The following is a 144,179-nucleotide window of genomic DNA, read 5'->3' as shown; positions in this document are numbered from 1 at the left end:
CTTTCAAAAAAAAAAAATTTTTGTTAGAAAATAATATGTAGCAGAATATATATGGTTGTGAAGCGATAAAGTGCATGAAAAATAAAAAGAAAACACATAAAAATAATATGAAGTACGGGCGGCATAAGCAAATAAGAAATAACGGGAGCATATGTAAAATAATATACAGTCAAGCTCGTTATAAAAGATATATTATTTTCTAACATTGAAAAAGTAAGAAGGGTGAGGCGAGTGGAAAGTGATAAGAAGCGAGAGGGAATTAATTTTGGAAACTTGAGAAAGTGGGCTTCTAACTAATGGAATCGAGTTTTCATATATCATAAGCAGGTTTTCCAAAAGCTTATCTTTCCTTTCAGGGAAGCACAGAGTTTCTTACTTTCCTAAGCGTACTTCTAGAGAAGTGATTTTCCCTGGGTAACAAAAAGCTTCCGGTAACTATGAGAGCAGCAGTGCCCCAAAGGGGTTGGCTTAGTCGGGTGGGGCCTTGGCTGTTAGTCCAGCAGTCAAGGTTCGATTCTCATGGGCTTTGCTCCTTTGTGCAACCCAATGTGTAGCAAAGGCTTAAGGGGCAGGGGTCCTAGCCTCAAAGTTTTATACTGCCAACATTGATATGACCGTAGATATGGCTGGCTGAGCCAGCGAGACCACGTCTTCGGGAGTGGTTTTTTTGAGTTATATATATAAAACTATGACTAGGGGTGGCAATTTCTGACACGACCCGCCAACCCGCCTCTTAGGCGGGTTCGGGTTGGGCTTAAGCCAACCCGTTTAATAAACGGGTCGACCCGCGTAACCCGTTTATTAAACAGGTCGGGTTCGGGTTGGGGGTATGCCAACCTGCCAACCCGGCTGACCCGTTTAATAAACGGGTTAGGCGGGTGGGTCAACCCGACCCGTCAACCCGACCCATCAACCCATCAACCCGATCCGTCAACCCGCCAACCTGACCCGCGAACCTGAAAACCCGTTTACCCGACCCAACCCATTTATTAAATGGGTTGGCGGGTCGTGTCGGGTTACCCGTTTATTAAACGGGTCGGGTTCGTGTTTGCCACAGCCGACCCGTTTAATAAACGGGTCGGGTTCGGGTTGAGGTATGCTGACATGCCAACCCGCCAACCCGACCCGCCAACCCTACCCGATTGCCACCCCTAAGACACTAAAAGTGGACAATCACATTGCACCTGATCCTCCCTCCTCCTAATGAAGAGTTTGTTTATTTATTTTCTCTTTTCTTCATGCTAGCCCTTATACCTGGTGGTGTGTCTGGCGTCACCCAAAAAACAACCAAGTTCATGAACTCCAATAAGATGTGATCAATATTCGGTGCAGGTCTGAATATCCGGACCGTTGTGTGTTCGGTTCTCACATGAACCTATCCAAACAGTACAGGCCTGGTCCAGATGCAATCACTCCTTTGTTTTGCATCAGTCGATTTGCAGATGATAAATAAATTGTATGGGTCATATTCCGCCTTTGGGCCTTGGTACAACTTGGACCCAGCCTAACCGATCTAGTAATATCTTATCTGGAATCTGACTCAGGTTGTGGGTCCCATAATAGATCTAATTTAATTCGGCTGAGACATCTTCTCAATCCGGATGAAACGATTTGGACATATACCGTACCATGGCTCATCTTAACCCGGATATCTATCTTTACAGAACACAAGCAGGACCCGTTGTGTATCTGAATTGGATCCTCAAAATGGATCAGGATCCAAGTAAGATCTCACCTATCCAGCTAGTTAAGTCCATTTCAAAGTCCAATGTCCAAACACCCCAATGATTCATATCACAACGGATAAAATATTCCGGTGTCGGAAATTTTTGACGGCACGAAAACAGAGAGAGAGAGAGAGCCGAAAGTAATTCAACATTACCACTCATGAAGACCAACAAAATGTTGAACCCATGAAGAGAGAGAGAGTGATGGTGGTGATGATGATCGCATGCCAATACGAAATGAACAAGCAGAGAGAGAGAGAGAGAGCATAGCAAAGATGGGCCAGACCAGTGCAATAGAAAAAAGAGAGTTTAAATGGTAGTTGGTGCTCTCTGCAGAGGTGCAGTAAATGCACCTCTCTCTCTCTCTCTCTACTTCCCCACCACCACCCTCCCCACGATTGCCCTTTCCTCAATAAAGAAGGTTATTCAACGCCCCTATTAATTGCAGTCGGATGCCAACAACTACGCCCAGCACTCTCCCTCCAACCCAGCCCCCTCTTCCCCTCCCCCACCCAATCCCCTCCTCCACAATGATCACCAATTCCCACCACCACCACCCCCCAAGACTGAGACACTCCTTACCACAATGTCTGTCCATGGGATGGCTGCGTTCCTACAGCAGAACTTCACCAACTTGGGCCTCGGCTACGCCATCGCCATCGCCCTCGGCTTCCTCGTCCTCCTCTCCACCCTCCTCCTCGCCTCCTACATCTGCTGCCGCGTCGCCCGCTCCTCTTCCGACGATCCCAACGCCCCCCGCACCGTCATCCTCCCCAGCATCATCTTTGTCGCCGAGGACGACGAGGAGAGACCCGGCGCCCCCGGGCTCGATCCCGCAGTGATCGCGTCATACCCGAAATTCGCCTTCTCGGCTGCGAAGGACCGGGAATTCGGCAGCGACGATGGCATCTGCTCCATCTGTTTGTGCGATTACAAGGAGGGGGAGATCGTCAGGATGCTGCCGGACTGCAGACACTTCTTCCATGTCGGGTGCGTGGACTCGTGGCTGCGGCTCAACGCTTCGTGCCCGGTCTGTCGGACGTCGCCGCTGCCCACGCCGGTCTCGACGCCGCTGTCCGAGTTCGTGCCGCTCTCGCATTATCCGGTGAACGGGAGGAGGTGATCAGGTTCTGTGTTTGGGGAAAATTTCGCCTCCTTTCTTTTCTTTTGGGTGTTTTTTTTTCCTTTTTGTTTGGTGGGGACGGGATTTTTAGGAGGAGGATGGAGGTTGGGTGTTATTGGTTGTGTACAGAGTGGCTTAATTTAGAGGATGAAGAGATGTGCATGTCTTGTTCATCTTTGCTTAGTACAGTGAGCTTGTTGGGTAGGAAGGATTTATTTGGGTTTCCCTTTGTGTGTGTGATGCTGTTTTATTGTTAAGAGTAAAGATGGAGAGTAGAAACAAATTTAGTTTTATAAAGAAATTGGAACTGTAGAATTAGTGTTGAAAATGAATTAGGTGTGCCAAATTTGCACCTTTTTTAACATATCTGAAGATGATGTTTGATGTTGTTCATGGCATTTTATGGTATTCTCTTTTGAAGGGGCAGGTTGGTATCTTCACTTTCTTTCTTTTTATGTTTTTCATGTGAATTTGTTACACTGATTTTTTCATATTTATTTATTTTTATTAATTTGCTACACTGGCTTAAAAAAAAACTGTAATTTTGTATCATGTTTCAATCACGTTGATTGGATACCATCCACTGTACTCAACAGGGATGTTTTGGGAATGTGTGTATGTGCCTTTTAAATTTGTAAATGCTATATTTGAAAATCAAAGTTTTTTGGCTGCTTAATGTGGAAATAGGTCCACCAAAGTGATGCCACTCCATGAATAGTTCCTTTTCATCTCAATGGATTAGCATCATGGTGTCTGTGTAGCTCTAGTTGCCTATAACATCGAGGAGCTTTAGCGGTAGTGGCGTTGAATATGGAACCTCTAATTATGAATAAGTGAATGAGGTGCACTGTGGTAAGGTGTCGCAGGTCGTTCCACTTCCTTTAGCTATTGATTTCACATATGAAAACTTTAGAGAATAGAATGTTGAGGCTTTACAAGACATCATATGAACTCTGTCTTGCATCATAAATTGTTTATGAGAGAGGAGCTTACAAGATTCACTGTTCCATATATCTTTCTTTTGATCTGTTGCTTCCAACCTAGTTACTTTTGGTAGTAGAGAATGTCTTGACATATTCCTGCTACTTCCACAGTCCAAGTACATTGAAAATCGGTTCTTTTGAAGCACCCACATGGCTAACATTAGAACTGTTTCTCTTACGATTCCAGAAAGGGTTCAGTGAATAATCATGTTATTGTTAGGCTATTGATTGGCTTTGTTTGGTAGTTCTCATATTCTGTTTAAGAAAGGACCAATTATGTTGTATTTGTTTTGGTTTTGTTTTAGTTGTGGTCATTTATACTGCACAGAGCATAGGAATTATGTGAAATTCTTATTCTGAAGTTTGACATTTGGAAATGGCAAACCAAACTAGGATTGAGATGATGTTTAAACTTTAAATGAAGATAGTAAAGGTAAAAAGGGACAAGCTATTTTTTAACTTCAAGATTACTTCTTGAAAGAAATTGGTAGTGGTTTTGATTCAGGTTCCTTCATTTCTAGAATACAATTGGTTTGTTTTTCAAAATGAGTAGCAAGCGATTTGCAATGTATATGCTGCCCATGTAGGTGTTTTTCATCATGATCTTTCCATTGGTTTGGTCTGCAGGCTGTGGAATGCAGCATTTTGGTTCGTGCTTTTTTTGTTTGTTTATATTAACAGTCATTATCTTTTCTTGTTCATATCTCTTGCATACTTTTGAAAGTGCTCTCAATGTACTGTATGTTCCGTTTAGCTTTTCCACTTTTACTAGTTCATATTATGTAGTCTCTGTATCATAATTATTGTGCTAGTTTTTGGGTTTTTCTTGGCTTGTTTGTGCCTCTTCAAGTCTTCTAGTTATCTGTTCTCATATTCTTTTCTAGATGTTGAACATAACTCTCCTGAATCAGACTCAAGATCACCAGATTTTTCAACTTTCAGTAAGCACATAATATCCTTTCAGTCTAGCAATGATGAAACACCCTTTCAGGTCCACCTATCTCAACATGGTCTTGTTTTTTCAAGGAGAGATATAAATCACATTAGCTTCAGTTTTATTACCAAAAGATAATACTTTGGCATCGGCAAGAATTAAATGGATAAAATCACCAAATGCTAGACCTAATTATTAGGTTCTGATTTGAACAGTCTTATTCTGAAGTTTTCTTTGTAAAGGTTTGCCATGTTTAGGGTTTCATCCCTGTTTTCGAAGCCATGAGCAAGAAAGAGACATGTTGGCAATATATCGTCAACCACTAGGATAATATCATTGAATTAGGCTTTTGACTTAAATCTATTTGTTGAGCATTACTGAAACAATGATCATCTGTTTGAGAATAGAAACTTGAAGCACTGGTTTTGTGGGTTATTTGAACATGTGGGGTCCTCTCATACATGTGCATTCTCTTGTGAAGACGGAAGCACTTGGTAAATTACTTTGCAGGCATTGAACTGTGCCTTGTGCATTCATTGGTGCCAGCTGTAACTGGGAACTTGAAATGATTTTCCACTTACTCTGATCATCTGAGCATTCCACTAAGAGTCACTGGATGCTCATAACCAGCACTTATCATGCAAAGTAATGTGCCCACTAACCGTACATGATTTCCATCTACACGATAACTCCATCAGCTGCTTCTGTCACAATCTGTAAAAACCCCTCCGACGAACTCGTCGGAGGGGATAGAGATAAAAAGGGGGGGGGGGGGGGGTCCCCAAAAATCGGGGAACCCCCTTTCCTCGATCTGCGACGACGGGGGGAGAGGATAAACCTCATCCCCCCACGGGGGGGGGGGAGGGTTATCCTCACCCCACCGTGAGGGCTATAAGTAGCCCTCACGGTGCGCCCTCCCCCGCATTTGAGTAGGAAGAGAGCGCAGAGAGAGAAAAAGAGTGAGAGGGAGATTGAGCAGGAGAGAGAGAGAGAGAGTTGCAGGGGTGGTTATCGGAATCCGACGCCAGCAGCAGGTGAGTCCTCCCCCATTCTCTTCTTCTTCATTTCGTTTCCGTCAGGGCAAAGGTGGTCGGCAGCCATGGCTGCCGGTGAGCACCTGTCAAAAAAAAAATCAGAGAGGTAGCGAGAGGGAGTGAGAAGGGTCGGTCGGCAAACCGACGCCGATGTCGATCCCCTATCGCAGGGGGGAGTCGGTCGGCGTCGGCCCGGACCTGGTGGGTACAGAGCAGGGGCCGGCTGGTGGTTGCTGCCCCTCTTTGTGAATGAAAGGGGCTTTGCCCCTTTCGACCCATTTATTGAGACCGGGCTCGGTCTGGGTGTGACCCAGACTGAATCGGGTCGGTTTGGGTCACGCCGAGATCGAGGAAAGTTCAAAAAAAAAAAGGGATTGGGTTTGGTCTGGGTCCGACCTAGACTAGACCGAGTTGGTTTGGGTCCAACCCAGACCAGAACCCGAGTCTGGGTCGTGAAGAAAGAAAAAAAATAAAAGTAAAAATAAAATAGGAATCGGTTTTGGTCGAACCGGTTTATGAAGGTCTAAATGTTAATTAATATCATGCATTGTGATGAGAGTATGTTAGATTGAAGTCTCATATAGTCTATTTGTGTTGTATGAATAAATGTATTGAGATCAGCATGCATAATCCCTTAAATCTCGGAAGTGGTGACCTATGGCAAGGGCTACCTGGTTTGCGGCCAGAGTGCAGCCATCACGGAGAGTGGGCCGCCGGTGATTTAACGATGTAGAGACCCTACATATTTGCATGCTTAGTAAGAGATGTGTGAGTCCTAAAGTCATCATGGGATTTAAGAATGAGATTCGTTGTGAAGAGTTCACAACATCACTCGTGAGAGAACGAGTGTATGTCGAGTTTGAGAATATGGTTCAATGGGTTAAACTTAGTTATGACTTAGGGTTTCACTCACACCAGGTTGGGACTCTAGAGGATCAGGGATGGTTGATAACCATCATGGTTAGGATGTAGCATGAATCATACCGAGATTGAGAGTTTGACCTCCCAACTAGCTACCGGTAGGGTTTCCGTGGTGGTTCACTGCAGTGCCTGGTGGTCCGGGGATCACTGAGAGTGTATGGTTCATTGTCTGGCCAACATGTAGAATTGAGGTGTTCTACGGGGTTGCTACGTTCATAAACGGCTATGATCGGTATAGCCAACTTAGTGATAGTTGTGTGAGATAGTGTTTGAGAAAGTTAATGGGAGAAATTAAAATATACCAACTTGTGTGGTGTGTCAAAAATTAAACTAAGACTAGGGGCTTAAAACCCACTATAGTTGTAAGTTAATTGTTTAATTATTTATAATTATTCTTTGATGGGTTGTAGACTCACCCCATGTTTAAGTACAATTGTAGGTTTCAGGCATATTAACACAAACAGTTAGTGAGTAGCTTCTTCGTCATCAGCAGAGTATTTGGTAGATTTCATTTCTTTGTCATTGAATAAAAATGTAGTTGTTTTTCTTTTGTTATGAATGATGAACATTGTAAAGAAAAAGTTGATTATGGGAATAATTTTTTTTTTTTTATCCACGTTTTCTCTGTGTGAACTTTGAACTATTTCCCTTTGGAAAGTAATACCAACCGAACTCGGACTCCCGAGGTTCCAGACAATCGTTTGTGGTTACTGTCCCATTCTCATCTGCTGACACATTTGTCACTTAATGGATAATACATTATCTTGTACGATGATTTAGAGTTTTAGACTATTCTAGCTCTGCAAAGTTACAATGCAATGGAAACACAGTTATCTAGAATCTAGATAAAGGAAGTACTGAGAATTCTGTAAAATCAGTCAATAAAAGACACCACTGATTTGCCTATTCTGGCAAGTTACCCTTTGTTTTTCATAACTGAAAAACCTTGGAACCTGAGATATCTTAAGACTGGAACCATAATTTGAATTCATGCACCAAACTTAATGGTCTTGTGTGATTGATTGACCTCTGTCTCGTACTTGAATTAGTGACAAAGAATGATGCCTCATTCCTAAATCTTTTGGACTTTTGACACTTGTTTGCTCAAAAACTAAAGAATAACTATCTTGCAGTGCTATAGAACTCTTGCCTTGAGTCTAGCTTTTGCAAGAGTGCAGGATTCCTGGAATTCTACCAAACCTTGTCTAGCACATCGTAGGTCTTCTCAAACCCAGCTTGATGATCCCTCTCCGAGCCTGCAGCGACCAGTCACGATCCCTATCAGATACAAAAGAAGAAAACACCAAGGAACCTGTTATTTCCTTTGTTCACTGCTCACTGATCCATGACTTATAAACAAGGGATCACCTTCCTCGCCCCTAATTAGTTAACTGGCGTGATCCTTTGTGCTTCAAAGTTCATTGTTTTGCCCAACTGAAATTCTGTGTATCATATTTTAGACCAGAAACAATTACAAGATTGGGGTTTGCTTCATGGATTCTTTCTGCAGAAAGCTGCACATATGTGCCAGGTCTCTTCATTTTGTCTTGTCCTCAGTTCATTTCTCATACTCATCCCTACCACATATGCTTATTATGCTACACTCCTGGATCAAAATAGGGATCACCAAAGAACTCAATTGTGATCAGTATCTCCATCATATCACTGTCTTGCTGACATTGTTATCTATCACCACCATGAGCCACTTGCACAGAGCTCATTGACTACTGCATCGCGGTCTTTTAACAAGGTGAAGTTCATGTTGGGAATCGATAGGCACACAACTGATGAATCGACAAACAAATAAACGGGAATAAACAAAAGAAGAAATCAAACCACACGAGGAACAAAGATTTACGTGGTTCCGCAATAATTGCCTACGTCTATGGCCGTGCCAAAACCCTGTTATTCCATTCTGAGATACCTTACAAAGGGTGGATGGCCCTCTTTAAATAGAAGCAGCAAAAAAAAAGTTACAAAAAACTCTGCAAGTATATTTCGGATATTACAAGGATTGTGCAAGACTTGTAATCTGTAATCTGATTCAAAGAGTTTAAGTGACTTTTTTAGTCTGATCCTATAAGAAGTCTAGGGTAAAATTACAAAACTATCTTCCATATCCAGGTAGGAAACAGGTTGCACACTTCAACAGTTGAGAAGTACAATTTTTGTTGCCAACCCTGCCACTGCACCACCAATATAAAGAGAGCGATTCAGCAATCTGTATGTTTTATATAATGTAGGTTGGTGAACATGAAAGTGGCACAGAAGGTATTATCGAATTAGTAGCGCATGAAGATAAAGAAAAAAAATACGAACAGCTTTGCAATATATAAAAGCAGAAGCAGGGGCAGTTATAACCAAAATAATTTTCCTTTCATAATTTAAAACTGTGCTTAGTTACAAAGCCATCAAATGACACATCCTCTCCCATGCAGCTTCTCAAACTTTAAAACTTGGAGACTCTCTCTCTCTCTCTCCATTACATTATTAATTGTTAACCTTTTTTTGTAGGAAATCTAGGGGATAACGACCATTGGATATGAATCTGCTCTCTCCATTACATTATTAATTAACCTTTTTTATAGGAAATCTAGGGGATAATCGGATTTGAATCCAAGATCCCTCAGTTATGATAATGCGACTTCATTATTGGCTATCCCATTGGACTTTGACATGGGATAACCTTGGTTCGAAACCCATAGGGGGCGTTCTTTGCCACAAGGTCAAAGCTGGGTATACTCTCCTCTTGGCAGAGGAAATCTCAAGGGTTTTACCAACTAAAGGACTGCCAATGTGCTATCCAAAATACCAATTACAAAAGTTAAATATAAAAAAAAAAACATGTCATTATTTTCTTTTTCCAATACTACTGCAATTACGGGAATAAATGTCCTTTTTCTCTGAAGTGAGGTACAACAATTTATGGGCAATTACTCATTTCTTTTGTTGGCCGCTCTGACCAATCATGGAAGCCTTGTTTCAATATGACACCTGTCATGTAAAACCAATGTCACAAATCTCTTTATTGGGATATTTTTTTGGCATGCAAAATCCTGAGATTAGTTTTATAAAATTAGGTTTTTGGATATATATATATATAGAGAGAGAGAGAGACTAATGGGTAGGTGCTAAATGAAATATGCTAAATGTGTTTTTCAGGTTTTTTCATTTTATTTTTAAATTCTCACCTACAGATGTGATCTGTATACTTGATTTTATAGGGATCAGCTGTTGAAGTGTTCAATTCTCACACATGGTTGGATTTTTATAAGGTTGGAAAAAACAACTATTCAAAATCTTTGTAAATGTTTTTAGGCTTCAAATATCATTTTTTTCATAGAAAACACATGATCCAGGTGTGAATTCCTGGTAAATCGACCATCCCCAACACATTTATGGGGTCGGAACTGCAAAACACCTACCCACTAGGTCATTACTCTCTCTCTCTCTCTCTCTCTCTCTCTCTCTCTCTCTCTATATATATATATATATATATATATATATAGCTTTCCATGGGTAGGTGAGAAAGCTAAAGTGATAGAACCTTGGGGATATAAGATTTGGTATACAGGAATAAATAGGAATAGGAATGGAGTAGGGATTGTTATGAGTCGTCAGTTTATAGATAATGTAGTTGAGGTCCGTAGGAAGGGTGATAGAATTTTACTTATTAAATTAGTATTAGGTACAGATATTATTAATATTATTAGTGTTTATGCACCTCAAGTAGGTTTAGATGATTCCATTAAGCATCAATTTTGGGAAGATTTAGATGGAGTAGTACAAGAGACATCTTATGGAGAAAAACTTTTCATCGGCGGTGACCTTAATGGACATGTAGGCATTAGTAGGGATGGATTTGAGAATATCCATGGAGGCTATGGTATAGGAAAAAGAAATGAAAGTGGAGAAAGGATTTTAGATTTTTGTTTGTCCTATGATATGATCTTAGCAAACACTTGGTTTAGGAAGAGGGAGTCTCACCTAGTAACATTTAAAAGTGGGGTTAATACGAGTCAGATAGATTTTTTCCTACTTAGAAAGAGAGATAGGGGTTGTTGCATCGATTGTAAGGTTATACCAGGAGAAAGTGTAGCTACACAACATAGAGTCTTAATTTTAGATCTTAGAATTAGACAATGCCGCAAAAGGGATAGACATAGGATAGATCCTAGAATTAAGTGGTGGGCACTGAAAGGAGCTAAACAAGGAATGTTTGTAGAGCAGGTAGTTAAGGAAGTTGATTGGTGTCTCGAGGAGGATTCAGAATCAATGTGGAATAAGATAGCGGGTGGTATGAGAAAAGTAGTTAAGGAGGTATTGGGTGAGTCTAAAGGCGGTGCACCACTAGGTAAGGATACATCATGGTGGAACGAGGATGTCAAATTAGCTATTAAGGTTAAAAGAGAGTGTTATAGAAATCTAAGTAAGAGTCGTGATAATGAGAATTTAGAGAAGTATATGATAGCAAAGAAGGAAGCTAAAAAAGTTGTTTGAAACGCGAGGGCTAAGGTATATAAGGAGGTTTATGACAAGTTGGATACCAAAGAAGGCGAGAAGGATATTTATAGGCTTGCAAAGATGAGAGATAGGAAATCGAAGGATTTGGGTATGGTTAGATGTATCAAAGATGAAACGCAAAGGGTTTTAGTCAAAGATGAGGAGATTAAGGAGAGATGGAAAGATTATTTTGATAAGCTATTTAATGATAGTCATGCTCAAGATCTTGGAGACTTCTCCATTCCTTTTCATGAGATAAATAGTGACTTCATGCGCAAGATTCAAAAGAAAGAAATTGCAGAGGCTTTGAAGAAAATGAAATCAAGAAGGGCAGTTGGCCCAGATGGTATACCTATCGAGGCTTGGAAATGCTTGGGAGAGAAAGGTTTAGAATGGTTGACAAATCTTTTTAACTTGATTTGGCGAACAAATAAGATGCCTAATGAGTGGAGGAATAGTACTTTGGTGCCTTTATATAAGAATAAGGGTGATATACAAGATTGCACAAACTATCGTGGTATAAAACTCATGAGTCATACTATGAAACTTTGGGAGAGGGTGATTGAGTCTAGGTTGAGGAAGGTTGTCATGATATCGGAGAATCAATTTGGTTTTATGCCTGGAAGATCAACTATGGAAGCTATACATCTTCTTAGACAACTTATTGAAAGATATAGAGAGAGGAACAAAGATTTGCATATGGTTTTTATTGATTTAGAGAAGGCATACGATAGAGTACCTAGGGACGTTCTCTGGTGGACAATGATGAAGAAAGGTGTTTCTCTCAAGTACATTAGTATAATTAAAGATATGTATGAAGGAGTAGTAACCAATGTCCGCACTTGTAGAGGGGTGACAACCAATTTTCCGATAACGGTTGGGTTACATCAAGGATCTACTTTAAGCCCTTTCCTATTTGCGATAGTGATGGATGAGCTTACGAGATCAATTCAAGAAAATGTACCGTGGTGTATGTTGTTTGCTGATGATATTGTTTTGATTGATGAGTCTAGAGCTGGGATTAATGCTAAGTTAGAATTATGGAGACAGACATTGGAAGCTAGAGGTTTTAAGTTGAGTAAGAGTAAGACTGAATATATGGAATGTCGGTTTAGTAAGCAACGAAGTAGTGATGGGAGTGTAGTGAAGCTTGGTGAGCAAGATATACCGATGAATGATTATTTCAAATATTTGGGATCCATCATTCAAAAGTATGGAGAAATTGATGAAGATGTAAATCATAGGATAAAGGTTGGGTGGATGAAATGGAAAAGTGCTACTGGAGTGATGTGCGATCGTAGAATGCCATTGCGGTTGAAGGGAAAGTTTTATAGGACGACTATTAGACCCACTTTACTATATGGTACGGAATGTTGGGCTGCCAAGAGACATCATATTCAAAAAATGAGTGTAGCTGAGATGCGGATGCTTAGATGGATGTGTGGAAATACAATAAAAGATAAGATTCGGAACGAAGAGATACGTAAGAAGGTAGGTGTTGCACCCATTGAAAATAAGATGCGAGAGAATCGTTTACGGTGGTTTGGACATATTCGGCGAAGGCCTAATGATGCTCCAGTTAGAAGGTTGGAGAAATGGGAAAATATATTAGTTAAAAGAGGTCGGGGTAGGCCTAGGAAGACTTGGATGAAGATGATAGGAAAGGATATGAATGCTTTGAACCTCACCGAGGACATGGCGTTGGATAGAAATGATTGGAGGAAAAGGATTCATGTGGAAGACCCAAAATGAATTTCTTTTTTGGTTCATATCGCTGACCCCAATTGTTTTGGGATGAAGGCGTAGTTGTTGTTGTTGTTGTTCTCTCTCTCTCTCTCTCTCTCTCTCTATATATATATATATATATATATATATATATATATATATATATATATATATATATATATATATATATATATATATATATACTGGCCGAATCAAGATCTTGCGTGATTTGGGAATCGGTTTCTGGGGCCTTTCCTTCGCAATGCTTCTTCGATTTCTCCTTAGCTGTAATTATATTATCTATTGTATTTGTATGACAAAACCTCTTTGTCTCCGCTGAATGAATTTTTAATAAAATCTTCTTTACTCTAAAAAAACACAAAAGCCTGCATGATATTACTCTTATAAGCAGCTGGGAAACACATGAAAAGGAAAAAGGAAAGAGAAAGCAGTACGACCTGAATTTAGGGGTGTCAACGGGTCTGGTTTACCCGGACCAAACTCTATAGGGTCCGGGTATGGTGACAAATAAGAAGACCCGATTAAGACCCGGGTCCAGACCTGCAGGTTTGATTAATGCTTGAACTCGGCGGGTATAGTTTGTGAAATTTTATACCAGACCCAGACCCGATCTGAGTTCCGATTAAGACCCATAATTTTTAAATGTAAAAATGATAAAAATATTATTTTACCGGGTCTGGTTAATGTAGTTTTTGTTGGATCTGGGTACGGTTTTTCTTATATTAGACCGGGGTTCGAACCTATTTCATACCTGAAAATCTGATTCAAGTCTCGTTTCACCTGAGTCTGAACCAAACCCGACCCGTTGATACCCCTACTTGAAATAGGTTAATAAAACCATTTTTGTATAATATAACCATTCGTTGATGTATTTTCTAGGACAATAATAATAAAAAAAAAAAAGTTCTCCCATGTTGGTCCCTAACTTATTAGCCAAAGACAAATCCATCCGTCACATGCCTATTTACAAAATCATCCTTGCCTTATTCACAGTTAGGACAACTACATCCTACCATCATATACAATTGTTGAATTAACCATGATCACTGATAGTCCATGGTTAGTGATTATCAAAATGGCCAAATTACCCCTTTCTATACTTTTTCAAAAGACTTCTCTCTTCTCTCTCTGTAGAGAGAGAGAGAGAGAGAGACCTTGGATCCCATATGAAGATGAGATGGACTTGTTTTGCATCAGTTTTAGTTTGTCGAGGGTTTCTGTTCATTAGAAGAAGTTGATGGAAGATGGTCAATCCAGAAGACTTATGCTTCCTCCTTTTTCCATTTTATAATAAAGTTGAAACTTAACTAATTCATAAAGATTATAGGATTACTTGACAAATTACAAAGTCATAGATGATAATAATATTTAAATCCAAAAGTTTGAGATGAATCGAATACCAAACCTTGCTTCAATCAATGTTTCCCTAATCTATCAATGATAGGGAGTCCTTGAGGGTAAATTGGTCTTTTACCAAAAGGATGGAGGTTCCCGTCATGTGCATTAACGGTACTTAACCTTTTGGATCATTTTTGGTAGACGGGGATGATTTTGGAAATGCAGTCAAGGCAGGGATGGGTTTCTCTTTGGTTAATAAGTGAGGGACCAATATGGAAAAAAACCCCAAAAAAGAAACAATAAAGTCATTACTCACAGCTTCATCGGTTGTAGGAAAAAAGTTGGTAATTAACAATTGTAATAACCCGATAACAATGCATTGTTAAAAAGATGCATGGTTCTCATATGGTCATGAGCATTCCCTCAAAGAAACAAAGAGGTGCGGCAAAAGGGTTTGGTTCCTTTTCTCCCTTAATTGACGAATCATTTTCTATTTTTAAGTCCTCTAATATATATATATATAAAGAAAAGGAACCAAAATCTTATATTTGCAATCACGTGAGACTTTGATTCTCTTAAGAATCATTTTCTCCAAAACTAGAAATTAAGAATAATTCTAAGAGAGGCAAAAGCCAACATTGCCTAATCGACATCTTAGAAATATCACTTTTTAAATATTATATCAGCTCTTAAATATATCACAATTTTATGGTGACATTTCTAGTATCGTTTTCGCCAGGTCAACAACTATTGTTAGGATAGTTGCGAAGAAAATCACGGAATTTCTGGTTGCATGCAAATATTATCATTTACCGAGTGAAGCTCCTAACTTGGACCTTAATTACAGTGAGGGCTATGCTTCCTCTAATATCGAACTCATGACATATCTTCAACTTGAGACATATTAATTAGTCGACCCTTAGCTGCCCACAAGGGCTCCGCTCTCATGCTAGGGTCTACTTGTAAATGTAACCAAGTTGACAAGACATCATAATTAAGTTTCAAACCCACTAAAAACATCCCCTTGCTGCAGGAAGCAGATCAGGTCATGCTGAATATGAGCGTTTTTGCTCATGCCGACATCGTGGCCATCCGATTTGCATTTTAAAAGGCTTAAAAGTCAACAAAACCACGTGGCATTCATCCAAAATGCAAACAGACGGCCAAGATGTCCGCATGAGCAAAAGCGCTCATGTTCAGCATGACCTGAAGTTGGGTGGAAAGAGGACTTACAGGGTTTTGCCAGTCAGTGATGAGGGGTTTTTCAGCCCCTTAGCTAAGAATGCAAGCTGGTTGGCTTGCTTTTGCATCATTGCCAATATTATCATTCTATCAAATTATTAGATTGTCACATAAGAGATTATTGTTAGGTGGGTCCCCCAGGTGGGAGCAAGAGCTATGTGGCAAGGCCAACAGGCAGGTGGGTCCCCTTAGGTTGTGACTATCCTCAAGAGACACATGGTTGGTGAGATGGACCTTCAAAGGCCCCATGCTTATAGGGAATGTACAATGTTGCTGTTTCTGATTCTTTATAGCCTACTGGTGCTGCTTTTAAAAAAAATAAAAAATAGGAAAAAGTTTGGAATCAAATCCAAGACAAACATGGGCTAAGGATTTCTTAATTCTTTATGTGAAGAATTTGCATGACACGTGCATCAAGCACGTGTGGATGTCAACACTTTGTGACAGTGCCGTGCATGTTATCTGGGAGGGGAGAATGACTTTTGGTAGGTTGGCTTTCTTTTCACATGTGACAAAGAGATGAGAAAAGCAGCACTAGTGAAAATTGAAAAAGAAAAGGTGTAGTGGAGCTAAGTTGGGGGACAAAATTAAGTAGCTAATGGAACTTTTTTGCTTTTTTTTTGGGGGGGGGGGGGGGGGGGGGGGGAATCTTGGTCAAGCATAAGAAAAGCCCTTTCTTAAGAATGTTTGATAATTAATGGCTTTTTTATTCATTAGTTTAATAGAGAGCAAGAAGCTTTATGTCTAAATCAATTGTTTTTATCAAAAAACATGGGGCACATTTTTTGAACCCCAATGAGAATTGTGAAGTGCGAGATTCTGATTCACAGTCATTTTTGCACCTTCAATCAAAACGCGTGTAAATTTTTGTGTCGTAAATAGGGGTCAACGGGTCGGGTTTGGTTTGGACTCAGGTGGAACCAGACTTGAACCTTATTTTCAGGTATGGTATCAAGTTTGGATCCGAGTCTAATCAGGTCTACTATAAGAGAAACCATACATGGACTCCATAAAAACTACATGAACCAGACCCGGACCATACCCGATAAAATAATATTTTTTCTAATTTCTGTTATAAAATTTCACAAACTATACACTGATCCATATATTAATCGAACCTTCAGGTCTAGACTAGGGTCTTAATCGGGTCTTTTTATTTATCACCATACCTGAACCCTATAGGGTTTGGTCCGAGTCAGGTTCAGGTTCGGGTAAACCCGACATGTTGACACCCCCTTGTTGTAAATGAATCAAATATGTAACCATTTGCATAGAAGGTGTGTGATTTTCCATCCATATGGGCAACCCTATGAATGTGAATCACATTGAGCAGTTAGTGCATGTCATTGTCTTGGGACGTTGCAAGTTCGAATCTCAACGGTATAGTTGTATAACTGCTGCCTAACCCCCGCTTTCTCTGTCAAAAAAAAATGTTTTAAAAAAGGCAAGCAAACATTTGGTTTGCCGTGGGAAAGGGCCACCTCAAGGGTTTTAGCAGTGGGAAATCAACCAATGTGCGGTTGGTGATGAAGGGTTTTTTCTTAAATTATACAAACTAAAAAAGCTACCGAACATGCTCTACCAGTTGGTTTTGAACTTGCAAAATCTCAACACAAGGTGACCTGCACTAACAGCTCTTACCAAACAAACCACAGCTCCTACCAAACCCCCCGTGATTCAAAAGCTTATTCTTTGGTGCTAAATGTTAACCATGTCATATGTTATGGACAGGACACTTTTTGGCCGTGAAACATGATGTACAATCATTGTTATATTATTTTTAATATTTTTTAGTTATTTTTATAATAATTTAATACTAAACCTACTCTATACATTAAAATAATCGATCCATTAAATAATAAAAAAATCAGTGTCCTTGTAGTCCTATTTTTTTGATAGAATTTGTCCAATTGAGTCACGGTTCTTGTACGTGTCTTTCCTCCAAGTTGCGTGATGTCAACGGGTTGGATGTTACCCAACATTCAACCTGAATTGGAATCGATTGGTCGGATTCCGTAGTCAAATTCAGATCCGGTTAATAAACAGATTCAGTTTTGGTATTGGGTTTTGCATTCAAGCCCAAACCCGAATCCAACTAAGATCCAAATCCAACTAAAACCAGAATCCGATTAACTGTAAATATCTAGTTTTAAGCCAGTCGGATCCAGATTCAATTTTATCTGATTCCATTCTACTCTGAATCGAACCCAATTAAGTCAGAACCAATTAGGTTGAAATCGATGATTCCTAGATCCGACCCGACTCCAATCCATTTACATCCGTATCACATATCCGCGGGATATGCTCAGATATGAAATCTGGGGTTCGATCCCCCAATTCAGATCTCAGATCCTCCCCTTTCTTCCTTTTGTAGCCACAAAAAACAGATTTATGATCTGAGGTAGCCTGAAATTAGGGATGCAAATGGGTCGGATATATGATGGAGGTTTTGAAATTTTTGGCTGTTCTAGATCCTACACCGCCATGAATTTAGCTGTCCCAAATTGAATATCGTTCGGATATGGGATTGTGCTTTTAGGGATGGCAGTGGATCGGGGGAAAGCGGGGCCCCGAGCCACCTCGCCCCGTTTGGACCAGGGATGAAGGGTATGAAACGGGGATGGAGGCAGGGACGAAGGTTAAAATCCATCCCTGTTCAGGGATGGAGGCGGGGATGGACGTACCCTTTTCCCCGCCCCGCCTCATCCCCGTTTGAACCGGGGATGGAGAACATGAAACGGGGATGAAGGCGGGGGTGGAGGTTAAAATCCATCCCCGGCGGGGATGGAGGTTCTAATCTTGAGGCAGGGCGGGGGTGGAGACCTTGTCCCCCGCCCCGCCCCACCCCACTGCCATCCTGCTTTTGTAATTTTTGGCTGTCCCAGATCCGAACTGAACCGACTCCCTAGTGTATTTTCTGATCCAAATTACGAACCGTTTGCAACCCTGGCCCAGGCTACACCAGTGCGCCCTACACCACCTCAGATCCAAGGGTCACCCATAGTTTTTTTTTTAAAGTCTAGCTGGGTTTAGGCAGACTATACCATTGGGTTTTGAACCTGCACCGTCCCAACACAAACTGACGTGCACTAGCTGCTCCTACCAGACAAGCGGAGGCCCCGTTGGCCAAACGCACCCATAGTTCTTCCAAAGGAACATTGAAACTAGGGATCTAATTAAACTGGCGGGTTACGGTTCAAATCCCGGGATAAACGAATCTAATATAATTATATGCGTCTAATTGGATCCAGATTTGTACTAAGATGAAAAAGCTTTCTATGTGTATTAGATGGATTCCGGGTCATCAAGAGCCGTTTAGCTGATGCGATTTAGAATGATCTACTGCACTTTGAGTAAGCAGTAATCCATCAGTTGACTAAGTTAACTAAACCTGATCCATTAACACTCCAATTGGCAACGGCCATCAAATTCAGCTTGGATGTCAAACTCTAAAACGGAATCCGACCCATTTAGCTAATGGAGTCTGCAACATTCTATTTCATCCAAGTAAACGGCAACTGATTGCCCTAAGGATGGTGGCTTAGTGGGGTAGGGCCTTGGCTGCTAGACCGGCAGTCAAGGTTCGATTCTCATATCAACTACTGAGTACATATCGCCAGATTTATGAAAATCTCGCAAGAAATTGCCTCAAAGTTTAAAACAGAAATTTCTCACGAGATTTTCAAAATATCATGAGATTTATGAAAAAACATAAATACCGGCTATTTATCGTGAAAAAACTGTGTATTTTTATTTTTAAATAGTTTTTATTAATAATTTGTTATAAAAATATTTTTTATACCTTTTTATTTATTTTTTTATTTTCGAGATTTTGCTAAAAAATGAGAGATTTATGAAAATTTTTCAATTTCTCACGAGTTTTTGACAAAACAGATTTTGCCAAAAAAAAACGTTTGTCACACTATGCATCCAGGGGTCACTAAGGTTTATGGGATTGGGTTTCACTCATCCTCTACGGGGTCCCTATCATCGTATCGCACTTCTAAGATCTCATTTTCTCAATTAAATCTGAGCTAGTAAATGGACCATGCATGATCAAATTGACATGAATCGATCCTTGGATCATGTTTTCTGGACAAAAAAAAAATATGAACTTTTAAATCAAAAGATTTTAGCATGTTTACAGCCTTTGATTTTTTCAGTTGCTGCAACATTGTACACAGATCAGATTCTGGTGATTCAAGATCGTCACTAAAAGAGACCTGTAGATCGCATCTATGGATTTGGATAACTTGAAAACTACAGGGTGATAAAAGGGATGAGTGTCTCATGCGGTAAACGGGGTCCTGTGTCAAGCTGAAAGCCCAGGATCGAATCCCTATATCACATGGGGCGGCTGTTGTTCTGGTAGGGCCTGACCAAGTGCGGGTACCTACCCGATTTCCATTTTGGATGATAGGTCTTTGCAGATAAACTCCCATGGTTCAGTTCACTCAAGTGGGCCTGACCAAGCCTCACATCCTATAGATAGATTTAAGGGGAAGGACAGATCAGGTGATTAGGCAAAAATACTATTTTTTTGTGCTTTTAAAATCACCACCCTCCATGCCTTTCATCGCCACCACTCATTTGTGGGCATAAATTGATTTTCAAAATGATTCAAAGAACCGGCCCAATTAGGCATGAAGTTAATCGTGTTAACTCGGATTTTTTTTTTTCATCAGATGACACGTGTTATTAAAAAGTCAAAAATTGATAAAAAGAACAACATCTACGGCTTCATACCAAAACAATTGGGGTAGGCAATTCTTCTTCTTCTACGCCTTCATCCCAAAACAATTGGGGTCGGCGATATGAACCAAAACTCCAAGTGGTTCATATACATAGGGTGTGACTAAGTTTTTATGCTGGTTGTCACTGGCCTAACGCAACCCTCCTTCTTTATCCGGGCTTGAGACCGGCACTAAACAGTTAAACACATGCGGAGTTTAATCAAAAAAGAAAATCATTCTGAGTCTTCTACCTGAATCCTTCTCCTCCAATCATTTCTATCCAATGCCAAAATCTACAATTGATAAAAAAATAATTTGATTTTTTTGAGCCCTCATAAAAATAATATAAAACTAAATTTGTCCCCCTTGTAAAAATCGATTTTGTGACGGTTCGATACGAATTGGCCGATTCAATGCAATGCTTATGTTTGAATAACTCGAATTTGATGAGAGCGAGACAATGCGACAAGAGACGCAAGCGCCTTAGTATCAAACCCGTGATGTGCTTGAACATTTTGGGGTATTTTTTGTCATTTTCGTATAATGAGAATTGTCGCAGTACAGGATATTGAGAGCAGATCGGGTGATCTGCCAAATCACTTTTACGAAAGTGATTTGGCATTCTCACCGCCTACAATATACACAAAGACCATGAGGTCCTTTGAGTTGAGTCAATAGACGGTGAAGATGTCGAATCACTTTCTTAAATTGTTTTGACAGATCACCTGATCTGCTCTCCATGATATCCCCTTTCACAACGTTATTAAGACGTTAACAGGATCTCGGCCGTCCACTGCCGGCCGCCTCTCACGGCTCGATCCTCGCCGTCCATCAGCTTACGTGCCTCACAGCTGTTTTTCAGGCTACGTGTCGCTCTCTTCGCTGGTAGAGACAAACGGTCCCCAAGAGAAAACCAGACATCCGACGTAGCAAACCCCTTGCTGACGTGTCTAAAGTGGGTCCCAGTCGCCATACCCCTCGGTTGGCAAAACTGCGAAGCAATTTCCTCGGGATTCTGGAAGAAAAAAAAATGAAAAGGATGATGACGTGGCATACACTTGGGAACTAGGTAAATGTAAAGCGAATATGTGTCCATCTTCTTTTTTTTCGTGTTTTTCTCTAATAACATGAAAAAGAAAATGGCCTCTTTGCGGCTGCCGAATCGGCTCGGCTCGGCTCGGCTCGGCTCGAGTTTTTCTTCTTTTTCCTCTGGGATAATATAAGATATCCCGATAATTGCTATAAGTCTGGCATGGCTTATCCCACTCTTCTAGACAAATGAAGTGTTTGGTTGCACCAAGATATCCAGATAATTAATATGAGTTGAGATGTTGTAATGCAACGGAGGAAATTCTAGCTCACAAAAAAAAAAGGAAATCCCTTAGATTTACGTATAGGCCTTCTCATGGACGTCCATAATCCATATTATATAAATGTGGAATATGCTTTACGTGTTTACATAGTGAAATATGCAAATACAAACCTGCACAATTTGGTTAAAGAATAAATACATGTTTTTGAGATATCTTCCATCCAAGTAAATGGTTTAAAAAATAATCATAAAATCCCTTCGTAACAGCGAGCTCTCAGCACATAAGCAGGATTCTTTTAAAGCTTAAAAATCGACGGCTCAAAACTTTTGTAAATAATTCAAGCAACTAAAAAGCTTGTTTTCTCATCAAACAAACACAATTCAATACCCGAATCTCGACCAGTAAATCATGTTGAACACATCTGCAAGGTTGGATTTGCGAAAGAAAAAAAAAGTGTAAAAAATACAGAATACATATTAAGAGCGCAATTAGGTCTTTGATGATCATGAGGGCGGTTTCTTGGTATATATATATATATATATATATATATATATATATATATATATATATATATATATATATATATATATATATATATATATATATATATATATTTTGTGTGTAGGGGTGACTACAAATACGGCCTCCCACGATTAGTGGACGAATGAAAGCCTTAGAGAGAGAGAGAGGTTTGGGGAACAGTTGTAAGGAAGAGGTGGTAAACGTACAAGAGAGAGAGACCCAGAGAACAGTTTTTGAGGAAGAAAGTGGTAAAGGAGAGAGAGGAAGAGACAATAGCGGGGAGACAACCATACTTTTAAAGGGCGCAGATCAGGTCATGCTGAACATGAGCATTTTTGGTCATGCGGACATCGTGGCCGTCTGTTTGCATTTTGGATGAATGCCACGTAATTTTGTTGACTTTAGAGCTTTTTTAAAATGCAAATCGGACGGCCATGATGTCAGCATGAGAAAAAACGCTCATGTTCAGCATGACCTGATCCGCTTCCTACTTTTAATAAGGTGCTAAAAACACAAATAAAAAATAATAAAAAGTTGATAGCAAGATGGCGACTTATCATTGGTCACCTAAATTAGATTTTAATTTTTAATTGGTTAATTGATTTTGACGTTATATAAGTAAGCACTAAGCGTTTATCTCGTCGGTTTTCTCGCCGGAGCGCTGAACTTGACGACCGGGTTCCGAGCGGGCGACGGCGGGAGTGACATTTTCTGGTTGGTTTGAGCCGAGAATTCGGAAGTTTGCGTTTGGTTTCCCTGGTTTTGGTCGCGATTTCTGTTGCGTTCTGATCGCGATTTTTTTTTTCGTTAAGAACGGGCAAGAAGTCGGGGTTTCTGGCTGAGATAGAGTTCCTGTGTTTCATCTCGTCTCTTCCGCCTTGACGTCTCTCGGTTTCTTCTTTCGGTCTCTCCCGAAAGAGTCGTTTTTTAGTTAAAAATTTTGAGGAAGGATTTCGGGATAAAGCTCGGTTTTCCGTCGCCGATCTGGTGTTTTTTTTTTCGGCTGGCGGAGCGAGATCCGGCGGAGGAATCGTCTCGTTTTCTTTGTATGTTAGTGTTAGGGAGAGCGAAGTTCGGGTTGCGAAGATCGCGGGGTTGGGATGGAGCAGAAGCACATCTTCATGTCGGCGTTGGGCGTCGGAGTCGGCGTCGGGCTGGGCCTGGCTTCCGGCCAGACGGTCGGCAAGTGGACGGCGTCGTCGTCGTCGGTCAATTGCGAGCGGATCGAGCAGGAGTTGCATCGGCAGATCGTCGATGGGAAGGATAGCAACGCAACGTTCGATGAATTCCCCTATTATCTCAAGTAAGCTGAGTCTCTCGTTTACATTGATTGTATTCGACGCTATAGAAACAAACATGTGGGCTTTCTATTTGTTTCCTATCATTAATCATTGTTATTTTGTTATTCTGATGGTTATTGTATTAACATTTCGTTAAACAAGTTGAAATAAGTTATTTTGAATCATTTTTTATCTATTGTATTCTATTAATCCATTTCACTCCCCCAAGAATCAAGCGTGCTACTCTAGGAAATATTTTTTGGGGGGTTGACTCTGTACTGCCTAATTTTAGATTATTAGTGTGGTCTTTCTGATTCTGATGATTTGGGCGAAATGGGAACTTACCCCATTAACGAGTTTTTCTGTTTAAAAATTAGGAATGTTCGTGGAAAGCCGGTAATTTTTTTTTCTGAATGGAATGCATATTCTATAGAAAGCAAAGAGAAAATTAAAAAAAAAAAAAACCATTTCCTTTTCATAGTTTCGAGATTACAGATACCTATTCAACCTTGGTGGAACCTGTTTGCCTGTATACTGCCATGGTCGTGACTTCTTTTTTAGACACGATATTGAAGATGGGACGAACCCTTAAGATTTGTACTAAAACATGTCATGGTGGTCGATTTTGAAGATGCACGGTTCAGATTGGGGCACGTTTTTTCAATCTGGAAGCCATGCTGGGGCGGAAATCCTTGTGCTAGTGGTACCTGTAGATGTATAGGCATTGACCTTCCTTGCTATTAGCCCCCGTCTGTCATCACAATGCAATATTGATGTGCGTGTACTATAAAACGCCAAGCTCATAGATATTTCTTCTTTATGATGATGTTCCCTAAGTAGTTTATGGCTCAATGTGCAGGCGCACAATATCACTTTTATCCCTTTGCACTAATTTCTGCCTTAAGGTGGCCCATTGTTTGAAGGGCACCCATTAACAAAGTATGTCAAGATTTGTTGCATTTCACTTGCACTAATTGCTGGGTGTTTTTTGGGTTGGTCTATAGGTCAAAAGATTTAATGAAGACAAAAAAAATTAGTCTGCATGTCAGACTTGCTAGACGAAAGCTGTTTAAACTTTAAACTATCGTTTAAGACGACCACGTATTTTTGTATCTTTCTAAGTATACTCTATATACCATGAAAGTATTTTGACATTTTATTGAAATGATTTTGCAACTTTATATTTTCAGTGCATGTTGATGTTTATTTAGTGTATTAATTTTATACGTTGGTTAAAGAAAATTTATGACGTTTATTTACAATGTCAACAGCGAGCAGACGAGGGTGTTATTGACAAGTGCAGCCTACGTACATCTAAAGCAAGCTGATTTTTCCAAATATACCAGAAATCTTTCCCCAGCTAGTAGGGCCATTTTGCTGTCTGGTCCCGCTGGTACGTTATGTGAAACGTCATTGCGTCCTTTCTGAAGTGTTGTTTTATGTCAGTAACGATTCAAAGTTGGTGAAAGTTTTCTCCTGCCCGCAGAGCTTTATCAGCAAATGCTTGCAAAAGCTTTAGCTCATTATTTTGAGGCCAAGCTCTTACTACTTGACGTAACTGATTTCTCATTGAAGGTAAGAACCAAGAACCGTGTTCAATAGTTTTCACATACATTACTTTTTTACAGCTGAGAACAAAGTAATTTTTCTCGGTTACAGATACAGAACAAATATGGTACCAACAGCAGCAGTAGTGGCAGTGGTGTAAGTTCTTTTCTTGCCTTGATGAATCGCATGGTTTTGTGTTCTCTCATGTACTTATTTGAGTGCGTGTTGCGGTTCTTCTTCCCTCTAATTTACATCATTCATGTTTGTGTTCTGGTGCCTGCAAACAATCTGTGATCAGATAACTTCCTTATGCCTAGCTCCTTTCATGCACTGTGTGATTGGGAAAATGAGAAATGAGATGTAGGCTTCCATGTATATTTAATTCCGTGTCTCTTTCATGTGATAATTAATACTCTGGTTGCAGTCTTTTAAAAGATCCATCTCTGAGATGACATTGGAGAGAATGTCAAGCTTGTTGAGTTCCTTTTCCATCTTGCCACCACGTGAGGAGCCTAAAGGTATTGGGTTTTATAGTGTTCTCTATGTTCTTTTGATAGAGATAATCTGTTGGCATCATGCAAGTGACGACCCTTTTTTGCCTGAACACAAGTGATGCCACCTTGTCTGGCACATTATCTCGAGCTCTTTGGCAGGATAACTGTGTATTCTCAACTGTTTTCAGTTCAGCATATTCTTGATATATGCAGAAGTTGGATAACAGATTTCAATAACTTCAGCAACTGACAGAGTCGAACTTAACTGCAATACTTCTGTCAATTGAGAAAGGAAAAAAAAAGAGAGTTGACCAGGAACATGCCTGAAATCTAGTGTGGATCAGTTAATGTGATGGATGAATTGTTGTATTTCAGACAATCTTTGTGTATGGTTGTTGGTTCAAGGTATCTTGATAATTGATAGATGACATGAGTGGTCAAGTTTACTTTTATAGTTTTGGAAAGACTTAGGTAATGTGAAAGACATCTATCGATATGCTGTATTGCAGGCACCTTACGAAGGCAAAGTAGTGGTTTGGATTTGCGGTCAAGGTATATCTTTTTATGATAATCAAGTTACAATCCTCTTTAGCATGGTTGTAAATTTTTTCCTTAAATGTCATATCACTTCATCTGCAGTTCTGAAGGCATGCAAAACGGTTCAAATCTTCGAAGAAATGCCTCAGCAGCTGCAGATATCAGCAGCCTTGCAACCCAGGGTGCTCCTGTTAATCCAGGTAATGTTAAGCTTGCTTAGGCTGGTTTATCAAATTTAAATTGTATATTGTTTTACATAGTATATCTTGTCATTTATTCTTCTATGTTGCCTGTCGTAAACTGTAGCTACACTGAAGCGTACTAGCAGCTGGGCATTTGATGAGAAAGTTTTTATACAGGGACTTTACAAGGTAAAATTTCTAATGCTTTATGCGTTTAATTCCTAGATGTGAAACTGCATTCATGATTACTGTCTTTTTTTCTGTTTAAAGTCTATTTGAAGGCCTTTTGCTTTGTTATTTTGTGGAGTTGTTCCTACTGCCACTAGCTAGTGCTATGCTTGCTTTCATAAATTCTTGGTGTATGACTGCCAAATTTTAATTCTGATCTTACTGGATAGGTCCTGGTCACAGTCTCAAAAACGAAACCTATTGTTCTTTACATCAGAGATATTGAGAATCTTATCTTTAGATCCCAGAGGGTCTACTCCTTATTCCAGAAGATGTTGAAGAAACTCTCAGGACCTGTTCTCATCCTTGGCTCCAGAATGTTGGATCCTGGTAATGATTACGGGGAAGTGGATGAGAAGTTATCTCTGTTGTTTCCTTACAACATTGAGATTAAGCCACCTGAAGATGAGACCCACTTAGTTAGCTGGAAAACTCAATTGGAAGAAGACATGAAAATGATCCAGTTTCAAGATAACAGGAATCACATTACAGAGGTTCTGGCAGCAAATGATCTTGATTGTGACGATATGGCTTCTATCTGCCTTGCGGACACAATGATTTTGAGCAAGTACATAGAAGAAATTGTAGTATCATCAGTCTCTTATCACCTAATGAACAACAAGGATCCCGAGTACAGGAATGGGAAGCTTGTTATATCATCCAAGAGGTGAGAACAGTTGCCTGTTTTTGCTTTGTTTTAGTCCTATATCTGTCATTTCATACTTCATATCTTTATATAACAGTCTGGCACATGGATTGAGTATTTTCCAAGAAAGCAAGTTTGAGGGCAAAGATACTCTAAAACTGGAAGCAAGTGCTGACGCCCCAAAGGTTGGTTTTATTTACAATATGAGGTCCAAAGATTTCTGCCTCCAGCTTCGGTTTATAGCTTCCGCTTCTTTCAGGTGAATGAGGAGGAAGATCCAGCAACTGGGATGAAGCCTGAAGAAAAAAGTGAAGCATCAGCACCTGATAACAAGAGTGATGCAGAGAAGCCAGCTGCAGCTGTAAAGAAGGATGGTGGGAATTTGGCAGCTCCAGTCAAGGTTTGCCATGTTAGCCATTTTGCCATGAAAAACTGTTTCCTCATTTCTTCCTTTAGTTCTACCTAGGTTTAGTATCTATATTTGACCACTTTATCCAAAATATAGTTATAGAAGCTTGTAATTTTGGCTATTCAAATTTGTCTTCTATTATTCGCAATATAGTTCTGTTTCTGTCGATAATCCTTTGCCTTTGCATTCTTCAACAGGAAGTTCCTCCTGATAACGAGTTTGAGAAACGTATCAGACCTGAAGTTATTCCTGCAAATGATATCACAGTGACATTTGGAGATATAGGTGGTATTGAGGAGATAAAGGAGTCACTTCAGGAGCTTGTCATGCTGCCCCTTCGAAGGCCAGACCTTTTCAAGGGAGGTCTATTAAAGCCTTGCAGGGGTATATTACTATTCGGGCCACCTGGGACTGGAAAAACCATGCTTGCCAAGGCAATTGCCAAAGAAGCTGGAGCCAGCTTCATCAATGTCTCGATGTCTACCATCACTTCAAAATGGTTTGGAGAAGATGAGAAAAATGTCAGAGCTCTCTTCACTCTTGCTGCAAAGGTTTCTCCCACCATCATATTCGTGGACGAGGTTGACAGCATGCTTGGGCAGAGGTCCAGAGTTGGTGAGCATGAAGCCATGCGCAAAATCAAGAATGAGTTTATGGCCCATTGGGATGGGCTTTTGACAAAAGCAGGGGAACGGATCCTTGTCCTTGCTGCAACCAATAGGCCGTTTGACCTTGACGAGGCGATCATCCGACGGTTTGAGCGCAGGTACATCACATAATATTTGCAAGTGGACTGCTTGCATTATGTATATGTTTATGCATGTAGACATGAGCTTAACAATAACTGTGGACATGGTATACAGAATTATGGTTGGTTTACCATCTGCGGAAAATAGGGAACAGATCTTGAAGACTCTCTTGTCAAAAGAGAAAGTGGAAGGACTCGACTTCAAGGAGCTTGCTGCCATGACTGAAGGATACAGTGGGAGTGATCTCAAGGTAGGTTAAGATGCATGCACATGGTTATACTGCTTCAACATCTTTCACAGTTTCTTTTTCTTCTAGAATTTGAACATGATCTCTGTCCTTTGGTACAGAATTTGTGTACGACTGCTGCATATAGGCCTGTTAGGGAGCTAATACAGCAAGAAATGGAGAAGGTAAAGTGCTAAATCAAGATGTTCTTTGTGCAAGATTATTATGTTTTTTCTTTTCAGCATAAAATGTAATTGCACTGTAACTTGTAGGAGAGAAAGAAAAAGGCAAGGGAAGAAGCAAGCAAGTCAGGGGAGGAAGTTGAAACTGCTGAAGTGACTACAGAAGAACAAGCAATTGCTCTTCGTCCTTTAACCATGCAAGACATGAGGCTTGCAAAGAATCAGGTGAGATCATTTCCAATGTTGTGAGAGCAATTGCTCTATCAACCGGTAAGGTTCACTGGTGTCTAGACTTGAGGGTTTCTCCCAGATTGATCTCATGCTTGGCGTGCTGAGTCTAACCAGTACTGAGACAAGACAACCTTGATCCGGGTCTTTGTAGATAGGAAGAACTCAGAAATTTGTTGATTTGATTCCATTCACTGTTTTCTTTTTCTTTTTCTTTTTCTATCGATACATTTGAATCACTTTGTTGATGTCACTCCTCTCGGTTTTCAAACTTCTCCACATCATGTGTAGATCCTCGCACCATTTATATTAATCAGACTGAGTTTGTAACCTTTCTTTTCCTACATCAAAATTTGTATAATATGTGTGTTGCAAGATCGTTTAATATTTCATTTCTGATGTGTGCATCTACAGGTGGCAACAAGCGCTGCAGCTGAGGGTTCTATAATGAATGAATTGAAGCAGTGGAATGATTTGTATGGGGAGGGTGGTTCCAGGAAGAAGCAGCAGTTGACATATTTCCTATAAGCATAGTTGCTCTTGAAACAAGTCAAGGTTGCCAGAATCTGATGACCCTTGCCACGCGGTTGTCTTATGGGTTTGTGTCATTAGTGAGGCCCCTGCTTGTAGTATAAGAAATCTAGAGCAGTTTTTCTTTTCCAGATTAGCGGTTGTATGTATTATGACTAGGTTGGTGGGTTCTTGGGTAATAGATGGTTGTGTATTATCTTTGTAATAAAAACATGAAATCACAGCAGAGTTCGCGTCCATGTACCAAAATATCACAGTTGATAAAGGAAAGCCTGCATGCTTGGCTTTGTTTGTTTGTTTGTTTTGAGAGAGAGAATGGTTTTGTTGAATTAATAAGGCAGTTTTATAATTTTATGTTATGTACATTGCATTAATCTACTGGGACACCAGAATATTTTTGGAGTGGAAAATTTCAAGAACTTAGAGCATGTTTGCGACGAAAAGAGATGGGGAACCATTTTCTTTGAATCGCAGTCACTTTCTCCACCTTATGACTCCCTTTCTCTCAATAAAGAGTAACCATTATTTTTTGTAGATGCATTCCCTCTTAACACAGAAACTTTTGTTTTTCTCTCTTTTTTTATCCCCATAACAGAGCTGTGGGGAATTAAGGCCCTCTCTTTCCCCATAATGATCCGCAATTGTTGTAATCAGAGCCATAGTTGGCAGAGACAAGTACGGGAATGAGATACTATACGGGTACGCGAGGGCCTCCAAAGTTTCAGGTACGTTTCAAGCCTCTAAAAATTTGATGATACAAGGTTTTGGTATCATTTTCTAAGAGAATTAGGAGTTTTTAAGAGCAATGACGCATCCAACATGGGTCTCTGCATTTCTTGAGCCATTTTCACATCAATTTCATTTTTTTTATTTGACGAAAAATCCTCACCTACGTGAGAAAACCCTCGGGTGAGGCCCCACAACCACCCTGCCTTACGTGGCCCACCTTTGAAAGCTACACACACATGAGCCAGAAGTGTTTGATACGGATTCTTCATCTCAACACCCTCACAACCACCCCGGTGGCCATGCGGGCACCTGCAGTGGTCACCTAAACTTCATGTTAAACCACCAATTTAGGTTCATGCATAATCTATCTCCATGGTGGTCATACCAAACTTTGAAATAATATGTTTTGAAACATTTGGTGCTGTCAAAAGGAAAAACATTTTGTTGCCGTATTACAAGTGAAGAAAAGTATTGTGGCATCAATTAGTAGTAAAACACCAAATTAGAGTCTATTTTGGAATTTTTTTTTATGCTAATGCTACCTAACCATCCAGCTATCTCATTTAATCTCTGGTTTGGGTCAATAGTATAATGCAATATGGGGTCATGCTTAATGCAAGATCAACCCTATTGGCACTGCAGTTCTAGCAGGTCAACTGTTGCTTTAAAGGCAATAAAGGGCAACACTTATATGTGTGCTTCCTATTATGTGATTGAGCGGTTAATTTTCAACAAGAAATGATTTTTCATCGCCACATAATACTCTTCAAGCCCATGAGTGCAAGGATATGACCAAAAGAGAGAAACTTTTAGGTTAAGGTACTTATCATTCTTGAATCTTGCATGGAGAATGTTAGCACCCAACATGTCCTAGCCAAGTCTATGTTGGCTTCTTCAACCTCCAATAGCCTCCTTGGTCTAATCTTGCATTTAGTTTTGAGCTAACAATTGACAGCCTATAGCCTAGCTTCGCACGCTTAATCTCCTCACCTCGATTCCAATGGATGTTCCTGAGGCTCTTCTTAAAAACCCGTGTTGGAGGGAGATGCAAAGAGTTGAGGAAAGTACAACTATTACATTTCAAAGGAAATGGATTTGGAAAGAGTTGTGGACTCCCTCTTTTTGTTTAAAAGCATTAACACCTTCAAGGATTCAACTACTACTGATTTCTCACCGTGTTTGAGAACCCATAGCCTGGTATTTGAGAAGAAAAGAATGTATAAAAAAGTTATATTATATTTAATTGCATCATTGGCATTTTAGTTTTTTGACAAACAAGTAATATTTAAATTAAACATAAATATTAATTAAACCCACTACAATCTCAAATATTCTAAAATTAATTCAAAGATAAAAATAAAAGTCCAATAAAATGAAGTACACTTTATTCAAAATGTCTATCATTAAAAAAAAGAGAATATGATTTAGTCTTCATTTAGTCTCATCTCACAAAGTAATATCTGCAGGCAAAGATAGGAATAAATTCTCCAAGTGCTTATTGTCAACAACAAATTTTATACCATAATAAAAAGTCTTCTCAAGATTTAAGGCACATAATTCCTTTCACATTTTTTTGCAAAGTAAATTTAACATCTTTGGTCATTGTCTCTGACAAATTCTGAATTGCTTTAGATAATGGAGTTAAATAAAGGGTATTTACAAAATGGTGCAATAAAAAACTGTTTAAAAGAGGGATTTAGTGTGGTAAAACCATCACCAAATGTGAACCATCGAAATTTCAGAAAGTCACCAGTTCCTTGTGATTCCATATACTTCATCTCTACGAAGGGACTTCAAATTTCAAAATTCAAGGATTTGGAGTTGGCAGATTACCTGGTGTGATTCACGCTAACTACCTCCAGTTATACCATGTAACGCCCCAAAAAAGTTAACCCAAATGTTGAGGATTTCAACAAAATACTATGAGGTTAAGCATTCCGGAATATTACAGTGGAGAGCAAGACAAATCATTTATTTCATTTCATTATCAAATGAATAATAACATCAAAGTTTAATGACATGTTCTAATAATTAAAAAGAAAACCAAAATATCCTGAGAACAGTAAATCCAAAATCTATATCGAAGCCTCATCCCGCAGTCGCTCATAAACTCTATTCTTCACCTGAAAAATGATAAATTTATAGGAATTAGACTACAACTGTTTAAGTAGAAATTACTGTAAATTTTCTTGCAGGTATATCATGTGTCAAGTATGTGATGTGGGTGTCGTGTGTGATTTTCAGCATATACAGGATCAAGTAAATAAACTACACAACAACAGTAACATGTATATCATTTAGCTACCAACCACAACATTAACATGGATAACATTTAGCTAACATATTACACATCAACAAAAATCAAATATCTCACATGTTACCAACTCTGCAGCATGCTAAAAGTAAAGAGATACATTCTAAAATGATTGTTTAACTGTGAAATTGCAAATCTAGTAATTCTACTCAGTGTGATACCTAAAATGTTCTAATTAATGTTTATTTTTATTTATCCCGTGGGTACACGCGGGCCGAATCATCCATAACAGAAGAGAACATTTAGGGGTTTATTATTCATGCGTGTTTTATTAACCCGAACGTTCTAACTGAAACTGTAATTCCTAAAGGAGCGTGAGAACCTCCCAAAGGCCGAAACCACACAATGATGCATCTCTAACTTTTGCAGAAGAAAATGGAGTTGCCACCTAGGACACAATTGGCAGTCCGAGTCTCCTAACTCCGAGGACGGGGACCAACAAGCTATTTTTGCTCGAAGCATAAAATACTTGTTTCCAAAGTTTTGTACCACCTACCCTCTCTAAGATAAGCCTGAATCTGAGTGGGTTGATCTTTTCATTTATTTAAATTTCTCAAAGTACAGGGGCTTTTCCCCCAACTACCTCCTACTACCATAGTAGTAAGTTTCTAACCTTAGTCATTTTATCAAGGTACACATACATCCTCATTTTTTTCATATTGATTGCACAAACCTACTCATAATGCTCTGGTACCTTTAAATCAATCAAGCATGGATGCCCCGGTACCTTTAAACCAGTCAGGTCCACACAAAATTTAATTTAAGTTTCTCACCAGTTTTATTGGCATTGCACACAAGTTAACATCCCAAGTACCTGCATCGAGTATTCAACCAATATTGCCCATTACGCAAGGTTTCTCAAATGACCCACTCGTGAGAAGGCACATATCCAAATGTCACTAAGTGCACCATGATATATTTGAACTCAATGTAACAACCTTAAGCATACACAGGCTTATGTGTATGTTCAACAATGGTGTATGTGGTCAGTTATCATAATTCATTATGCAATTTTGCCATACGCAGAAAATTGAGAAAAAGTAAAACAATGTATAGGCATCAATTACGAGTAGGCTTTTTCAATGTAATATCCTACCCAGTTAGGGCTACACTTCATATGCTACAGCATGTTGAACAACAACATATTCAACAACATATTGCAATATCAATTGAACATAGGTTAACCAAATTAATGTGCACAGGCACTAATCATGCTTCACACCAACAATTCATATAAAACTTAAAGAAAGTTACACAAAATTAGATCATGAAATCTCCAAAAATATGCACAGAACCTAATCATGCTTCTGATCTCGACTTTTCACATGAAACTCAAAAGAGATATACACAGGACATAATCATCAATATTAACATTTCAGGTGTTACTTCGTTTTACACAACTGAACTCAATAATTATTATGTATTAGTTCTGATATGAAAATCCAATAATTGAAAATCTATACTATCCTGTTATGAGGATCACAAACAGACTCAATTGTTTCACTGTAGTAGATTTTTAAGTCTTGCAACAATTGTATATGGAAAACTATAACTACAGTTCCAGTTTGGTGCACTTGAAGAATATTAAGACTACAGAATTAAAATCATAAAACTAATACAAAACGTATACATGTGTGAATTTCAATCAATATCTTGAATACAAGATTCCCAACTGTTAAGAGTCTTTTAGCAGACAACATACTGTGATTAAACTTATACAGGAAACTAATGCAACTAACAGGTTAGGCAGATTCTGATATAGTTTGAACCCTTGGCCATATTCAACAATTAATCATTTATAATCAGTCCTTTACAGTAATCAACCCCCTTTTTTTTTACATACACAAAGAAATAATAGTTGATGTAACCTGCATATGTTGTGTTTTTTTTCATATTAAAACATAGATCATTCTGTTGTATATTGAAAAATTGCATTCAGACGTGTATGGTGAATACATGAGCTCAACCCCTATCGAGTTAAAAAATGGCAATGTAGTAAACGCTCAGCTTCTTCCAATATTTGCTAAGATTACAGAAATTGCAAGGTAAAACGGGCAACTCTTAAACATGTATGGATTCATTTAGATGGATTTCAAAAGAAAAGTATAAGCCATATGACATATTCAAATGTCAGTTAAGATGCGAACACTCAGTCAGGTAACATCAATAGAAAACAGGAAACATAATGTCATGCAAAAGCTCATTCAGGTGTGTATCGAATGAAAACAGAGATAATGGAAAAACTAGAGTGAGCATATTTAAAAAGTAAATGATGGTATGCAACTTGAAGTTAACAAGATAACGCAGTAGGAGCTGTTAGGAATGTAATGCCAATGCAACAAAGACCATTGAATACCTTTGTTCCTGGCAGTCGAAAATCCCCAACTAGAACGATTTGGGGTTTCTGATGACCTTCGCTACCATTTCTTGAATAGAAACATGAAACCCCCAAATCGAACAATTTGGGGTTAGCAGGAATCCCCCCCCCCCTGAGAATTTCCTTTTGGTTTCCCACACGCACACACCCGGCACACTCGATACCCCAAAAAGAATTTACATAATCCTACCTCAACCGAAGATCGGAGGCTGTTGTCGAGAGACAATGGTCGGTCGCCGTTGTCGGCGTCGCCGCATGCCAAGCTCAGGCCGAGAGGGAGAGGAACCGAGAGAGAAATAGGGAGACAGAGCATGAGGAAAAGAGGAGAGAGCGAGAAGATAGAAACGGGGAGGAGAGGAGAGTGAAAGGAAGAGAGAGGAGAAGGGATTTGTAGGAGGGTGGCCCCTGAAACGGAAGGTCCGTTACCCCCACCCCCGACGGCTGCGCTATCGTGAACACCCCAAATTTTTCAAAAAATTCAAAAATTCCCTTTCTACCCCTGGCCCCCAACTTCTGAATAATTGGGTCAACTTCTGATCAAATTTCATTCATTTCTCAGATTCACTGGTTGAAGATCCGAAATCCAAATTCAATTTCCGTATCTGACCCAATCTCGGATCCAAATCTGATATCTGAATCCAACTCTGAGTCTGGATCTCGTATTTTTCAAAAAATCAAAAAAATCAATTCTCTGTATTTTCTCAGATATGTGATCTGGATCCAATCTCAATTCGAGATCCAAACTCAATATTCTCTCAAAATCCTGGATCCAGACCCATTTTTTAAACCCAATTTCTGAAATTTAACCGTATATTTTCATAAAATCTTCTTTTGTAAAAACCCCAATTTTTAAAACAAATATTTTATAAAAACTTCCAAAAAACTTGTTTGGATCCCATATTTTAAAATCTTCGTGTTGTCCTTATATTCCTCTTTCAAAAAATGCAAAATAAAATTTTTAGCCTCATCCCTTTTTCTGAAAAAACATTGTAAAAAGAACCATTGTTTTGAAATATTTTGAAAACTAGAGGGACCCGATTTGTAAAAATCCCAACAGCCTTTTGTTATAAGAAGAGCCACGATGGTCGATCGATAGGCATCGCCTTTCACCCCACCATCGCCTCTTCTTCCTCTTGATCCTTCTTCTTTTGTTTCCACTTCTTCTTCTCCCTTTTCTCGTTCCTTCTCCTCTTGATTTCTCTGGTCTTCTTCCCCAACCGATTGAAGAAGCTAGCCTTCCCTGCAGCAGATAGCCGAGAGGTTTGATCCGCCATTAAGGAGAAGCTTTCTCCCCTCTCAATCGGAGCCAGCTGCATCTACGGTAAGTGATCTTCTCCCTTCCTTTTCTTCTGTAAAATTTACATCTACAGCACCTATTTAGCATTGGTTATCCCCCTTTTTTTCTTTTTCTTTTTACTGTTCACCATAAGCATCATTCGTAGTGTCGATCTGCATCTAGCAGTATCGACCTATGTATTGCAATATTGATTGGAATGCTTGCTTTCCTACATCTTTTTTTGTTTAAGTTTTTGTAATCTATTCCTGAATTTCTTTAATTTTCGTACATTTTGAATACCCGTCTTATGCTTCAGCATCTGCACGCATTTTCTGTTCCACTTTCATAGTCTCTTTTGGTTTTGATGTCTTGTTTGCATTTCGTTTACTTGTTTTTTTTCACTATGATTTTCAATTTACATTTTTCATGTTTTCATCTGATTTCCTGTCTCATTTTGATAACCTGTTGCATCGCATAACAACATTTGGTCGTCATATCCCTTGTCCTGCATTTTGTTTTGATTGTTCATTTGCATCTCTGTACATCACATTTTCACTATTGTTGCTTCATTGGTTCAACTGCATTGTTTGTTTCATCGATCTATTCAGCATCATTTTCTTTAGACTTTTGTCCAATAGAATCATCATTAACATCATAGGCATTGTCAATTGATGTAATGGATCTGCATCATCCGTACATTTTCACATCTGTTTTCTCAAACGTTCATATGTTTGTTTGTTTTAATTTCATTACAGCACTCGTATGATTTTGATTCATTAAGGCATTTGTGCATTCTTTTTTCATTTTACAACATTCGTAGGTTTTTGATCTGCTCCAAATCATCATTCAGCATCGTAAAGTCACCCATTCACCTGGCCAGTTATTATATTCATATTGCCCTCCTGTATTTATCATATAATAGCACTCTCTCACTCCCCTTTCAGACACCACCTAAATGATCCCTTCAAATTTTGAGTTATGGATCTTCTTATTAGACACCATTCATTGGTCTTTTAATCACTAGTGTCGTATGTGGTTAGCATCTTTTATCTGTTACAAGTGTTAGAATTTTACTTGTTTGTTATATCTCATTATAGTGCTTCATCACTTCATTTGATGAAAATCTATTATATATTGCTGAAAGTATGGGTGATTTATCAGTTAGCAGCGCCTAATCTTGGATTAAGGCCTATGAACTCTCCTAATTTTGCCTATGAGCAGTTGCTTCAGCAGTAACACCACCCAAATCAATCATATTTTTGTTTACAAGTGATGTCTGTGCAATAGTCATATAGGGATCAGAGCCCAAAATCCTTGCATAGCATTCAAGCTGCTCCAGATCGTTTTGGGTTGCTTGGTCCACTAAATGTAATAAAGATGAGTGATCCTGATCTGACATCACTTGCTTTGGGAATTGATCTGACGACATTAGGATTGAGTTCGAATTCAAGAGACAATCTCCATGAAACTTTTGCTTCCTTGTGGTCTGGTGGACCTGCAAAAGCATGCATAATGTTGAAGCTTAGTTGTATGCTACCCCTGAATTGGCAAAATCTAGGGTGGATTTATCACAGAGAACAGCGGTTGTGGCTCATTAAGGCCCCAGATGTGGATCCTCTTGTTACGACACAAACATATGAGAGAGGAACCTACCTTGCTTTTGATCCCAACGCATGGGATATTGTTCAAAAGGACAATTTTATCCTACAGTATGAGATGATTGAAAAGATACTAATAACTCCTCAGCATTAGATAAAGCTTCTATGTAGTTCTACCAGCACTGTAGCCTTTTTTATATATATATACCTACAAGCAGTGCCAAGCACTGATGTACCCCTTTTAGAACCCACATCCATCCACCTTCTCATAGCATATCACATTCCTCATTACACTTATCTACTGCACACCTTCAACACTTATGCCTTGGGGCACTCATAACAACAGCACTACATCTTCCCCTGCTGCATATAGCATATTGCCCTCTGCTGCAATTTTATCACAATCACTTCTTCCAAGAATGCAGACTTTAGGCTCGCGGCTTATTGGGAGATCGGTTCCATCTCCTTCTGCACCTTCTTCCTTTGACAATACAACCACATCCCCCTTGCCATATGCTAACTCACCAAGACAAGCAACAAGCATGATGAATGCGCCCTCACTTCCAGCACCAACACCTCGATTGTAGCCTTTCATGCATCTACAACAATGCTTAGCACTGTCGTAGTCTTTCGTATACCTATAGCAACGCTTGGCACTGTTGTAGCCTCGTATATACCTACAGAAGTGCCAATGCACTGTTGTGGTTTTTCCCTCTTGATAGCTACAGGAGTGCTTAGGCATTGTTGTGGCTTCATTTTGGGCACCTGTAGAGGCGCTAAACATTGCTCATCACCACCTTCATCAGCCACTTTCAGTTTCTCCATCCGAACCTGCGCATTCACTGCACCATCAACACCTACTACACCTACCTGCTGCCACTTACACTCTCACACTCACTACACCTCTGTGGCTTCCAGCTCCAGCATCTTCACTCCTTCACAGAAAGCACATCTTCACACCTCTATCACACTTGCCCATAGCATACCTTCACGACCTTTTACTTGTATTTACCTTCCTGCACTATGCTTCCAGCCACACCTCATCATTTGTTTCTACACCTGCTACAGCATATCCAAACCCCTTTGTGAACTTACCTCTTCATCATCTGCATTGCAGTGTCACCCACTTCCACAACACCTCACCTCAATGTTGCATACTCATTTGCATTGCACATCATCTCTATGCTTCCTATGCCACTTCATGTCATTCTCCATTACCATAATTCATCACTTGTTCCATCGTTTGCGCATCCATCCCATACTTCTTTACATACCAATCCCTTATTGTCGGTATCTAAATATTTGTTGTTTGAAGTCAAGTTATAGTAGTGTTAGATGTGGGGCCTCAACTTGTTGAAATGGCTCAAGCAAAAGCCCATTTTCTATTCGTTCGGTATGGTGGAACTTGCAGTCATAACATGACATTCACAACTTTTTTTTTTAGTTTAAGCATTTAGGTAATGTAAGGATTTCACATCTAGGTGATTATCCATCGTTATTCATTGGATTCATTAGGCTCATTCAAATCATCTCATATACACTCTCATGTATTCACCTTTATTAGCATTAACACTGCATAAGTCTCATTTCATACATCTCCTCATTAAAAATGAAGGCTTCCTCCTATGGATTTCTCCATTGCATATATATTTTTCTTTCCATTCAACAAGTCTCTTCTACATGCATTTTTAGCTATGCATATCATATGCATTTTCTCATTTAGTTTAGATGTAATACTTAGGTCCTACATATACACTCTTCATCAATATAGACATCATACTTAGCCATATGCATATGGGTTTTTGATATGATATTTTTCATTATCTCCTATATTCTTGTTTTTTGCTAACTCATTTCTTTGTAGGAAATCATGAAAGACTTAGATTGCTCTTCTAGTTTAGAAATTTGAATCTCAATGTTCAAGGTTGTAATAATTTTATATTAATGAGAATTGCTACTTTTCAGCTTAGAATAGAATGTATGAGCATATAGATCTCATAATTGCATGTACCATCTCATTTTGATTTTATTTCTATTTCGAAAATCCACAATGGTGAAACAAGAATGGCACGTGCACCATTCTAATAAGAGGTAATTAATCCTAAGTAAATTATTCACATTTATGGCCATAATCAAAATGTGAACAATACTTAGGATTTTTATCTTTTATGGAATAATATTTGACCTCCACTTAGGTCTCTTTTGAAAATCATTATATTTTTTTTGAAATTCTTTTCTTCCTCTATTAGAATTTGAAATATAAATTATCTTGAGATATATTTGTGGCCATAGTCATGGATATATCAAAAATTAATTTTATTTTAAATCTTATAAAGGCATCAAAATTTATTTTATTCTTTATTAGAATTTAAAAAAAGATTAGATTATAATATGTTCGTGACAATAGTCATGAGTTTATTATGATTTAATCTTAATTCAATTCTATTAAAGAATGAAATATGCTTTTAAATTCCAATCTTCAAATAAACCTCGAAGCATTCATCATTTAGGATAGAATTGCATTCTTTTTCAACTTATTTCAAATTATCTTCAGAATTTTAAGTGATTTTTGAAATAAATTTTCAAATATAGTTCTCATTTTTAAATTCAAAAATCATTTTCAATTTTTATTTTACAAATTCAAATTCATCTTTTCTTCTATTTAGTTTTAAATCTTATTTCAAAATTCAAATTTTCAATTCTCATATCTGAATTTCACATTTTAAATTCCAAATTTCATTCAAATTCTTTATTTCTATTTCAAATTCTCGAATCCTTTTCAAATTCTGAGTTTTCAGTAAAATTCTAAATTGGAGTTTTGAAATTCATTTTGAGATTCCAAATCAAATTTTGAGATTTACTTTGAAATTCAATCCTGATTTTAAATTCCACGTTTAAATTCAAAGTCTATTCTCAATTTCAAAATCTAAATCCAAAGTTCATTTTAAAGTTCTAAATTTCCAAATTCTAGATTCATTCTTTGATTCAAATTCCAAGTTCATTTCCAAAGTTCAAAATTCAATTTCAAAATCAATTCAATATTCCAATTTCAAAGTTCAATTCAACTTTGAAATTCCATTCTGATTTCAAATTCTATTTCTAATTTCAATTTCCAATTTCATTTCAAAGTTCAAATCTCAATTTCAGTATCAATTCCAAATTCAACTCTTATTTTCAATTTCCACCTTTCAAGATTTCACTTTATTTTCCAAACTCATTCTTTTCCAAATTCCATTTTCAACTTCAAGTCTTTCTTCTTCCATTCAAATTTTGATCTATTTCAATCCTTGATCTCAGTTATGATTTAAATTTCAAAATTTCAAGCTTTCCTTTTCAAAATATCAAATTCACTTTCAAATTCCAAGTTTAGATTCAAATTTCAATTTTTTTTTTCAAAACAAGTTCAATTTTTGAACCACTTCTTCAAGGATAATTTCAAACTTATTTCAAAATCACTTTGAAAAATCCAAAATTTTTGAAGCATTTCTCAAAAGCATACATCTTTGCATTTTCATTGCACAAGCATGATTCTTTATGCATTTTAGGATTTCAGAATAAATTATTTAGACAAATTTAGGCAAAGCAAAAGGCATTGATTCGACCATTGGTTGAATTACCCCTGGTAAAAGCGCTAAGAACGGTTGAACCTCGTACCGACGAGCAAATCCTGTCTCTCCATATTTTTTCGCAAATTTTCAAAAATAGAGAGTAATTTTTCAAAATATCTTTTTCAAATGAAGGTCAAGTGAGACCTTGCAAAATAGTTTCTTTTATTTCTTTCTTTCTCTTCTCTCTTTTTTCTTTCTTTTTCTCCTCCAAAAAGGGAAAAAGGCGACAAAGGAAAAAGAAGAGGAAAGAGAGAAAAATGAAAAGGAAAAATCTTGCAACGATCACAGCTACCCCTTCCCCCAGCCCCTTTCGCTTGCTGCGTTAGGGTTTGAACCCTAACACAGTTTTATCAGGTATGGCAAAAAAAATCGTTCTTTCATTTTAACGCATGAACGAGTGCGGGTTTGGTTCGACCGAACCTATGACCCGCGACCCACCTTTTGTTGGGTCCATGCTTGGGCCTATCCGGATCCAGATCTTATAAAAATTTATTTGTTTATTTATTTTCATTTGGGTCACCCTCATGGTGACCCGTTTAAACTTTGGGTCCAAACTAAAACCAACCGGATCTACGGATTTGAATTTATTGATTTGGACCACGTCCTAATGGATGATAGGGGTCCATGACCCAATACATTTATGGATCCAACCAAAAAAAATCTGGATCCACCCAAGGATCCAAAACACTATAAAAATTTTGGTATGTTTTTTAATAAAGTACCATGGATCCCAATAAACCATTATGGACTCTATATAAGATTTTTTTCATTAAAGATCCAATTTAAACTCAAGGATCCACCAAATATTGTTTGGAATAAATCTAGACATGATATTGAGGATCCGATATCAAAGATCCAAACAGAATTTCAACCTCTATTATTAAATGTTCGTTGGGATCCAATATCGAAGATACTAAACATAATATCTGAGATCCAAATATGATTTACCAATTAAAACAATAGAATTATCATTATACTAGCTTATGGCTATAAATTTCAAGTTTATTTATCTGATAAAATTCATGGGTATTACATCTTTTCCTCCTAGAAAGAATTTCGTGCTCAAAATTTTATTGCAGGATTCCCGTAGAAATCATAGTTTGAGGAAATTTGTATCGATGAGGATGCACATATGTGTGCAATCTCCCAACATATATCCCAACATATGAGGATCAGGACAACACACAATGAGTTTCTAAGAAAAGTTTGGAGCTAAAATTTGGTCTCGACAAAATTTATACATGATTTCTTTGATGGCAAAAACATACTAAATCACGGGAGAGTCTTAACCTAAGACAGTTAGAGTGTATGTTCACTACTTTCTACTTGTTTAGTCACAGATGATAGACATGACCTGCTATTCCTTTAGTTTGTTCTTGATTATTGGATGGAATTTTTTTTATTTTATCATAATCACGTTGTTGTTTGTTGTCCTCACTATTTCTAACAGACTCTTTGTCCTAAATAACCTCCACTTATTCCAACTTCCCAAGGCCTTGCACGGCTAATTGTCACATGTCGTAACCTCGCTCAAGATGTTATTCTCAAAATGACCTCATCTTTTCACAGAAGACCCAAACATATCCTCAAATCAAGGTCTAAAATCTCTCATAGAGTAGCCCATCTATCCACAAAAGACACAAACATGTCATTATATCGAGATCTAAAATTAATAATGATTCAATTCTGCTATAACTAAAGTCAAATCTATTGATCTCTAATTGGCTATATCAATCAATCTTGGCAAATTCTCTCAATTTACCATAACTCTTTATTAATTAAAGATTATCAAGATCCACGCCGGATCACCTAGTCTGAAAAATACACGGCCTCACAAGAAATTACCGCCTAGAGGGTATACCTGGTCTTGGACAATACACTTTCTCACATGAATTCACCGTCTTTGCCGCTACCCATCCTTGGACAGTGTACTTCCTCACAGAGATTCACCGCTCTAACCGGACTACCTGATCTTGATCATACATACCCTCACAGAGAATCCTCTATGAAAACAAAAATCACAAGATCCCATTAGAATCACCTGGTCTAAGAAATGTACAACCTCACACGGAATTATTGTCCTAGATGGTATACCCGGTCTTGGACAATACACTTCCTCACAGGAATTTACCGCCTTTGCGGCTGCCCGTTCTTGGATAATATATTACCTCACGAAGATCTAATGCTATAGTCAGATTACCTGATCTTGGTCATAAACACACCCTCACAGATAATCCTTTGGAGACAAGTCATCAACAGGTGCCAAAATGGTGATATATGCATCAGTATAAATAACCGCTCTCAGGGTCGACAACCATCAATATGGGCACAAACATACCTATCTTCAATATGCATCACATCACTTCATATGGCACTAAAAGTCATGAAATCACACATTTTCACCAATAAGGCTCTAGGAACCATAGTTCACTATTGAACTTAAGCATATATCGCATGCTTTCAAAATTGCAAATCACGTGGCATTTCAATCATATCATACAGAAGCATATTATCCTATGCATCATATCATTGCCACGAGTAACATTACATTTTCTAAATTTAACCTCGAAGCATACGTAACCAAAGCATGAGTTCTATACAATGTGATCCTGTATATATCAAGAATCAACTAAACCTCAAGATACGTAATTCTTACATAGTTCGAGTTATGCACACATGATTCAAATCATATATGCATCTAAGATATTCAGATTATTTCATCATTTCATGTGCATTGATAATTCTTACATCATATCACATTCGATTATTTCAACGTGAAACACACGCACATGTCTACTAAAAAATTTAGTCAGATATTCATGACACACGCATCAATCAAATTATGCAAGTATGCTAGATACATTCAGACAATCATAATACAATCATCAGTAATCAAACTATGTAGGCGTGATACATCATTCACCTAGTAGATTGATACTAATGATTTATAGGCAAGATAACTCAATAACCTAAAAGCTAATCATATGTAGGTGTGATGTGTCATTCACCTAATTAATCATTTATAGGCGTGAATTCACCTATATGCTAATATAAGCATCACACTAAAAAAAACAAATAACATACCCAATAACAAAACAAAATAAATTATACTCACAGAGCGCTTGCAGGGTGTGGCACGATCGCGATCTTTGATTTATTGTTCTCAGTCTCTGATACCATAACTGTAACGCCCCAAAAATTTAACCCAAATTTTGAAGATTTTTTAAAAAACAAAATGGAAACAACAAATACTATGAGGTTAAGCATTTCGGAACATTACAGTGGAGAGCAAGCCAAATCATTTATTTCATTTTATTATCAAATGAATAATAACATCAGAGTTTAATGACATGTTCTAATAATTAAAAAGAAAACCAAAATATCTCAGAAAGAGTAAATCCAAAATCTCGATCGCAGCCCCATCCTGTAGTCGTTCATAAACTCTATTCTTCACCTGAAAAATGATAAATTTATAGGAATTAGACTACAACTGTCTAAGTAGGAATTACTGTAAATTTTCTTACAGGTATATCATGTATCAAGTATGTGATGTGGGTAACGTATGTGATTTTCAGCATATACAGGATCAAGTAAAGAAACTACACAACAACAGTAACATGTATATCATTTAGCTACCAACCAGAACATTAACATGGATAACATTTAGCTAACAGACTACAGATCAACAAAAATCAAATAACTCACATGTTACCAAGTCTGCAGCATGCTAAAAGTAAAAAGATACATTCTAAAATGATTGTTTAACTGTGAAACTGCAAATCTAGTCATTTTACTTAGTGTGATACCTAAAATATTCTAATTAATGTTTATCTTTATTTATCATGCGGGTACACACGGACCGAATCACCCGTAACGAAAGAGAACATTTAGGGGTTTATTATTCATGGGTGTTTTATTAACCCGAATGTTCTAACCGAAACTGTAATTCCTAAGAGAGCGACCAGTGACCGAGAGAACCTCCCAAAGGCCGAAACCACACAAGGATGCATCCTTAACTTCTGCAAAAGAAAGTGGAGCTGCCACCTAGGATATAATTGGCAGTCTGAGTCTCCTAACTCCGAGGATGGGGACCAATGACCTATTTTTGCTCGAAGCATAAAATACTTGTCTCCAAAGTTTTGTACCACCTACCTTCTCCAAGGTAAGCCCGAATCTAAGTGGGTTGATTTTTTCATTTATTTAAATTTCCCAAAGTACAGGGGGTTTTCCCCCAACTACCTCCTACTACCATAGTAGTAAGTTCCTAACCTTAGTCATTTTACCCAGGTACACATACATCCTCAATTTTTTTCATATTGATTGCACAAACCCACTCATAATGCTCCGGTACCTTTAAATCAATCAAGCATGGATGCCCTGATACCTTCAAACCAGTCAGGTCCACACAAAATTTAATTTAAGTTTCTCACCAGTTTTATTGGCATTGCACACAAGTTAACAGCATAAGTACCTGCATCGGGTATTCAACCAATATTGCCCATTAGGCAAGGTTTCTCAAACGATCCACTCGTGAGAAGGCACATATCCAAATGTAAATAAATGCACCATGATATATTTGAACTCAATGTAACAACCTTAAGCATACACAGTCTTCTGTGTACGTTCAACAATGGTGTATATGATCAGTTATCACAATTCATTGTGCAATTTTGTCATACGCAGAAAATTGAGAAAAAGTAAAACAATGTATAGGCATCAATTACGAGTAGGCTTTTTCAATGTAATATCCTACTCAATTAGGGCTAGACATCATATGCTACAGCATGTTGAACAACAACATATTCAACAGCATATTGCAATATCACATATTGCAATATCAACTGAACATAGGTTAACCAAATTAATGTGCACAGGCCCTAATCATGCTTCACACCAACAGTTCATATAAAACTTAAAGAAAGTTACACAGAATCAGATCATGAAATCTCCAAAAATATGCATAGAACCTAATCATTCTTCTGACCTCGACTATTCACATGAAACTCAAAAGAGATATACACAGAACATAATCATCAATATTAACATTTCGGGTGTTACCTCATTTTACACAACTGAACTCAATAATTATTATGTATTAGTTCTGATATGAAAATCCAATAATTGAAAATCTATGCTATCCTGTTATGAGGATCACAAACAGACTCAATTGTTTCACTGTAGTAGATTTTTAAGTCTTGCAACAATTGTATATGGAAAACTATAATTACAGTTCCAGTTTGGTGCATTTGAAGAATATTAAGAGTACAGAATTAAAATCATAAAACTAATACAAAACGTATACAGGTGTGAATTTCAATCAATATCTTGAATACAGGATTCCCAATTGTTAAGAGTCTTTTAGCAGACAACATATTGTGATTAAACTTATACAAGAAACTAATGCAACTAACAGGTTAGGAAAATTGTGAGATAGTTTGAACCCCTGAGCATATTCAACAATTAATCCTTTATAATCAGTCCCATACAGGAATCAACCACCTTTTTTTTTACATGCACAGAGAAATAATAGTTGATGTAACCTGCATAAGCTGTGTTTTTTTTTTAATATTGAAACGCAGATCATTCCGATGTATATTGAAAAATTGCATTCAGACGTGTATCGTGAATACATGAGCTCAACCCCTATCCAGTTGAAAAATGGCAATGTAGTAAACGCTCAGCTTCTTCCAATATTTGCTAAGATTATAGAAATTGCAAGGTAAAACGGGTGACTCTTAAACATGTATGGATTCGTTTAGATGGATTTCAAAAGAAAAGTATAAGCCATATGACACATTCGGATGTCAGTTGAGATGTAACATCAGTAGAAAATAGGAAACATAATGTCATGCAAAAGCTCATTCAGGTGTGTATCGAATGAAAATAGAGATAATGAAAAAACTAGTGTGAGCATATTTAAACAGTAAAGGATAGTATGCAACTTGAAGTTAACAAGATAACACGGTAGGAGCCTTTAGGAATGTAATGCCAATGCAACAAAGACCATTGAATACCTTTGTTCCTGGCAGTCGAAAATCTCCAACTAGAGCGATTTAGGGTTTCTGATGACCTTCGCTACCCTTTCTTGAATATAAACATGAAACCCCCAAATCGAACGATTTGGGGTTAGCAGGAATCCCCCCCCCCTTGGGGATTTCCTTTTGGTTTTCCACACGCACACACCCAGCACACTCGATACCCCAAAAAGAATTTACAGAATCCTACCTCGACCGACGATCGGAGGCTGCTGTCGAGAGACAATGGTTGGTCGGCATTGTCGACATCGCCGCATGCCGAGCTCAGGCCGAGAGGGAGAGGAACCGAGAGAGAAATAAGGAGACAGAGCGTGAGGAAAAGAGGAGAGAATGAGAAGACAGAAATGGGGAGGAGAGGAGAGTGAGAGGAAGAGAGAGGAGAGGGGATTTGTAGGAGGGTGGCTCCCGAAATGGAAGGGTTGTTACTCCCACCCCGGCGGCTGCGCTACCCCTTCCCCCCAGCCCCTTTCGCTTGTTGCGTGAAATGAACCTTAACATTGTTCCGTTCTTTCATTTTAACGCATGAATGGGTGTGGGTTTGGTTCAATCGAACCCGTGACCCGCGACCCACCTTTCGTTGGGTCCACGCTTGGGCCTATCCCGATCCATCCGTGGATCCAGATCTTCTAAAAATTTATTTATTATTTTTTTTCATTTGGGTCACCCTCATGGTGACCCGTTTAAACTTTGAGTCCAAACTAAAACCAACCGGATCTAAGGATCCGAATTTGCTGATTTGGATCACGTCCTAATGGATGATAGGGGTCCATGCCAAAAAAAATCCGGATCCACCCAAGGATCCGAAACACTATAAAAAATTTGGTACATTTTTTTTTAATAAAGTACTATGGATCCCAATAAACCATTATGGACTCTATATAAGATTTCTCTCATTAAAGATCCAATTTAAACTTGTGGATCCATCAAATATTGTTTGGAATAAATCTAGACATGGCGTTGAGGATCCGATATCAAAGATCCAAACAGAATTTCAACCTCTATTATTAGATGTTCGTTGGGATCCAATATCGAAGATCCCAAACATAATATCTGAGATCCAAATATGATTTACCAATTAAAACAATAGAATTATCATTATACTAGCTTATGGATATAAATTTCAAGTTTATTTATCTGATAAAATTCATGGGTATTACATACCCCATCTCCTCCGACAACACGCTCCCAAACACAGCCTAAAACATTTCACCAAGAACCTTATAGTAACTCTATGAAGTCTTAAAGTAGGTGCAAACATATAAGATATTGTTGTATTTCCAATCCAAATTCAGTATATTGTTTCCACATTCAGATCCGAACTCGAATAGGATTAACCAGATAATTTTTGGATTTGGATCAGGCTTACATGTTTTGAGTATGCATTTACAAAGAATAAAAATTCAAGTTCAATCTTATGACATTGGATCTTTTTGGATTCAGATCAAATGTACAAAATTCAGACTCAGGTTTGGATCGTGCAAGATCCAGCCCATAACCAATCCGTTTTTTCTTTTGTGAAGATTACAAACCCGGCCATAAGAAAATAGAAGCCACTGAAAAGAGGCAAACCAAAATACAGTAACAATAAATCATGCCCTGCTCATCAATGAACTTAAGCGAGTGCCTATGAAATTTTTGCATCCGAGGAGAGAAAGGACACGCCATCACCTTCATTAGAAAATAGTTGTTAGTTAGGGATAGTCAAAAGCAAGCATGGAGAAGATGGTATCACCATTGTACAATTGATTAGCATTGCAAAAGACACATAGGGCACGTTTGGAAGCAAGAAAGATATAGAAAAAGTGATACAAAATGGAAAATCCCCCTTACAAACAAGAGTTTTTTGCTGAAAGAGCTTTTCTAAAAGGTACACTCCTCCGTAAAGAGAGATGGAAGAATGTTTCCTACTAAGAGAAAAATTATTTTTACACTCCCCACCACCCATCTCACCAGCTTCAACACCACCCAACTCCTTACCTCTCATTTTTTCACATTTTCCCACTGTTTTTCTCATGCTACACAAACAAGCGAAAAGCTTTCTTTTGAAAAAGTTCTCGTATCAAAAACTCTCATAGGCAAAACTTTTCCTATGAGAGTTTTTATCTCTTCCAAATGTGCCCTGATTACAAGATTTTTGTACAATACAAACATGGTTTTACATCAATATCATTCTCTTAAGAATTTGCTGAAAGCCCATGATTCAAAACTCAAATCTTCTCTTTTGTTTAGTTTAATCTTTGTCACCAAACACAATGATGGCAAACACCATCGTTTTTTTTTTCATAATAAAGCTGGGGCATTAAGGCCTCCTTTTATTAGATAACAATATATACAAACAATCTATATAAAGGCTCAATCAACCCAAGTATTAGAACCCTCCCAAAATATTGTGGGTCGTGACAATCAAGAAACGGTAACAAATTTTACAGGTAAGAACTGAAATAAAATAAGAAAAATTAAAAAGAATAAAACCCAAAGTTACGAGTTTACCAATTAGCGCTTTAGGGCCACCAGTTTGCCTTAGACTTTTAAGTACAAACTTTTCCCCAATGTTGTCAGCATTGGTAACAGCCCTGTATCGTTTGGCCAACAATTCAGGTGAATCAGCGGATACCGATACTCAAGTGAATTGTGCTGAATCGGCCAAAAATAATAAAAAGATATTATGTGTAAGTGTTAAAGCCATTAAAATAATATTAAAAAATAATTTCAAGTATTTTTTATATTTATTAAAAAATAGCTGATTCAGGGGTGAAGCATATCGATTTTCTGTTGATGCATCGAGTATCGGCTGATACAGGCCAATATGCACCCATATCGACAACATTGCTTTTCCCGACCTGACAAAATCTTCCATTGAAAATAGTACAAACGGTAGAAGAATTCCGGCAATGTTCTGATATGCTGCTCATTGGAGTGAATCATTATGAAGCTTTCGGCAGACCACCAGCTCAAAAAGGTCCAGAGCTTAATGAAGGCAGTAAGATGGCAAGGTGTTCGTAAGGCAAGCTTCGAGACTCTTATCACGGTATATGGCACTCAAAGCTGGAACTCCCCAAACTGATTTTTATTTTCGTACAGTGAAAATGTATATTCCTTCAAAAAGGTGCCTCGTGTGCACGGCTAAAATGAAAACTGCAGTATATAGGACTTCCAAACCATCTTCAAGAAATCATATGTATGGAGGTCAATTCCTGCTTCAGACAGCTCCCCTTCGCCAAACAGTGCAAATGGTGGTAACTCTCAGCTTGGTGGAGGATTTGGGAGGAGAGGAACAACAGACTGTTCCGTCCCCCCCCCCCGAAATCTGTGACCATGGTGATTCAAAGTGATGTTTTCCTCTCAGCCAAACCGATATGGCCTGATACTTATACATCTTGGATTAGCTGATCACGTCTCTGCCCCTTCTACCATCACTGATCGGTGCTTAACTATCATCTATTTCCACTCTCTGTTTGTATTGTCCCTGATGATACCTAAGGCTGGTAAGCGAGCCGGGGCATGTTCTCGTTTACAAGTTGACCGAGCTCATGACTCTGCTCATACTCATATTTAGCCAAGCCAAACTCGAGGTCTACTTGTGCCTGAATGACACAAGCCTAACACAAGCTTGCTCATGTAAAATAATCCATATTAATTATTACATAGAATATATATATATATATACTTAAAATGGGAATGAAAACCTCCCAATGGAAATCCTTCCAAACCTCCTCAATGAAAATTTTTTGGTGTGTTTTCAAAATTTTAACCATGCATATGTATTAGGCATGATTGATTTACTATAAATCCACACTTGAATCATGGATTTTGGATGAAAAAAATGGTATTTGGAGCATCAAAAATTTACGAGAACCGTATACCATTAATTTTAAAACTTATAAAAACCTATCCATGCATCGTAATCAAATGCTCCAATCAAATGCTCCAAGAACTGATTCCTATAAAAACAAGCATATAGATCAAATCCGTAAGGTCCGAATTTAAAAAAGAAAAATAAAAACAAAAATTCAATAAAGCTTCCATCAAGAAGATTTGGGAGGGTTTTCCATAATAGAGGTTTTCATTCCCCTAATTAAAATTATGTATTTTATATATTAAACACTATGTCACAGGGATTCAGCCAGACAGGTGCCACACCCGCATCGACGCGATGCGGGTGCGGTCAATCCAACCCTGGGTTGGGTGTCGTCAACGCACCCAAAGTCATGTTGATTCATTTTTAAATTTTTTTTAAAAAAAAAAAATGCCCCATGAAATGGGCTGCGGAATTTTTTTAAAAAAACCTTGGGGGGCGCTGCCCCCACCCCCAACCGCTGATCGCGCAGCAGGACCTGTGCCGGGGGAAACCCTGACCCCCCTTCTCTCTCTCTCTCTCTCTCTCTCTCTCTATATATATATATATATATTGCCGCACACCCGCACCCAAGGTTTTTGAAAGTGTCACACCCCCCACACCCTTACCCATGTGACATAGATTAAACATGATAGCTCATATTTTATGTATATTTTCATGCATCTTTTTCCTTGTATTTATATGGGTATTTTGCAAAATGGTTGCTGCCTTATACACGATTTGCAAAATAGTCCTTGCCATATGCGATTTTTCCAAATAGTTCCTGTCTTTTCTACACTCAGTGTAAAGAAGTGCTTCAGTTAACTAGTCTCAACTTAACCATGGTTACACTTATCCTAGTTAAATGGTAAGGTAAATTTATCTCTTAAGCCCAGATAATAGAGATGATGTGTTTCCAAGGCCTGTGGTGCTCTCACCACTCTCGCCTTCTATAGTTTAGACCCTGCACCACACCATCCAGCGATCTGGGCTGCACATTCTCTGTCCGTGTGAACCTCTCTCTCTCAAAAAAAAAAAGCAACCAAATTTTCATCGGTTTTCTCTAAAAAAAATCTCTCCATCAACGCATAACAACGCATAAAAGGCATGATGAAAGACTGATAACATTGCTCTACTTAATTTTTCCAGTATTTTGACAGGTTTTCCTTGCTTCCTCTCTTTCTCCCTTGTTCCACCCGTATCAAGAAAACTAAGAAACAAACAAATCTCTTTATCCTTGTCTCATTTTCTAGCTTTTTTTCTGTTTTCATTTCTTTATCATTGCGGTTAGGGTTTTATTCAATATACCGATTATCAAGTGAATAGTTCTGAATCGGCCAAAAAACAATTAAAAATATTAAGTGTCAATCAGACTGTCACACGTGTTAAAGCTGTTAATATAATTTTAAGTTACATTTTACATTTATCAAAGAATAGCCGATTCAAGTCAGTATCATATTGATTTTCTGGCGATACTATACATATCAGCAATGACAAACACTGGTTTTATTTGCATTTGTTGGATATTTTTTATTTATAATTTCTCCCCTTTATTTTGGCTTAACTTGTGTTATGTGAACATCCATTTGCCGTCTACCCCAAATTCTAAGTTTCATCTCATTTATCCAACAAAAGATGCATATATGGGCAAACTGGATCACTAGACACTAGGAATGGGCATGAAATCTTGCAGAGAACGAATCAGTCACTTTTACTCACCTTTTGCAAATTGATCCCTTCATTATTCAATTTTTGCACTACAGTCCTCTTGTGAGGGCACAATTGTCAATTTATTTGCTCTTAACAGTTACCATCAGGGAAGACCAACGGCCGTTAACCGTAGGGACAAATTTGCAGGGTCAATGAAAAGAAGAATTATTTCTCAAAATTGGCCTATTTTCCAAATCGTGTATAAAGCACGGGCCATTTTGGCAAAAAAAAACCCTATCTATATTCTATGCATTTTTTTTCTCTTTATATGTTATACTAGAAATATTTATATACATATTTTATCTATACAGGCTCACCCGAGTCCTACACCCTATGTTTGAGCTCGACTCGTTCAAGATGAATGATGTTTGGGCAAGACTCGTTCAAGATGAATGAATTGCTCATGGCTCACCTTGACAGTTATCATGAACTAGTTAGTGACAAGCCTAACCGAGCCGAATCATAAGCTGATCAATTCATTTACCAGCCCTAATGATACCTCTAGGGCTGGCAAACAAGCCAAGCCACAAGTGCCTCGGGCCGTAAAGAGCTCATTCATATTTGTAACATAATCGTTAAGCTAAATATGAACAATAAGCATTTGCTCGGCTCAACCAGTATAAGCTCATTTACATATTTTTTTTGTAATCCTATTTCTTTCAGCTCTAAAGCAATGTATTTTCTCTATAAAAAAGCCAGCTAGAACTCCGTTCATTTAACTCTGTTCATTAGGAGCTGGCTCAAACTCAGCTTGGCTTTGTTATAAGAATGAGCCAAGCTTGAACAATTTAAGCTCGGCTCCTTTACCAGCCCTAGATACCTCATGGGATGCTCAATTTGTTTTTTTTTAAGGCAAGCTGGGGTTAGGAAGACCCCTACCAGTTATACAACTATACCATTGGGTTTTGAACCTGCAAAGTCCCAACACAAGCTGACGTGCACTAACAGCTCCTACCAGACAACTGTACCATTGGGCTGCTCAATTTGTTGTGCAATTTCTATAGACAATATTTTTTTTAAGGCAAGCTGGGGGTTACGGAGACCCCTAACAATTAGACACTATACCATTGGGTTTTGAACCTACAAAGTCCCAACACAAGGTGTCGTGCACTAGCTGCTCCTACACTCACTAGTAATTCTTAAAATTCCAGATCCAGATTTAGATAGAAAAAAGAAATCATAAAAGAGGATGGCTTAAGATTGGTTGATTTTTTATGCAGATGATAGTCCAAGAGAGCTATCTACCTATCTTTGTGTCATGGACACAGAATTTTACAGTCTTCAGTATCCATTTTCTGTGCATGTTTTGATGGCTATCTAATTGATTCCCACAACGCCAGTTAAATTTGTGAAACATAGCAGCACCCACTAGTACCATACTTTTTAGATTCACATTATGGTCATAGAATTGATTATTTTTCTTTTCTGATTTTTAAATAAAATAAACATTCAAGGCACATTGTGCCATTATCAAAACAGCAGACTAGTATTTGATCATCTTTTCTTAATACTTCCACATGATTTTCTCATTAGGTTTTTGCTCTTTCTTTTTTTCCACTTCATGAGTTCACTAGTATCATGCTTTTTAGATTCACATTATGGTCATAGAGTTGATTCTTTTTCTTTTCTGAATTTTAAATGAAGTAAACATTCAAGGCACGTTGTGCCATTATCAAAACAGCAGACATGTATTTGATTCATCTTTTCTTACTATTTACAGATGATTTTCTTATTAGGTTTTTGCTCCTTTTTTCCAACTTTATGAGTTCTCCATAATAAGATCTCCTTGAGCAGACCCCTGGGATCAGATAGGAGGCAACAATACTAAAATATAAAGTTTTCCAACTAGTGTTAATGCAGATTGACAAGAATTTATCAATACATCTTCAATCTATAAGAGAATGTTTAGATCCACAAGACTGATAATCACCAAAATGCAATACCCCAACTTATCCCAATTTGGACAGGCAACAATACTGAAATATAAAGCTTTCCAACTAGTGTTAATGCAGATTGACTAGAAAATCTAGAACTTGTCAATAAATCTTCAATCTGTAAGAGTGTTTAGATCCACCCGAAACGCAGATAAGCTACAAGACTGCTCTTCTCCAAAATGCAATACCCCAACTTATCCCAATTTGGACTGGCTGGTGCACCACCCAAACACACTCCCTAAAAGAAATACAAATGTAGATCTACAAAAAATGATTTGGACAAAATCTATACCACCACTTGCAAGGATAAAACAGGAGTGAGATAAGCCATAGGAAAGCAAAATCATTTCTTAAAATACCACAAAAATCAATGTCTCACAAAAACATCATTGTTGAACTTTCTCATAAAAAATGCAAATTTACCAAACATTTTAGAGTCACATGAGATACTTGGATGATGAAGTTTCACCCTAAAGGGCCTTTGGGTTCACAATTATTGCTTGTTAAGTATGCAAATGTAGACAAGAATCCGGATGCTCCAAAAACGGCGAGTTTTGGGCATCCTACGACTTGGCATCTCCCTTTATCTGCGAAGGTTCTTATCTGTGTTAGGGAGGCCTCACTCTTTAGTCTGCCTCTCTGCTGGGACCTTCGCTCAATGTTTCTTCTCCTTTTCTCTTTCCTATTGCCCCTTTCTTGGGTTTCTTTTGGTTATAATGATTGTGCGAACAGCGAGATGTAGACCAGAAAACCAACAGAGTGGATTTCCCGGCGGCCATCTCGGTCGCGAAACTTGCTTTACGAAGGCAAACTTGGGCGGAAGTGAATTCCTACAACAGGTCACTCCCTCCATAGGTCCTTCGATGACGACCCATCTACCCAAAAAACGAAAACCCATCAAGAAACGACAAAGCAAAAGAGACGTGCGATGAAACTCCAGCAAAAGACTCCTTCCATCAGCCCCCAGATCGGAAATACAGCGACCCATCAGAATTGAAAACGAAAGCACCAACAAGAAAACATGAAGAAAAGGAAAGAAATTAAGAGGAGAATGCCGCAAGATGCTCAGAGAATACGAACCAATAACACTATTATTTCTCATCCTGTTGACGGAAAGCACACAGTCCATAGATAAAGAGTAGCTGGTCATCATGGCATCCTGGCAACATGGGGGAAGGGGAAAACAAAGAGAGAGACCACCATCAATCTCATCGCCGGATTCCGACAAATGGGTAGTCGATTAGGGGAGTAAATGTTACCGGAATCCGACCGGCGGCATGCGCTCTGATGGAGGCTAGGGTTTCAGCCATACGCTATGGGCATTAGGCAGAATATGAGCGCGCATGATAAAACCCTAAAAACTATTTCATGATTCATCTGATAACCGGGTTGGACAAGCGTTGTCATTTATAGGGGTGGAAACGGATTGGATATAGGCCAGATCATGATTGATCCGAATCCGACCGAAATTTTTAAGTAGCAAAATGTAAAGGTAATCCGTATAGGCACCTAACGTATGGAACATTTACTTCTGGCCAGCCCCAAGTTAACTCTTATTTAAAAATTACGGCCGGGAACTCCACAGTGGCAAAAGTTAAAAACGGCAAATATCGGCAGTGAAAAACTCGCACAATTTAATAAAAAAATTGAAACTCTTGCATTTTTTTTCGGCAAATTCTCAGCAATAAAAATATAAAAATTATTTTATAAGAAAATATAAATAAAATATTTAAAAATAAAAACCATACATTTTTTCAGGATAAATAGCCATTAAAAAAGTAAATATCATGTTTAAATCATGATATTTATGTTTTGACAAAAAAAATGACATTTTGAAAACATCACGAGAAATTTCCGTTTTTAACTTTCAGGTAATTTCTCGAGATATTATCTCAAGATTTTCACAAATCTCACGATATTTGTCACTATGAACTCTAGCTAACCTTCTTTTTTATAATCCAAGGAAAAAAACCCTTTTACCGACTGCACCTTGGCTGTCCTGCGGTTGGTAAAACCCTCAAACCTTGCAACCCCCCCCCCCCCCCCCAACGGAAAGCTTCACAAAGGATGCCACCCACAACAACAACAACTACGCCTTCATCCCAAAACAAAGGATGCCACCGGTGGGTTTCAAACTTGTACAATCTCATCCGGATGCTCCAAAAACAGGTGTCAAACGCTTAGTTTAGTGGGTCAGCTTAAAGCATTCAAGTTGAAGAACAAAGCCAGCTTGATACCTAAGGCGTGCATCCTTGTCACAAGATCAAAGTTGGTAGTACTGCCAAGGGCACATGAAACCTCATTAGCTGTAGCTATGAGTCGCTAGATTCATTAGCTGTAGCATCCGATTAACTGAGTCATGCTCCCTCCTAATCGACCTGGTTGATGGATTAACAATACTTGAGGCTGCATTCCATTAGCAGACTGAACAAGGACATTATGTTCTGTCAAGTTTTGTTCTGACCCAGTCCAGGGTAATTACATAGTGTCTTGTCTAGTGTTTAGATGAACAGCGTTAAAACACTACTGTTTGTGTGTCCTGTGTTTGATTCATCATTGTGGACAACTTTACAAATGTTTAAAATGTGTATTTTGATAAAATAAAATTATATTATAAGCATTAAAAAAATAGATTTAGCTTGAAATTCAAAAATCTAGCACCATTCGCTCAATAAATAGTAAAAATTAAAATTAAAATACAAATCCCCTAAACTCTAAAGTATATCTGACAAAAAAATCAGATTTAGTTACTCAAAAAATTACAAAAATAGGGATTAAAATACAAAACTATTAAAATGTATATTAAAAAAAATAGATTTAGCATCATTTACTCAATAAATTGCAAAAAAAATATTAAAATACAAAACCCCTAAAATCTAAAGCATATAAAAAATAAATTTAGCATCATTCACTTAATAAATTAAAATATAAAACCCTTAAAATCTGAAGTATATCCAAAAATAATAATTCGGATTTAACAATCATTCACTTAATAAATTGCAAAAATAAAAATCCTTAAAATCTAAAGTATATAAAAAATCATATTAGCGAATAAATTGCACAAATAGATATTAAAATACAAAACTCTTAAAATCTAAAACATTTATAAAAAAAAAATCAAATTTAGCAAACCCTGACCCTAAATCGGATTAGGATTAATTCAACAAAAAGAAAGAGGCGTCAACTGAGAGAGAGGAGAGCACCTTCGATGGTGCCAAAGAGGAATGCGGGTGAGGACGCTACACCAGAGAGGTGTATGGTGCTGAGAAGAGAGGGAGAAAGGAAGGTGGTATCAAGGTTCTCCCCCTTTATTGTTTTTTGAGTGTCCATCACCATTCGAACACCCCTGCTCCATGGGGGGCGGAACGGTGGACACTTCCCAAGCACCCATGCTGGACGCGTGGGACGCTTGATTTGGCAAGGAGTAAACGTTGAATCTTAGAACCATCTTGACCCATCTGAACCGAAAGTTTAAAGACCAAAGTCACATTCTGGAACTCGATCACCAATCCAGGTGGATTTTAAAAAATATCCACGCACAGAACTTCTCAAATATTTATATGCCAATATAAGAAATGATCAGTCCACAAGGGTTCGGCTCATTTGGTAGGGGTGGTTTGTGAAAGTCACCAAGCTGAAAGGACATCACAAGTTCAAAACCCATGGGTGCATGTCTCCTACCATGGACCCATGAGACCAAAGCTAGGTTTACTCTGGTGGGCTGGACAAGAAAAACCCGAATGAGCTCGCCAATGAGTTAGGTGATCCTCTCCGATTATCTGAAAAAAGAAAAATATAAGAAATGATCTTATGAAAAAATAGGGAGTCCAAGAAATGATCCCATGAAGCAACAGGGAGTCCAATTCTTCAAGTAAAAATAAAGGTATGTAAGGTACTTACATTCTTTGGATAAATAACTGACAACAAACAGCAAATACTTTAGACAAGACGATAAGAATATATTTAAATGTCAGCGATGCACATTTGAAAATAAAAAATAAAAAAATGCAAGAATAGCCTTTGAAAAATTGGCTTATCTGTGCCCGCTTATACAAATGAACCTCTACCTTATACACAGAACTGTTTCTAGTGTTTAGGAAGACCTGAGAATTGATAACCACTTTCAGACAATGAAGATGGCAATGAATTCAAAGGTACAGTTGAGAATTCGGAGTCAGCATACTGAAACTGCTCAACTCCTCTTGAAGATAGAGGCCCGGCCCATTGAGTCTTAGGACTGCTGTAAGCTGTGCCATGAATTCCTTCGCTAGTTTTCCTAGATCCTCCAGAACTTGCACCAGCTTCTTCAGCCTCCCTCCTCTCTCTTTCCTGAGTTTCTTTAAGAAGGAAATCAACCCAGAGATCTGCAAATGACTGAAGAAAAGCAGCCCTTATATTAGTAAGCTAGATTTTCATTTGATTCGTTTAATGTGGAAAACTAGATTAAAATATTACAGACAAAATTCAACAAAAGTTCAAAGATCACATTTTCTTCTTACTGGGACAATTATAGACACAAGGACATTGTACCATTTTGAAACCCATCTTTAGTTTCATTAAACTTATTTGGGCACAAACACATTGATTATATGCATATTGGCAAAGTATCATATTTCCTGCATAGTTCACTGCTAGAGCTCGAAAGGCAACTAGTACCAGTTCAAATCATACCACCTTTGATTTCAACAAACTAATTTGCAGGCGCATGGATTATATGAAGTTGGCAGAAGCCGCTCAAGTCACCATATGAGTAAACCAGGTAAACAAAACCTGTGTGCCAAGTTGTTCTAAATTGCGTGTACAGCATTTTCAGGTTATCAGGTCCTTGTAATGAACTGCCTTCGGGCCACAACCTTGAGACAAATTCTCAAACTCTGATCAACAACAACCATGTGAAGCTTTTCCAAAATGGAGACTTAATCATACTAAAGACCAATTAATCCATATCACTAGCTACTAACAAAAGAGGTGCCCCAGTAAACAAAACTATTGACAACTAAAATGTGGCCTTGAAATGCAGTGACTTTTACAAGACTTTTCTCAGTAACATACAGTGGGGTCAAATGAGATAGCTAGATGGTTAGATCACACCATCATAATTCATAACCAAGGGATCTTGGATTAGAACCTCACAGGGGTTATCCCCCAGCTTGTGTATCAACACCAAAAATAAATATATAAAAGTAACATTGGGTGCTAGGCCAATTCAGGACTGGCCGTTTCTTTTTGAGATCACCCAAAGTCGATTGGGACAAATAAAGGAGTTAATTTGTTGGATTTAAGTGTGGTTTCTGGTTATAAAAAAACATTTATTGTTACTCACAAATATAAACGCTAGTTAGACAGCCATATTGAAACAATTATGTTTTGTTTCCATCAATGTCATCATTAACAGCAACAGTAATAAATAATAACATTATCATATTAACAATGTCATCAATAACATAACAATCATTATCAGATTGACCGAGTATAGCCTTAGTATGCTCTCTCTGTCAATAGCAAATCTCTTGAGTACCAGAAAAGAAGAGAACAAAAATGGCAGAAATTTCAGAGACTGACTGGCCTATAAGTTAATCTGTCAAAAGCTAGATTGTGGGCAATGAAACCCTGCATTGCTCCATGAAAAACTGGATTTATTATGCATGCCAATATAAATGTTCTCACTCTCTATTGTAATGGAAAGCTGTAGGCACCACTTGTCATGCAATCTTTTAGTAAAAGACACGAAGAATGTTTCCAGCACATTACGGTGTTTGACGTATCATGCTTGCAAGCAAATGTCAAAGACATCACTCCCCTTCCATAAGTTCTATGGTTTCTTCCCAAGTAGAAACTAGTTGACCAAGTCCATCTGAAGCTCAATTTGGATCTAAACTACATTATCTTCTAACTCATCCTGAGATATCTACATATTGAAAAAAGAGAAACACAAGTATACTAATTAACATCAAAATACCATATTGGCCAGACTGACCTGGTTAGCAGATGAAACATGTGCAGGTGCTGGAGAAGAGCTCCCACCCAAGATGCCCCCGACAAGGCGTCCAGGCAGACCCAGTACACCTCGAACAACACCTTTTCCACCAGCAAGCTGAAAGCCTATTCTCTTCTTATCCTCGTCAGAGAAACCCAGCATCCGAACCATAAGATCTAGGACCTGTAGATCTCTAAATAATCATCTCATTTTAAACACAACCCAAAAACAAAACTTTTCAAACAATCTCGATGTGAAAAGATAGATCTTGGAAAGAATCATGAACCTCTTTGCTGTGATTTCTCTCCAAATATGTCACGAGCAATTTGATTACAATTCGCCTACCATCATAATCGTCAAATCATCATACCATCCAACCATTTCTAACCCATAAAAAAGAAAGAACACCACTACTACAAATTGAAGGTGCAAATGCAACGTAATTGGATCCTCAGGCCCCAAGTTTTCTTCCTTGATCAATTAGATTATCAATGTTTATGAATATAACAAGTGCATTAACCAATAATACCACAGTACTTAATTGCAATTTTGTCAAGTGAAGCCACAGCAATACCTCGGTTAAAGACAAAAACCATGGTGCCACGTATGTATGTATATATATATATATATATATATGAGAATGGGGATTGTGCTGCACTTTTTTCATTAGGTCACGTTGGGACCCTCCTAAAATTATAGTTTTAGGTGCTTTATGCTAGATCTGAACTGTTAGATGTGTTTATCATTGCTTATTTATTAAGAAACAAGCTTTGTGCCACGTGTATATATATATATATATATATATATATGAGAATGGGGATTGTGCTGCCCTTTTTTCATTAGGTCACGTTGGGACCCTCCTAAAATTATAGTTTTAGGTGCTTTATGCTAGATCTGAACCGTTAGATGTGTTTATCATTGCTTATTTATTAAGAAACAAGCTTTGTTTAGAATTTATTTGATGTAAAAATGTAAATATTTTATCATCAAATTTTAGTACAATATCAACCATTGATTTTTTTACCTCCTTAAAATACATATCTGAGCATAAGGATGCTTAATCAAAAACATGTTTTCTATTGAATAAACAATGATAAATAGATCTATCGGTTCAGATCTAGCATAAAACACCTAAAACTATGATTTTTGGAGGGTCCTAACGTGACCTAATGAAAAAGAGGCAGCACAATCCTCATTATATATATATATATGAAAATGGAAGCCTACAAAATGGGCACGCTGCAAAATAAAACATGCTAATGGATTTCCGGTGTTTCTTCGAAATTCTGACTGGACAAATGTGATCTATATGCTTGTTTTTATAGGAATCACTTCTTGGAGCATTTGATTCTGATGCATGGATAGTTTTTTATAAGGTTTCAAAAATCAACAGCCTATAATTTTCATAAATATTTGAGGCTCCAAATACCAGTTTTTCCACCCAAAATGCATGATCCAAGTGTCAATTTCTAGTAAATCAATCATGCTGAACGCATCCAATAGAATGTTTCATTTAGCACCATGCCCATTTTGTAGGTTTTTTTTTCATATATTTATTTATTTATAAATATTTATATATAAAGGGAACCATCCAACCAAAAGAAGGTACAAACCACCTAAATCACTTTTAAAATTCATATTTAAAAGTATTTTTTGGCAAATCCAACAGCATGGATGAGATCCTCATGATCACAAACCTAAGAACTGACTTTTATTGCAAAATTTTTTGTTGCATAAATTGGATTTTTATGATCTAGAAAACTTAAAAAGTTCGAACTGTTGGTTTTTAGCACATTATAAAATCCTATGTACACATTGAAAATAATTGTTATAAGAGTCGGTTCTTAGGTTTTTTACCATAAGGATTGCATCCATACCGTCGGATTTGTCAAATAAGATTTCTAAAATTGACTTTTGAAAGTGGTTTGGTCTCTCTCTCTCTCTCTCTCTCTCTCTCTCTCTCTCTCTCTCTCTCTCTCTCTCTCTCTCTCTATATATATATATATATATATATATATATATATATATATATCATAGTCACAAATATCAATATCGGCTATATCTCAGCGAGGCTATTTATCGCAATATTATAGGTTTATTGATAAATCTCAAGAAAATCTCAAGGCTTAAAAAAAGAATATATATATATATAACAAAAATAAGTAAAAACTATGATGTTTAAATAATAAAATACATATATAATAAAATAAACAAGTAAAAAATGCAAAAGAAAAACATATTTAGGATGTAGAAAACAAATAAAATCAGTAACAATAATTGATAATATCACAATATTATCACAAGAATATCACGATATTCTCGTGATAATATCATGCTATTATCAAATTGGTGATATTTTCAAAATATCGCGATATTTTACCTATAATAGCGTTTGCTGAAAATACTGTGATAATATCGCAATTTTTTTAAAATATCGTCGATATCTGTGACTATGATACACACACACACAAAGAACATGAGCAAAAATTATAGCATATTGTTTACATTGATTATGTTACAACATGTTTATTAATCTATTAGATTATAATGCTATCATGTGCACTGACGTATGCCGGTTTCATCAAATCTAATTCATGTTGTTCATATATTTATTAACCATATAATATCTACAAGCTTCACAATATATCTTTAGGTTTAGGTTGAGGAGTCAACCTGTCAACATAGTAATCTGAATCCACTGACATTCGATTAATTCTTGTCATGCTCTGCTCCAGGGCACGTTTGAGTTTCAAATTATCTTCCTCCATTGTTCTGAATAAGTTTTTGCTCTCCAATAACATCCGTTCAGCTTGCGAAAGTTTATGCAATAGATTATCCTTTTCCTTTTTTGATATCTCCAACCTCTGATTGGATTCCTGTGAAGAAAAAAAGATTTATGTATGCACATATCTGGAGTAAGACAGCATAAACAAACATCTGACAGACTAAATAAGATGCAATTATTTGCAGTCTAAATCATCTTAGCTAGATTACCTTCCTGGATTTTCATGAAGTCTTTTCCCAGTGATACATTTCTACAGAATAGCAGTTAAGGCCAAACCAAAGCCAGGCTAACAATCAAAAAGGTATTACACAATGCAAATAAAAAAACACAAGGTTTTAACAAAATTTTATTAATCAACTGATTCACAACATGAATTACATAGTGTACACTAGATTATATGCACCCTTTGCTTATCAGAAAACATGGAAAGACCACAAAGAAATGCAATTGAATTTAAGCAACAAACAGAAATGTTTAAGTAATTTCTCCATAGAAGTGCAGTCAAATACCACCTCATGGTTATAAATGTTAATTAACAGATGGAAGCTTAGGGTATGGAGAGTGTAGAAGATGGGCTGAACCCTAGAAATAGAGAAGAGAGAGAGAAGAGAGAGAGAGAGAGAGAGAGAGAGAGAGAAGAGAGAAAGAGAGAGAAGAGAGAGAGACGGCTGCAAAGAAAACCTCAGAACTCATAATTCGATTAGGGCCTCTCTCTATGTTAAATAGAGAGAGGCTTAAAGACTTAATTACAATACTGCCCCATTATAAAGAACTAAATTAAAAAAGCACCTTAATGAAAGATAACTCTACTTAAAACCACCTATTCTCAACACTCCCCCTCAAGCTGGAGCATAGATATCGATCATGCTCAGCTTGTCACAACATTTTGAAAAATTTGGTCTGGCAAGAGGTTTTGTGAACATATCTGCAACTTGGTCTTCCGACTTTAGATATTGGGTAGTGATATGACCCGCTTGAACCATATCCCTTACATAGTGGCAATCAACCTCAATGTGCTTTGTTCTCTCATGAAATACAGGATTGTTCGCTATATATGTTGCAGCTTTGTTATCGCACATCATGGTCATGGGAGAAGAAACCTTCACCTGGAGATCAAGAAGCACAGTACGAACCCACATCAATTCAGCAGCTGTTTGGGCCATAGCCCGATATTCTGATTCTGCACTAGACCTCGAAACCACATTTTGCTTCTTACTTCTCCAAGAGATTAAGTTGTCTCCCAGGAACACACAAAATCATGTGGTAGATTTTCTATCTACTACAGATCCTGCATAGTCAGCATCAGAATAGGCCACTATATCCAGAGGTCCACCTTTCTTGAACAATAACCCCTTTCCAGGAGAAGATTTTAGATATCTGAGAATCATAATAGCTGCATTCCAGTGTACCTCAGTAGGTTTGTCCATAAACTGACTGACTTTACTCACTGCTAAAGCAATATCTGGCCTGGTCACAGTTACATACAGTAGTTTCCCAACTAGGGAGCGATAGCTTTTGCTATCAACCAGGTTTGACCCTTCTTCAAACAACTGAACTTTATGGTCCATGGGAATATTTGCTGGTTTAGCTCCCAACATTCCTGTTTCCTTTAATAAGTCAAGAACATACTTTCGTTGAGACAAAACCATCCCTTCACAGCTCCTGGCAACTTCTATACCCAGAAAATACCTGAGTGAACCAAGGTCTTTTGTAACAAAGTGTTTGTGAAGATGAGCCTTTGTGGCTTCAATAGCTTTCACATCATCACCTGTAAGAATGATGTCATCCACATATACCACCATAACAACTATGTCAGAGCTAGTTTTCTTTATGAATAGTGTATGATCTGCTGCTGACCTATTAAAGCCAAAACCTGACATTACTTCAAACAACTTCTGAAACCATGCACGAGGACTTTGTTTCAAGCCATAAATTGCCTTTTTCAATCTACACACCTTCTGACACTCCCCCTCAACCTTGAATCCTGGAGGTTGTTGCATGTAAACAGTTTCAGATAGGTCCCCATATAGAAATGCATTTTTCACATCTAATTGAGACAGGCTCCAACCATGCTGCACAGCTACTGAGAGAACAAGGCGAATGGTACCCATTCGTGCAACAGGAGAAAAGGTTTCAAAGAAATCAATACCATATGTCTGAGTATACCCTTTTGCTACTAATCTGGCCTTGTACCGTTCAATGGAACCATCAGATTTGTACTTTATCGTATATACCCATTTGCATCCAACAATGTCAGCATCTGCAGGGGAATCAACTAGGTCCCAAGTATGCTGAGATAGTAATGCATCCATTTCTTCTTGCATAGCCCTCTTCCAGTGAGTATGAATCTCGGCCTGCTGATAGTTCCGAGGAATAACTTCAGCAGATAAAGCTGAAATAAAAGATTTCATCTGATTTCCAATTCGGGCTTCAGAGACAAAACGAGACATGGGATATAAAGTACATTGTCATGTCCCGTTTCGTAGAGCAATCGGCCTGTTATCATCATCATGAAGATCATTATTGTCAGTAGAACTTACCTCAGGGGAAGAAGATGGAGGCACTTGAGGAGATGGATCTCTACGCACATATACCAATGGAGGATTATGAAATCTGGAAGAGGATGAAGTGTGGTTCGGGAATGAGGGCACGGATTCCAAGGGAAAAGGGGGTATAGGTAATGGGCAAGACTTAGCTGGATCAACCTGCAGCGGGGAACCAGTATTAGAGTAATATGGAGTGGATTCCAAGAAAGACACATCCGCACTGACATACTCTTGGCGAGAAGTAGGATCATAACATCGATATCCCTTTTGATTTTTGGGATAACCTATAAATATGCACTTTGTAGCTTGAGCAGCTAATTTATCACGGTCAGGACCAAGTTTGTGTACAAAGCAAACACATCCAAACACTTTGGGCGAGAGGGAGAAAAGAGGGGTATTGGGTTTTAGGATATGAATTGGAATTTGATCACCCACAGAAGAGGAAGGCATGCGGTTGATCAGATAGCAAGCAGTTGTAATTGCATCTCCCCAGTATAACGCAGGAACATTTGATTGGATCATAATGGTCCTAGCAATATCAAGTATGTGACGATGTTTTCGCTCAGCCACCCCATTTTGTTGAGATGAATAGGCACAGGAAGTTTGGGGTTGGATGCCACTATCATGGTAAAATTGTAACAGACTTTTTGATTTAAACTCGAGAGCATTATCAGTGTGAACAATCTTGACACTCGATTCAAACTGAGTCTTTATTTCAAGAATTAAAGATTTGATAATATTTGGAACATCAGATCGTTCCTTTATTAAAAACACCCATGATAACTTAGAGAAATCATCAACAATAACTAGATAGTATCGACACTGAGTCCTAGTAGGAATCTTACTAGGACCCCATACATCTGCATGAAGAAGTTCAAAGACTTTATTACTAGACTGACTCTGACTCGAAGGGAATGAACTTCGATGATGCTTGCCCAGCTGACATGCTTCACACTGAAATGATGTAGTGGAGGGAATCTGAGGAAAGACCGAACGAAGCTTTGACAATGAAGGATGACCAAGACGACGATGCCACTGAACAGGACTAAATGAATGGTCCACTACTGCGTGCACAGTACCCATTGGATGATGTAAGTAGTAGATTCCATTTTCTTCATAGCCACCACCAATCTTCTTCCCCGTCAGTAAATCCTGAAAATGACAACCCATTTGATCAAATATTACTCTACAGTTTTGTTCTTTTACAAGACAACTCACAGAAAGTAAACTCTGAGGAAATTTTGGGGCATGAAGAGCATTTTTCAACTGTAATGAGGAGGATATAGAAATATTTCCCTGACCAACAACCGGGGAGGTACTCCCATCGGCTAATGAGACTCCAAGTTGAGCCTTAATATCCTTCAGATCTGAAAAAACAAGTGAATTTCCACACAAATGCCTGGATGCACCAGAATCAATAATCCACTTACTGTCAGTCGGATGAAGAAGATTTCCGGTTGAATAGGCAACACCAGCAACAGGAGAGGTAGAGCTCAAAGGACGAAGAGCTATCAGCTCATCATATTCAGCACGACTGAGGGTTATACTACTGTCACTTGCAGAAATATTGTCTTGTGCCTTTGTTGCCTCGAGAGAAGTAGTATTAGCCCTAGGAGTATATGACTTTGATGAAGATGAGGTTGGTCGGCCATGCTTATCCCAACAACGATCGTCTAAATGTCCAGATTTTCCACAGAATGTACATTGAAGCTTTCCTCTGCCTCCCACACCTCGGTCGCGACCTCGTCCTCTGATGTTCTGAAGATTTCCACGTCCATAACCAGATGAGACAACTAAGGCAGAAGACTGAGTCACAGGCTGAGAATGTGGAAGAGATATAGCAAGTCTGCTTAGACGGTTATATGCCTCAGCAAGAGTAGGCACATCCGACCCAGTCAACATTTGGACTTTTGCAACAGAAAATTCTGAAGATAAACCTGTAAGAAACCTAGCAACCATAGTTTGTTCTTGATGATCATTTTGTTTCGAACAACAGAGAGGTCTGTTAGCATTAAGTCTTTCAAAAGCAGCTTTTACGGAGGCATAGTACTGGGCCAAGGTTTGATCTCCCTGCTGTAAATTGTATATTTCCTGTTCGACTTGTAGGATACGACTCACATTAGTTTCTTGTGAGTATGTATCTCGAAGATTGTCCCACATCTGTTTGGCGGTATTATAATAAATTAAACCATCTGCAATATGGGGTTCGACACTATTCATAATCCATGACATGACTATGTCATTATCTTCATCCCACGTAACATATTTTCCCACCTTTTCAGTGGGTCCATCTTCCAACAAGATATGTTTTCTACGATGTCCAGATACCGACATCATAAATGTTCTGGACCACCTGGCATAGTTGGTTTCATTTAACCTCACAGACGAGCCGTACGAAAAGGGATTGGCAAATGCCTTATATTCTCCCATATGTTCCAATTTTGAATCACCTTTCGAAGTTTCAGCCATACTGCAGGAAAAAAAACTGGACAGTCTCCACACTATCCAAAAAAAAAAACCCCGCGTGTTACACCCACACGCCAACTGATATTCCAACCAGCAGTTGTTCACTTACGAACAACAAATAAAAAAAAAACCCACTACAGTAGTGAGCAGCAGCCCACAAGCAGACAGAAAATTCAGCACTTCAGTGATTCACAGCTAACACGACTTCTGCATATGCAGAAAAAACTTTCCATAACAGGGGCAGCTCCCCAGACATATACAGTTTGACAATACGTCATTAATTTTTCCCGAGCAACACCACTAAGAGTTGGATTGCTGGAGAAAAAAAATAAGCAGGAAGTACCAGCACCAATCAAACTCCACACAGCCACGATATCACCAATCAAACTCCACACAGCCACGATATCAAGATACACAAAACATTTTCAGTGCAAAGAGTACCAGCACCAATCAAACTCCACACAGCCACGATACTCAAAACATTTTCAGTGCAAAGAGTACCAGCACCAATCAAACTCCACACAACCACGGTATCAAGATACACAAAACAGGCCCCCCAACCATATGTAAAATCACCAACAGTAATCAGACTCCCAACAGGTAGCCACGAAACCGAGACAGTAGGCAGTCATGAAATGATAAAAACAAGCTGCGAACTCACAGCAAGCATCCACGACAAGAAGCTGCGAACTCACAGCAAGCATCCACGACCAACTGCGTGATCAGATCTGTCAACAGATCCAGAAAAAAAAAATTATCGCTGACCTGATTAGGTATTTTTCCTTTTACTCATTAGATCTGTTGACAGATCTGGTGGCCTCCACGATCTGATGGCCTCCACGATCGAGCCTTGTCAGACTCGATCGAGCCTTGATCAGACTCGATCAGGCTCCCACGATCACGCTCGATCACGCTCCCACGATCGGTACAGCTCTGATACCATGTAGAAGATGGGTTGAACCCTAGAAATAGAGAAGAGAGAGAGAGAGAGAAGAGAGAAAGAGAGAGAGACGGCTGCAAAGAAAACCTCAGAACTCATAATTCGATTAGGGCCTCTCTCTATGTTAAATAGAGAGAGGCTTAAAGACTTAATTACAATACTGCCCCATTATAAAGAACTAAATTAAAAAAGCACCTTAATGAAAGATAACTCTACTTAAAACCACCTATTCTCAACAGAGAGCAATGGAAAAAACTCTAATACTGCAAATAAATCTTTAAAAGTAACAGCATTACATGAAAAAGGAGTTCAAACAATCTTGACAGCCAGTGCCAAGAATCTAAGATTCTAAACTAGGGAGAAAACAAACTCATAGTAACATTTGGTGTGTGTGTGTATATATATATATAGAGAGAGAGAGTAGAGCATACGTGCTTAATGCTTTTTCGGGGGGGGGGGGGTCATTTTATTTTTTTAATTCTGACTGTACAGATGTGATTTATGTACTTGATTTTATAGGGATCATCTCATGAAGTGTTTGATTCCGACACATGGGTGGGTTTTTATAAGGTTTGAAAAATCAACGGTCTAAAATCTTTGTAAATTTTTGAGGCTCCAAATATCATTTTTTTCATCGAAAATACATGATCCAAGTGTGGATTCCTCGTAAAATGACCATGCCCAACACATTTATGGGGTCGGAACTAAAAGAAAAACATCAGAAGAGCAGAAAACGCATTAAGCACCAATGCTCTAATCTGTCTCTGTCTCGATATATATATATATATATATATATATATATATATATATATATGTGTGTGTGTGTGTGTGTGTGTGCGTGCGTGCGTGCGTGCGTGCATGCGCGTGTGTGTGTGTGTGTGTGGTCAGATCTGGTAAAGAAAGAAGACTCTGATTAAAAATTGGATTCAGATTCAGTTTGAGGTTTCACATCCGAATCCAAATATATGTAGAAAACATATCTGGTTAGCTATCTTATGGTAATGCTAACCAGATCCAGAACCAATGCTATCCTTTTTTCCATTTGAATATGAAATCTGAATATAATTCTGAATCTGACTAGGTCAGATTTAATAAAGGCTACATTCGAACTAAATCTGTCCCCTTTACATATGTGTATGTGTATGTGTGTTTGTGTGAAGATTTGTAGAACAGGGTTGCAAACGAGTTGGATCTGGGTTGATCTGGTGCTGACTTCTATTTTCAATAAGTGGGGTCCAATTCCAGACATGGATGTTATTCCGAACAAATGATAGCATTTTGGATTCAGATGTGATCCAACCCCCTCTAACTGGATCTGCAGAAAAGGTTATGAACACTGGTTTTCTAAACCATATTAATGACTTCATTTAAAGAACTAAGATTAAAATCTAGAAAAAGAACCAATCCTCAAAAACAAATCTAAAATCATATTTTTGTATTGCATAGCATGTGTATGAATCCATGTCAGATCCATAACAAATATATTTAAGTTTGTTCATATTAGATTGGAAATGGATAAGCATTATAGTTGGGTTTAACTCGTTTTAGGCAGACCCAAGATCAAAGTTTGCATTCTATAACCCATTAATTTTGGATCAGATCCGATTTTGGAATAAGGATGCTATGTGATATTGGAACTGGATCTGAAATTAATGGGTTACATAATGCAAACTTTGCGATTTGGGTCTGCTCAAAACAAGTTAAACCCATTGATTTTCAAGAAAATCAAGTAGGATTAGACCCAATTTTGACCCAAATCAAACTATAATGTTTATCCATTTCCAATCTCAATACAAGTAGATCCAAATATGTTTGTCATGAATCTAACTCAAATTCATATATATACTATTTAATATGAATCATATCCAGTTTTGGATTTGGTTTTTTAAGATTGGTTCTTTTTCTAGACCTAGATCTAACTTAGATCTTGCAATAAAGTGCCGATCTGGCTTAAAAAAATGAGACTTTGTGCTACACATCTACTAAAAACAAATTAAACTTATTGATTTTTATGTAAAAATGGGTTGGGTTAGCCATATCCTAACTCAAATGAGTGCAATGCTTGTCTGTTTCCAATGTGGATCCAAGTAAACCTAAATGTATTTGTTTCAGGTCTGATCTAAATTTGGATATATGTTATCCAGAACCAACAATGGGTCAGATCTTTTTCAGGCTTTAATCCGTTCATAAGCTCACAACCTCAAAAGGTGCCTATAGAGGTAGTTCTCTTATTCTTGTGTTTCAAAGGGCAATCATGGGTGTTCTAATGGGGAAGGGCAAAATAGAAACTTTTAGTACCTTTACATGTATCCCACTGAACTTTGTTTTAACAGAGCTTAACCTAAAGTCCCAATTTGAATATTGTCAGGAAAACATGGGAATGTATCAGAAATTCAGGAAAAATGGTACCTGACAGAAAATATCAGGTAAAAGGTAGGCCCATAACAGGAAATTAACCTACTTTCTTACCCAACAAAGACACATAGGAGCCAGGGTGCAACCTTTTTAGGTAAGGCGGGCAGTGCCCACCCTGGCCCAAACCCCATTGTGAGGGATTTTTTGGGTCGGTGTGGGCACGTGCCCACTCTGAGCCCTACCTAGCTCCGCCACTGGTAGCAACATCATCTGCCGAAAGACATCATAGCATATTAGACAATTTTCATAAGACTGCGCTACTACAAGGTATCCTAGACAATTTATGGTAGCTGATTCAAAGTTGAGAAAAGAGATGCTTGGGGTTTCTTTCGCACATTTTTTCAGCATATGAACATTATCCCTGCTCATCATGTTACCATATGAAGCCCATGGATTCATTTCCCAGTACACCCAACACCTTTTTAGGAAATGAATCCAAAGAAAAACACAAAAAAGGATGGATGCCAACTTTGGGATGCAGAAACTTCCCCTGCAGAAAGTCACTTGTTTGTAACAGCATAATCTAGGCAAAGTACAGATTTTCATGTGCAAAGCATTCCACTGTCTATACCATTCATTCACCATATGTTCTGGTGATACATGAGGAGCATTCAGAAAAAACATCATATGACCTAATTTGCATTATTTGGAGATCTAGTAAGATAGTAAGTATCCATATAAGGGATGCAACAAGGAATACTAGAAAAACATACTGGCTTTGGCTGACATCTGACACCCCACCAACAACAAGCAAAAGGTTTAAAAAGAAAACAAAATTAAACTGAGGGAAACACTCCACATGTTTGTGGAATTAAACAGATCATAAACTCTAACATCAAAACATGTGATACAGAATGAAACAAAAGAGTCGTCCATCTAGAATATCACAAAGATCATACCACTAATGACTGGGACATATGAGATAGATCTTCCCTAACCACAGCCAAATCACCCACCAGTCGTTCCTGTCATGGAGATACAAGCAAAGACTCAAAATCCAAAAAATGAAAATAATCACATTGTCACAAAAGTGTGCATCTTACTCCAAAGGGAAAAACATGATCTAGGTAAAAGTACCTTGGCCTCACTTTCAGCATAGTATTGACCAAGAGCTGTCTGAAGATTCAAGAGTTCAACATTCTTTGAATCAATTGTGTTCATACAACTTGCCAGTTTCTGCTTAAGGTCCTTAATAATTTCATTAGACCTCTGAAGTTCACTACCATTGATCTTCTTTACCTCTTCATGACTTAAAATTGTCTGCTTCAGGGAACTTTCCAACTGCAATATTCTAATCCTTTGAAATTCACAATTTGCTTGGAGTTCTTCAATGAGTTTGCTATCAGCATCCATCTTCTCCGATTCTTCAAAATGCTAAATAATGCCACACCAGGAGAAACCAACTTCAAGTTCAGCACAAACTTTTCACAGAAAACATCTAAAGTTAGAGCTCATTCAACTTGCAAAAATGAAGAGTAGCAAACAAGTTAGACAAGGCACACACAGAGGAGCAGACAGGTCGATTCTTTTTAACCAATATTAGGAACAACCATAAGTACATATATACATACATATATGTGTGTGTGCTTGTATGTATCAAAAATGAATATTTAAATTGTAAATTGCATTGTTCTACAAGTGATACATCAAGAATGGTCAGTTCACAAGTGTCCAGTAGGACATTGAAGATTACATATGGCAGTAAAGAGAAAGTACCCTTATAAAATATGGCCTAATGTAGATCGGGCAATATATTGTCAAGCACAAACTTCCAATTGATGAAAGTGTGCAGGAATTGCTACCTTATCCAACAAATGTTTCTTCAAGCGAGCAACCTCTTGCAATGCTTTGTCCCTGTCCTGGCATGCATCCTTAAGCTTTTGTTCCAAATGAAATTTTGGTGTTGCTTCCTCTTCCTTCTCACTAGAATTTTTTGATAATTGGACCTGAAATATATGGAACTAAAACCAGTCATAAAATTTCAATCAAATAGCAAAAGAAACATGAAAAGGTATAATTATATAAAAATCCAAAATTCCTAATCATCATAATCAAGGCTTAAAAACCTGGCAGCTGACTTGTCAACTCGTCTAAACCAACCCAGGCTGCCCACCTGCTGTGTCAATCTAGAACATTGACCCCAAATTATCTCAGACTTAGCAAGACTTGCTAAGACTTGGTTAACTGAGGCCAGAGTTGCTAGCCACTGAAGACTTGGATAAGTTCTATTAAAAAGACAAAAACCATGTCTAGGATTTCCTGGGAGCCAATTATGACTTGTCTGAGACAAATGAGTCAAAAAGTCATAAAAGATTGAAGGAGTCATGTGTGGCATATTTGTACAAGTAAAAGTTTTGTCCTTGTCTTAAAACTCTCTACCATTAGATGAAGAGAGAAGCTCGAGGAACTCAACATTTAGGATTTCTCACTCTCACCTAAGTTCACCCTCACCATCCACCCTATGAAACCATTTCAGCAAAGAGATTCTCTTGCATCTGGTAGGTCTGTTAGAATTGTATTTGTCTTGGATATGGATCCAATATGGGATCCATATCCGTACGTATGCTCCCCCATACTTGGGCGGTGGCATACTTGTAAATCTTGTAATGTTTTCATGTATTTTGTTTAGAGGTGTAAGATCCTATATATACATAATTGAAGAGGGACACAGATATTACGTGCCCTACTTTTCTCTCTTCTTTTGGCGTCTTCCTCCTCTCTTCCTTTCCTCTCTTCTCTTTCATTACTTTGATTTTCAGATTGAAGATTGTTCTCCAAAGCTTGAAGGCGCTCTATCTTGAAGACTTATTCAGATTCTTACATGGTATCAGAGCAGAACGTCACCTGGTAATCCAAACCCCCAAATCTGTCTTCTTTACCCTAACCCTAAAATCGCAGAAATACCCTAACCCTAATATTTTTTTTTGTCCACGTCAAAATATACTGTCTGTGTCTATTTTGATTGTTATTCTCTTGTGTTCTGTGTTCATCTTGGTGATTTTCTTTTATGCATACTGGTTTTTCATACGTGACCTCTTGCTAGAATCTCTGCCCTCCTTCCTGCATGCTGTATGTTGCTATCTTTCTGCTGTTTTCCTGCGTGCTATCCCTCTTTCGATTGCTTTTCGAACAGCATATTCTCTGCTAGCATATCCGCCATCCTTTGCGGGTAATTTTCTGCTAGTTTCTTGTTGGGTTTCACAGCAGCACTGCTTTTCTCTGCTTCACGTCAAACGGTGCTTCTTTAATCTTACATTCCAGCATTATATCAGCACAACCATGTCTGCCCTCTCTTCGAGTTTCCTCTCCCAACTCATCTCCCAAAAGTTAACCCATTCCAACTATTTGACGTGGAAACGTCAAATAGTACCTTTCATTAAAAGCCATTGTCTATATGGTCACATTGATAGCTCTACTCCAGTCCCGCCTGAATCGATTTTGTGTGAAACAAAGGATGCTACTAGTTCGGTGACTGCTACAGATAATATCCCTAATCCGGCATATGCCGTATGGATGGCACATGATCAGGCTTTAGTTGCTTATATTACTTCTACTCTCTCTGAAGAAGTGCTTGCAGGTATAGATGATGATATCTCAGCTTTTCAATTATGGAATATGCTTGCAAATACATACTCTCAAGTTTCAGAAGCTAGATATCTCCAATTGAAGCGTCAATTTCAAAGCATCAATAGAGGCTCCAGATCTGTACTTGAGTATCTCTATGAGATTAAAAATGTCAGCGATCAACTTGCCATTATTGGTCATCCTATTTCAGACAAGGATAAAGTTCAGCAGGCCCTCAGTGGACTAGGGTCAGAATTTGATATATTTTGCACTGCTCTAGAGGTTCTTCCTACTTTACCCTCTTTTGAAGACTTAAAGGCAAAATTGATCCAGCATTATAAGGCTAGTAGAGTTCACAGGCATGATGCTTACCTTTCTACTTCACCTAGTGTTTTAGTTACTTCTACACATGGTATGTCAGGACAGCGTGCACATACTTGGGCTCACACATCCGGCCAAGGAAAGGGTATTCTTCCTACTCCTCAGGTCAGTACTCCTGTTAACATGCCAAAGCGTATCCCTACATGTTTCTATTGCAACAAGAGAGGACATGTTAAATCTGAATGTTGGCACAATCCTCAGAACAAAGCCAAGGGAGGTCGACGTGATCACAGGCCCAACCCCTCTACCACTTCTAGATCGTCTTCCTCCTCCTTCACGCCCGATGCACAACAACTCCTAATGGCAGCTATGTCTAACCTGAATCTCAAGCAAAATGATGATGGTGTCTGGTATGTGGATTCTGGTGCTGCCGCCCATGTAACAGATGATGCAGGTAAACTCTCTAGTGCTTCTCCATATTTAGCAAAAGGTTTTGTAGTTACAGGTGATGGCACTCATCACAAAATTACTCACATTGGAAATGCATATGTTTCTTTGCCGCATACTTCTCTTCCTTTACACAATGTTTTAGTTGTCCCTAATGTCAAGAAAAACATTATTTCAGTATCTAAACTCATTGATGACTCTTCCTCATCAGTTGAATTCACTCCTTCCTCTGTTTTTGTCAAGGATCCTCTCACCAAGACGATATTCGCTGAAGGAACTCGTGAAGGCAACATGTACGTCCTCAAAGAAGCTCCTCCAGTGTCCAAGTCCAGTCCACCTGTTTCCTTTCCTATTAGTCCGAATGAAGTTAATTTGACTCAAATTGATATGCCCTCTGTTTGGCATAATCGATTAGGTCATTATAGTCATTCTTTTATTTCTAGTCTTGTTATGGATGGATTGTTGCACAAATCCAGTTTGAGTCCTGTTAGTGAGTCAGGCATGTGCTCAAGTTGTCAACTTTGTAAGAGTCATGCCCTCCCTTTTAATTCCATCAATAAAAGAGCTTCTAAATTGTTTGAGACGATTTACTCTGATGTTTGGGGACCAGCTCCTGTCTCATCTTCTTCCGGCAGTAGATACTATGTCATTTTTGTTGATTCTTTTTCTCGCTATACATGGATACACTTCATAAAACACAAGTCTGAAGTGTTCCATCTGTTCACTCAATTTCATGCCCTCATTCAAAACAAATTTTCATCCAACATAGTGCATTTTCAATGTGATGGTGGTGGTGAATATTTATCATCTGAATTTACTGAATACTTGCTAAATCATGGCATCACTAGACAGATATCTTGTCCACACACACCACAGCAAAATGGCATTGCAGAACGCAAGCATCGGCACATTGTAGAGACTGCCTTAAGCATGCTCCATGACACTGATCTCCCTATGACTCTATGGACTGAGGCATTTCACACGGCTGTTTATGTTATAAATCGATTGCCTTTAGCTCTTCTCGCAGGGAAATCTCCTTTCTTCCTTTTGAATCATGAGCATCCTAAGTATGATGAGCTTCGGGTTTTTGGATGCATTTGTTATGTTCATGTTGATTCCAGCCTCCGGAACAAACTTCAAGCTCGGGCTGTTATGTGTCAGTTTGTGGGCTATGCAGATCATTATCGAGGCTATAGGTGCTATAATCCCCTAACAGGTCGTATACATATTTCAAGACATGTTTTTGATGAACTCAGGTTGCAGTTTCACACTTCTTCCAAGGCTCTTCATGATTCAGCGTCGAGACTGTATGATCCATGGTTATGTGCTGATATCTTAGGCGATGGGATTCAACCGACCACCTTCCCAGCCCCTTATGACAGTACTCACATTGAAGCAGATATGTCTGATGCCCACATGGATGATCCTCCTTTAGACAGGTTTTCTAGCTTGGTTTATTCTCGTCGCACTCCTGCCTCTACTACTGATTCTGCCATTGTTCCTTCCCATCCACGAAGGTCCACTCGAGTGAGGCATCCCGTGGATAGATGGGTAAGCTATGACACTTTCACTTTGGATTTTCAGCTTTTTATGACCAGTTTGCATAAACAGACTGAACCAAAGTGTTATTCTCAAGCCTCTAAAAATTCCCGTTGGATTGAAGCTATGAATGAAGAAATGGAAGCCTTGAATGAATGTCAAACATGGGAAGTTGTTCCACGGCCAAGGGATAAGAATGTTGTTGGGTCTAAATGAGTATAATCAAATATAAACCAGATGGCAGTATTGATAGGTTTAAAGCTCGACTTGTGGCTAGAGGTTTCACTCAACAACATGGCGAAGATTATGATGAGACTTTCAGCCCTGTTGTTAAGATGAGTACCATTCGAGTTATTCTTTCTCTTGCAGTTACTCTTTGATGGCCATTACATCAACTTGATGTCAAAAATGCATTTCTTCATGGTTTCCTCAAAGAGGACGTTTACATGGAACAGCCACCAGGATATGCTACTAATGATTCTAATTTATAGGTATGCAAGTTGCACAAGTCATTATATGGGTTAAAACAGGCTTCTCGTTCATGGTTTGAAAGGTTCTCCCTTCACATTCAAGAAGCTGGTTTTCAGAAGAGTGCCCTTGATCATTCTCTATTTATCTATCACAAAGGAGGGATCACCACTTGGTTATTGATATATGTGGATGACATAGTTCTCACGGGTAATACTTCCCCTCACATCGTTCAAGTCAAAGAGGTGTTAGAACAACACTTCAAAATGAAGGATCTCGGGGACCTCAGATACTTCTTGGGTGTTGAATTAGACAGGACTGATGACTCTCTCACTCTTTCCCAACACAAGTATGCCCTTGATATTCTCACCTCCTCTGGTATGACTGATTGTAAGCCCATTAACACGCCCAGCATTTTGCATGCAAAGTTGAACGTTTCAGATGGCAGTCCTGCATATCCTGATCCGACCTTTTATCGCAGTATTGTTGGGAAACTTCAATATCTGACATTCACTCGGCCCGACATTGTATATGCTGTCAATCAAGTTTCCCAATTTATGCATGCTCCCACAGACACTCATATGGAAGCTGTCAAGCGTATCTTACGTTATCTTAAGGGGACTATTGGCGATGGACTTACTTATAAACGCATGTCTCCTACTGTGGATGGTCATATTATCTCTACTTACACTGATGTTGATTGGGGAGCCGACCTTGATGAACGCCGATCTGTTTCTGGCTATTGTGTCTTTCTCAATTCTAACCTTGTCTGTTGGAGTAGTCGCAGACAACGCGCCATTGCAAAATCCAGCACAGAAGCTGAATATAGGGCCATGGCTGCTGGCACTACTGATGCTACTTGGCTTCGTCACCTCCTTGGGGAATTATCTCTTCCTATTGCTCAGTCTTCCGTGTTGGTTGACAATCAAAGTGCCATTAAAATTTCATTCAATCCCATACTTCACAGTCGTACCAAGCATATTGAGATTGATCAACATTTCATTCGTCAGAAAATAGAAGATGAGGAAATCTCCCCTGCATATATACATACTTCTGAGCAAGTTGCTGATCTTTTCACCAAAGGACTCACTGGATCACAGTTTTGGCATTTGAAGAACAAGTTGGGCATGATGAAAACTCATGCACAACTTGAGGGGGGATGTTAGAATTGTATTTGTCTTGGATATGGATCCAATATGGGATCCATATCCGTACGTATGCTCCCCCATACTTGGGCGGTGGCATACTTGTAAATCTTGTAATGTTTTCATGTATTTTGTTTAGAGGTGTAAGATCCTATATATACATAATTGAAGAGGGACACAGATATTACGTGCCCTACTTTTCTCTCTCCTTTTGGCGTCTTCCTCCTCTCCTCCTTTCCTCTCTTCTCTTTCATTACTTTGATTTTCAGATTGAAGATTGTTCTCCAAAGCTTGAAGGCGCTCTATCTTGAAGACTTATTCAGATTCTTACATTTTCAGATTGAAGATTGTTCTCCAAAGCTTGAAGGCGCTCTATCTTGAAGACTTATTCAGATTCTTACAAGGTCATCATCAACAAAGTATTCCAATGAAACAAAAAATTCCTAAGGAGGTTAGTGAGCCTCTTTTGGTTTAAATTTTACAGAAAAAAACACATTATTTTTCTGATTTCTATATTCCCGTTAGCTTTTCTCCAAATTTTATATTTTGGGCAAGGACACTGAGGTCAGGTGGGGTCTCATATCTATATTCTCTGGCATCACTTCTGATGTTTTAACTTTTGCAAAAAATTATACCATGTCAAAATGAAAAAAGAGGAGCCCTTGTATTCATAAGCAAAAAAAGGGAAGAAAAACAGCTACCAAATCTGATTCATCGCTTAATTTATGCAAAGCACCAAAAACTAGCAACAATTCTAGAAGCACATATGCTAAGACATCAGAATAATGTTAACAGAAAAATTAGATGACTTATGACTACATAAAGGTGGCAGTGTTTTCATTTGAAGTCTGCAAGTGCATGCATATATTTTACATAAAAGGTGGCAACATTTCAAAGAATACACTGCAGCAATTTCATTTGAAATTTCCAAAATGCATGCATATATTTAATTATATAAGAGATGGCACCATTTCAAAGAATGTGCTATTTTAAAGGCACATTATTACAGATACACCCCAATATAACAATATTTTGCAATATTGGGTAAATTGCAATATCACCCTATCTTTCCATTTTTTGCATATTTGCCAGCTTTTTGATATGTTATAATGGGTGGAAAAGGTAATATTTGGCCGTGTTTAAATGTTCAAGGAGAACCTAAATATTTGAAATGTAAAATACAATAAAAAAGCCACAAAAATAGGAAATTACCCTTCCCCTTTTCTCCCCTCTGTCTTTGAAAATAGAAAATTAGATGAGCCCTTTCCCTCCTTAAAAATAGGAAACTATCCCTTCCCCCCACTTTCTTTCCAAACAGATATAATAGAATCATATTAGAATAAATAAAATTGCAATATCTTAATGTCATGAATAATAAAATCAAATGTTTTAAACATTCATATATCCTGGCCTAATGATGTTAACATCCCAAACATACCCTAGTAGTACATAGAGAGTGACAATATTCCACACAGCATTAAACAAAAAGATCCAATAGGAACTACCACATTGGAAATATAGAACAATGATAAAACCAGTAATCATGATCATGAATATATAAGCATGGATATACCACATATAAATGACAAATCAAGGTCTTAAAAAGGCAAATTAGTCTTACACTGAAAACTAATACTCAAGGTGCCAAGCCTATTAAAAATAGTGTCATAAAACCATGCCGTGATTCACTGTACGTAAGTGCACTAACCTTTAGGTCAGTGTTCTCTTTCTCCAGAGCAGCAATTGACTTTGACATGCTTTCAGAAGCCTGTGCTGATTCTTCCCTCTCTCTTCTGCTCAACTCTGCTTGCAAGCGTTCTATTTCCAATATTTTCTTACTCAAGTTATCATGAAGTTCTTTCATCTCTGCAGAAGCCTATTAGACAAACATCCAGTTAGGTCATCATACAGGATGAAAGCCCAAAAATGCAACAAGAATCACTAATAAAAGTACCAAATGTAAAACAGTAGGAAAGTACTTTTAATATGACTGGAAAAATTGTGCATATACCAATACAGGGAGACGTCGCATACCCCCCCCCCCCTCCTAAATATTTGTACAGACCACTAATTATTCATAGTCATCTATGAGTATACATTTGTTGATATGGAAATTTCCATCATTTTCCAAACTTCATGGTAACAATTGCTGTATTATTTAGGGATACATCATGATGTATATTCAATAATTTTATTCTCCATTCATCACTAAAAGCACTGTTCACGGTATCAAATTCCAAGAGAGCATTTACTCTTTCTCACAGTTTAAGTGGATCACCTTTATGTAAAAGTATCTCCAACAAGATACCAAGAACAATATTATAATATTCTTTGAAACAAAAGTGAGCACACACGCACAACAAGAACACTTGTGCACAAAGAGCACAACACAAACTCACAAATGCACAAATGTGAACCCAAAAGTCATAAGTTTCACTATAAGAGCTTGGGCTATAATCCCACAAGCATAAAAATACAAGGGAGGAAGCCCTTATTTATAGGGCAAGAGAGAGCCTTGAGAGGGGCTCCACACATAGTCGTTGGAGCCCCTCCAACGGTCACAAATGTGACCGTTGGAGGGGGTCCAACTACTAGTGTGTTGGCCCCCCAAGGTAAAGTACATGAAAAGAAAAAAAGAAAAAAGATTTAAGAAAAAGAAAAAGAAAATTGAAATATATATTATATATATATATAATAAGTAGATACATATCTATGTCACACGAACTCGGCTAGAGAGGCGCCGCACCCGAGTCGACACGCCCCGACACGGGTGCGGCTTCGAACACGGCTCGGACTCTATCAATGTCGAGTCGGACTCGGTCAACAAGTTGAGGCCGAGTCCATCCTTGTTTTGGGCTCGGTCAACATTGACAGTCCAAAAATGTCCATTTTTAGGGCAAAAAACAAAAAAAATGATCCTTCTATATATATTTTAAAAATATATATATAGCATGAGTATCAAACATAAGCCCCAAAAGAAAAAAAATTTGGGGGGCGCTGCTCCCAATGGACCCCCGCCCGCTGACCGCGCAGCGGGACCCGCACCGGGGGGAGCCCCCGGACCCCCCCTTTTTGCAAGGGCAAAAGTATAATTTGCAAAGTTTGTAAAAACACTCATGCTGGTGCCAAACTTTAGAGGACAATATCCGCATATATGCACACACTGGATATATTACTATGTCACACGGACTCGGCTAAGGAGGTGCCACACCCGAGTCGACACGCCCCGACACGGGTGCGGACTCGGGTGCGGCTTCGGACTCGGCCCGGACTCGGTCAACGCCGAGTCGGACTCGGTCAACGAGTCCAGGCCGAGTCCGTCCACATTTTGGACTCGGTCAACTTTGACCGAGACCAAAAATGTCCCTAAAAAACTAATTTTTTATATTTTTTTATTTAAAAATATATATAAAAAAAGGCACAGTGCAGACTGTGACTGTGTTGCGTGACTGTGACTGTGCACAGTCTGTGCAGTGTGCACAGTCTGTGCAGTGTGCACAGTCACAGACTGTGCACAGTCTGTGCCTGTGCACAGTGCACAGTGTTGTGCCTGTGCCTGTGCACAGTCTGTGCCTGTGCACAGTCTGTGCCTGTGCCTGTGCCTGTGCACAGTCTGTGTCTGTGCACAGTCTGTGCCTGTGCACAGTCTGTGCCTGTGCCTGTGCACAGTCTGTGCCTGTGCACAGTGTTGTGCCTGTGACTGTGCACAGTCACAGTCTGTGACTGTGCACAGACACACAGACTGTGCTGTCAGCTGTGGCATTTTAAAAATAAAATAAAATTATATATATATATATATATTTTTTTTTTTTTTTTTTGCCGAGTCCCCGTGTCCAAAAATTTTAAAATTGTGCCGCACCCGTGCCGCACCCGTGTCGCACCCGCACCCATGTGACATAGATATATTATTATAATATATATATATATATATATATATATATATTTTAAAAAATATCTATATATATAGCCAAGTCCCCGTGTCCAAAATTTTTAAAATTGCGCCGCACCCGTGTCGCACCCGCACCCATGTGACATAAATACATATACATATATATTAATATATGTATATGTATTACCTTATATATAAAAAATATATAAAATAGATTACATGGTTGAATACATAATTTAACACCCCCCCCCCTCAAACTTAAGGCAGGATGACCGAGAGTTTGCTAAGGAGAAAATTGAAGCGTGGAGCACACAAAGCTTTAGTGAAGAAATCTGTCAACTGATATTCTGACGTGACATATGGAAGGTCAATGATTCCTTTGAGATACACCTCATGAACATAGTGGCAGTTCATCTCGATGTGTTTAGTCCGCTCATGAAAAGTGTGATTTTTCGCAATAGAAATTGCACTTTTGTTGTCACAACTCAGCTTGGTGGGCCTTTCTATTGTGATCTCCATGTCTTCTAGCAATTGAAGAATCCATACAATTTCCAATGTAGTAGTTGTCATGGCACGATATTCAACTTTAATTAAAGATAGAGAAACTTTTTGTTGTTTCTTACATCTCCACGAAATCAGTGAGTCTCCTAAGAACACACAAAAACCAACGGTGGAGTGACGGTTATTTGGGTCACTTCCCCAACCAAAGTCAGTATAAACAATTAACTTTAAATCTGAAGAAGAGGAAAGAAAAACTCCCTTATTTAGAGTACCCTTTATGTATCTTACGACTCGCAAGATGACACTCATGTGGACTGAAGTTGGTGTGTGCTGAAACTAACTTGCAGTATGGATTGCATGAGAGATATCTGGTATGGTAATACTCAGATACATCAATGATCCAACAAGTTGTCTGTAGGGAGTAGGATCCAAAAGAGGAACACCATCATCAATCTTCATTTTAGCTCCTACTATAGCAGAAGTTTAACAAACCTTTTCATCTGTAATACCTGACCTGTCAATGATCTCAGAAGCAAGCTTAGTTTGAGATAAGAAATACCATCTATGAGAGTATGCTACTTAAATTCCCCAAAACATTTCAAATTTATCTTTTAAAATTGATTTTATACTCTTAACCCCATTAGAATCACTTTCGGTGATGAGCATATCATCCACATACAACAGCAAAATCACAATCCCTGCATTGAATTTTCTAACAAACAAAACAGTGTCAGTAAAACAAGAAGAAAATCTATTTTCCAACATTACTGAGTTAAACCTGTCATATCAAGCCTTAGGGGCTTGCTTTAGGCCATAGAGTGTTTTCCTAAGAGGAAGAACTTTCCCTTTGGGAGTCTCCATTCTAGGTGGGGAATCCATATAAACTTCTTCATTCAAATCACCATTCAGGAAGGCATTCTTAACATCCATTTGATAGATGTTTCAATTGTTAATGGATGCAACAGTGATGAGACAACGAGCAGTGGCCATATGAGCTACTGGAGCAAAGGTCTCATCATAATCAATTTCATATTCTTGACTATACCCCTTTGCAACCAGTTGGGCCTTATATCTTTCGAGGGATCCGTCACTCTTAATCTTAACCTTAAATACCCATCTACATCCTATTGTTTTCTTACCTCTAGGAAGGTCTTGAAATTCCCATGTCTTGTCTTTTTTCAGAGCTCCGAGTTCATTATCCATGGCAGCTATCCATTCAGGATATTTTCATGCTTCTCGAAGTTTCTAAGTTCTATATATGAATGAATGGCGCTTAGACATGCTCTATGTTTAGGTGAAAATGATTCATATGAGATGAACCTAGAAGGAGTTTTTCTATGTCTTTCGGTCCTACGAAGGTTCTCCTTACCTTGAGAAGCAATCTTACTATCATCATCATATCTTTCAAGGGCACTTCTGAAGGTATTTCTATCTCTATGGGTATAGGTGATGGGGTCCCTAGGAGGTTCTTCATCAATACGTTGAGGAAATGGGGAAGACACAGGGCTGGTTTCCTTGGTTTCATTATCACTGGAGTCATTCTGATTTGTCTCATCATCACTAGTATCATCACTTTCAGTTAACAGATCAAATAAAAATGAATAATCTATGTTTTCGTCATTAGAATCAAGGTTTTCGAAACCACTAAGATTTTCCAAAAAACTTACATTTCTGGAAACATACAGTTTGTCATTTTTAACATCATAACATTGAAAACCCTTTTGGGTTTCGGAATAACCAAGAAAGGCGCAAGGAATGGCGTTTGAGGAAAGTTTGTCGTTTTTATCAGTAAGAACAAAACATTTACATCCAAAAACCCTCAACCTACTATAATCAGGTTCTTTCTCATACAATTTTTCAAATGGGAAAATCTTGTTCAAATTTTTTGATGGAAGTCTATTTATGAGATAGACCGATGCAAGAGCTGCCTCAGGCCAGAGTTTCTTTGGAATATTTTGCAAAATGAGCAAGGTTCTAGTTGTCTCAATGATATGTCTATGCTTTCGTTCAGCTAACCCATTTTGTTGAGGGGTTTTAGGACAAGATTTTTTATGGAGGATACTATAAGTTTCAAGGTAACTCTTGAACTCGTTTGAAAGGTATTCACCACCAGAATCAAATCTAAGAATTTTTAAAATTCCATTGAATTGATTAAAAACCATCATATGAAAAGTTTTAAAAGTTGAAAATACTTCATGTTTATGTTTAAGAAAATATATCCAACAAAATCTAGTGTAATCGTCCACAAAAATCACATAGTACAAGAATCATCCTTTAGATATTACAGGAGTCGGACCCCATACATTGGAATGAACAATTTCAAAGGGTTTTGTCGTAAACATGGATCTTTGTGAAAAAGGTATACTTTTCATTTTCCCAAGAATACATTCATTATATACAAAATCATCTTTACAAAGATGTTTAATAAAAGGCAAATAAGAGATTTTAACAATGTTGGGATGTCCCAGTCTCTTATGCCATACATGAATATCTTTGTTTTGAGCAACATTACCAAAATTGATTCTTGGAAATTTGAAGAAAATCAACATAGTAGAGGTCTCCTCTCCTACAGCCTTCCCCAATCAATCTCCCGGACCGGCGATCCTGTATCCAACATTTGTTAGAAGAGAATTTTATATCGCAACCATGGTCCGAGAGTTGAGAGACCGAAAATAAATTTAAACTTAGTTTTGGTATAAGATGAATTTTTGGAATAAAGAAATCTTGTTTTTCAAAATTACATATTCCTTTAATTTCAAGAGGTGTTTCATCCATCGTTGAGACAAAAGATGAAAGAGAATTTTTAGAAAACTCGGAAAGAAAACAAGCACTCAATGTCATGTGAAAAAATGCATCGGAATCTAGAAGCCAAGATGTCTTACCAGGAGGTGAGGAAGTAGTCATAGCGGCTCCGGAAATCCCTCCTTTGAAAAGAGGTTGTAAGGCTTCTACAATTTGTTGAAGAGAAAGGGACACATTTGACGATGACGGTCGTTCCTCCGGTTGAGATGTCATAGTCGTTGCAAGCAATTTCTTCCATTTTGGGCAAATAGGTTTAATATGCCCTGGCTCTTTACAAAAACGGCATGTAAGCTTGCTATAGTCGCTCTTTGCTCCTTGACCACTTGAGTTATGATTCTTGAAGTGAGGGAGCTTGTAGGTCTTTAAATTATTCCCCGGTCTTGATACGGCATTAGCACCTTTATTTTCTTCAATGTGAGGAGTAGCAAGAACACTTGGATGGTTCTTGCTCATTCCCATGTGAGTCTCTTCCCCACTAAGTTTAGTAATTACATATTCAAGAGAAGGAGAAGTGAAGGCGGATAAAAGGGAAGACCGGATTTGTTCAAATTCGGGCCTAAGCCCATTTAAAAAATTGAAGAACCTATCTTCTTCTAATTGTTTATGGTGAAGCTCTATTGCTTCTCCACTCCATTTTGGTTCGAGCATTGCAAGCTCGTCCCAAATAGAAGAGAGCTCGGCAAAATACTCTCTTATAGACATTTCCCCTTGTTGAAGCGTTAGCGCCCTCTTTTGAAGATAATATTTATGGGATAGATCCCTAGACATGTACATCTTCTCAAGATATTGCAAGCTTGAGAGGCCTTCTTGAACTTGATGATATTTGCATTGATTCTTGTTTCTACGGAGGAAAAAATCCAAGAGAGGATTTTAAAATTCCTCATTTCCCATTCCTCATGCTTTTTTGAGTACTCTTCAAGAGCTTTGGTTATTTGTTCTCCATCGAGAATTTTGATTTCACCTCATTAACAATGGTATTTTTCGGTTCCGGTTCGGGGATTGTGTCTTGCACATAACCCCATAGACCCTTTCCCTTTATATGAGCCTCCATGTTCCCGGCCCAAACATGATAGTTGGATCCATTTAGCTTAAAGCCGAGAGCAAAATGAGACTTTTTTTCACCCATTAAGAAGTAAAGAAGGAGGGAGAAATACGCACCAACACAAGATTTTAAACTCTTACTTGCACAAGATTCTTCCAAAATATTTGAGAAGCAAGCTCCACCACTTCAATCTTCAAATGTCTGAAGGCACGGTTTTCGAGGTACTCGAAAAACAAATAAATTCATGATCCTTTATCACCAACGTGGCTCTGATACCATGTAAAAGTATCTCCAACAAGATACCAAGAACAATATTATAATATTCTTTGAAACAAAAGTGAGCACACACGCACAACAAGAACACTTGTGCACAAAGAGCACAACACAAACTCACAAATGCACAAATGTGAACCCAAAAGTCATAAGTTCCACTATAAGAACTTGGGCTATAATCCCACAAGCATAAAAATACAAGGGAGGAAGCCCTTATTTATAGGGCAAGAGAGAGCCTTGGGAGGGGCTCCACACATAGTCGTTGGAGCCCCTCCAACGGTCACAAGGGGGTCCAACGACTAGTGTGTTGCCCCCCCCCAAGGTAAAGTACATGAAAAGAAAAAAAAGAAAAAAGATAAAAGGAAATTGTAAAAATAAATTACGATCATATTCAAGAAATTGAAGATGCATAAAAAGACTAAAGTACCCCTACGACTACTATTAGGAAATATATATATTTTATATATATAATAAGTAGATACATATACATATATATTAATATATGTATATGTATTACCTTATATATATAATATATAAAATACATTACATGGTTGAATACATAATTTAACACTTTATGGATACAATCCCTATGTTTCCCCTCACTATTCTCTGTTTCACATACTTTAGTGATGCCACAGAGCAATTAGAATTTGAAAATCTTTTGAAGAAAAAAAATTAATCGGAAACACCAAAGGAAATTCACTTATTACCTTCTATAGAACTACTGAATCAGCCTTCTGAGTCCTAGAATAGGGGTAGGGGGGGGGGGGGGGGAGAGGAAGAAAACTCATCCTTAGCAGAAGCAGTTTTCAGTTTACCATTCAATTTGACCCATCAAACAGTCCAGTTGATGATAAAAGAAGATCTTCACATCTTCATGTTCAGAGCCAATTGTTTTTTACTAATATAGATGAACTTTAGCATATCAAATATATGTGTACACTATACACGTAAGAATATACATAAAAGTATACATGTTCGTATGAGAAGAAATTTTTGAACACTTTCACTTTGACTTGTTATTTTACGTGAATGACTTAGGGTCTTTAAGTTTAATAAAAATGAATAGTTTTTGCGTTCTAAAGAGATTACTAAAAATTTATTCATCCTTCAATTATATTAAAATTGGTCAACTATGGTTTCCTTCTTATAAGAATCTGTAATTCATAAATTGTGCAAATGTGTTGCTTGTTAGTATTAATATGATTCTCATGTTGAAAATGCAGTGTTCACTGAGGCATGCTTCTGTGACAAGATAAGCGAGCTTTAGAAGCACTTAGCTTGCAGCTTCCAAAGCGGCTTTCCAAAAAAGAGGCTCTCATGGATATGTAGAAGCTTCTGATAACCATGGTCTTCACCCTATTGTGTTACTAATGGTTCTCCTATCCATGGCCATTACCTTTCCATATCGAATCCTGTCCTTGTTGCTTATCAAACCCTACTATAATTATATTCTCAACTTGGCATTCCTTGTTTATGTTATTGTCTGCATGTTGACTATTTTCTTGTTGTTCTTAAATACGGTTAATTACAAGAAAGATTATTACCCCCATCTACACCACACCCTTTTTTCTCTTTTTAGTTGTACATTATTCTACAAACAACTATGAAATATGGATAAAGGCAACGGTATGTGGTTTGAGATCCATGAAACACCAACTGAACAAAGATGCACCTTCAAAAAATCAAGAGTATTAATCCTGGAGAGAGATTCAAGATAGATGGTCAGAAAAGTTCACGTTATTAAGTTTTATACTTGGCATAAAAACTGGAGGCATAAAATATCCAACACATATGGTGTCTACAAAAGAAAATTTACACTGACATTCAACCTTAGTATTACTAGGATGTACAAAATGCAGAAGACCATGCCTGCTTTCACAGACAGCTGCACAGCATAAGTTTTGATATGTTTACTTCCTCTAAAAAAATGATAAGTTTTATACCTTGACGGGATACCCAATAAAAAATTAAGAATTTGTGCCATTATTAGCATGTTTGCCGCCTAAATGAATCAAAATGAAATCAGGGCAACCTCCTGTTAAGTGTTAATAGAAGCCACATCTAGTATAACTGAGGTTGAGAAAAATAACATTTAATGTTAATAAGCACAAAAGTTTCCATCATTGAATATAGAATTCATCTATATGCAAATGCAGAACCAAAACGGAGTCAACCAAAAGGAATAATTGAGAATTGAAACCTGAGGATCTGAATGAGGTCAGGGAAACATTTTGGTCAAGAGCCACAGGCAGGTCACTTGTGAAGTGTTGGTCAATGGACAAACAAATAACAAAGAAAAAAGACCTTTCTCTTTGAGACCAATGACGGAAAACTTTTCAAAATACTAGCCATTAAAGCTTTAAGGAGCAGGACTAACAGTTTAAACGTTTTTTGCATAGCCTGAAATTAAGCACATAATCGAATATGACCTATCTTTCATTGCATAGTATGAAATTAAGCACACAGTTGAATATGACCTATCTTTCATTTCGCCAACATAATGAAATTTAAAAAAAAAAGTAGTAATAAATCTATATAAGCAAAAATATACGCAAACATTCACTTAAAGAATTTACAAAATGAAACTTCTAAAGTTTCACTGTCAAGAGCACCGAACTGCAAAAAAATAATGAATGATACATTCAAACAATATCAGCTAGAACTTACCCTGTCCCTTTCAACCTTCACAGCATGAAGTTCCTTTTGAAAAGATTCATTTGACTTCTGTTCTCCTAGAGAAAGCATGATGTTAAGCTCAACAAATGGAAGAAACTGAAAACATGATCTGTATACCACCACCAGCAGCATGTGTACCTTGCAACTGCAGCTTTGTGTTTGACAAATCTATTCTCTCTTTATCTAGCTGCTCTCTCAGTTGCTTCATTTCTGTCAATGAGGTTTCATGATCAGAACGAAAGGCTTTCATAGCTCTATTGCTCTCTTCTAACAAGCCTGCAAGTTCCTGAAGGCATTCAAGAGAGCAAGTCAGAGAGAATTTGAACCCGACATAATAAAAAATGATTAAAATCTCAATTATGGTCTCCATGCTAAATCATATACCTAAGAATGTCAACTGTAAACCAAGGAAAACAGAGATTATAGATCAACAACCATCTTCGACAAAGGAACAAAGTATAAGAAAATTCAATGTCAACTAACCATGGATTTCATCATTCCTAGGCATCAGGTAGACTAGTCACTAATCAATAACAACAAATAAGCTACAAGATAAAATATAACCTCGTCATGCCCTTGTGCACTGGCATGATTTGATCGAATCTGATCATGATTTGTAGCTTGCAGACTGCCATTACCAGGCCCACCATGGGTGGAGATACTACCCCCACAAGCATGGTTCCCAGAAGAGCGGGAATTTGTTTGGGGTACATGCCTTAGTTGTTGCCTTGTGGGTGACTGATTGCCATCTTCCTGCACAGAATAGTAACCGACATCAATCAAGGCATAGTTACTGAATCAATCAATCAAGTAAACAGTTGCTAACTTGCAACTTTTTCATTTCTTTTGAAGGCCTAAAATTGCACTACAAGTTATATTTTAACTGTTGACTTCCTTTTCATTTGCCTTTCAATTGAGCTTAGCATACATGTTCTACTGATTCTTAGAATGATGTGTATCTTCCAGACCATTTATCTCCCAGACCCCTCTAGAAAAAGTACATGCATGTTTTTTATTTAATCTAAACCCATAGATGTGATCTCTATGTTTTATTTAGTAGAAAACATGTATTAGTTTAAGCATTTTTTATGTTTGATGTATTTTTAGCTCAATGAAAAAATCAACGGTATATATTACACCAAAAAATTGATTAATTAAAAATCAAGAATTCTTGTTAAATTGATTCCATCCAAACCATGACTTTCAGTAAATAAGCAATGTTAAACACATCTATAGGTTTGGATTAAGCAAAAAACTTGCATAAATATGTTTTTTAAAGATGTCTGGGAGATAAATGGTCGCTTCTTGTGTGTTTCAGTTCAAATAGGGGATCTTTTTCCCTTTGTCCTTTGTTCTAGAGTAATTTCTTCCCTATCATTGAGTTCGTCTGTAAAGGAATTTTGAAACTGGCAGAGAATGTACGCCAATGTTGAAATCAGTGTCATAACTTATAACCATTTAGTCCCAATAGAATTTGGCTTTCAGGATGATATACCTTACGTCCATGCATGTACATACTATCCACTTCTGACACATAACAGAACATGGTTTTGTTATTTGTAGATCATATAATGCTTATTAGTCCTAGTGAAGAGGTGAACAAGAAATTGGAACCATGGATGAAAACATTGGAGCAAAAAGGATTAAGAATCACCCTGAAGTTGTCCTGATAAAGCGTACAATCTCTCTCTCTCTCTCTCTCTCTCTCTCTCTCTCTCTCTCTCTCTCTCTCTCTCTCTCTCTCTCTCTCTCTGATGTACCAAGCGTTTTTTGAGCTTTGATAGATTGCTATGGTTTAAACTTTAAACTCGCTGTGTGTATTGGCTAAATAAATAAATGAACAAACAGTATTGCAGATCACCTTATAAACTGATACAGATTATTGGCTTATATATACAATGATAGTGTTCACATTGTATGCAGTGGTGCTGCATGATGCAGCGCCACTGACAGCCACCCATCTTGCATTTCTCGAGATGGGTGTGGTCACCATCTCGAGAAATGTTGAGATGGGTGGCTGTCAGAGGCAAATAATGCACAAAAATGAGTTAGAGTAAAAACAAATAATATATATGAGTGCAATTTCGATTTGATTTTATAAAATGCATGCACACACACACAACCATAAATGACTTCTTATCGGCAGGCTGGCAGCTGAGCTATAGTGTAGGAACTATGAGACTGAATCCAAGACCCAGTGTGAACTGAACGTGAGGATCTAGTGTGATTGGATTTGTGTAGGAGCTTTTTTGAAATATAATCTTTGATGTTCTAAAATTTTTCAAAAAGTATTTTTGCCAATGCTTCAAAAAATGTAGCTTTGTTTTTATGTTAAAAGTTTTTATTGGAAAAACACTTTTTTTTCTCTGTCTTCATTATGAAGAACCTGCCTAGGATGCCATCCCTCCGTCCCTAGATAAGTAAATCCTGAGTGTTTCCCTGGCCTGCAAATGAGATCAATCAAGCAAGCCACCACCATGAATGGGGTTCCACTATCTTCCCAAGAGCTTCCCTTACCACTGGACAACCTGAGGCAAGCTCTTACTAACATTGGTTGCAACAGATGTTATCTTAGGGGGCATTTGATTGCATGGACAGAACTGTGTACAACAATCCTGTAACGACATTATTGGCCAGGCACAGAGGTGTCCTAGACAGGTTCAGTTTTTGTCTCAGGTGTCCACTCTCGTTTTATTTTTTATTACTTTTTTCTTTTTTCTTTTTTAAGAAATAATAAAAAATTCATTAAGATTTAGAAAAAGAACAGACAAGCGTAAGGTGATGAGGTATCACCTCAGCCTAAATCACCAAACAGGCAAACAGCAAATTCCTGAATAGGAAGCCAAAAACAAAAATGATAAAGATAGTAGATATCCCAGTGCTACAAATTTATAAGCAGATCCTCCTACTCCCTAACCAATTTAAGTCCAACCCTAGCCATTTCTGTGCCACTCTCTCTTAATTTCCATTTGATTTTCAGTTGAAGCTCGTTGTCCACACTCTTAGAATTACGGAAGATAAGTGCATTTCTCTCAAGCCATAACATTCAACAAGTGGTCAGGATTCATACTCACCAAATGAACTTCCATTTTTTCCCTCCATGTAAAGGTTCTGCAATAAGCAGTCCTCTAGGAAAAACATTATCCTCCCATGAAATACCAAGAACTCCCCATGCTTTTTGTATAATACTCTCATATATTCACAATCCCAAAACAGGTGAGATAGTGATTCTTTTGCATTGTAGAAAAGTGATGCTAGCTAAATGGAGTCCCATTTCTTCATATTCACCTCAGTGGACACCCTGTCCAACACTATTAACCACCCTAACATCGACCCTCTCAAGAGTAGGCACCCTCTCCATGGTGATTTCTTTGGTAGTACAGGCACAGTCTGTCCACAAAGGGCTCTATACATAGATGTGCTGAAATCACCATCCTTTGAGAATGCCCAGCAGATGGAGTTTTCTTCCTCTCCCAGCTTGACCCCGATAACACCTGCACAAGACTGAACCACCGACAAGAGACTTCATCCAATGGTTGTCTCATTACCACTATGTCCCAACCACTTTGTAATGACCAGGCCTCCCTTACTTTCAAGAACTTCTTATGAGCTGCCTAATATAGCACCGAAAACATGTCTTTAAGAGGCTCATCACCAACCCATAAATCCTGCCAGAATAATGTGTGGTTCCAGTCACAAATACTAACTCTAATACCCTCACAGAAATCAGCCAACACATATATCCAGCCCATCCAAACTCCGGAAATTCTCCTCCACTTGTAGTTCTCCGACCACTCTCATGGTCATCCTACTAAGTCATACTTTTTCTTTGAATACCTTAGTAACCCGGCTCTCCACTTTACATATTCTCCATAGCCATTTTGATAGAAGAGCCATGTTAAACGTACACAAATTCTTTATACCAAGGCCACCCAAATCAGTCAGCAGCAGCGACATAAGTCTCCAAGATACCTTGCTTCCAGCCTTCCCATCCATCTTTCCTTTACAAATCAAATTTTGGAATAATCTGGTCAGCCATTTATCCACCTTCTTTGGGATCTTAAACATCTGCAAGTAGTGAACAACTGAACACGAGATGTTATACTTTGTTAAATTCAATCTACCTGTGAATGACAAAAAACGAGATGCACAAGACTGCATTTTGGTGCGTAAACGATCCTCCACCTTATTCCAATGCAATTCTCTGGATATCCCTGGATGAAGAGGTGAACCCAAGTATTGCAATGGAAATGAGCCCTCTTGACAATAAAAATTATTCACTACAATCCTTTGCAAAACCCTTGAATCATTGTTAATAACGACCACTAGAGACTTGCTTCCATTCAAACTTAAACCTGAGAGTTCAAAAAAAACACCTAAGGATGACCCACAACCTTAGTTGTCAAAAGAGGAGACCCTATTTTTTCACCTAGGTTCCCTAGGCTGTGGGGACATGGTTGTCATTTTTTCTTTTTCTTTTTTTTTTCTCTTTCTTTTCTTTATGTTTTTTTCTTCTTTCACCTTCTCTAAAAGTTTTTTTTTGTTCTCTCATTTTCTTCTTATTCTTTTGTTTTTTTTTTTACTTTTTTTTCTTCCTCCTCCTTTCACCCCTCCACCTTCTCTTCTTCTTCCTTTTTCCCTTTTCTTTTCTTTTTTTACTTTTTCATTTTTCCCTTTTTCCTTCTTTTTTGTTTTGTTTTTTTTTTCTTCCTCCTCTCACCCCTCCACTCTCTTCTTGTTTTCATCCTTTTTCTCTCTTTTTTTCTTTTTTCCTTCTTTTTTATTTGTGTTCTTCACATGTATGCATGTGTTTTTGACACACACATATAAAAATCTGTTTTTTCAGTTATATATAAGGTTCATCTTGTTCCTTTTTTCTTTATGTCACTGTTAAGACCCTCCAAATATCAAAATTTTAGGTGTTTTATGTTCAATTTGAACCACTAGATGTGTTTATCAATACTTTTTTTAAGGCAAGCTGGGGTTAGGCAGACCCCCACCAGTTATTATTCAACGTACCACTGAGGTTTGAACCTGCAACGTCCCACCACAAGGAGACGTGCACTGACAGCTCCTACCAATCACGTGGAGCCCCCATTACCACTGTGTTTATCAATACTTATTTATTGAGAAACAGGCTTTGTTTCAAATTGATTTGATGTAAATTGGTAAACATTTTATCATGAAATTTTAGTATGATATCAACCGATGATTTTTTTACCTCTTTAAAACATATGAGCGTAAAGGTGCTTAATCAATTACATGTTCTCTATTCGGCAACAATCATAAACACATCTAACGGTTTAGATCGAACATAAAACATCTAAAAACTATGATTTTTGGAGGGTCCTAATAGTGACCTAACAAAATAGGGGCAGGATAATCCTCCCTCTCTCTCTCCCTCTCTCTCTCTCTCTCTCTCTCTCTCTCTCTCTCTCTCTCTCTATATATATATATATATATATATTGAGATTAAGAGGTTTTATGGTTAAGTTTTCCTAAACTAGAGGCTATTTGAATTTTTATTCTAATGAGGGACTTACGTGTAATTTCACTTCTTTGGCCTCTCTCTCTATTTAACATAGAGAGGAGCCCTAATCAAAAGAGTAGTTCTATTGTTTCCTACAGCTCTCTCTCTCTCTCTCTCTCTCTCTCTCTCTCTCTCTCTCTCTCTCTCTCTCTCTCTCTCTCTCTCTCTCTCTCTCTGCATTTGCTTGCAGATCGTCAACATGGTATCAAAGCGGTAGATCCCGGGAGTGTCGCTCCTTTTTCTCTGATGATAGATCTTTGACATGATGAGTGTGTGTCATTAAGATCTGAATATGAAAAGTTTTTGTTTGTTGCTGAAAAAAAACAACTGAAAGTTTCTGGAAGTCGTGATTCTATGCTTCTGCGTGCGCCTGTCATCGTGGGTCGTGAATATGGTTGCCAAGTTCCCTGCTGAGTCCTGAATTTTTTTTTAAATAACATGCTGTCATTGGTTGTGAATCTGGGTGCCGAGTTCTTCTCGGATCTTATTTGGCTATTCACTTTCAGAACATGAATATCAGCAGTCGTGATTCTTGCTGGTTCGTGATTTTTTTTTCGTAGCATTAGTGCTGTGAAAACAGAATGTTAATAACGATTTCTGTTCGTGGAAGCAGCAGGCGTGAGCAGCAGGCTATGTCGTGATTTTTTTTTTGGCTGTAGCAGGAGTGTTGTTAGAGCAGATGTTAATCTGCTTATATCGCCATTTCTTTAATGTTCTGGTTGTCGAAAAAAAAACTATAGGGATTCTTATATAAGTCGTGGTCCTGCATATTCCTTCAGATCTGATATTCTCTATCGAAGTCAGATTTCTCAAAATCAGATCATATTCAGATCTGATATTCCTCCTGTTGTAGTTGAAGTTGTCTGCTGCCAGATCTGGAAACTGTTTGAAGACCCAACCAGGAGATAGCGTGAAGGTTGAAGTCGCGTGAAGGTAGAGAAAAATCTAATGATCGTGGAACCAGATCAGGTGGAGATCTGGATTGCTGAAAGTTTTTTTTTGACGTTGATCTGGAATTAGGTTTGACGTCAAGTCTGGAAGAAAGTTGTGCTGAAGCTTCAAGGTATTTCGGTGAAGGCCATCAGTTGTCGTTGATCTGCGGAGTGTGGATCAGGTCTTTAGTGCTATCTCTGGTAGTGGTGTGATATGCTGCCTATAGCAGTTCATTGTTAAGGTGGTTGTGATATATTGGGTCTGAATAGTCGTCATATTACAGTCGGTGGTCATGAATCTCAGGATTTATCTGTGAAATTAAAACTAGATATAGCCAGTTGTATAGCTGGTTGTGAATCAGATTTGGATTTTCAGCAAACTGGGTGAGCGTGTGGTTGTAAATTTTTTAATCAAGCCCATCATTTTATCTTATGGCTCAAGGGGATAAACCAGGTGAAAATTATTCCAATGACTCTGTAACTCTTAGCAGGGCTGAATATGATGAGCTCCTTGCCTTATGTTCATCCGCTTCGAAGCCTCCTGGTGCAGAGGTTGCAGGCTCTGCAAGAGATGGCCTTCTTGGCCAAGGTGGTAGGTGGGTCATTGATTCTGGAGCCTCTGGTCACTTGTGCGGAAACTCGAGCAACTTTGTGAGTTTAAAACCTGTGACAGGTCAAAAAGGGGTACGTCTTGCTGATGGTAGCTCTTCCCAATTGTAGGGCAAGGAAACATGTCTATTACCCCTACTCTTCAATTGTCACATGTTCTTCATGCTCCTTCGTTTCCACAGAATTTATTATCGGTCAGTCGATTGACAAAAGAGTGGAACTGTAGAGTGATTTTTTATCCTATGGGATGCATCTTTCAAGACTTGCTGACGGGGAGAAAGATTGGTGGTGGCTATGAGGAAGGTGGGTTGTATTACCTACACCAACCAGAGGTTTCGGCCAATTCTGCTGTTACATCATCCTCAAGTCCTCTTTTGTGGCATCATCGTTTGGGTCACCTTCCAGTGACAAAACTTCGTCGTGTCATTCCTCATATACCTCCCTCAGTTTCTCTTCAGTGTGAAATATGTCAATTGGGAAAACATTGCCGAAGCTCTTTTCCCTCTAGTCAAAGTCCATCGAGTCAAAGATTGTTTGACCTCCTTCATGTCGATGTATGGGGTCCTAGTAGGATTCCTAGTAGGTCTCAGTGTCGTTATTATTTGGTCATTGTTGATGACTTCTCAAGGTTATCGTGGGTGTTCTTGTTAAAAGATCGGTCTCAAGGCCCTGTCATTCTTAAATCTTTGATTGTTGAAATAAAAACTCAATTTGACGTGTGTGTTAAAATTGTTCGCACTGATAATGCTCTTGAGTTCAAATCCAAAGACTTGCTTCATTTCTATTCTGAGAAAGGGATTCAACCTCAATTTACATGTCCTCATACATCCCAACAAAATAGTGTGGCTGAGAGAAAACATAGACAAATTCTAAATGTCGCTCGATGCCTTATGATTCAATCCAATATGCCTGCGTCATACTGGGGAGATGCAGTTTTGACTGCTGGTTTTCTTATAAACCGCATGCCTTCAAGTTCTGTAGAAGAACATATCCCAATCCAAATTCTCTGTCCTGAGGCTCCTCTTTTTCCTATCCCCCCTAAAGTTTTTGGATGTGTGTGCTTTGTGCATAAGCTGGGTCCTGAACGAGATAAACTTGCTTCACAGTCTATTAAATGTGTTTTCCTTGGGTATCCTAAGAATAAAAAAGGATATCGTTGTTATGATCCTATATCCCATAAAGAGTATGTCAGTGTGGATGTTTCCTTCTTTGAGTCTACCCCATATTTCACGAGTACTACTCCAAGGTTACAAGAGAGTCAGGGTGATGTCTTTCCTCTGCCAATTCCTTCTTTTCCTTTAGAGTCGTTCACTCCACAGCCTGTGGCTCCATCCTCTGGGGAGTCTCGATATAGAAACCCTCCTATAGTGTATACTCACAAGTTACCACCTACCTCCATGCCCCCATTATCTCCTTCTCCTGAGGTAAGTATCTCTGAGCATACTGAAGCTTCTGCTCTTGATGAGGATCTTCCTATTGCTCTGCGAAAAGGGAAAAGACAGTGCACTCTTCATCCCATTTCTCAGTTTGTTTCTGAAGTTAATCTTGGGGCATCTATGAAGAATTTTATCTCGGCTTTGTCTGCCTCATCTGTTCCGCTTCATCACAGTCAGGCTCTCTTCGACCCCAAATGGATGCAGGCTATGCAGGATGAGATGGATGCCCTATGCTCTAGGGGCACTTGGGACTTGGTTGATCCTCCAACTGATGCAGATATTGTTGGCTGCAAATGGGTATATACCATTAAATATAACTCGGATGGGTCAATTGAACGGTACAAAGCCCGGTTGGTTGCAAAAGGCTATACTCAGACTTATGGTGTTGACTTTTTTTAAACTTTTTCCCCAGTCGCTCGTCTTGGCACTATTCGTCTCGTTCTCTCTGTTGCAGTGCACTATGGATGGCCCTTGTCTCAGTTGGATGTCAAGAATGCCTTTTTGTATGGAGATTTACATGAAACAGTCTATATGCAACAACCCCCAGGCTTTGAGGTTCAGGGGGAGTGTCAGAAAGTGTGCAAGCTGAATAAGGCTATTTATGGCTTGAAGCAGAGTCCTCAGGCATGGTTTCAAAAATTATTTGAGGTAATGTCGAATTTTGGATTTGTCAGGTCAGCCTCAGACCACTCCTTGTTTATCAAGAAAACTAGTTCTGGAATTGTGATTATGGTGGTATATGTCGATGACATCATATTAACAGGAAGCAGTGCCCAAGATATTTCCGCAACAAAGGATCATCTTCAGGAACATTTTGTTACTAAAGATCTTGGTTCCCTTCGATATTTTTTGGGTATTGAGGCTGCAAGAAACAAAGAGGGCTTAGTTTTGTCACAAAAAAAGTATGTGATGGACTTATTAAAAGAGACTGGAATGCTAGGAGCGAAGCCAGCTAACATTCCTATGGATCCCAAAACTCATATGTTCGATGAGAAATCTGAATATGTGGATAGTACCAGTTTTAGATCCTTGGTGGGTAAGTTGTTATATGTGACCGTTACTAGACCAGACATTTCATTAGCCGTGAGTAAAATTAGTCAATTCATGGATAAACCTACCAAAGCTCACTGGGATGCAGCTATGATAGTTCTCAGGTACTTAAAGTCATCTCATGGTAAAGGACTGTTATTTAAACAAAATCCTTCCTTGGACGTTGTTGCTTACACTGACGCAGATTATGCGGGGTCTATCGAAGACAGAAAGTCAACAACAGGATTCTGTGTTTTTGTGGGAGGAAATCTTGTTACCTGGAGAAGTAAGAAACAAACTGTTGTAGCCAGGTCTAGTGCCGAATCAGAATACCGAGCTATGGCTCAGACCGCAGCTGAGATCATGTGGGTAAAATCAGTTTTGACCGAACTTCAGGTGAACGTATCCCTACCTATAGTGATGGTGTGTGACAATAGGGCTGCTACATATATTGCCAACAACCCAGTTTTTCATGAAATGACTAAACATATTGAAGTTGACTGTCACTATGTACGTGACTTGATCCAGGCTGGTTATATTTGCACAGATCATGTATCTTCCGAAGATCAAGTTTCTGATGTCTTTACCAAGGCCCTTGCGAGGCCTAGTTTCTCCCATTGTTGTGACAAGCTGAGCATGATCGATATCTATGCTCCAGCTTGAGGGGGAGTGTTGAGATTAAGAGGTTTTATGGTTAAGTTTTCCTAAACTAGAGGCTATTTGAATTTTTATTCTAATGAGGGACTTACGTGTAATTTCACTTCTTTGGCCTCTCTCTCTATTTAACATAGAGAAGAGCCCTAATCAAAAGAGTAGTTCCATTGTTTCCTACAGCCGTCTCTCTCTCTCTCTCTCTCTCTCTCTCTCTCTCTCTCTCTCTCTCTCTCTCTCTCTCTCTCTCTCTGCATTTGCTTGCAGGTCGTCAACAATATATATATATAGGGTAATCGGATGGTGTGCCCCAAATTTTGGTGTATGTTCAATATTATGCAATTTCATGAATTTTGCGACATGTTATATTGAATTACACCCGTCATCCATAGTTATAATCATATATTTGTTACTAAATTTAACTATTTATTGTACTATTTTTGTTTTTCTTGATGTTTTAGTTTTTTGTCCCACCTAGGCTGACTAGTCCCGCACCTAGCCCCCGACTAGTCTTTTTAGAAGTCTTCTGCTTAGGCTCCTAATAGCGCTTTTGACAACTAAGCTCACAACCTCCACATATCCTCCTCTGAGGCATCACCAAACTGCAGAAAATCGTCTGTAAATAAAAGGTGGGAGATGGAAACATCTTGTGAAACATTAATGCCAATGAGTGTACATTGTAACTCAGCTTCACGCAACATAGTAGAGAGACCTTCCATCGCCACAATGAACAAAAGCAGCGAGAGGGAATCTCCTTGCCGCAGACCCTTCTTTGGATTGAAAAACTGATCGTTTTTCCATCAATTGAAACAACTATATAAGTTAATGATAGAAATCCCATCATCCATTCTCTCCATTTAGTGCTGAGTTTCATCATCTCCATGCGCTCACATAGGAAATTACAATGAAGTGAATCAAACGTTTTTCAAGATGAAAGCCCTTTGACACGAACTCTTAATCAAGTGTATCGCTTCATGAGCCAACACGCATGAGTCATGCAGCCTCCTTCCTGGTACAAATGTGCTTTATGTGGGTGATATGACTTGGTCAATGACTCCCTTCAATCTCCTTGTCAAAGACTTGGTAATGGTTTTTAATAAAGTCCCAATGAGTGAAATAAATTTAAACCGACTTATATTTACGCAATTATTTTCTTTGAGGGATGAGGATAATAAGGGATTTGTCTAGGCATCTCAAAATTTTAGCATTCTTATGCAAATGAGCAAGGACTTCCAGAAGTTCATGCTTACCGAAATCCCAAATTGCCTGAAAGAATTCGATGGGGAAGCCATCAATCCCCGGTGTTTTACCCCTAGGCAAGGACCATACTTCCTTGATTTCTTCTTTTTTAAAGGGCACAACCAACTTCTCCTGACTTGCACAATCAACTTGAAATTCATTTCTGAAATATCAAAGGCCACTTCTTTACCTTTTGAATTTTTTTTCCTGAAGAAGTCAAATGCTTCTTTTAACATATCATCCCCTACCAGCCAAAGTACCTTCAATTGACAATGCTTGAAGTTTGCTGATTCTTCTTCTTGAAGATGTAGACATGAAAAAACCTTGTGTTCATCTCCTCAAATTGCAGCCAATGTGTTGTGGCTCGTTGCTTCGACCATATATTTTCTCTCATTCTCCATTCTTTAATGTCATTTACAAGCTTCTCTTGTTTCTCCTTTAGTTCAATGACAATGGCATGGCCACTGATTAACTCTCCTCCAAATTTTGCACCGACCTTAATGCGGATTTGGACAATGGGGCCTCCCTTTGCATGCATATCTGATAAACAATTAAGGTGACCCAATAACAGTGACACTCCCATGCAAGCCCCTTCCAAATGTACCGTTCTTTTCGTATGGCCATCCCCAGCAATGAATGTGAGAATCCTTCCTTCCCAAGACACAACAGTCCTACAACTCCTTTCCAAAAAAGCCTGCTGGTTAATGATTGCATTTTGAATTGTCATTGGTTGTTGGGTGATTTCCTTCTCATGTCCCCAAGAAGTAGAGCTAGCAAGCCCCACCAGCTTCGTAGGCACTGCCCCTTCAAGCCAATATGGGTTTTTTTTTGTTTGGGCACCAGCGCCAATGCATGGTTCCTCGCAGAATTGTCTTTCAGGCGAAAATTACTTTCTGAGGAATTTTTTTGAAGAGATGTACTGCAGTTTTGGCCTTATGCCAAATTCTGCATTGTGATCTACGTCGAAAATTGGCAAATTCTGCATTGTGATCTACATCCAAAGTTAGAATAGGTGCATCCAGTACAAAGTGAGTCTTTGTTCAGCCAACAAGTATGAAAACTCGAGCTTAGTCTGGTCCTTCTCTCCTATTTCACTGTCCTCCTGGATTTGTACTGGATCAATCCCCTTGGCTCATTTGATGGACCAGAGGCCCTGACCCACCCACCCACCCCATCGTAAACAAATGAGGGTGAAATGAAATGGGGATCTTCGAAACACGAGCTTTGAATAACAAGAGCAAGTGTCAAGAATGACACTAAAGCATAACCCTTAAAAAGGGTATAACTGGAAACAAAATAAAAATAAAAATGTATTCTTTATTGATATGAAAAACCAATTGCTTAAGAAGCATTGAAGTGAAATACAAGAGGGGCTGCACCCCTTTATATACACAGCTGAAAGAGGACTCAATAGAGCTGTTGGGCACAGTCCAACAGCTCTATTAAGAGCTGTTGGACTGTGTCAGTCCAACAGCTCTATTGCTAGTCAAGTCTGGACAGGACTTGACTAGCAACAGTCATTCTAGTTCAAACTGAACTAGATGACATAAAGACAAAAAATAAAAATAAAGGAAAAAAAATACAGAAAAGAAAGAAATTAAAAATGTATTTATATATATATATAATAATATAATATTATTATATATACATATATGTACAGTTTTACATTTTAACACTCCCCCTCAAACTTACGGTACAATGAGCGAAAGTTTGTCTAAGAGAAAGTGAAATCGGGGAGCAGCGAGAGGCTTTGTAAAGAGGTCTGCTAACTGATATTCTGAAGTGACATATGGCAGATCAATTATCCCGTGTAGATATTCCTCTCTGACGTAGTGACAATCCATTTCGATGTGTTTGGTGCGTTCGTGGAATGTTCTGTTACTGGCAATGTAGATCGCACTTTTGTTGTCACAACACATTTGTGAAGCCTTTGTTGCTTCAACTCCCATGTCAGCAAGCAGTCGTCGGAGCCAAACTACTTTCATGGTCGTGGTTGCCATGGCTCTGTATTCAGCTTCGGTGGATGAGAGAGATACCTTCTGCTGCTTTTTCCACCTCCACGAGATTAATGATTCCCCTAAAAAGACACAAAAGCCAGTGGTTGAGTGTCTGTTATTGGGATCACCTCCCCAATCAGCATCAGTATATGCAATTAAATCAAGAGAAGAGGAGGAAGATAAGAAAAGTCCTCGTGAAAGAGAGGACTTGATGTATCTGATAATACGCATGACTGCTCCCATATGAACAGAAGTAGGAGCATGTTGAAATTGACTTGTTGTATGAACAGCATGTGCTATATCTGGTCTGGTAATGGATAGATAGGAAAGTGCCCCGACAAGCTGTCTGTAAGGAGTAGGGTCTGCAAGAAGTTCTCCATCATCAATCTTCATTTTAACATTAACAACTTCTGGAGTGTCAACTTTCTTATCATCAGTAATACCAGACCTGAAAACAATATCAAAAGCAAATTTAGTCTGAGATAATAAATATCCTCTAGGAGAATAAGCAACTTCAATGCCTAAAAAATATCTCAACAAGCCCAAATCAGTCATTTCAAAATGAGATTTAAGAAGTGTTTTGATTGTTTCAACTCCCTGTTTATCGCTTCCGGTGATGATCATATCATCCACATAAAGAAGAAGCACAATGATCCCTGCATCAAAATTCTTAATAAACAAAGCAGTGTCAGTTAAACAGAATTGAAAACCAATATCAATCATAACACGACTAAACCTATCATACCAAGCTTTTGGTGCTTGTTTAAGTCCATAAAGAGCTTTTTCTAAGCGAAGGACTTTACCCTTAGGAATACTTAGACCAGGAGGGGGTTCCATATATACTTCTTCAACTAGCTTTCCATTTAAAAAAGCATTTTTGACATCCATTTGAAAAATAGACCATTTTTTTATAGAAGCTAAGGCAATTAAGGTTCGAACAGTAGTCATACGAGCCACCGGAGCAAAGGTTTCTTCATAATCAATCCCATATTCTTGGGCATAACCTTTGGCTACTAAACGGGCTTTATATCTTTCAAGAGTACCATCACTCTTGGTTTTAATTTTATAAACCCATCAACATCCTATAGTTTTCTTCCCTGGAGGAAGATCTTGAATATTCCATGTAGAAGCCTTTTCAAGTGCATCTAATTCAACTTTCATGGCTTCTATCCATTTGATATCATTTTTTGCTTGAAAATATGTGGATGGTTCTTCATATGAGTGAATTAATGCAATAACTGCCCTATATGTGGGTGAGAAAGACTCGTATGATACAAACTTTTCTGGAGGCCTCGAGATCCGGGATGATTGTCTAGTTGGAATGTTAGAATATTTCTAAGTGCACATGGAGTATTAGACTCTTGTCGCCTGGAATATTGAATACTAGTATCTCTATGAACTTCTTCATTTTCAACATTAAGATCAATAATTCTTGGATCATCATCAAAGTTACAATCAAGGTCATATTCATCAGATGTTGATGTTAGATCTAGCAAAAAGGAGTACTCAGTGACGTCTTTTAATTTTCTAAAATCAAAGAAGCTCTCCTTTTCAAGAAATGAAACATTTCTAGACACATATAGTTTATTATTTTTGAAGTCAAAACATCTATAACCTTTCTGGTTTTCAGCATATCCTAAAAAGGCACAGGGAATCGCACGAGGGGAAAGTTTATCATTTTTGTCAGTAAATATGAAACATTTGCACCCAAATATTCTTAATCTAGAGTAGTCTGGAGAAATGTTCATAAGTTTTTCAATGGGAGTGATATTTTGTAACGAAGAAGATGGCATCCTATTAATGAGATAGGTGGCAGTTAAGGCAGCTTCTGCCCAAAAGTCTTTAGGGACTTGATTTGCTATTAATAAAGTTCTAGTGGTTTCTATAATATGGCGATGTTTTCGTTCTGCCAGTCCATTTTGTTGAGGTGTATAAGGATAAGATCTTTGATGTGTGATGCTATGCAATTTAAGATAATTTTGAAAATCTGTGGATAAAAACTCTCCCCCTGAATCTGTGCGAAAAATAGTAATATCATTTTGAAATTTGTTTTTAACCATATTATGAAAAGTTTGAAAGTATGAAAATACTTCAGACTTATGTTTGAGAAAGTACATCCACGTATGTCGGGAGAAATCATCGACAAAAATAACATAGTAAACAAATCCTCCTTTAGAAATTACTGGTACAGGACCCCAAACATCCGAGTGTATTAATTCAAGTGGTCTTGAAGAGAAAAAGGTTCTGTTCTGAAATGGTAATCTTTTCATTTTGCCGAGAATACAATCTTTACAATCAAATGATTCAGAGTTACAAAATTTTCCTAGATTTGGAAAATGTTGGATTTTGGCTATATGTGGGTGACCAAGTCTCTTATGCCACAGTTCCAACTCTATTTTTTGAATATTATAACAAAAAGCTTTCTTCGGCATTTCCAAAAAATCCATGTAATAGAGTCCTCCTTCTCTATGGCCTTCCCCAATCAGCTTGCCTGACTGGCGATCCTGTACCCAACAACCATGAGAAGAAAAAGAAATATTACACCCATAATCAGAAATTTGAGATACAGATAAAAGATTTAAATTTAATTTGGGAACATGTCTAATTTCTGGAATAAAAAAATTTTTTGTTTTATAAATTTTTTCAAAATCTCCTATTCCTTCTATTTCAAGAGAAGTCCCATCAGCAGTAAAGACCTTTGACACACTTGTTTTATTTTTAACACATTTGGATCGACTTTGATTATTTGGGGTCATATGAAAAGATGCACCAGAGTCAAGAAGCCAAGAAATTTTACCTAAATCAGAAAAAGATGAGGCTGCTGCGCCGGTTGAAGCTTCAGATGAGGAAGAGGCACCTTTGATGACAGGCTGAAGGATCTCCATTAGTTGGGCCAGGGAAACTGGTGCATCCTGATCTTTAGGCTCCGATCCAGCAATTGCAGCTCTTTTTTCTCTCAGCTCCTTAAGTTTGGGACATTGTGGCCTGTAGTGTCCCGGTTCATGACAGTGATGACAAATAACTTTCTTCTTATCATAGTCACCATTTTGTCGGTTAAAGTGAGGAGGCCTATATGATCGAACATGATTCCCTGGTCTAGACACGGCTAAAACGGAATCATCTTCAATTTTTAAAGAACCTTTCCGGAGACGATTTTCTTCCATTGTTAACTCTTCAATAGTTTCAACAATAGAAGGAATTTTTCCCCGGTGAAGTAGGGCCGATTTAGTGGTTTCAAATTCCGGCCTTAATCCAGTGATAAACTGGTAAAAATGTTCAACATCGAGTTGTTTCTGACGAAGCTCGATGTCTTCGGCACAATGCCACTTTGGTTCTAAAAGGGAAAGTTCTTCCCAAAGTTCGGACAACCCATTGTAATATTCACGAATAGTTTTGTCTCCTTGTGTCATCATTCGAACTTTTTCTTGGAGGTTGCACACGTGTGCAATATCTTTAAGGGAATACATATTCTTAAGGTATTCCCATGCCTTATCGGCATGATCAAATTTGGCAAGACTTGAGCATTTTTTAATGTCAACGCTATTGATAAGCCATGACATTATCTTCGCATGAGATATTCTCCATTCTTTCAATTTCTTCTCATATGAGGCAATAGCCTTGATTTTCTCTTCTTCCGATAGAGGGACGTCTTTATCTCCCTCCTTTTTAGTAAGAGATAGCTTAGGTTCCGAATCGGAACCATCCACAATCCCCCATAAGCCTTTTCCCCATATATGGTGCTTCATGATTGAAGCCCATGTTACATAGTTCGTATCGCTTAGTTTCATAGGCATGATGGTGACTTTATCATTGTCATCCATCGATTACAAGGAGAGAAAGAATAGGGATAGAAGAGAAACAAGAAGGAAAATGAGAAAGAAAGAAAAAAAAAATAATACAACAAGATGTGAAATCTTCTCCAATGAAGTGATAAAACACTTTTCTTCAAGTGGCGAACACTTTTGCAAACGGGCACGGAAACCGAGGCAGCTTTTCCTCAAGATTTAGTACTTCCGTGGCTCTGATACCATGAAATGAAATGGGGATCTTCGAAACACGAGCTTTGATTAACAAGAGCAAGTGTCAAGAATGACACTAAAGCATAACCCTTAAAAAGGGTATAACTGAAAACAAAATAAAAATAAAAATGTATTCTTTATTGATATGAAAAACCAATTGCTTAAGAAGCATTGAAGTGAAATACAAAAGGGGCTGCACCCCTTTATATACACAGCTGAAAGAGGACTCAATAGAGCTGTTGGGCACAGTCCAACAGCTCTATTTAGAGCTGTTGGAATGTGTCAGTCCAACAGCTCTATTGCTAGTCAAGTCTGGACAGGACTTGACTAGCAACAGTCATTCTAGTTCAAACTGAACTAGATGACATAAAGACAAAAAATAAAAATAAAGGAAAAAAAATACAGAAAAGAAAGAAATTAAAAATGTATTTATATATATATATATAATAATATAATATTATTATATATACATATATGTACAGTTTTACATTTTAACAGAGGGTACAACGAGTGCATTCATCCATTTTCAGGTGGTTTAGAGTTGTGCAAGATTGACACCACCATCCTGATTGGGAGGACCCGCTCACGCCAGCAAACTTCATTAGTCTTAGTGTCATGTCCTCTTCCCTGTCAAAAGACTTGGACGATTCATGTAAGTAATGGTTGAAACCAATCCCCATCTTCTGGAACATGGTTTGAACATTTGACCACCATAGAGAACCAGCTTGAACACACTTCACCAACATTGGAATCCAATACCTGTTGAAGAAGCTCTTGTGTGTTTTCATCAAGTTCATTCCTCAAGTCTGTCTCCAATGCATCCCACCAACCTTTTCATCCAAATCTCTGAATGATTCATGATGGAACAACCAGAGACTTAGCGGTGCACCTCCCTCCCCTTTTCACCGAACCATCCTTGTTGTGGCGTTAGCAACCACTATACAGCCTCCGCATGCTGAGATCTTCTTCCTCTGATCTCTCCTATTGTTCAACCCTGCTTTCGTGACATCCTTGAGCGTCTCTGCATAGGATTTCCTGACCTGCTTCTCACCCCCAATCTGCCCATCATCACAGAGTTGCAGCCTGATCTGACCCTGGTGCAAGGAAACGACCTTGTGATACATCTTGCAAGCATCACCCCCAAGGGCCCCAACATGAACCAACTCATTGCAGGGGACTCGGATCAGGTCATTTGTCAAATGAGGCATTTCCTCATCTGACAATCCTGGTCGTTGACATGGATTCCAGATGCGTGACACGTGGTCACATTGTTCCCCACCCAAAAATGTAATGGCATTAGGTCGTTAAGGTGTTATTCAAATTTCAAAAAAAATAAAAGACAAGGAAAACGAAAACCCCTCTCTCTCTCTCTCTCTCTGTGATTCTGATGATTGTGGTACATTCAGGATGGACATACAGTTCTACTGCTTGGAGAATCGGGGGAGCGGCAATAACTAATAGCTATCCCAAGCACCAGATGTCAAAAAGCATCTTTTATTTTTTGGCATTTTTCTTCTATTGGTCTTGTGTGAGGCTTTACATATCCCCCAGAAACCGTTCAGTTGATTCTGCATAGATTGGGCACGGCGTGATTGAATAAGAATTTTTTTTTAGTTTTATATTTTGTTATTTGATTCTCGTGAACTATGCTTCGTATTGAAGGCACTCATGAGTGATAGCAGTGCCCCCAGTTGCTCTTGTACGGCTGTGCCCTCCTTGTAGCGATGTGCTCCTACAAGCTTATGTCTGTCTTTTTCCCCCTTCACATCTTATGTTTTGTTAGTAGGAGTTCAGTCCAGTAATTCTCTCCAAAACCTAGTCCTGATATTAAGGTGAGGAAGGCAAAAAATTCCAAACAAACAAAATGATTCCTAAGGAAATTCAATCACCCAGTAATTCTCTAACCATAGATCTGATATTAGGTGAGGAAGATAAGAAATCAGGGAGAAGATGAAACTATCATTAAAATGTAAAAAGAGGGTGAGTCAAACTATACAAAACAATGATGTAAAGAATATCAAGAACGAGTATATACTCCACATTAGACTAGATGCACAAAGTAAGAAAGGACCTGTGTCACATGGACACAGGATGTTACATGGATACTTGACAAACAGTTGGACAAAATGAGATATTTATATATTTAATTATTTAAATATTATATAACTCTATAATGTATAAAAATCCATGTACTTCTTGCATAATGACAAGTTACCAAGTCAAAACTCAAGATCATTAAGAAATAAAATGCACTCATATCAATGACAAAATTTGAGAAAAAAAAAAAACAAGTAGATACAATCTAAAAGATCAAGGATTCAAGATCATAAAAAAACATAGATAGCATAAAAAACAGTCTTGACCAAGTTCAACACAAGTTCGAATGTGTCCATGAAGTGTTAGTGTGTGTCCGGTGTCATGTCATGTGGACATGGTACAACATGCTAAGTAAAGCACCCATTAAGAAACAATGCCCATTTCTACTTGTATGATCACAAACCAGAGTCTACACAAATCAGATAATTTTGAACATATGTATGCTTCAAAAGTACCTTGAGCAGACTAGCACTATCCATTGGTTTTCTTAAGCTTTCACTTTTTGATGCATATCCAGCAGTGCTAGCTGACTTCAAATTTCTCTTTAATGAAATGTTTTCTTCATGCAGATGAGAGAGTTGTTCCTATTAAAGATAGAAACAGTGAATATGAAAATAAGCACACCTGCTAACATGTAAAGAAATATTGGAAATAAAATTATAAAAAACTGCACTAGCATGCAAACCATAAACTTATATTCCAGTTCTCAAATTAAAAGAGTTAAAAAAAGGACTAAGTCAAATTTCAAATTCCAAATAGAACAAGTAGTATAAGTCAAGATACAAGTATCAAAAATCATCCAAGGAATAATCTTTAAAATTTCTCCAGTGATGCAATCTCAATGGTTTGTACCTTAAACACTTACTTTGTACTCAACGCCATTGCAAATGCGCACCGCATACATAAGCAAGTGAGCATTTACACGATATGCACAAGGAGAAAGATAAATGAAGACTGGCAGAGCTTACTTTTCTAGCAAACTACCAAAATGCCACAGTAAATTATCATAAATTTGAAACAAATTAAAAAATCAACTGAAACCTAAATATGGCATTTCCTTTTGTTGGATTTCTCTGTACATATCCATCACTGGCAATGGCAGGAGAGTGGCACTTGACCTGAACTGATATTTTATGTGCTGGAGGGCAATGGCATGATATGACTTTTCAAGGATTTGGTGTAATTCTACTTTTTCATTGAGGAAATGGTGCAATATTAAGCATGATACAGAAAGTCCAAATTAATCACTGTACCTCTCTTTCCTTTAAAATAGTCGCATAGTTGATAGATAATCTTTTGATTTCAGCCTCAGATGCCTTAAGCCTTTCAACTTCATCTTTGTAATGATCAAGCTGGAACACCATAAGAGACAAGAAACATCATGTAAGATCAATGTGAGTGACAAATTTAATTGTCAACGACACAAATAACACACACAAAAGAAGGATAGCAGATCTCACTTGAAACCTTAGAAGGTAAAAGGTAAAAAGTTCATTATAAAGTAGGAAATCAACTACTCATCTGAAAGCCTGACTAACTTTTTTCACATGACATCAGGTCAAGAATTAAGCTAAAACCACACTATCAGAAAGCAAGTAACTTATGAAGCAGCATAAAAGATAAGTACACCTCTTATATTCTTTAAGGGAGCTTTCTCCAGAACTAGAATTTTATCATCAAAAACTTTGAAAACATGAAATGTTGCATCATCTATTTCAATATCAGCATCTTATGACTCATATTTTGACTATTTGCATGGGCTGACAGCGGATTGCTATCAATATTATTTAATTGATACAAGTACATACTAGTAAACAAAGCCCATCGTAGCTGACATATCAGGAAGCATATAATCTTCACAAACACAAATATGAAACAAACTTTTCTCTAAACTCCACATATAAAGAATGATGATTTTAATAAGCATAGAAATTAAAAATTGTCAACTACATGCATTATTAAATATTAAAACAAATAATGCCATAACTAAAATGTCCATGTCCTTATGTCATGATAAATACACATTATTGAACTAAGGGAATAATTTTTTTTCATATTCCAAGATAATGTGCATCACTATTCTCAGGACATTTTTTTTTTTTGCAATTAGAAATAGATAATAGTAATACATACTAAATATGCAGTATTAATATGTTTGTTATAAAGGTCACATTCAATGCCATATTTGTGAAAGTGGCAATCACATAGACTTCATAATTCTAACATATTCCCAAGGAAGGTAAGATGCCAATTTAGCACTAAGCATAATTTTGTGATAATGCCCCTTTCAAAATTATCATATCAAAATCAAACCTTAAACAAGCCTTCAAATTTTTCAAAGACAAGCATAAAAAGGTAATTTTAAGTACAGTTCATAAAAATGACACTATTCAAAGTTTCAAAGCGGCTAAATTTCTCTCACCTCTCAATCTTCAGTCTTTGCACAATTTTATTATGTACGCTGAAGTATTTGTGCTTTTCACATTATTTGGAACAAAAGCAAGTCAAGCCTATTGATTGCAATCAATGGACGGCAGCCCAAAGAGAGAAGACAGACCAAAGGATATTGAATATGAACTTAAGTAAAACTAGAAAAGATTAATCAACACAGACCAAGTAACATACATGCGGAAGATGCCTCGAGGGACACCAATCTGTTTAGAGTCTAGGATCTGCAGGCAAATTGAATCAACATAAAATGTGCAAACCAAACTTCACAGAGTAGAGATCTTTAATACCTTGAGAATATGATTCACCATGCTTTAATAGATCACAACTTTAAACACAAAACAATGGTTTTTGTGGTGTAAAACATTTTGAAGCTATGTAAAATGGGTACTTTAGATGCACAGAATACCAGTACTGAGACACATATTTTTGGGTGCTGGTGCTGGGTGCTTCAAGGCAGTGCTATACATAATTGCATGCACATATTATCTACAATATGTTATATAGTATAGCCTTTTTATATTTTCTTTATATTCTAGTGAAGTGACCTACTTGCATATGTGCATACCAGTTGTAGCTGTTTGTACGAAGTATTTACTTCTCTTTCTTTGCTTTTTTTGTGGGGGGGAGGGGGTGAGAGATAGGCAGGCTAGCAGTGGAACTCAAACCCAAGACCCCTCAGTTGTTATCCAGCTATCTCATTTTGGTCCTACTGCAAGTCAACTACATGAAACATACATACTGCCTATTTTTTGAAAAACATTCGAGCCATACCATTCACGCCTGTTCATACCATGTACTTGCACCAGTTTCCACGTGACACTGCATTGAGATTTATATTTTTTCTACAATATAATCTTCTTTCTTCGGATATCAAAATGGCCTCTCATAATTGATACCTAATCTCTAAAGTTTTTCTTTCTTCTTTTTCTATGATGAGGATGGGTATTTTTCTTTTTAGCAATGAAAGGTAAATTGAACAAAGCGTACAACAACAACAACAACAACAACGCCTTCATCCCAAAATAATTGGGGTCAGCGATATGAACCAAAAAAAGAAATTCATTTTGGGTCTTCCACATGAATCCTTTTCCTCCAATCATTTCTATCCAATGTCATGTCCTCGGTGAGGTTCAAAGCATTCATATCCTTTCCTATCATCTCCATCCAAGTCTTCCTAGGCCTACCCCGACCTCTTTTAACTAATATATTTTCCCATTTCTCCAACCTTCTAACTGGAGCATCATTAGGCCTTCGCCGAATATGCCCAAACCACCGTAAATGATTCTCTCGCATCTTATTTTCAATGGGTGCAACACCTACCTTCTTACGTATCTCTTCGTTCCGAATCTTATCTTTTATTGTATTTCCACACATCCATCTAAGCATCCGCATCTCAGCTACACTCATTTTTGAATATGATGTCTCTTGGCAGCCCAACATTCTGTACCATATAGTAAAGCGGGCCTAATAGTCGTCCTATAAAACTTTCCCTTCAACCGCAATGGCATTCTACGATCGCACAGCACTCCAGTTGCACTTTTCCATTTCATCCACCCAACCTTTATCCTATGATTTACATCTCCATCAATATCTCCATACTTTTGAATGATGGATCCCAAATATTTGAAATAATCATTCACCGGTATTTCTTGCTCACCAAGCTTCACTACACTCCCATCACTACTTCGTTGCTTACTAAACCGACATTCCATATATTCAGTCTTACTCTTACTCAACTTAAAACCTCTAGCTTTCAATGTCTGTCTCCATAATTCTAACTTAGCATTAACCCCAGCTCTAGACTCATCAATCAAAACAATATCATCAGCAAACAACATACACCACGGTACATTTTCTTGAATTGATCTCGTAAGCTCATCCATCACTATCGCAAATAGAAAAGGGCTTAAAGCAGATCCTTGATGTAACCCAACCGTTATCGGAAAATTGGTTGTCACCCCTCCACAAGTGCGAACATTGGTTACTACTCCTTCATACATATCTTTAATTATACTAATGTACTTGAGAGAAACACCTTTCTTCATCATTGTCCACCAGAGAACGTCCCTAGGTACTCTATCGTATGCCTTCTCTAAATCAATAAAAACCATATGCAAATCTTTGTTCCTCTCTCTATATCTTTCAATAAGTTGTCTAAGAAGATGTATAGCTTCCATAGTTGATCTTCCAGGCATAAAACCAAATTGATTCTCCGATATCATGACAACCTTCCTCAACCTAGACTCAATCACCCTCTCCCAAAGTTTCATAGTATGACTCATGAGTTTTATACCACGATAGTTTGTGCAATCTTGTATATCACCCCTATTCTTATATAAAGGCACCAAAGTACTTTTCCTCCACTCATTAGGCATCTTATTTGTTCGCCAAATCAAGTTAAAAAGATTTGTCAACCATTCTAAACCTTTCTCTCCCAAGCATTTCCAAGCCTCGATAGGTATACCATCTGGGCCAAATGCCCTTCTTGATTTCATTTTCTTCAAAGCCTCTGCAATTTCTTTCTTTTGAATCTTGCGCATGAAGTCACGATTTGTCTCATGAAAAGGAATGGAGAAGTCTCCAAGATCTTGAGCATGACTATCATTAAATAGCTTATCAAAATAATCTTTCCATCTCTCCTTAATCTCCTCATCTTTGACTAAAACCCTTTGCGTTTCATCTTTGATACATCTAACCATACCCATATCCCTCGATTTCCTATCTCTCATCTTTGCAAGCCTATAAATATCCTTCTCGCCTTCTTTGGTATCCAACTTGTCATAAACCTCCTTATATACCTTAGCCCTCGCGTTTCGAACTACTTTTTTAGCTTCCTTCTTTGCTATCATATACTTCTTCAAATTCTCATTATCATGACTCTTACTTAGATTTCTATAACACTCTCTTTTAACCTTAATAGCTAATTTGACATCTTCGTTCCACCATGATGTATCCTTACCTAGTGGTGCACCGCCTTTAGACTCACCCAATACCCCCTTAGCCACTTTTCTCATGTCACCCGCTATCTTATTCCACATTGATTATGAATCCTCCGCGAGACACCAATCAACTTCCTTAACTACCTGCTCTACAAACATTCCTTGTTTAGCTCCTTTCAGTGCCCACCACTTAATTCTAGGATCTATCCTATGTCTATCCCTTTTGCGGCATTGTCTAATTCTAAGATCTAAAATTAAGACTCTATGTTGTGTAGCTACACTTTCTCCCGGTATAACCTTACAATCGATGCAACAACCCCTATCTCTCTTTCTAAGTAAGAAAAAATCTATCTGACTCGTATTAACCCCACTTTTAAATGTTACTAGGTGAGACTCCCTCTTCCTAAACCAAGTATTTGCTAAGATCATATCATAGGACAAACAAAAATCTAAAATCCTTTCTCCACTTTCATTTCTTTCTCCTATACCATAGCCTCCATGGATACTCTCAAATTCATCCCTACTAATGCCTACATGTCCATTAAGGTCACCGCCAATGAAAAGCTTTTCTCCATAAGATATCCCTTGTACTACTCCATCTAAATCTTCCCAAAATTCCTGCTTAATGGAATCATCTAAACCTACTTGCGGTGCATAAACACTAATAATATTAATAATATATGTACCTAATACTAATTTAATAAGTAAAATTCTATCACCCTTCCTACGGACCTCAACTACATTATCTATAAACTGACGACTCATAACAATCCCTACTCCATTCCTATTCCTATTTATTCCTGTATACCAAATCTTATATCCCCAAGGTTCTATCACTTTTGCTTTCTCACCTACCCATTTGGTCTCTTGTAGACATAAAATATCAATCTTTCTCCTACACATAACATCTACTAACTCTACCAACTTACCAGTTAAAGACCCTATGTTCCAAGTGGCTAACCTAATTTTATGGTCTTGGACTAACTTCTTTACCCCCACCCGTCCAACAAAGTGAGGGAACCCTTGCCTATTTGACACCACACCCAGGCGCCGGTGTGACGCGTCGCTTCTGGGCGACGACCTAGCAACCCTTGCCCATTTATCACTGCCTCCGGGTCTAGAGAGTACAGCTCGTCGCTCAGTAGGGAACGCCCCAACGAAATTCTCATATTGGTTCATTTTCATAGGGTATGACTAAGTTTTTATGCTGGCTGTCACAGGCCTACCGCAACCCTCCTCCTTTATCCGGGCTTGGGACCGGCAGTGAACAAAGCGTGATGATATAAAATTATAAATACATATGGTTCTTAACCATGTTGAAAAGATGGCTGATATTTTGAATATATTGTGCTTTTATCACACAATATCTTCAAAAGGCGATATAATGCCAATAAATTCATGGTGATTTTAGAAGGCAATAAAATGCCAAACAAATGCAATGTCTTTACAAACACTTTTTTTTATTTCATATACCAATGTTTTCATGATAGTTTCTCGAGATAAAACAGACTTTTCAAAATATAGCGAGATTTCCCCTCACTGAGATTTTCCAGAGCGAGATTGATGGCATTGGTTCTTAAAGTGCACCGCCCTTTGGTTCTGATTTTATAGCCTGTCTAAAATGACAGATAGTGATCAATGAGTGTTTCTTTATCTATTATAAGCAAAACTAACTGAATCCCCTAAAGGGCATCCTAAGAACAGGCCACTTTTTCCAATTGTGGGTTCAGTAATCCCAACATCAAATTGTTGCTGATTCAAATAATCCTGATAAATAAAACCTAATTGTTTTGACTTTTGATGCGAGGTCGCAAAGAAATAATGACAAACCATTGTCTTCCAGTTAAAAAATTAACAAATTACAACGTTTAACCTAGTGAGATAAGATTAACCTAAAGAGCTGAACCTTGTGTTAAGTACATGCCACTAGGAGCATAACACTATGTTCATTACAAATATGAAACACCAGAACACATATTTATGTAACTAAAGAATCACACGCTTTGATTGCCCTTGAAGAATCTTTTCCCTAGAAGTAAAGATAAAGATTTCTATTAGTTAGGAAATTTTTCAATACTACAGACTCAGCTTCTAATTTCCAAAAAAAGGCTAAAGGTACTATATGTCAAGTTACTTCGCTCCTCAGTTTCTCCAGATTGCCATTGATTTCAAGGTAGCCATCGATCGATGTTTTCTTTGATTATAATTCCCAAACAACCATTTTCCATCTTCATCTCCACCTTAACAAACGTTTCTATGTGATGCAAACGAACAATGTAGGCCTAACACGAGTTTAAACATACAGAAACATAGATTCTTTAAAAAAACAAAAAAAAAACACAGTACATAGATTACAAATGGAACGAAGATCGACAATAACATTCTCTACGAAATACCAAAATCCAGCAACCATGCATCAAACGCAAGAATAAAACCCAATTAATGGCTCTGTAACAAATTAAACATGATCAAACACGGATGATTTCAGGGAAAAAAAAAACAAATCAAACATGATGAAGACCACAGACCTCCCTTTGATAAGTCGTTTCATTCCCGTTCGGCACGAGAGACCGCTTCGTTTGAGCGAAACGCTGAGAAACCTGGCGATCGGATGCCGGGTCATTCTCTCCGGCTAAAGATCTGGCGAATTCTTCCTCGTCAGCGTAGCCACGGACATCTAGGGCGATGCGGGAGAGGTTCTCTTTTAAGATAGCTATCGAATTCCGCATCTACGCCACCGCCGTCGCGAATCGCTCATGCATCCATCCGCGAAAACGCAGATCTCGTCTTGATTCCTCGGGATTCTTGAAGGGATCACCAGAACGCGGACGAATTCCAAAGTATTAGGGCTAAATTTGGCGGGGAATCCCTAGATTTGGGGTACGAACGGATATCGTGGGGGAGAGGGAGACAGGGGGGAGCGTAAGAGAGGGAGGAAGGAGGGCGGGAATAACTCGGAGTTATTTGGCGGAGAGAGAAAACGGAAAGAAGAAGAGGTTCGGTCAGCGTGTAGCTGTGCACACGATAAAACTCCCTGAGCTTCGTGCAGCGTAGCCATGTGCTGCATGGAGATCTATACAGCACCGATGCAGCATGGCGCCCTCCTTCGTTTCATGATTAACGGACGACGCAGGGCTGCTGACGGACGTCTGTACATCTCCGGGCAGGCGGATGTACCCAAATATGCAGCGGTGGACATCGGGCCAGCCCGACCAGGACCGACTTAGAACCCAACCCGGCAGTGCCATACTGGAGGTGTCAATGGGTCGGGTTTAACCCGTACCAAACCCTATAGGGTCAGGGTTTGGCGATAAAGAAGAAAGTTCCATTAGAACCCATGTCAGATCCAAAGGATTTGATTATTAGATGGAACTGGGTATAGTTTGTGAAATTTTGTTCCTGACCCAGGTCCAACCCGAGTTCCGATTAAGACCCCTGATTTTTCAATGAAAAAAATAACACATTTTTTACTGGGTCTGGTTCATGTAAATCCTTATAAGACTCAGGTATTATTATCGCAGACTCGATCAAAACTGATTCCAGACCCGGTACTCACACCTCAAAGTCGGATCCTGGTTCAAACTCACCTGGATTTGAACCAGATCCGACCCATTAACACTCCTAGGCAGGACGACTTGGGCTCAGCTCAAGCTGAAAAACTTTATTTTAAAAATGTTTTAAACTTTTTGAATATGGTGTAAAATGATTTTTTGAATGAGAGGAAAACAGCGGGATGTCCCAAAATGACCAATGGCTTATCTAATAAGGTAAAACCCATTCTTTGTGTTAACATTATGAACAAAATATATGCATATATATAAATCTAATTTTTTTATAACTATACGTGGGAAGCTTAATCAGGCTTACCGAGCTTATTCGAGCTGGACTGCCTGTTCAAGTTAGGCTCATTTAAGTGTACCATGCCTAAACCTTTGTTCAAGCTGGGCTCATTTATTTTTTCAAACAAGTTCGCGCAAACTTAAACAAGTGGAGCCTGAACTAGCTCGGCTAGTTGTTCATCCCTACAGACCAGCCCAGATCTTGGCCTGCCACTTGTTGGCTTTGGGTCACATTGGATCAGGTTCATTGAAACCAGAATAATCAGGTTAGGCTCCATTGAAATGACTCTTTACCCTTACCTAGGGGTGGCAAAACCTGACACGACCCGCCAACCCACCTCTTAGGCGGGTTCGGGTTGGGCAAAAATGAACCCGTTTAATAAACGGGTTGACCCGCCTAACCCGTTTATTAAACGGGTCGGGTTCGTGTTAGGGGTATGCCAACCCGCCAACCCAGCTGACCCGTTTAATAAACGGGTTAGGCAGGTGGGTCAACCCACCAACCCGACCCGCCAACCCGACCCACTAACCTGCCAACCCGTTTACCCAACCCAACCAGTTTATTAAGCGGATTGGCGGGTTGTGTGGGGTTACCCGTTTAATAAACGGGTCAGGTTCGTGTTTGCCACAGCCGACCCGTTTAATAAACGGGTCAGGTTCGGGTTGAGGTATGTTGACCCACTAACCCGACCCGATTGCCACCCCTACCCTTACCCCAAATCCAGCTCATTGCCTGTTAGGTTTCAGGCGGTTGTGAAAGCCCCAAAACGCGGCTAATCTAGGGTTGGCTACCCATTGAGTACCCAACCCGATGTTCACCCCTATCAATATGTACATCAGCAATTCGGAGTTGGGTTAAATGACCAATTGAATCTAAATCTTTTTAAATGAATTCAGTAGTAGAGATCAATGTTGTCATCATTGGTATTGGCCCTGTATCGTTTGGTCAACGAATTCAAGGTGAATCGAACCTATACTGATACTCAAGTGAATTGTTCTGAGTCGATCAAAAAATAATTAAAAAAATATTACATGTCAATCAAAATGTGACAGGTGTTAAAGTTATTAAAATGATATTAAAAAATACTTTTAACTATTTTTTATATTTACTAAAAAATAGCTGATTCAAAGATGAAGTGTATCAATTTTCTGACGATACAATACGTTAAGCACTGATACTGACAACATTGGTAGAGATGGTTTTGTTTGGATATGGATCCAAATCTGGTTTGACTCGTGACGTTTGTGTGTTTCCAACTTTTTAATGCATGATGTACACGGTGTTGGATCATATTTCGGATCACACAGTTTCACAGTCGTCATCATGATATAAAACATGATATAAATCAGGAAACACAACAAAGTATACAACATGATCAACAGACGACCGAAACAATAACAGGGAGCAAGCATGTCGGTTTCTGCAAGCAACCAAAATCCAGACCACAGCAAATAGGCAAACAGTTGTATAGAACACAATGAAAACAACGAAAGCATGTTAATACTGTGTAAAAGGTTAAGGCGTACGAAAGTACTCCCCTTAGAGAAGATTCGCCCCCACATACTGTGCAGATCAGGGACCGGCGTCCTTCCCCCAGGATACAATAGCCACGACGAACCGAACGGTGCACTCCGGCGGGTCGTCCTCCGAAAACAAACTCCACGAAACAAATGTTGCAGAACACCCTTTCGGGAAAACTCAGGAAAGAGAGAGTGAGAGATAGAGCAACAGAGGAGATGGGAAATCACAGAGCCAGAAGCTCGTCTGTCTCAGTCTGTGCGTAACCCCAGCCCTCACCACGCTTTTATAACCCACGAACGGTTATGAAACGTGGAAGGACCTGTTACGGATTCTGAGGAGACGTGACTTGTTAACGGTCTTCGAAAGATCGAGATCCGTTACGGAATCCGAGAGCCCATAAGGGGCATGGAATACGAGGAGTCGTGACCCGTTATCCATTCCCATAACACGTTACCGAATCCAAATAACTGAAGAAACTTTGGGTAAAAAGATATTTTGTCTTCATTGGATATGACCCAAAAGGGCCAATTACCCAAACCTGAGCCCGACCCGAACCAGCACGGCACGGCAGGCGAGCGCGTGTGTGTGGTGGTCATCCCACTCCCTTGTTCTCAGGAACAAGTGTATGAGTTCACTAGTTGCTTATAAAGCCCTCAGAAAACTCAAGCAAAAGCAATATGGGACTATTCCACCTCATCAAGACCACTTTCTCTAAACACCCCATTTTCTTCTTTGAATTTTCTCTCCCTTCCTTCTTACACCTAACACACGGGGGGGCACCTGTTTGTTTTCAACTTCTCTGTGATTTTGCAGTGTTTACTTAAAATATACCTGTCATTTGGTGAGTGGGACAGGACCATCATAGATTCTCATGGAACAAAAGTTACAAAAGCATTTGTAGGTTTCATATAAAATTTTGGGCTGCTCTAGAAGTAGGGATGCCAACGGATCATATTTTATCCAATTAGTTGGATATGGTATTAGCCATATTCAACCCAATCAAACCTTACAAAAATCTCTCTCTGGAGGTCATACTGAATGTGGCATGCTGGCATTTGTGGGCAACAATAATTTTCACCTCCTTTTCATGTGAAAATCCCTTCCCACCTCCCTCCATGTGAAAGGACTTTCATGAGAAAACTGAACTGGCAGGAGTTTTTAGAAACTCACGCCCTTTCCCATGAACAAACGGGTCATTAAGCTTGTAAAGGAAAATGGAGATTTGAGGGGAGCAGCCTTTTAGTGAATCATTTTACAGAGAATTATTGTTGCCCACAAATGCCAGCATGTGCATGCAACATTAAATGGTTTGGAACATTTTAAGCGTGAAAATTAGAATGCCATGTATTTACCAGCTTCACAAATCTCGTTCTTGAAAAAAATTTATTATTTTCAGAAACAATGACCTTTTTTAGGAAAATATGAATACATACAAAAATTATACATATAGAAACAAATATACAAAAAAATATAAATAAAAATTCATATGAAAATAATAAAAAAGTCTTTAAAGACAATGACATAGATGGCCCTTGCTTTTATTGAAAATACCATTGCTAACCGCAAGTTAAAAAATATAATGAACATGGCCAATTTACTGTTTACTTGACACTTTGGTCCTTTATTGACTAAAAATTTAGGCATCTGACTTTTCAGGCGACAACTTACATGGCACCTAATTTTTCAGGGGACAACTGACATGGCGCCTGGTTTTTTCAGGCGACAACTACATGACCAAGGCATCTAATTTGTTAGGCAACAAAAGGGTAAAATTGTTTACAAAAAAATCAAGTGGCCATGTTTGACATATTTCTCTAGGTCTGGGCCAAAACAAGGAATGGGTTCAAATGTGAGTATCATCTGTCATTTTCGGTTGTTTTTATAGACTCAGTATCACTCAAAGTACTCCTGTGTTAGTGATATTTGTCACATTTTCTACCGTACTCAATTCAATTCTCTCTCTCTCTCTCTCTCTCTCTCTCTCTCTCTCTCTCTCTCTCTCTCTCTCTCTGTTCGGTCCAGTGTGCATGAGATTACTGAATCCAATATAATTGGTTAAAGCCCAGTATGATAAGAAAAACTTTTACTGGAACAAAGTTTTCTGCATTTGGATGTGAAAATCCTAAACCAGATCCAATTGTTCATATAATTGGATCTGTACTGGTCTGGGCAAATGGTAATCGGTCAGTCAGATATCTAAAAGTTCCAAATCAGGTACCTTCAGTGTACCCAAAGTAAACTGTATCTATAATCAAGCAAAGACAAATCCCCTTCTCTTCTCAACCAAAAATACAATCCCTTTTTTTTAATAATCAGGAAAAAACATATCATTCCCCAAGTTAATCGGCATAAAACCCAAGCACCCCCGCCACCCCCCTTGCCCACCAGGTAGTATACCAAGGTTGTCAAACTAGGAAGCAGAAGCGAGAAGCGATGCATTCTAAAATGTATAAATAGCCGAAAGCGACGAATAGAAAAAAAAACAATATAAGAATTGAATGAGAATATAAATTGAACACAAATAAAAACTAAAATAAAAGTGACTATTTTTAAATTTTATGATTTTTTAGTGTAAGAATTAATTTTTTTACAAAATCTAAACATGATGACTGTCAATTTAGAGAAAGCTCATGGAAGTAAGTGATAAGTGTGAGAGAAAACACATAAAAAACATGAAAAGTAGAGTGAGAAAACATATAAGAAGAATATATGAAGCGTGTGGAAAGTATATGAGAAGCATGGGAGAATCGAGATTCCCATCAAGTTTCGAAAGTGAAGAGTATAGCGCTTCCAAAGTGAGTTTCTAGGAAGTGGGCTTCCCACCTATCTAAGAAGCTTTCGGTAACTCTGGAGTACACCTAATTTTGTCCTTGCAATGAAGAGACACACAACCGGGAGATTCAAACTCATGACATCCTGTCAACTTGTAATGTTCACGAGTTGCCCCTACCAGATGAGTGGAGCCTGTTAAAATATGTTATACATATATATATATATATAGAGAGAGAGAGAAAGATTATGACACATACACATATATATATGTATATGTGTCTATCTACATATATAAATATATAATATATACTTCTTTTGTAAATACTCACTAGAGGTAAAATAGTCTTTTTATATTTTCACGCATATTGTATTTTCCCTTTTTTCTTTTCCACCATTTTTCTTGTTCTTCTTTTTTCTTTTCCTATTCTTTTTTCTTTTTCACCTTGGAAAGCCCCCCCTAGAAGGACGTTGGAGCATGCAACGGTCATATTTATGACAGTTTGAAGGGCTCCAACGTCCCTCTAGGAGCCCTTCCAAGGCCTCCTCTTTTGTCTATAAATAAAGGGGGTTTCTCCCATTGTAAAGAATGCTTCTTTGAAGCCTTCTTGAGTGGAATATATTTTTTCCCTCTTCTTTTGGGTGTTTTGTCACTTTTATGGTTTTGTTGTACTCTTGCCCATTAGTGGGTATTTGTGTATGTGTGTGCTCTCTTGTTTGTTATTGGAGACTTCGCAACTCTTATTCGGCACTTCATTCCATGGTATCAGAGCCTTGGTCGTGAAAGCTTCATCCGATCGTCTCTTGTCAAGTAATATCTCTCCTCTCTTTTGCTTTCAAACTCTTTTTTCTCTAAATGGCTAACAAAGACATCAAAATTGATCTCTCATTTAAGTTAGATGGGACCAATTATCGTATGTGGGCGGTCGCTATGAAAAATAATCTCAAAGGTAAAAAACTTTGGGGTTATGTGTGTGGAACCATTCCGGAACCACAATTGAAGTTAACCAAGTTTGAAAGCGATAAGGAAAAAGCATTGAATGAAGAAGAAAAAGATAAAGCTATTTTTGACTTCTCCTCGAAAATGAAAGATTAGGAAAGTGAGCATGCTAAAATTTTAGCATGGTTCTTGAATAATGTTGAGTTAAAAATTTGTGCAAATCTTACAAAGTTTAAAAGGGCCAATGAAACTTGGTTCTTTATGAAAAGCATGTACACTCAAAAAGATCTTGCTAGACATTTCTTCCTACAAAAAAAAGTAAGAGAAACCAAGCAAGGTGATATGAGTATTAGGGACTATTATAGTACCATATCTTCTTTATGGGATGAACTTGTTCTTCTCGAACCACAATGGGAAGGTAGTGTTATTGCCATGAGGCAAGATTAAATGGAGAAAGAAAGATTTTTTTAATTTATTCATGGGCTTCATTCCGAGTTTGATCAATTAAGAGGATCTCTCCTTCATAGGTTTTTATCCCTTTAAGTGACATTTTGGCCGACTTGTGTCAAGAAGAGACTCGTTTGGCCTTAAAAAAGGATGTTGATGAAGTTCATGCCGTGTCTAGACCCGACAACAATGTAAGGCCATACAAACCACCCAATTTTTGAAAAAATAATGGTGGTGGAGGAAGAAAAATTATTTGCCATAATTATAATGAACCAGGCTATATTCGTCCGGATTGTCCAAGGTTTAAAAAGAAGGTGGCTTTCGTTGGAGAAATTCCTCTGAATGAAGATTCAAAGAAAGATGGAGACATAAAGGAGTCCATTGCTCATCTTACTGAAACTCATCAACAATTCATGCAGATGAATTCCACTCCATCATCCTCTACACCATCCACTTTCGAGGATGCCATCTAATCCTTCTCAGGTATGACCTCTTGGATTCTTGACTCGGTGCCATATGACTCTGAATGCATCACTTTTGTCAAGACCAAGTCTCAACAAAAAATTAAAATCTTATGTTTTCACTGTCGATGGAACATCCTTGGATGTTGAAGGCATTGGGAATCTTGAGAAAACTTATGACCAAAACAAAGATTTTTTTGTTCCCAAAATCTGAATTATTCCAAAACTTAATTTAAATCTTTTTTCCGTTTCTCAAATTATTGATTGTTAATGTGATATCATTTTTTCACCTACCCATTGCTATGTACAGGATCTCCGGTCCGAAAAGCGGATTGGGCAACGCCATAGAAGAGGGGATCTTTATTATATGGTTTTTTTGTCGTTGCCATCCAAATCATTTTGTAATAATGTTCAATCCAAAGATATTGAGACTTGGCATAAGAGGCTTGGACATCTTAGTATTTTCAAGTTGTATCACTTTACTTTTTTGGAAAAAATTTGTAATACAAATACATTTAGATGCAATGATTATATTATTGGAAAGATCCATTCGCATAGTAACTTTGTGTCAAAAAGACCTTTTGAACTTGTGCATTCCGATGTATGGGGGTCGGCACCCGTTATGTCCAAAGGGGGTTACTCCTACTATGTTACTTTTATTGATGACTTTACTAGATATACATGGGTATACATTATTAAAAACAAATTCGATGTCTTCACTAATTTTAAAGAATTTCATGTTATTATTCAAAATTAATTCCAAAACAATACAGCTATATTTAGATCTGATTCTGGAGGTGAATACATGTCTAAAGATTTTCAAAATTATTTCAAAACAAATAAAATTTTACACCAACAAACTTGTCCTAAAACTCTGCAACAAAATGATCTTACAGAAAGGAAACATAGACATCTAATTAAAACTACAAAAACACTTCTTGTCTCTAAAAATGTTCCTAAAAAAAATTGGGCCGAAGCTCTTCTTATCGCAACATATCTTATCAATTGTATGCCCTCTTCTTCTTTAATAAATGTATCACCTTTTGAAAAACTATTTAAAATTAGTTCAGATTTTAATAGATTAAGGATATTTGGATGCAATGCTTTGTGTTTGTTCAAGAACAAGATAAATTATCACCCAAAGCTCGTGAATGTGTATTCATTGGCTATGGTGAAAATCAAAAAGGCTATAGATGTTATGATATTCGAAATAATAAACTCTATGTATCAAGAAATGTAAACTTTCTTAAATAACAAAATGGATTTGATGTTCACACATCTAGAGAAGACATTGACTATTCCTTCCTATTTGATCTAGCTTCTAGAATTGAGTCTCCTGATGCAATTATTTGCGATAATATTTGTAATGGCATTTCACATCATAATGATATGCCACAACATGATAATGTTTCTCAAAATGAGAACCTTAATGATATAAATATATATACCCGGCGGTTGGGAAATTGGGAAATGAACATCAATCTGTTGTTGAGAGATATTCCCAAGACTTCTCCTTAGAAAAAACTATTGATCCACCTAAAAGATCTTCTCGTAATAGTAGGCCACCACAAAAATTTGTATCTTATGAATCTTTCTCACCTAATTATAGGGCTTGTCTCATGTTAATACATTTGAATCATGAGCCTACTTTATTTAAAGAAGCTAAAGGTCATCTACATTGGATTAAAGCTATGAAAGTTAAATTAGAGGCTCTTAACAAAGCTCAAACTTGGAGCATTATTCGTCAACCATTAGGAAAAAAGACAATTGGGTGTAGATGGGTGTATAAAGTCAAAACCAAATGTGATGGATCTCTAGAGAGATACAAAACTCGTTTCATTGCAAAAGGCTACGCCTAAGAATATGAGATTAATTATGAAGAAACCTTTGCTCTTGTAGCTAGAATGACTAGTGTGCGAACATTAATTGCCTTAGTCTCCATTAAGCTATGGCCAATATATCAACTTAATGTTAAAAATGCCTTTTTAAATGGAACTGTATGTAAAGAAGTTCTTATGGATCCTCCGTCAGGTATTAAAATTGGTAAAGAAAATATTCTAAAGTTAAATAAGGCTCTCTATGATTTAAAAAAGCACCAAAAGCTTGGTATGATCTTTTTAGCAAAGTAGTTTTCGATAATGGTTTTTCCTCATGTTATATTGATACTACTTTGTTCGTCAAAAATTCTAATAAGCACATTACAATTTTGTTATTATATGTTGATGATATGATTATCACAGGTAATGCTAAAAAGGGTATTGACCTTATTAAAAATATTCTTAAAGGAAATTTTGATATGTCTGACCTTGGTTATCTAAGATATTTTTTAGGAATTGAAGTTGCATACTCCCCCAAGAGGTATGTTCTCTCTCAGATGAAGCTTGCCTCCGACATTATTGATTGGTTTGGGCTGACATCTGATTATTGAAATGTGAGTTTTCTGCATTTAAAAAATTATATGAAAAAAAACCTGATTATAGCAGGTTAAGGGTTTTTGGATGTAAATGTTTTGTCTTTACTGATAAAAATCACAAAATTTCTCCAAAAGCCATTACTTCTGCCTTTCTTTGGTATTCTGAAACCCAAAAGGGTTTTCGTTGTTATGATGTTAAGAATGACAAATTGTATGTTTTTAGAAATGTGAGTTTTTTAGAAAATCTCAGTGGCTTCGAAAGTCTTGAATCTCATTATGAGAATGTAGATTATTCCTTTTTATTTGATCTACTAGCTACAGACGATGATTCTAGTGATGATGAGTCAAATCAAAATGACTCAAGTGATATTGAAACCGAGGAAATCATTCCTCTGGTCTTCCCATCTCAACAACATATTGAAGAAGGACCACCTAGAGATCTCATCATTTATATTCATAGAGATAGAAACACCTTTACAAGTGGTCTTGAAAGATATGATGATTGATGCTAGTAGGATTGTTCCTCAATGTGAGGAGAACCTTCATAGAACCGAAAGAAGTATAAAAGCTTCCTCTAGGTTCATCTCATGACTATTTTTCACCTAAATATAGAGTTTGTCTTAGTGTCATTCATTCTTACATAGAACCTAGAAACTTTGAGGAAGCACGTAAGTGTCCTGAATGAATAGTTGCAATGGAAAATGAACTTGGATCTCTGAGAAGAGCCAAAATATGAAAATTTCAATAACTTCCTAAAGGTAAGAAAATAATAGGGTGTAGATGGATATTTAAGGTTAAGACTAAGAGTGATGAATTTCTTGAGAGATATAAAACTTGATTGGTTGCAAAGGGATATAGTCAAGAATATGAGTTTGACTATAAGGAAACATTTGCTCATGTAGCTCGAATGGTCATTGTCCGATGTCTTATAACTATTGCCTCAATCAACAAGTGAAACATCTATCAAATGGATGTTAAAAATGCCTTTCTAAATAAAGATCTAAATAAAGAAGTTTAGATGGACGCTCCACCAGGAATGGAGACTCCCAAAGGGAAAGTGCTCCATCTTCGAAAAATACTTTATGGTTTAAAACAAGCCCTCAAGGCTTGGTATGATAGGTTTAATTCTGTAATGATAGAAAATGGTTTTTCTTTCTGTTTTATTGACAATGTTTTGTTTAATAGAAAATCCAATGCAGGGATTGTGATCTTACTGTTGTATGTGGATGTTATGTTCATCACTGGTAGCGATTCTAACGGGGTTAAGAGTATAAAATCAATTTTAAAAGATAAATTTGAAATATCTGATTTGGGTTTTCTAATTTATTTTTTGGTTATTGAAGTAGCATACTCTCATAGAGGGTATTTCTTATCTCAAACTAAGCTTGCTTTTGAGATCATTGACAGGTCAAGTATTACAGATGAAAAGGTTTGTGAAACTCATGCTATAATAAGAGCTAAAATGAAGATTGATGATGGTGTTCCTCTTTCGGATCCTACTCCCTACAGAGAGCTTGTAGGATCATTGATGTATCTGAGTATTACCAGACCAGATATCTCTTATGCAGTCCATACGACAAGCCAGTTTCAGCATGCACCAACATCAGTTCACATGAGTGTCATCTTGCGAGTCGTAAGATACATAAAGGGTACTCTAAATAAGGGAGTTTTTCTGTCATCTTCTTCTGTTTTGAAATTAATTGCTTATAGTGACTTTGATTGAAGAGGTAACCTGAATAATCGTCACTCCACCACTAGCTTATGTGTGTTTTTAGGAGATTCGCTAATTTTATGGAGATGTAAAAAGTAAAAAAAAGTCTTATTATCCTCTACTGAAGCTGAATATTGTGTTATGACAACTACTACCAACGAGATTGTGTGGATTCGTCAGCTTTTGAAAGATATGAGAATTGTCATAGAAGGGCCCACCAAGTTATGTCGTGATAACAAAAGCACCATCTACATTGCCAAAAATCATACTTTTTATGAGCAGACCAAACACATTGAGATGAACTATCATTATGTTCGAGAAACTTATCTAAAAAGAGTCATAGATCTTTCTTATGTAACTTAAGAATATCAGTTGGCAGATTTCTTCACCAAAGCGTTGTGTGCTCTACGCTTCAACTTTCTTCTTGGAAACTTTCGGTCATCTTGCCCTAAGTTTGAGGGGGGGTGTTGAAATATGTATCTCAATCTTGTAATCCGATACATATTATATATATAAGGTACTACATATACATATATTATATATATGTATATATATATACTTTTGTATATATAAAATAAGTATTTCCTCACTATTAGCCATAGGGGTAGTTTAGGTGTTTCTTGTATTTTTGCGCATATTCACATTATGAATATGCATATAATTTTTACTCTTTTATTCTTTTTTCTTTCTTTTTCTTTTTTATCAACCTTGGGGTCCCAACCATATAGACGTTGGGTCCTTCCAACGGTCACAATTGTGACCGTTGGAAGGGCTCCAACATCTATATGTTGGCCCCTCCAAGACCTCTATATAAATAGGGGCTCTCCCCTTTGTAAATTCTATGGCTTTGGGTCAAAGCTCAAGCACTCAATAAAGTTTTTTTATTCTTTTAGTGCATTTGTGAGATTGGTTTGTGCTTTTGTGTACAAGTGTTCTAAGTGTTCTTATTATGCATGTGTGCACATATTTGTTATCAAGAATATTAAAGTCTTGATCTTAGTATCATGTTGAAGATACTTTCACAGTATAAAGCAATAAATTCTGCCTTCATGGTATGAGCAACAGTGATAGATTGCTTTCCACTTCTTCATGATACAACACCACCCGCTAATAGGAAAATGTATCGAGTAGTGAATTTTTTGCTCTTAATACACCCTCCTAAGTCCGCATCAGAGTATCCAACTACCTTTAGGTGGTCAACTTTTTTGTAGGTCAATATATAGTCTTTTGTTCCTTGTAAATAGTGCATGACCTTCTTCGTTGTTTTTCAGTGCGCAACGCTTGGATTTGACTGATATATACCAAGCATTCCCACAACAAACGCTATATTGGGCCGAGTGCAGGTTTGTGCGTACTGCAAACTCCTAACTGTCGAAGCATATGGGACAACTGTCATCTGAGCCTTCGCAATATCATCCTGAGGATAGTCTTTTAAGCTTAATTTATCTCCTTTTACTATAGGTGCCGAACTAGGAGAACAATTTTTCATCCCATATCTGTTAAGAACCTTAATGATATAGGATTCTGAGAGAGGCCAATGACACCCTTAGTTCTGTTACGACGAATCTCGATTTCAAGGACATAAGTGGCTTCACCCATGTACTTCATATCGAAGTGAGAGTAAAGAAAACATTTTGTTTTATGTAATAGACTCAAATCATTAATTGCGAGAAGAATATTGTCTACATATAAAACCAAAATTATGAACTTACTCCCACTAGTCTTAATGTAAATACAGTAATCAACAATGTTTTCAGTGAATCCAAAGTTTCTAATTACCTGATTGAACTTTTTATACCAATGGCGAGAGGCATGTTTAAGTCCATAAATTGACTTATTCAATTTGCAAACTAAGTTATTTGAGTCATCTATACTGAAACCAGGAGGTTGTTGCATGTATACCTTCTCATCCACATTCTCATTCAGAAAGGTAGTTTTCACATCCATCTGATGTAACTCTAAATCAAAATGAGCTACGAGGGTCATCATTATCCTCAACAATTCTTTAGTTGAGACAGAAAAAAAGTCTCATTATAATCAATGTCATCTATCTGTGTGAAACCTTTTGCAACAAGTCTAGCCTTGTACATCTTCACGTGACTTTTAGAGTCTCTTTTGGTCTTCCCATTTACAAGCAACAGGTCTAACTCCATTATGTCAAGATACAAGATCTCACACTTAGTTCTTTGTCGTAGAGTCAAGTTCTTCTTTCATGGCATTGATCCAATGTATTGATCTTTCACTTTCAATGACTTCTGCAAATGTGAAGGGATCTACATCAATGTCTATGAAATTATTTGACTCTTGTAAATACATCACATAGTCTGGATGGATGACAGATTTCTTAATTCTGTTGAACCTCCATGCATGTGTTATAGGTGGTTTAAAATGAGCCTTTGTAGCCTGTTGTTGTTGTAAATTTTCATCAACAACTGAATCTAGTTGAAATTGATATTCATTGATCGGACTTTCTCTTACATTTTTCGAAGGGACAATGATAGGAAAAAATGGGTCTTTATCCTTAGCAGGTGTGAATCCCGAATCCTGCATTTTCTCAAAATTAATATTTTGAGACGCATCTATCCCAACATAACCATTTAAAAAAAAACTTGCTTTATCTATTTCCACTGTTTGTAGTGTATGAGATGGATAATAAAACCTAAAGCCCTTTGACCTTTATGGATAACCAGTGAATAAACTACTAGTTGTCCTAGGATCAAAAGCTTTTATATGTGGTTTACACAATTTGGCTTATGTCAGACATCTCCATATGCACATATATGATAAAGAAGGTTTTCTACATGTTCATAACTCGTAAAGAGTCTTTTCAAGAGCCTTCGTATGAACCTTATTCAAAACATGCATTATTGTTCTAAGAGCTTCAACCCCACAAGGTCAAAGAAAGGTTTGAGTGATTCAACATGGCTCAAACCATTTATTTAAGCATATGGTTTCTCCTTTCAGTTACATCATTCTGGTAAGCACTACCAGGCATGGTATACTGAGGTACAATGCCTTTATCTTTTAGAAACCGAGCTAATGGCTCTTCTTTTTGTCCCATCTCAATGAACCGACCATAATATTTATCACTTCTATCAGACCTGACAACCTTAATAACTTCATCGGTTTGTTTCTCTACTTCTTTATCAAAGTCCTTAAAAACCTGAAAGACTTCTATTATTTTAAATAATAAGTAGAGATATATATACCATGAGTAATTGTGTATAAAAATGATAAATTACTTTTTACCCATATAACACGATGAAAAAGGGTCGCACACATCTATATGCATTATTTCTAACTTTCTATTATTGTGTTTGACATCTTTCTTATACATGTTAAACTGTTTAGCCTTTATGCAGTCAACACATAACTCTATATTCGTAAAATCAAGGGATCCAAGGATTCTCTCTTTTACGAGTCTTTGGACTCTCTCTTTCGAGATATGTTTTAACCTCTGATGCCAAAACAAATAGAATTGATCATCCTCTAAGCCATGTTTATTGACAATTATTATGTTCTCAATTGAGTGAGATTGCTGAATTTGAATTTTGGTTCTTAATCGATAGAAACCATCACACATATATATAGAACCTATATTCATTAAATTGTTCATAATAATAAGCTTGGAATTTTCAAATTTAAATACAAATCCAAACTTATCATGTTTTGAAATAGAAATCAGCTTCCAACTATGGGATGAAACATAGAATGTATCGACCAAATCCAATATGAATCCTGACTCCAACACAATTCTGCAGGTACCAACGTTCTTGACATGTGAACGCATCTTATTTTCAGAAAACATGCTTCTTTCATGCTTTGTTGGTTCCCTCTTGTTCAGAAATGCCTGGAAAGAGTTGGTAATGTGTATCGTGACACCAAAATTAATCTACCAACTATGCAATGGAACATGAATTAAATTACACTTATGAGAAATGAATGACTTATTACCTTTATTTTCGAGCCACTTCTTATACTTCAAATAATCCATCTTCTTATGCCCTTTCTTTTTTCAGAATAAACACTTTATAGAAGAGCCTCCTGACGAGGATTTAGCTTTCGCTTGAGAGTTTGAACTTTTCCCAGTTGCTTTCTTTTGATTTTTCTTCTTAAAAGAGTTTTTCTTTAGCCTTGACCTCTATTTATTTATATGAGAGGCCATATGTGTACTTGACACCTTCTCACTCATTAATCTCTCATCTTATTCAACACACTTGGCCAAGAGGTCATTAAAAGACCACTCATCATTATGTTTGTTGTAGGAGATTTTGAAGGATTCATACTCAGTAGGTAACGAGGTTAAGATCAGATGGATCACGAAGGAGTTAGAGATGGCAAATTTCATGTCATTTAACTGAGTCACAATATTTTTCATTTCTAAAATGTGTTGTCGGATGTGACTATCGTGAGAGTATTTCATAGACACTAATTTGGACATGAGCATACTGGACCTTGCCTTATTAGAAGTGATGAATTGAGCATCAATGGCTCCCGAAAATTCCTTCACTGTCTTGCAGTGCGAAGTGATGCCTTGAATATTCTCAGTCACTCGAGATTGCAAAAGCAACAGGCTAAGTCTGTTTGAGCATTCCTACTTTTCAAAGATAGCTTTCTAATCGGTTGTACTCTCCTCTATAAGAGCGGGAGGTTCGTCAATTCTAAGGGTCAATCTAAATCCATATAGCCCAAAGTGAATAACATGATTTTTTTTCAATAAAAAAAACTAGATCCGTCTAAAAGGTAGATATTACTAGAATCGTCGATAAGAAAGGAACCTGATACAACAAGGAATGAAAATGAAAAGACATTACCATTATTGCACAGACGAAACCTGTGTTGAAAAGGTAAAAGTGGGACCCGTTATTTTTTTACCTTTTCTGAGACAAGCATAGTTGAGCTATTATCGTTTCACTTTGATAAAAACGACAATACTCATAGTTATTCTGACTCTTTAATTCTCAAGAAATTGACTTTATTTGGTGAAACTAGCATATCATGTATCCAGAGGTAATTCAACATCGTACCTTTGGGTACGAACATGCTTCATGGGCTAGAAAACACATCTATTATAACATTGTGTGAATTTGAAACACAACGACCTACCTTTGGGTAGAATCGATATTTCATAAACTCACACACAATCATAATAATGAATCTTAATATGGTCTAAAGAATCTTCAATCAACATGACTCAGATCACTTTGGTGATAACATGAATCAGTCAATTAAGATCTTTTGCCGAAAACATATTTGTATTATAGAGCATGCTCATGCACATATTTTAATGCATGTATATTCATGACCAAATACAAGTTCATGCTTCAACTAATATGCATAAACTAATTGTCATGAATTTAGTTATAATTCATGCTTAAACCATCATGCACAACTTAACCAACACAAAACACATGAATTAACATGCATAAGTTATGCATTATTTAGAATAAATACTTTATAAAGCAGGAAAATTAACAAAAGTATGTTCATATGGGTAAAACTCGAGGTTTTCAAGTAAAAACTGGTCTGAAAATACCATGAACCGGTCTGAAACGACCCCAAACTAGTCATCCAAGGATTCAAACCGGTTCAGAACCTTATGAACTGGTACCAAATATGAACAAAAGTTCATAAAATCCTATAACTGTATGTCAAAATCCCTGTATCTTCATATATTTATGAAAACAAGATCTTACCATCTCGAAACCCATGAAAAATTAGAAGGAACCGGTTAAAAATGACTCTGAACTAGTCCCAAAAAGGGTCGTATCGAAGTCTGATCCGATTTAGTTTCAAATAGTGTTTGGACCCTGCAGAAGCATGGGTCTGATCCGGTTCGAAATAGACCCGTGTCTGACCTTGTCCAAACTGAATCTGGGTATGACTTGGTCAAAACAGGACCGAGTCTGAATTGGACCTAGGTTGGACCCGATCCAAAATGGATTCAGTTTAGACCCGATCCTAAATGGATTCGGGTTAGACCCGGTCTGAAATGGATCTGTGATGGACCCAGTCTGAAATGGATCCGGGTTAGACTCAATCCAAAATGGACCCGAGTTGGACCCAGTCAGAAATGGATCTGGGTTAGACCCGATCCAAAATGGACCCGAGCCGGACCCGGTCTGGCTTGGATCAAACCCAAACCCAGAACCATAATGGGTTTGGGTCTGATCCAATCCAATAAAAAATGGCAGACCCGATCCACCATGAAATGGGTTTAGATCGGGCCTGTTACCGGGTCATAAAGCCAGACCCGATCCGACTATCAACATTAAAACAGAAACCCACGGGTTTCTGTTTTACAAAAACTGAGAAACCTTTCGGTTTCTCTTTGCAGGTTACACTGCGACCCACGTCGCCTGCCGGTGACCCATGTCGCCTGTCGACGACCCACATCACCGGCCTGCTCATGGCAGAACCCGCATTGAACCTGATTGCCTCCGGCGACTATCATCGGTGCCCTCGGCGATGCACCCCCGATGACAGGTAAAGATTTGATTTTTTTCTTATGGATTTGCCGTCGGAGTTGCCAGTAAATCGATGATGTTGTCGGGCAGCCAACAACGTCGATAAGACTACTACTGCTCCTTCACCTCCTCGACAAAAAAACCACTGACCAAAAACCCCAACCCGATGGCTAAAGGGTTTTTGAAGGATGAGGGTTTTCAACCCAGCTGGACGCTCTAGATGTCATGTGATGCCGGACATACCACGACACCGATGAAACGACCGTTGGAAGCCTCCACTTTCTGGATCTATGATGAGATCCGCTGCCCCAACACAACCCCATGGCTGAAGTAGCAGCTAGGATTTTGTAAATGGGGTTTTTTAAAACCCTAGTTGTTGCACGTCGCCGGCCAGGCGCCGACCATATGGCGTAAACAACCTCCCTCATTCGACGATATTTCGCGGTGACCTCGACGATGGACGACTAACCTCGAATCCAACAATGCAGGGGTTCGTTCCTCTATCTTTTTTTTAAACAGAGGGTCGTCGGGGCGGCCGACAGGATAAGGCATCAAAGATCTTCGGCAACCATTGTTCGCTTGTTGTCACTGAATGTGTGACTCTCTCTTTGGCTTCGACGAAAGCCGTGAAGGGGTACACACGAATCCACAGGCGAACCTCTTTGAACGAGCATACACATATGCTAGCCCCGAGAAAAAAATGATAGCAAGCTCGAGCCTACGTTAGCAGGTTAGGCTTGAGCCTACGTTAGCAGGCTCGAGTATGCATCAATCATCGAAAGGGCCAACTTGTACCCATGTACAACGAAATGTGTGGTACGTGGGCCCATAACCTAGTGTTGGCAATCCCTGTAAAAATAAACACAGAAAGTGTACCTGTGGTTGCCATGGTTTGCGAGTGCAGGTGTTCGGTGTTCTCTTCAGTCGGTCGATGCTCACGATGAGCTCAGGCCTATGGTCGACGATGAGCAGGACCCTAAACTAAATGTAGCTGATACTTTATGGCAGTTTTTGTTCATCGTCCAATGCAACCAGTCAATCCTTTATATAGTGGAGGAGGGAGATGACTTACAGTGAATGTGGACATTTCACATTCACGTAACCTCCTTCCTTATGACATTAACTGCACTATCATGCTCACTGTCCCACTATATTTTTAATGTCAAACTTGATCACCCAATGGGTTGAACTGGGATCCAAATATCCAACAACTTTTTCTTGCTTCCAAACGTGCCCAAAAATGCCAAGAAATGGTGTGTAAGAGAAAAAAAGTTACCAACTCAGTCTGCCAGATCATCACAGTACTGAGCTTTCCCGCTAACACAGTTTCTGTTTTTTTGTCACCTCACGAGAATGGAACGAACAGGGATTGTATAACATATGAAATACTTTTGCTCGTAGGAAACTGAAACGTTCATAAGATCATTTTTTTCACGTAAGTGATGAGAATGTGTAAATAACATTAGGTGGCTAGCCAATTATAAGAAATAGCTCAATTAGCGGTGTCAATGGGTCGCCCGACCCAACCCCTACCAAACCCTATAGGGTTTGGGTTTGGTGATAAATAACAAGGCTCAAGTAGAATCCGGGTCAGATCCAGAGGGTCCGATTAATTTATGAAGTTGGGTACGGTTTGTGAAATTTCATACAGACCGGAGCCCAACACAACTTTCAATTAAGATCCACAAGTTTTTAATATAAAAGTGATCAAAAATATTATTTTTTTTCAGGTATGATCTGGGCCTGGTTCATATAATCCTTATAGGATTTGGGAATGATTTATCTTATTGTGGGTACCATATTCTCAAATGAGGTCCAGACCCGGTACCATATTCTCAAATGAGGTTTGGGTCCACCTGTGTCCAAACCGAACCCAACCCCTTGACACCCCCTAAGCTCAATATTGACTGTGGAAAAACAAATGTTACCACTTTATATTGCCTATGTTCATATAATTGCGTCAAAGCATCTTGTCACCATGGACTAGGGATGGCAGTGGACTTGGGAAAAACGTGCCTCCCCCCTTCACCCCATTTGGATCGGGGGTGGAGGATCTAAAATAGGGATAGAGGTGGGATGAAAGTTAAAATCAAAACCCATGCGAGGATGGAGGTGGGATGGATTTACACTTTCTCCTACCCCGTCCTCAATCTTTATTATTAAAATAACTAAAATACCTTTAGGGATGACAGTGAATTGGGGGAGAAACGGAGCCCCACCCTGTCTCGCCCCCATTTGGGCCAGAGATAGAGGGCATGAAAAGGGCACAGAGGCCGGGATGAAGATTAAAATCAAAACCCATGCGATGATGAAGGTGCGGGGCGGGGGTGGGGGGATGGAGCACAAAATTTTGATACCGGCCAGGACGAGCGACCTTGTCCCCGTCCACTGCCATCCATACCAGGGACACACGACCTAAATGGCACGTTTGTATGACACGCCCATTTGCATTTAGTCAGATGGTGTGGCACCTAGGGATGCAAATGGGTTGGATCTGGAACAATTAAATACATAGACAGTAGGATCCCAGTTGAATCTGGAGCAGTCAAAAATTAAAAACTTCCATCTTAAATTCCACCCATTTGCATCCCTAATGACACTCACTCTAAGGGTACGTTTGGACCCCCTCAACTCGCACTCTTATTTGGAATAACAATGATTTCAAATCCACGGCAACCTGTGAGATTTCAAATTTCACATGTTGCCATGATTTTGAATCGGAATGATTCGAAAATCAGGGTTGCCTGAAATCTCATGTTCCAAATATGCGATATCAGGGCTTTTAGAATAGCTTTTTTCAGGTTTCCCTGAGAAAGCGATTCTGTCGAAACTAACTGAACATGCCCTGAATCTGACCTTGAAACCTGAGTCAAGGGTATTCAAACACCTTTTAGTGAATTTAAAGTATAAGAATTAGTCGTTATCATCACCATTTGTCTCTCTTTATATATGTAATGTCCCTGGAACATGAGAACCAGTCATAACTGCCCCTTGGTCCACTGCCATCCCGAATTATGATACTAATATGTATATGTGCTGAATGGTGACCTAGTGCTTAAATGTTTATTCAAGTTAAATGAACCAGCTGAATGGAATTGAATACAATCAATTGAGTGCTACGCTTGATGCCTTTAAACCAAAAACATTTATAATTTTTTTTTGCATTATCTCTCTCTATATATACATAGGAAAAGTATTTGATTCCAAAAAAAGTACGAACTTTTGAGTTAAAAACCATATTTGTTTCACATATTTTCAACGTTTGTGTAGGTCAAACCCTATTGCCCCATAAGGTTCATGGAGTGCTTGTCATTTTAAAAATCATCAGGGTGGAAACATGGATATTTTTCAAAGTCAATCACCAAAATATGCTCGTTTAGAAATATTGTGGTGTGAATGTCTTTTGCCTAAAGTTTGTTCAGAAACGGTAAATTCAACTTTTTTTAATGAATCATAAAACTAGTCAGCACCTATTTATCACGATTTGGACCATGTTGAACGTCTCTCTCTCTCTCTCTCACACACACACACACATACGCACACACAGGAGTGGCGACGACGAAAATGTTTTCTCGGTTTCCAATCTCTCTCGCCAGAAAAATGGAGTCTTAGTCGATAAAGGAATACAGAGATCATCTGTATGGGTAAGTCAATCAAAAGTGCTTTCAAGAATTCATTTCATTCGTGCTCTTGTGAGAGAGTTTGAAACTTTTCCATTAGTGAAAGCGTTTTAATGTACGTGCCTTTGCTTTGAATGGTTGTTAGACTGCACATCTATCCGTCTTCCAACTCCGTTCATGTTTATGTCATTCGTTCTTTCTTATACACTCTGTGGGACTGTAATGATGTAATCGGAAAATGAAAATTTCATGAAATTTCTATTGGAAAGTTTGATATTGGTTTCATTGAGAGACGATTGGATATGTTAACTTGTAGTTATAGCCATTGAATTTTAATTCATGCTGGTTTGTGGGTATTGTTGTAATCAATCATTTATGTCGATTACAAGTTATTTAGTGGTTGCTAGAATCACCCTGTATTATGATGGTATTGCTAGAATCCACTCTAGTTTATGGTGGTATGGTTGAAATTCAGTAAATTTGAGATACTCTTTGTTTTTTTTAAACAAAAATTAAGATACTATTAGGGATGGCAGTGGACCGGGGCGGGGCAGAGGATAAGGTCTCCACCCCTGCCTCGTCTCAAAATCATGTCCTCCATCCCAGCATGGGTTTTGATTTTAACCTCCATCCTCAGTTCAAACAGGATGAGGCGGAGTGAAACCCAATTTTCCCTCAGTCTATTGCCATCCCTAAAGAAGGATTGAGGACGGGACAGGGCGGGGGAAAGCGTAAGCCCATCTGAGCACGGATTTGTAAGGCTATGTGGCCATAAGGTGAATGTTAAGGGTCATTCCAACCGTCACAATACTCAAATGCAAGAGACGTATCTCTTTGAGGATGAAGGGATTTCTCTCAAGCGTGTATCCCCAAAACTTAAACTCTTTACAACTATAAATGCAGTGAAAACAATATGATACAGAGATGATGAATCATACAAGCATTCATTGAAAGAAACACTTTAAGTTACTAAAGGCATTCAAACTTGTGAAAGGGTTGAGAGCGTAGACTCACTAGAGATTTCGAGCGTAACAATGACATATTCACCCCTGCTGCAATTCTGTATCCGTGCATAAAGGTCCCAACATTAGTATCAGAGCAGGATCGACAGATCCCTCACGGTGCCGAAAGCAGTTTGTACGTGCGGGCGTATTGACACAAAAATTGAACACTGGTGATGACAGCGTATCATCGCCAGAAAAAGGCACATAAAGAAAAATAAAAAATTAAAACAAGATGTCAATTTTATTTTTCTAATTTAGACAAATCAGCGAACCAAGTGTTCTCGATTTACGTAAAATAAAAAAAAAAGAAAGAGAAGGGGAAGAGCGTCTGGTTCTCACTTTCCTCTCTCTCTTTCTGCTGAGAGGCGTTACCAAACAAAAAACACCTACAGAGGCGTTACCGAACGAAAGACGCCTACAGAGGCGTCGGCTGACGCCATTAAAAGAAAAAAAGGAAGAAATGAGAACTAGAATCACTCACCCTTTTTTATTAAAGGCCGAATTTGATGTCGTATTTTTGCCTGCAATGGCAGACAGAGGTCGTAGAGGCCTTCTGAAGTCGTGTGGGGACCGTCGGTCACCTAGTCTGGTGCAGCATGTTTGTCGCTAGACTGGTAGTCGGGTGTCGTCGGGTGCGATGTGCTGCCACCGGACCGACGCCAGATTTTTGCCTGCAACGGCAGACAGACAACAAAATGAAAACAAAAATACAGAAAAAAGGAAAGAAGAATAAGGGGAACATGGTCTTCACCTCGTCGGGGCATCGCCAGACATGATGGAGGAGGTGGTCATTTCTTGCCGGACTATCGGGCTCCAGAAAACTCGACGCCTCTCCAGCGCCGCTCTGGCGGGTTCTCCTCTTCGTTTTAACACATAAGTCTTTTTATATAAAAATAAATAAATAAAAAAATCAATTTAAACCTAAAATTTCTTGCAAATTTAAAAAAAGAGTTGGTTTTTCTGAAAAGCAGAAAACATCATATTGACTTTTTTGAAATTACAGAAAGTGGTTCTTTTCTTTTCTGTTAAACTTAGGAAATTTCATATATATATATATATATATATATATATATATATATATATATATATATAGTTTGCTAAATAATTAAGAAAAGGCTACTGATCTTTTTTGAAATTATAAAAAGAGGGTTGGATCTCTTTATTTAACTCAGAAAAATTTCTTTTTGAGGTTTCTGTTTTTATTTTTGCTTAAAAAGGCTTCTACCTTTTTGAAAATTGCAGAAAAGTGGTTTATCTTTTCTGATAAACTCAAAAAATTCAGAAAATGTGTGGCTTTATTGAGTTTTTGCATAACATGGCCTCTGAACTTTTCTGATATTACAAAAAGAGAGTCAAAACTTTTTGTTTAACTTAGAAAGTTGCAAAAACAGGTTTCTATGATTTTTGTTTACACAGAACCTCTTATATTACTTTTTGAAATTGCAGAAAAGTGGTTATGTGTTTTTAAAAACCACCTGCTACTTATTTTTGTCAAATAGTGCTTAAATTTAGTAATTTTTGAGATTTTTTTGCATACTTATAGACCATATTGCATGCTAAACTAGTTTAGAATGATCAAAACTAGTTATATTTACAAATATTAGTTTGAATAAGCTTTATTAATTCTAATATTTGTTTATAATTAGTTATCCAATATTGAAAAACTTAATGAGACAAATTTTGAAATTTGGAGAAGGAATATGGAATATCTATTAACACATGACAAGACCCTATACATATTGAACAATGTAAAATCTTCACTAACTGATAAATCGTGTGAAGAAGAGAAGAAAGCACATAATAAGTTTATCGAAGACGATCAACTTGCTTGAGAAATTCTTCTAACATTTATGCAAGATGACCTAATCTGAATGTTTGAAGACTTTAACACTGCAATGAGAATTATGGAAGAAATAAAAAAAAATTGATATGACTTGAGAAACCCACATTTAATTTCTTTTGGAGCAATACAACTCATGTAGAATGAAATAGTCAGACAATGTAGTCGATCATGTGAATCAAATGTTGGTAATGGCTAAGGATTTAGTCATAGCTGGAAATGATATTCCCGAGTGCATGCAAATATCCACCATGCTAATCAGCCTTCCTCAAACTTGGAAGATGGTGTCAATTGCCATGAGGTTAAATCAGGAAAGCCTTACTCTAACTGAGCTCCTTCTACAATTAGCCCTTGAGCAAGAGCACATGTTAAAAGACAAGAAGAGAGAAGTTATGAATACCCAAGAATCCTTACCGGCAACCTTTCACAAGTTCAAGCCTAAAGACATATTCTTCAAGAAATTTAAGAAGAATAGATTCAACAAGAAGCATCCAGTGCAAACCAAAAACTCCAAGAGTGCAGTCAGAGGAGAATATTTTTCTTGTGAAAAAGTTGGGCATTTCAAGAATAATTTCCAAAATAGAACCAAGAAAGAGAATCTAGAAAAACAAGTAAATGGAGAACGAGAATTAGTATGCACTGTGTCTGAATCATTGATCGCAGATATCAATCTCCCAGGGTAGTGGATTGATTAAGGGGCGATGCGATATGTGTCTAAGACAAATGAAGGACTTGTGAAGATAAAGGAATTAAAGCATGGAGATCATAAGATGTATATGAGAAATAACACCTATAGTGATGTGGTCGGGATAGGGACCCACAGGCTTCAGGTAGAAGGGACTAGTCTCTTACTAATAAATATACTTTATGTATATTTCATGAGAATAGATCTTTTAATAGTAGAAGATTTTGCTAAAAGGGGCTTTCGGAGTGACAATGTCATTATTAGGAAAGATAGAAAAGTGGAGCTCAAGGGTCGTTATGATAATGACCATAGTCTTTTTCGTCTTAATGTAACTCCTTCTATAAATAATGCAATAAATATTTCTGGTTATATTGATTGTGCATTTAATGTCAATGCATATTTATAGCATTTAAAGTTAGGGCATGTAAATGTCAATAAAATGAAAAGAATAATTCGCATGAGGTTATTATCTTCTCTTAAAAATATAGAATTTGAAAAATGTGAACCATGCATATCAGGTAAAATGACTAGAAAACCTTTTTCTAAGGATAGTAGGTCATGTGACTTACTAGTTTTGGTACACAGATATTTGTGGACCTTTAACAGTAGAAGCACATGAAAAGTAGAAACACATGAAAGAAAATCATATTTCATCACATTTATAGATGACTACTCAAGGTATGACTACATATACCTAATCTCTAAGAAATATTAAGCTCTAGAAAAGTTTAAGGCGTATAAACATGAAGTTGAAGGATTACTATAAAGAAAAATTTAAGTTATTAGATCTGATAGAGTAGGTGAATATAACTCTAATGAGCTTAAGACCTTCTGCATTGATAATAATATAACTCCTCATACAACTATGCCTTATACATCATAACAAAATAGTGTAGCATAACAAATGAATAAAACCTTAATGGATATGATAAGGTCCATGTTGGCACATGCAAATCTT

At 38.0% G+C, this 144,179-nt stretch overlaps 3 protein-coding genes and 1 non-coding gene across 8 annotated transcripts; 2 read left to right on the top strand and 2 right to left on the bottom strand.

Annotated features, from left to right (window-relative positions):
- The first annotated feature begins 2,313 nt into the window (after positions 1-2,313).
- On the top strand, positions 2,314-3,156 carry LOC149836653 (RING-H2 finger protein ATL67-like). The gene has a single exon (XM_090006966.1). It carries the CDS (start codon positions 2,314-2,316, stop codon positions 2,848-2,850), a length of 537 nt encoding a protein of 178 aa, XP_089863092.1. The 3' UTR covers positions 2,851-3,156.
- A 19,603-nt stretch (positions 3,157-22,759) lies between these two features.
- LOC149836652 (uncharacterized) lies at positions 22,760-29,654 on the top strand. 2 transcript variants are annotated; one of them, XM_090005503.1, is made up of 16 exons: positions 22,760-23,422; positions 24,671-24,792; positions 24,886-24,974; positions 25,059-25,103; positions 25,372-25,465; positions 25,951-25,993; positions 26,081-26,178; positions 26,285-26,349; positions 26,559-27,055; positions 27,132-27,219; positions 27,294-27,434; positions 27,641-28,209; positions 28,307-28,442; positions 28,541-28,603; positions 28,691-28,825; positions 29,243-29,654. In XM_090005503.1, the coding sequence occupies exons 1-16, from the start codon at positions 23,220-23,222 to the stop codon at positions 29,354-29,356; spliced, it is 2,502 nt and encodes an 833-aa protein (XP_089861629.1). In that variant the 5' UTR covers positions 22,760-23,219; the 3' UTR covers positions 29,357-29,654. The 2 variants fall into 2 exon arrangements, with proteins under 2 accessions (XP_089861629.1, XP_089861628.1); XM_090005502.1 differs by having other exon boundaries at positions 27,294-27,443.
- A 25,632-nt stretch (positions 29,655-55,286) lies between these two features.
- LOC149836651 (small nucleolar RNA snoR145) lies at positions 55,287-55,432 on the bottom strand. The gene has a single exon (XR_016432279.1). It is a non-coding gene; the product is annotated as a small nucleolar RNA snoR145 (small nucleolar RNA).
- Positions 55,433-58,294: 2,862 nt separating this feature from the next.
- LOC149836650 (golgin candidate 3-like) lies at positions 58,295-118,469 on the bottom strand. Of its 4 annotated transcripts, XM_090005499.1 has the most exons (15): positions 118,032-118,469; positions 111,367-111,465; positions 110,569-110,697; positions 91,139-91,327; positions 90,713-90,860; positions 90,566-90,630; positions 81,097-81,264; positions 73,707-73,850; positions 72,982-73,278; positions 72,804-72,869; positions 63,426-63,628; positions 61,039-61,093; positions 60,753-60,935; positions 58,843-59,149; positions 58,295-58,554 (listed from the first exon to the last, which is right to left on the bottom strand). In XM_090005499.1, exons 1-14 carry the CDS (start codon positions 118,230-118,232, stop codon positions 58,862-58,864), a joined length of 2,235 nt encoding a protein of 744 aa, XP_089861625.1. In that variant the 5' UTR covers positions 118,233-118,469; the 3' UTR covers positions 58,295-58,554; positions 58,843-58,861. The 4 variants fall into 4 exon arrangements, with proteins under 4 accessions (XP_089861625.1, XP_089861624.1, XP_089861626.1 ...); XM_090005498.1 differs by lacking the exon at positions 58,295-58,554 and having other exon boundaries at positions 58,714-59,149; XM_090005500.1 differs by lacking the exons at positions 58,295-58,554; positions 58,843-59,149 and having other exon boundaries at positions 60,764-60,945.
- Between the last annotated feature and the right edge of the window lie 25,710 nt (positions 118,470-144,179).

Source organism: Nuphar pumila, chromosome 5 (genome assembly GCF_984573655.1).
Source record: "Nuphar pumila chromosome 5, dmNupPumi1.hap1.1, whole genome shotgun sequence".
Taxonomy (NCBI): domain Eukaryota; kingdom Viridiplantae; phylum Streptophyta; class Magnoliopsida; order Nymphaeales; family Nymphaeaceae; genus Nuphar; species Nuphar pumila.
Note: the sequence above shows the minus strand (reverse complement) of the source record. Positions and strands in the feature narration are given on the sequence as shown.

What these genes read in the sequence shown, in the direction of transcription:
- LOC149836653 (XM_090006966.1), top strand. Translation starts at nt 2,314, where the DNA reads ATGTCTGTCCATGGGATGGCTGCGTTCCTACAGCAGAACTTCACCAAC.
- LOC149836652 (XM_090005502.1), top strand. Translation starts at nt 23,220, where the DNA reads ATGGAGCAGAAGCACATCTTCATGTCGGCGTTGGGCGTCGGAGTCGGC. An exon ending in TTATACAGGGACTTTACAAG is followed by an intron (nt 26,350 to 26,558) that starts GTAAAATTTCTA and finishes CTTACTGGATAG; the next exon opens with GTCCTGGTCACAGTCTCAAA. An exon ending in ACAGTGGGAGTGATCTCAAG is followed by an intron (nt 28,443 to 28,540) that starts GTAGGTTAAGAT and finishes CCTTTGGTACAG; the next exon opens with AATTTGTGTACGACTGCTGC.
- LOC149836650 (XM_090005499.1), bottom strand. Translation starts at nt 118,232, where the DNA reads ATGCGGAATTCGATAGCTATCTTAAAAGAGAACCTCTCCCGCATCGCC. An exon ending in ATGCTGAAAGTGAGGCCAAG is followed by an intron (nt 72,870 to 72,981) that starts GTACTTTTACCT and finishes TCTCCATGACAG; the next exon opens with GAACGACTGGTGGGTGATTT. An exon ending in ATATGTCCCAGTCATTAGTG is followed by an intron (nt 63,629 to 72,803) that starts GTATGATCTTTG and finishes TTTTCTTCACAG; the next exon opens with GAATCCAATCAGAGGTTGGA.